Source organism: Oncorhynchus mykiss, chromosome 22 (assembly GCF_057628025.1).
Source record: "Oncorhynchus mykiss isolate SJ-2025 chromosome 22, ASM5762802v1, whole genome shotgun sequence".
NCBI lineage: Eukaryota > Metazoa > Chordata > Actinopteri > Salmoniformes > Salmonidae > Oncorhynchus > Oncorhynchus mykiss.
Window position 1 is genome coordinate 24,199,649 of NC_143043.1, and position 113,140 is coordinate 24,312,788.

Sequence of the window (113,140 nt, forward strand, 5' to 3'; positions counted from 1 at the left end):
CACTGTGCAAGCGATAATATTGAAATGGAAGGAGTATCAGACCACTGCAAATCTACCAAGACCTGGCCGTCCCTCTAAACTTTCAGCTCATACAAGGAGAAGACTGATCAGAGATGCAGCCAAGAGGCCCATGATCACTCTGGATGAACTGCAGAGATCTACAGCTGAGGTGGGAGACTGTCCATAGGACAACAATCAGTCGTATATTGCACAAATCTGGCCTTTATGGAAGAGTGGCAAGAAGAAAGCCATTTCTTAAAGATATCCATAAAAAGTGTTGTTTAAAGTTTGCCACAAGCCACCTGGGAGACACACCAAACATGTGGAAGAAGGTGCTCTGGTCAGATGAAACCAAAATTGAACTTTTTGGCAACAATGCAAAACGTTATGTTTGGCGTAAAAGCAACACAGCTCATCACCCTGAACACACCATCCCCACTGTCAAACATGGTGGTGGCAGCATCATGGTTTGGGCCTGCTTTTCTTCAGCAGGGACAGGGAAGATGGTTAAAATTGATGGGAAGATGGATGGAGCCAAATACAGGACCATTCTGGAAGAAAACCTGATGGAGTCTGCAAAAGACCTGAGACTGGGACGGAGATTTGTCTTCCAACAAGACAATGATCCAAAACATAAAGCAAAATCTACAATGGAATGGTTCAAAAATAAACATATCCAGGTGTTAGAATGGCCAAGTCAAAGTCCAGACCTGAATCCAATTGAGAATCTGTGGAAAGAACTGAAAACTGCTGTTCACAAATGCTCTCCATCCAACCTCACTGAGCTTGAGCTGTTTTGCAAGGACGAATGGGAAAAATGTTCAGTCTCTCGATGTGCAAAACTGATAGAGACATACCCCAAGCGACTTACAGCTGTAATCGCAGCAAAAGGTGGCGCTACAAAGTATTAACTTAAAGGGGCTGAATAATTTTGCACGCCCAATTTTTCAGTTTTTGATTTGTTAAAAAAGTTTGAAATATCCAATAAATGTCGTTCCACTTCATGATTGTGTCCCACTTGTTGTTGATTCTTCACAAAAAAAATACAGTTTTATATCTTTATGTTTGAAGCCTGAAATGTGGCAATGTGGCAAAAGGTCGCAAAGTTCAAGAGGGCCGAATACTTTCGCAAGGCACTGTAGAGTACAGTATATACATATACATATGAGATGAGTAATGTAGGGTATGTAAACATTATATTAAGTGGCATTGTTTAAAGTGGCTAGTGATACATTTTTTACATCAATTTCCATTATTAAAGTGGCTGGATTGAGTCAGTATGTTGGCAGCAGCCACTCAATGTTAGTGGTGGCTGTTTAACAGTCTGATGGCCTTGAGATAGAAGCTGTTTTTCAGTCTCTCGGTCCCTGCTTTGATGCACCTGTACTGACCTCGCCTTCTGGATGATAGCGGGGTGAACAGGCAGTGGCTCGGGTGGTTGTTGCCCTTGATGATCTTTATGGCCTTCCTGTGACATCGGGTGGTGTAGGTGTCCTGGAGGGCAGGTAGTTTGCCCCAGGTGATGCGTTGTGCAGACCTCACTACACTCTGGAGAGCCTTACGGTTGTGGGCGGAGCAGTTGCCGTACCAGGCGGTGATACAGCCCGACAGGATGCTCTCGATTGTGCATCAGTAGAAGTTTGTGAGTGCTTTTGGTGACAAGCCAAATTTCTTCAGCATCCTGAGGTTGAAGAGGCGCTGCTGCGCCTTCTTCACAACACTGTCTGTGTGGGTGGACCAATTCAGTTTGTCAGTGATGTGTATGCCGAGGAACTTAAAACTTACTACCCTCTCCACTACTGTCCCGTCGATGTGGATAGGGGGGGTACTCTCTCTGCTGTTTCCTGAAGTCCACAATCATCTCCTTTTTTGTTTTGTTGACGTTGAGTGTGAGGTTATTTTCCTGACACCACACTCCGAGGGCCCTCACATCCTCCCTGTAAGCAGTCTCGTCGTTGTTGGTAATCAAACCTACCACTGTAGTGTCGTCCGCAAACTTGATGATTGAGTTGGAGCCGTGCATGGCCACGCAGACGTGGGTGAACAGGGAGTACAGCAGAGGGCTCAGAACGCACCCTTATGGGGCCCCAGTGTTGAGGATCAGCGGGGTGGAGATGTTGTTACCTACCCTCACCACCCTGGGGGCGGCCCGTCAAGAAGTCTAGTACCCAGTTGCACAGGGCGGGGTCGAGACCCAAGGTCTCGAGCTTGATGACGAGTTTTGATGGTACTATGGTGTTAAATGCTGAGCTGTAGTCGATGAACAGCATTCTCACATAGGTATTCCTCTTTTTCAGATGGGTTAGGGCAGTGTGCAGTGTGGTTGCGATTGCGTCGTCTGTGGACCTATTGGGGCGGTAAGCAAATTGGAGTGGGTCTAGGGTGTCAGGTAGGGTGGAGGTGATATGGTCCTTGACTAGTCTCTCAAAGCACTTGATGATGACGGAAGTGAGTGCTACGGGGCGGTAGTCGTTTAGCTCAGTTACCGTAGCTTTCTTGGGAACAGGAACAATGGTGGCCCTCTTGACGCATGTGGGAACAGCAGACTGGGATAAGGATTGAGGCAGTGGCACTGTATTGTCCTGAAGACAGAGCAAACAAATGTCTATGCGTTTTGACACGTCCCGGCGAAGAACTCTACCATGCCAAACAGAGTGCACGTTTGTTTGTCTGAAGGTGGCCAGAACTTTCCTGTCTGACGCTAGACCACGTCTTACAACACGAGGTGTGTACACACTTTGGTCTGGATACACAGTTGCTTTTTTTACTCTCATTGAGTCCAATCTTAATGGTAGTTTTAGAGTTTTGAACATGAGAATGTTACAGAACGCACCTTTAATATATTTCATGATAATATATATTTTTTGGTATAATTATAAACAATAATATGAAAATAGTAAAGTTATAATAAAGTCATGTTTATTCTTTAAAGTCAAATAAAGAAGGATTAACCTGTTAATAGAACAATAAATTGCAACATTTTGCAGCACTTTCAGTGTTACTCTGACTTGGGATATGCATGCTTAACAAAATTAATTGTGTAGGTATCCCACTGACATCGTTAAATGATTTACAAAAAAGTATTACCTCAACTCCAAATTGGTAATTTGTCCCTTTGTGTCTTGATGAGTACTTATATTAAGATGATCACAGTTAAGGTCTATGGCATTGAAGTTTTCAACCATGATCACCACACTAAATGAGATTCTCTGTACAATATCCTTGTTCAAATGTGCTACATCAAATCCAGAGCCCACAGATTCAAAACTGTTGTGTAATAGTCGTGCATTTCTGCAATTCATATGCTTTAAACCTTGCCGATAACAGCTTGCATGTCCTTTTACATTCTTCGTTCAATCAACCTGAATAATACAACATGTTGAGGTTTTGTAGTAAAGTTTGGAAGGTTACATGTGTAACCTGCGCAGTTCTTTCCAGAACTCAGCGATGCCCAATGACAAAGCTTTCTCTGCCAGGCCTCTGCACTCATAGGGCGTGAACCCCACCAGTGCTGTGCCCTTAGTGGCCACCCCCTGCCGTCCTGCCAGCTCTGCCACCCTGGCTGTGATAAGAGATTCTGGGGCGTGGCAGTATGGCTGCCCACCAATACTGAAGGTGGGCCACGGCTCGCCCCTCTCCCCAACCTGGCTAGGAGGGTTCCCCTTCATGCTCTCCACATTGCAGGCTATCTCCACGGCACCCTCGTGTGGCAGGGCCAGCACTTGCACCCCCGGTATTCCCCCAGGAGTAGAATCCCTAATCGACATGGCGATGCTGCGCCCTAGAGCCAGGTCCTGGGTGTCGATGGTGACGTTGCAGTTCATGACGTAGGGACTAGCTCCGACACCTGCATGGCAAAGGTGGGGTCACAGGTCAGAAGATCAGACAAAAAGACACAAGACGGTGCAGAGATACGGTTATTTTCAAATGTGCCCAATTAGTGGCTACTGGGTACGCTCTCTCTGTGCTATACTTCATGAGAGTGTAATGTGGGGGCACTGAGGGCCTGTCCTCAGAATGAAACATGCAAATCTAGCCTAACCCTATGTTTTAAAAATCACCTCTCAGTATTTGCGTAAACAGGACATCCACCAACCGCCAAGCCCTAAGCGAGTGCTAACCTGTGAGGCCATATCGTTTCTGTGGCAGGGGCCCCACGTCTGGTCGGCTGGCTCCTGTGTCTGGATTCTTCCTGAACCAGCCCATCTCCTTGCGTCTCTGCGCCAGGCCTCGGTGCTGGGGTGAGTCTGCCCAACCAAAGAAGAAAGCACTGGTGCCACTGACCCGTTCAGTCAGCCCAGCAGCCACCGCTGGACAGGGTGAGAGGATGGGTTAACACATACAGTTGAAGTCGGAAGTTTACATACATAGGTTGGAGTCATTAAAACTCATTTTTCAACCACTTCACAAATTTCTTGTTAACTATAGTTTTGGCAAGTCGGTTAGGACATCTACTTTGTGCATGACGACACAAGTCATTTTTCCAAAAAATTGTTTACAAACAGATTATTTTACTTGTAATTCACTATATCACAATTTCAGTTGATCAGAAGTTTACATACACTAGTTGACTGTGCCTTTAAACAGCTTGGGGAATTCTAGAAAATGGTGTCATAGCTTTAGAAGCTTCTGATAGGCTAATTGACAACATTTGACCCAATTGGAGGTGTACCTGTTATGCACGTGAGTGAGGACCCAAAAGCGGTTTAACAAAAACAGAGTCCTTTAATGTCAAAACACAGGGAAGACATAGATCCTCTTCAGATGTATATAATGGCAAAATAGACAACCCGCAGAGAGGGCGACAAATGAATCATAAAGTCCTTCTGATATTTACAGAAGAGTCCCCCTTCTTAGCAGCAGAGGAGAATAGCTGGGTTAGAGTCCCCTTCTTGGCAGCAGAGGAGAATAGCTGGGTTAGCGGCGACAGACTGCTGGTCTCTCTGGGTAGGCGCGGGTCGTAGAGGACAGAGGTACCTGATCACACGTAGCATCAGATGAACAGGCAGATTCCGACAGGACGGGACAAGGGTGAAGCAAACAAGACGATAGTTTGGTTCTGGCATGAGAAACTCAAACGAGAATCTGACAAAGACAGAAGCAGGAACAGAGAGAGAATAGAGACCTAATCAGAGGGAAAAAAGGAACAGGTGGGAAAAGGGTGAACGAGGTAGTTAGAGAAGATGAGGAACAGCTGGGGGAAGGAGAGGAAGAGAAGGTAACCTAATACGACCAGCAGAGGGAGACGGAGTGAAGAGAAAGAACAGGAACAAGACATAATATGACAATACATGACAGTACCTGTGGATGTATTTCAAGGCCTACCTACAAACTCAGGGCCTCTTTGCTTGACATCATGGCAAAGTCAAAAGAAATCAGCCAAGACCTCAGAAAAAAAATTGTGGACCTCCACAAGTCTGGTTCATCCTTGGGAGCAATTTCCAAATGCCTGAAGGTACCACGTTCATCTGTACAAACAATAGTACGCAAGTATAAACACCATGGGACCACGCAGCCATCATACCGCTCAGGAAGGAGACGTGTTCAGTCTCCTAGAGAATAACGTACTTTGGTGCGAAAAGTGCAAATCAATCCCACAACAACAGCAAAGGACCTTGTGAAGATGCTGGAGGAAACAGGTACAAAAGTATCTATATCCACAGTGAAACGAGTCCTATATCGGTTTGCAACTGCACATGGGGACAAAGATCGTACTTTTTGGAGAAATGTCCTCTGGCTGATGCAACAAAAATAGAACTGTTTGGCCAAAATGACCATCGTTATGTTCGGAGGAAAAAGGGGATGCTTGCAAGCTGAAGAACACCATCTCAACCTTGAAGCACAGGGGTGGCAGCATCATGTTGTGTGGGTGCTTTGCTGCAGGAGGGACTGGGGCATTTCACAAAATAGATGGTATCATGAGGGAGGAAAATTATGTGTATATATTGAAGCAACATCTCAAGACATCAGTCAGGAAGTTAAAGCTTGGTCGCAAATGGGTCTTCCAAATGGACAATGACCCCAAGCATATTTCCAAAGTTGTGACAAAATGGCTTAAGGACAACAAAGTCAAGGTATTGGAGTGGCCATCACAAAGCCCTGACCTCAATCCTATAGAAAATTTGTGGGCAGAACTGAAACAGCGTGTGCGAGCAAGGAGGCCTACAAACCTGACTCAGTTACACCAGCTCTGTGACAAGGAATGGGACAAAATTCTCCCAACTTATTGTGGGAAGCTTGTGGAAGGCTACCCGAAATGTTTGACCCAAGTTAAAGAATTGAAAGGCAATGCTACAAAATACTAATTGAGTTTACGTAAAACTTCTGACCCACTGGGAATGGGATGAAAGAAATAAAAGCTGAAAAGAATAATTCTCTCTACTATTATTCTGACATTTCACATTCTTAAAATAAAGTGGTGATCCTAACTGACCTAAGACAGGGAATTTTTACTAGGATTAAATGTCAGGAATTGTGAAAAACTTAGTTTAAATGTATTTGGCTAAGGCGTGTATAAAGTTCCGACTTATACTGTACCAATTGGATACCATGAAAATGGGATAAAAAAATGGATAAAAAAACAAACTAAAAAACAATTAAAAATAAATTAACTTGAAAATCTATGGCAAGACCTGAAAATGGTAGCAAGAATTTTGAAAAGAATAATGGGCAAATGTTACACAATCCAGATGTGGAAAACTCATAAGCCTTGTTCACATTGGCAGTTTGAAGTGAAATGTGTGCATATCCGATTTGAATCGGTTCCTTTTCCTGAAAGCTGAACAGCCAAAAATGCAAATTAATCGGATATTTCGAGACACATTTCAAACCACTGTCGTAAGTGGTTTGAGGTCAGACACAAATCTGATTCCTGGCAATGTGATTTGTGTTTGAATGGTCAAATCTGAGTTATTTGGCATATCTTGTTGCTTGCTAGCTACTCTGTTGAAAGTTTGACAAGAACATGTGGTAGCCAATTAGATTGTTAACTGTTTACAAACAAATTAGTGAATCGGGTATTGTGTGTAAATGGGTGAGAAAAAAAGAGTAATCCATTTTGAATTCAGGCTGTAACAACAAAATGTGGAATAGGTCAAGGGGTATGAATACTTTCTGAAGACACTGTACATACACCACTGCATGAGTCGCCTCACAATTCACACGTATACAGCATACAACATGATGAACTGAGAAGAGAGAAAAAGGGGGTCAAAGCTTTAAAGTGTAGACACATACATGCAGGCCACACACACACACACCTCTAGCTTCCTTGGCACAGTCCCCCAGTCCCACCTCCTCTCCCAGAGGGTAGAGGGGCACCAGGTCCACAGCGCCCATCGTTGGGTGGCCGCCTGCATAGGCACTCATGTCAATCATTCGACAGGCCTGCTCACACGCAGACAGCACTGCCTCCTCTGCAACAGAAACACATTGACAACGCCTTCTATTATTGGAATGACACAAGTGAAATCACGGTTCAGTTATTGGTTAAATTAGGGTGCTTAATTCCTGGTCTGCTTGAAAAATGTTTAGGCAGCAGTGTTCAGGGGTTACTATACCACTGCCCCTCATAAGAGTAAAAGATTGTCGGAGGATAATGAAGACCTTTGCTAAGTACTTGTCATATTTATTGTAACATTGTCATCCTGAACAAAGCCTGTAGGAAATGTCCCTTAGTGTAGTTGTTGTTTTTCCCCAATAAAAAGGACAGATACTCACTAATGCAGTCAATACTGGCCACGATGGTGATGACAGACCGGTTGTAGTCGTGATCATTAAAGATGTTGAGCACTGTTGTCCCTTCTCGCCGTCCGCCTGAAAAGATGCATACAATCGGAAAGATGCATAAATCCACGAAGAAACCATCATATTTTGTTAAATCATAACTATTTTTCACTCCTATCACTATGTTACTACTGTATATGCAGTGAACAATTAAACATTTTTACACAGGTAACTCACCATTACTGTCAAATACAGCTGCCCTGGCCACTGTTTCCACCAATTCCTTCCTGCGGGCTTCTGAGACATTGAGCAGGCAGGCGACCAGACGCTGGCCTATGGCACTATGAGCCATCCCCCTGAAGGACCCATGTCACTGAACTTTAGGTAGGCTGATTTTGCAGTGGTCTATTTCACCAGATACAAATTGTAGCTAAACACCAGTTATTTGACAACTGTACTGTATTTCCTTGGGTCTCTCTACTATATTCTGATGCTTGAAAAGTTCTCATTTTGGGATTATCTGTTTTACTCCATTTAAATACAAACTTCATGGAGAATGGAAACATTTTCATCCCAAAAATGTCAATATGTCTACAACATTATGTGGCAAACTGCAGCTTGGTTGATCGAAAAGAATGTGATATCTCGCCATCATAACATAAACAACATATCAAACATAAACATGGAGTACATTTTTTTATAGAAAAATTACAAATGCATCTGTGTCAAAGGAATATCCCACTTGTAATTTTGAATGTTGTCATCAACTAAAATTATACAAATCCAAACATGGCCAATACAGTTACACAAGACGAGAAAGCAAGCGCAGTTCATAAATGCATTCATTAACATATAAAACATGACATGCTAAACATCTCTCATGCGGGCCTGATATGAAGCCATAATGTAATACTTGCGTTCTAATAACCACGAAAAATGCCAACACAGTCAATCAAGTGTCTACTGTAAAGCGAAAAATGTATACACGTTGCATAATCTGTGATTCAGAAACTGCCTCTCCAATAGAAATCGGTCGTCACTAGGTTATTAGAACGCAAGTATTACATTATGGCTATTTATCAGGCCCGCACGAGAGATGTGGAAACCATAGAAAAACCTGATCACACTTGTAAACACTGTAATGGTAACGTCGGCTAAACTAAAAGCATGCGTAGAAACACATCATCTGGGCTAACTGTCGCGCCATATTGCGCTGGTGCAGGCTGTCAAATCAAAGGCACAACTTCGATACAAAAGTTATTTTTTATATAAATGAAAACGTGGCAGTTTGTTACTTTCACGAGGTTAGCGAAATAAGATGTTAAAGTACTTAAAACATTGGCTCGAATCTAAATTTTGTGAAAATTAACAACTAAGGAATAATTAGTCACTTCTGTAATTGACTTCTCAACCCCCGGCCTGGTCTGCTTCTCAAGCGTTCCCGGAAGCCTCTCGCGATGTTGCACCTCTGGGTTTAGTAACTCAGTAGTAAATTCAAACTTCAACCATTGAGTTTATAAATCGAGAGACAACATCGCGAGACTTCCGGGAAGGCATGCAAAACAGGCCAGGGTCATTTAGAGAAGTGACAAATTCTTCCTTAGTTGTCAATTTTCTCAAAATCTAAAAGCACAACCTTGAGTCGGGCCGCCAACCTCATAAAAGTGACCAACTGACACGTTTTCATCCAAAACAACTTTTTGAAGGTCTGCCTTTGATTTCACGGTCTGCACATGCGCAGTTTGGCGCGAGACGACCGTTAGAACCGATTACGTTTTTCAGCGCATGAGTTTAGCAAGCAAAAGACACCATGACTTCGCCTACAACAAGCGTGATCGGGGTTTTCTATTGGAGAAGCAGTTTCTGCCCATCTTTATATTGTACGGTCTTTTGCTGTGATCATGCGCAATTCGTATTTTGCTTACAGGAACCGGATGAGGGCTGGTTCCCGTGCTGACGTCCTTGGCAAACAGCGACACGTGGAGGACCAAAATGCAAAGACAACAACAGTACTCGCTTTAGCGTCACCCAGGTTGACAAAATTATCAACGTCTAGGATAAACAACGATGTTGAGGAGGAACTACAACGACATAAGGTAGAAAGTTGTTTATGACTATGTTGTCGATGTTGCATCGTTTTGCACGTTCATTGTTGTATGTCTGCCTCGGATGCTGTACATTAACTGGCCATGCATTTGCGTCTAAACTACATTAATCCGGTTTTAGCCCCCATGATAACCGCTCGTGGAGTTGCAACGGGCTTTCATTGTGCAGCCAAAGCAATGAGCGCTGCAGTAGGTTCATCGCCATTCGAGCCTCCAGAGCATTGTCTGCCTGGAGTCCAGGAAACACGCCCTGGGAGCCCGCCGCGACTGCGGAGACTGGTCGACATTCCGGGATGCCAACCGGACCGAGTCAACGACTTGCTTCTACTCAGTAACGTTACTTCGGATTCACAGGGACAGTGCGGTTCAGACGCCGAAGATCGCAGTGCACATGTTGTGTTTTTCCCTGGAGACATACAGGTGAGAGGTGTGGGTTTTGTCAGGCAGGTACATTTTAATATCACTTATTTCGCCATCAAATGAACATCTCAGCCATTTGTCATGACATTATGCAGGTTGGTAACATTATACACGTATGCCAATTGATGCCAAGCATGAAGGTGAAAGGCCGTTGCATAGCCAGCAACGGCCTTTAGCCGTTTCTGTTAGCCAAATTGGTTAGAGCTATGGTTGTTTACATTTCAAGTGGAGTGTCGAATTCACATACTCCTGCCCACAAATAATAACATCCATTCCAAGAGTTCCAACAGGCTAGCCTACTAAAATGTTATGATTCCAAGGGTGTCTTAGTATTTCCGAGGGAATGTTAGTATTCTCGGGTTGTTGCGAGTGGGATGCTCACCAATTGTTAATGAATGTGTTCATTGTATGCAACCCCACACCATGATCACATTAGGGACCACTCTTTCACCTGATGTGTTAAACTCAATTGGGAGGAGGATAGTTTAAAAACTAGTTTAGTAAGTTTGGTCTTTCACCCAAGGACCAAAGACATGAGGTTAGACTTGAGACTTGACGGAAGGGGTAGCCTTTTTTTCTCAGAATTAGTTCATGGTCATTGTTAGGCGAACTGCAGGGGGTCTTATCTCCCAATTGATGCTGTTGTTATTTCGTTGCCATGATGCACAAAAACATGAACCCTTCTTAAGCTGCTTTGTCATCCCATCTTTCTTTCTCCCTCTTCGACCCCTTCCCTTCTGTCCATCTCCCCCACCCTCACCCCCATCTGTCTATTTTCACTGACCCCCTCTCCTTTTCCCCACTTCTCTCTGCCTCCACCCAACTCACTCCTCCCGTCTATCTCGTACACCACTGTTCCTCTGTCCATCTCTCATCCCTAGAATTTCCAGCAGGAGATGTCGCTCCAGCCAGAGGGGGCGCAGTGGCTATCCTGGAGCCTGGAGAACGTTGCCCTCACCCTGGGTCGCCGCTTCCCTGACCGCCACGTGTGGGTGATTCGAGCCTCCCGCATGTACCTGCACAAGTTCAGCTGCTATCACAACTTTGTGGAGAGCAACCTGTTTGGAGCGCCCGAGCACTCACCTGACTACGGAGCATTTCGCCACCTGAGGTATCCCATCTCATAATGTTTTATTCTAGCACTGTGTTTGTCACTAACACTCACTACCTACCTAGAGTGCATTTGTTAAATGTTCAGACCCCTTGACTTTTTCCACATTTTGTTACATTGCAGCCTTATTCTAAAATTGATTTATTTTTCCTCAATCTACACACTGTACCCCATAATGACAAAGCGGAAACAGGTTTAGACATTTTTGCGAACTTGTATGATTTTTTAAAATACCTTATTTACCTAAGTATTCAGACCCTTTACTATGAGACTCAAAATTGGCCCCAGGTGCATCCTGTTTCTATTGATCATCCTTGAGATGTTTCATCAACTTGATTGGAGTCCACCTGTGCTAAATTCAATTGATTGGACATGATTTGGAGAGGCACACACCTGTCTATAAGGACCCCAAGTTGACATCAAAGCAAAAACCAAGCCATGACGTCAAAAGGAATTGTCCGTAGGGCTCCGAGACTGGATTGTGTCGAGGCACATGTCTGGGGAAAGATAGCAAAAAATTACTGCAGCATTGAAGGTTCCCAATAACACAGTGGCCTCCATTCTTAAATGGAAGAAATGTTGAACCACCAAGACTCTTCCTAGAGCTGGCCACCCGACCAAACTGAGCAATCGGGGGAGAAGGGCCTTGATCAGGAAGGTGACCAAGAACCCGATGATCCACTGTGAGGATGGGAGAACCTTCCAGAAGGACAACCATCTCTGCAGCACTCCACCAGACGGAAGCCACTCCTCAGTAAAAAGGCACTCCTCAGTAAAAAGGCACGTGACAGCCCGCTTGGAGTTTGCCAAAAGGCACATAAAGACTCTAAGACCATGAGAAACAAGATTCTCTGGTCTGATGAAACCTAGATTCAACTCTTTGGCCTGAATGCCAAGCGTCACATCTGGAGGAAACCTGGCACAATCCCTACGGTGATTGGTGGCAGCAGCATACTGTGGGGATGTTTTTGGGGGATGTTTTTCAGCAACAGGGACTGGGAGACTAGTCAGGATCGAGGGAAAGATGAATGGAATAAAGTACAGAGATCCTTGATGAAAACCTGCTCCAGAGCACTTAGGACCTCAAACTGGAGCGAAGGTTCACCTTCTAACAGGACAACAACCCTAAGCACACAGCCAAGGCAACGCAGGAGTGGCTTCGGCACAAGTCGAATGTCCTTGAGTGGTCCAGCCAGAACCTGGACGAGAACCTGATCGAACATCTCTGGAGAGACCTGAAAATAGCTGTGCAGTGACGCTCCCCAACCAACCAGACAGTGCTTGAGGATCTACAGAGAAGAATGGGAGAAACTCTCCAAATACAGGTGTGCCATGCTTCTAGCATAATTACCCAAGAAGACTTGAGGCTGTAATTGCTGCCAAAGGTGCTTCAACAAAGTACTGAGTCTGAATACTTATGTAAATGTGTTTTTTTTTTAAATAAATTAACAAACATTTCTAAACCTGTTTTTACTTTGCCATTATGGGGTATTGTGTGTAGATTGAGGATTGTTTAAAAAAAATCTAAAATGGATTTTAAGTCTAATGTTAAAAAAAAGTGGGAAAAAGTCAAGGGATCTGAATGCACTTATTTTTGATGCAGTTGTATCAACTTACTGTAAATTGCTTTAGATAATCTGCCAAATGACTCAATTATAACTGATTTGTAGGGCACTGCTGAGCAACGGCATGGAGCGCGCTGGCTTGCCCAACCCCCTCCCGCTTCAAAGGGGTGGCGACACAGTCGCCCCGGGTTTCTCCTTGGCCGTGGTGGGCTTCAGCAAAGGCTGTGTGGTGCTCAACCAGATGGTGTACGAGCTGGCGAGGGCACGGGCTGACCCGGAGCTGGGGCCATTTGTGGAGCGCCTTTCAGACATGTACTGGCTGGACGGTGGCCACCCGGGAGGCAGCGAGACCTGGGTGACTGACAAGCGGCTGCTGGGGGAACTGGCGGCCAGCGGGGTTGCGGTCCACGCCCACGTGACACCGTACGAGGTGCGTGACCCCATGCGAGCCTGGGTGGGCCGAGAGCATGGGTGCTTTGTCAAGAAACTTGAGGATCTAGGGGCCCGACTCAGCCAGAAGATGCACTTTGAGGATGAGCCCGCATCCATCGAGAACCACTTCCGGATCATCCAGGATTTCTGAGGCGTTTGTTCATTCCTGATTGTCTATTGGCATGCAAAGTAAAAAAAATAAAAATACTGTCAAAGCTTGATTCAATTTGCAAATTTCTGGTTTAATGCAAGGGGCCAAAGCTAGTTGGGTCTCATTCATCCCTCTTGGTTCTTCCTTTCATGCAGAAGTCAATCTATCACTATCCCTATCTCCCTAGACCTCATATTTCATGATCTAAGGGCTCAAATATAATTTACTTTAAAATCCAAGCATGCAGATCCCAATTGGAACGCATTGCCCTTATCTAGACACCCCTCAGTCATTTCTCCTAGGAATGTATTTCCTTACTTCTACTAGATTGGCCTTTACCATAGACAAAGTTTGCATATTGTACCGAATAAGGGCTATTTGCATGTGATCATTTGACAGAATGCACCTTTTAAAGAGTATGTAGCACAAAATCAAACCTTTAATGAAAAAAATTGGGGAAATGGCACCGCACAACCTCCAGTAAAGTCACTTTCTAACTAGGGATTTCATGTTTAATTTAGGTAGTACAGTAATTCTGCTCATAGATTATGCATGTATGAACTACACTTTAACATCCAGCCCATAGCGAAAGGTTTAAAAAATGCTGTACTTACTAGTCGCCAAAATTCCGGAGCATGTCTTAAGATCAAGGGCCAGACCTGTCAATTGTCAGATTATCTAACCTTGATTGTAATCTTTGCCTTTTTGTGAAATACAACACATTGATTGTAATCTAAAAAGTAGCTTTGATCCAATGTCCAATGTGGTTGAGTAAAGTTTATTTTCTTGCATAATTTCGGGGGCAACAGTTGACTATTCCTCAAGTGCAGCAGCTCCTTCCATTGAACTTTGTCTTGATGTCAAGTGACATACTGTGGTGACTTGGAGTGGGCCTCTGTTTCACCAAGGAACACTTGGTGGTGTTTGTGTGGAACAACTACATTTCCTGATGTTGCTTGGGTCAGAATGTCCCGTCTTGTAAATTGATTTATGTTCAGTGATGGACTTTGAGTTGGAGGTTAGCTTAAATTAATCTTGCAGGCTGATGTTCAGCATTCATACTGTATTCTAATAGACTAGAGTGATATCTCTTGGTAAGCTTATAGAGCTGCTTTTGCATTACCTACCATGCTGGATTTCTGGTGATTGTTTCAATGGCTACTGAAATGCAATGAATGTACTTTTCTACTTCATAGCCATTCCATTTTTCAAATGCTGTTTTTGTTCAAGACATGCTATTCCATAGCTGCTGTTGTATGATTTGCCCATTTAGAAATAAATGAACAACTCTTAAAAGATACAATACTGTTGGAATGTGTGTGTGTGTGTGTGTATAGTGGTTATTTCAGTCATAAACACTTTTTATATTTGTAAATGGTTGATTATACCTAGCTGCATGCATGCAATCATGATGCAAAATGCATTTTAAGGTACACTACATGACCAAAAGTATGTTGACACCTGCTAGTCGAACATCTCATTCCAAAATCATGGGCATTAATATGGAGTTGGTCCCCCTTTGCTGCCATAGCAGCCTCCACTCTTCTGGGAAGGCTTTCCACTAGATGTTGGAACAGTGCTGCCGGGACTTGCTTCCATTCAGCCATGAGCATTAGTGAGGGCGGGCACTGATGTTGGGCTCGCAGTCGGCATTCCAATTCAGGCCAGTCAAGTTCTTCCACACCGATCTCGACAAACCACTTCTGCATGGACATCTTTGTGCATGGGGGGGGGGGGGAATTGTCATGCTGAAACAGTAAAGGGCCTTCCTCAAACTGTTGCCACAAAATTGTCTAGAATGTCATTGCATTAAGATTTCCCTTCACTGGAACTAAGGGGCCTAGTCTGAACCATGAAAAACAACCCCAGACCATTATTCCTCCTCCACCAAACATTACAGCTGGCTCTATGCATTGCGGCAGATAGCGTTCTCCTGGCATCCGCGAAACCCAGATTTGTCCATTGTATTGCCAGATGGTTAAGCGTGATTCATCCCGCCAAAGAATGCGTTTCCACTGCTCCAGAGTCAAATCAAGAGCATTGAGCTTTACACCACTCCAGCCGAAGCTTGGCATTGCACATGGTGATTTTAGGCTTGTGTTCGGCTGCTCGGCCATGGAAACACATTTCCGGAGGCTACCTACAAACAGTTATTGTGCTGACGTTGCTTCTAGTGGCAGTTGGATCTCAAGAGTGAGTGTTGCATACTAGGACATACTTTTACACACTTCAGCACTCGGCGGTCCCGTTCTGTGAGCATGTGTGGCCTACCACTTCGTGGCTGAGCCGCTGTTGCTTCTAGATGTTTCCACTTCACAATACCAGCACTTCGTTGACCAGGGCAGCTCTAGCAGGGCAGACATTTGACAAACTAACTTGTTAAAAAGGTGGCATCCTATGTCACGTTGAACGTCATTGAGCTCTTCAGTAAGGCCATTATACTGCCAATGTTTGTCGATGTTACACACCTGTCAGCAACGTGTGGCTGAAATAACCGAATCCACTAATTTGAAGGTGTCCACATAACTTATCAATTACAACATCGATTATAAAGTAACATACGGTCATTAAACACCTGTACTAGCTAAGTCCTTACAACTTGTGCATCCACAATGGATAAGTGAAAATGGATAAGTTTTAAGTGGAGCTTAGAGGGGAAGTTCAGGATTTTACAACTTGATGTTAGATGGTTCCTCATCCTGAAAGTCAATGGGAGTGATAGGGGAATGTGTGTCAATGTCATTGCCAAATCAACTGCAATCAACTCCTTATTTGTTTTGATATTACTTTAAGATGATTTAGCTTTTTTTCTATATAAAAAAAAAAACATGTGACACATGGCCATCAGCACTAGGAGGCAATGTTTCCTCATCAGTAGATGGCAGAACAATGGAGATAATTGCTTACTTGCTTTTGGCAGCACAATGCCCCAGATGATGGCATGCCTTAGTTCTGTTGTTCATGGCCGCCGGTAGTTTCTCTGTTTAAAGACCATTCTTTGCAGATGTTGTCCACAAATGTTTCTTGTGGTCTTCGCACCTGAGAGGGAACCCATTGAGATAAGACAAAATGTAGGAAAAAAAGTAGACAGACTCCATCCACCATGTAGGTTTTCTATCATCTTTAATGAGCATTCTTGTTTGCTGATGACACCTAAATATTAGATTGATGTTGATCAGAAGATACAAATGGGGATTTGAAATTATCCATTCTAAAAACAAATGTAATATACCCACAAATCTATCAAATGTGAAATAAACATCGGTCTGAAGGTTATTGCTTGTGCTTCTAACTGGTATGAGTTTGACTCAGATGTTTCCTTCAGTATTACCCTGGTAAAGTGGGAGAAGATCTCACCACAGGAATGTGAAGTGCAAACTGGTCACCTTTGCCCCCAGAGAACACACAGGTCACTTGACTAGTATCTGTATGTAAAAGTAAATTCAGACAGCCATACAAAATGAAATCAGCAGTGGAGATCTTACAAATATAATCAAGTTGTACAAGTCCACTTTGTGCCGATTGGTGTCAGCAGTGCCTCGGACGTCTGCTTTTCATTTAAGTGTCTGTCTTTAAACGGAGGACAGTACTGACTACTGAACCACTCATTAATGACGTATTGGTGTTCCAGTTCTCCTTTAGGATGACAGCATACAATGAGAGCATGGCCGTGACTGGAGACAGCCCTCTCGAAGACAAAGGCTATTGTGTGTGCCAGGGCAGTGACATCTCTGGGAAACCTTGAGGACCACAACAAACAAGGATATGTGGTCTTTGCACCTCCTTGAACAAAGTGACATGTTCAGCTGAGGTCTGCTGGCAGTTAGGGTTCACAAAAATTCTTCAGGGTGGGTTATTCTTTCATAAATTCACAAATGGATGGGGAACAACAACAAAAGAGCACTTTCATTTTCTACATGGAAGTGCTCTGCTGGTAAAACTGTACAAATATCTCAGTCGAAACCTTTACATACATCACTTCCGTAATCAATGTGTTCTCATTCTCTGTAACCATCTCAATGTCATACCCTATCCTCATAACCATCTTTTCTCTTTTAAATCCATCTCTAATCACTTTTCCAAACCTTTCATGGAAATCCCACATTCACCACCAAAGCATATTTCAATTTCATGTCACCTTACCAAAACAGCTTTTTGTTAAGCAGTGCCATCAATACTATCCCATACAACCCGTATCTTCATAAACCCATTTGAATCCAGTTAAATAAAGCACACACATATGTACATCTAAATATAAACAAAACACCATCCCATTACATAAATATATTGAGAATCAGATTAGAATATAAAACTTATTTAAAGAGCAAATATAAAGAGGCACACGGTAGTTACGACCAAAGTGAATGGTAATTTGCCCTGAGATGAGGAAATGGAATGAACAGAGGAGTAAGACTGAATAAACTCACCTTCATACACAGACAATCTGTTATGATTCCCAAATCTACCCGACTCCCATTAAACTTAAGGCTTCCTAGCCATAAAAAAAAACCACAGTAGCTTTTTAATACCAATTAAAGGAATGCAGATTAAATTACTTCAGTAAATATCAGGAAATACATTGTGTTCAAGTTACACAAAAATAACATGTAATGCAAAACAACTTTTTCCAGTTGAGTAAGCAAATTAAATACCCAGATGATAAATAGTTAAATGCTTCAGTCACAGTTCCCCTAAGCAAATGACTCAAGAGGAACTGAAAACATTTGAAGAAAGACATTCGAGTAAGCATGGGTGGGGTGTGGTGTTTACTGTCCATGAGTCACCTTTTTACAGAACCCTCTTAAATCTCTATTACTGTGGAATTGTAAATCAGAGGAAGAGTTGGGGTTAACAGTAAACTGTAAATGTTATAGACAGACACCAGTGTGACTTGCTGGCTTACTAATTATGCAGGCCAGGGCTTGGTACTGTGCATAGACAACCTGTCTAAGATGACATCATACTGTGCTTTGAGATGTGGCGTGCTGGAGAGCAAGATAAGGGAATGTCACAATGTCACAGAATATAATGTGCGCAAGCCATGGCCTGAAGCTTGTTTGACAGTAGGGAGGTAATGTACAGCTTGGGTCAGGCAAACAAGGACATAGTGTGAGGACGTACTTTACTTTCACTTCCTCAAAGTCTGATTTAGCCCATATCTGCACAGTTCAGTGTTCTGTCGAATGATTTTAGCACAAAATACTAAGAACACTGACGACCACTTACTGGCCTGGCAAAAATGGTCAAGTAATAATTTGTTGACTATTTAAATGTCTCCTTTAAAAGTTACTTGTGGCAAAACAGTATTGCATAAATTTCCCTTGAGATATATCTGGCCTCATTCTTTAAATTCAGGGACAAAATATACCTGACAAAACAAAGACACTAGAAATGACCAAATCAGCTCACAATAAAATAGAATACTAATCTTAAATCAATGCATTATTTAGAAACACGAACTACACAGAAACAGTGACAAATTGACGTTAGATCACAAAGGAAGCTGGCTATCTTTGGTTTGGCTGGGCGCTCTTGGATACTGGCGAGCAGTAGAACAGAACAGAAGCGCTCTTGGGTAGGTGACACTTGCCGGCAGGTTCCTTGCTGCATAAAACCAATAAAAGCAAAATAGGAGCTTGTGGGAGGGGTGCGCCTGAGTCGCTCTTTCCCCCTCAGAAGTCCCCGTCTCCACCATTGGTGGTGGCAGGTGTCTCCTCCTCAAAGCGAAACCTCTTGGCCTGGGTGTGGGGTGAGTCCAAGGTGAAGTTCTCCTTGTCCTCTGGGTCCTCGGCTGGGGCAGCCCACTTGGTACCGCTGCTCCTCTCACGGGGGGTTTGTGGCAGGACAGGCTCGGTACTTGGGTATTGATGCTGCTGCCACAGCCAGGGGTGGGTCATGCAGTCGGCTGCACTGGGCCGGTCCCTGTGTGGAGAGGGTGAAGAGGGACCAAGGTCAAAACCAATTATTAGAAATGAAAAGCACAAAAGCATTTGCTCCAATGCTTCCTGTCAGTAGCAGTGATTTAACCATTAGAATTCCCTGAACCTTTACTGGCTGGTGATAGTCCCACTTACTCTGGAGTTTTGACCAGCAGCTTGCGGATGAAGTCGACAGCGAGCTCCGACACCCTGGAGAAGGCCTCTTGGCTATAGTCCACGTTGACCTGGGACACGTTCAGGTACGTCTCCTGCTTGTCATCCCCTGCAAATGGAGACTCACCCGTCACCAGCATGTAGGCAATCACTCCGACACTCCTGAAGAACACATAACACACACCCAGAATACAGTTAGTACAAATGCGTCAGAGGGTGCACACATGTGTTGACCTGCAAACATACATACTTCACACAAGTGCCTTAGGCAGGCACGGACATAAATCCACAGTCATTGTGTTAATATTGATGACTCACCACAAGTCAGTTGCCGTTGTAATAGGCTCATAGTTCAGGATCTCTGGAGCTAAGGTGAGAAAAGGGAGAACGAGAGAGGCCATATGATTACATCACAACATTGTTATTGTAGAATGTCAGACTTAATTGCAGCTGGTTGAAGGAACATTGGAGGCATGTTACATGGACGTTGCCTTACCCACGTACTCGGGCGTGCCCAAGATCTCTCGAAGCTCTCCGACCATGCCCAGTTTGCGTGCCAGGCCAAAGTCCACAATCTTTATGTCCCCCAGCGGTGCCAGGCTGGTTAGAAGGATGTTCTGGGGCTGAAAGAAAGAGGGAGGGATTGGGTGAGTAGTCCAAAAGGGTAACAAAGTTGTGCAGAGTCATAATACAGCTGTCATAATACAGCTGTATACAGCAGGTCCAGTCATTCACAATACTTCATGCATGAGATTGTGATCGCAGCAAAGATATTCATCTTTACATCACCACTTGCATAAGAGAGCAAATAGGGTTGAGAGGTGTATTTTAGGTGTATGTACATATGTTTGTATGTGCACAGTGCACTTCTGCTTATATACAGTGCCTTGCGAAAGTATTCGGCCCCCTTGAACTTTGCGACCTTTTGCCACATTTCAGGCTTCAAACATAAAGATATAAAACTGTATTTTTTTGTGAAGAATCAACAACAAGTGGGACACAATCATGAAGTGGAACGACATTTTTTGGATATTTCAAACTTTTTTAACAAATCAAAAACTGAAAAATTGGGCGTGCAAAATTATTCAGCCCCTTTACTTTCAGTGCAGCAAACTCTCTCCAGAAGTTCAGTGAGGATCTCTGAATGATCCAATGTTGACCTAAATGACTAATGATGATAAATACAATCCACCTGTGTGTAATCAAGTCTCCGTATAAATGCACCTGCACTGTGATAGTCTCAGAGGTCCGTTAAAAGCGCAGAGAGCATCATGAAGAACAAGGAACACACCAGGCAGGTCCGAGATACTGTTGTGAAGAAGTTTAAAGCCGGATTTGGATACAAAAAGCTTTAAAGCTTTAAACATCCCAAGGAGCACTGTGCAAGCGATAATATTGAAATGGAAGGAGTATCAGACCACTGCAAATCTACCAAGACCTGGCCGTCCCTCTAAACTTTCAGCTCATACAAGGAGAAGACTGATCAGAGATGCAGCCAAGAGGCCCATGATCACTCTGGATGAACTGCAGAGATCTACAGCTGAGGTGGGAGACTGTCCATAGGACAACAATCAGTCGTTTATTGCACAAATCTGGCCTTTATGGAAGAGTGGCAAGAAGAAAGCCATTTCTTAAAGATATCCATAAAAAGTGTTGTTTAAAGTTTGCCACAAGCCACCTGGGAGACACACCAAACATGTGGAAGAAGGTGCTCTGGTCAGATGAAACCAAAATTGAACTTTTTGGCAACAATGTCACCCTGAACACACCATCCCCACTGTCAAACATGGTGGTGGCAGCATCATGGTTTGGGCCTGCTTTTCTTCAGCAGGGACAGGGAAGATGGTTAAAATTGATGGGAAGATGGATGGAGCCAAATACAGGACCATTCTGGAAGAAAACCTGATGGAGTCTGCAAAAGACCTGAGACTGGGACGGAGATTTGTCTTCCAACAAGACAATGATCCAAAACATAAAGCAAAATCTACAATGGAATGGTTCAAAAATAAACATATCCAGGTGTTAGAATGGCCAAGTCAAAGTCCAGACCTGAATCCAATCGAGAATCTGTGGAAAGAACTGAAAACTGCTGTTCACAAATGCTCTCCATCCAACCTCACTGAGCTCGAGCTGTTTTGCAAGGAGGAATGGGAAAAAATGTCAGTCTCTCGATGTGCAAAACTGATAGAGACATACCCCAAGCGACTTACAGCTGTAATCGCAGCAAAAGGTGGCGCTACAAAGTATTAACTTAAGGGGGCTGAATAATTTTGCACGCCCAATTTTTCAGTTTTTGATTTGTTAAAAAAGTTTCAAATATCCAATAAATGTCGTTCCACTTCATGATTGTGTCCCACTTGTTGTTGATTCTTCACAAAAAAATACAGTTTTATATCTTTATGTTTGAAGCCTGAAATGTGGCAAAAGGTCGCAAAGTTCAAGGGGGCCGAATACTTTCGCAAGGCACTGTATATTAAGAGGTGTGGAGGGATAGACCTTGAGGTCCAGGTGCACCACGCTGGTCTGGTGGAGGAGGTGGACGCCCTCCAGCGTCTGTCTGATCAGCCGTGTGATTTGGCCCTCTGGGAGCAGCTCATCACAGTCACAGTGGTCAAAGATCTCACCCCCCGCCGCACTGTCACACAGAGAGAGAGAGTGTCACAGTGTCTAACACAAACTATCATAAAACTTTGTTGCATGATTGCATCCATAAAACCTAGGTGGTTGAGACTCAGCTGAGTGTATAAGCTTGTTTCATATAATTTCAGGTCAGGCAACAGATAATTGGGTATTTCCAATGGAATAGCCTTCCCCTTTCAGTTCTAAAAGGCACTTTGCTTTCAGGGCAGGATTAGAAAGGCTTTTCTCAAAACTCAATGAAACAAACAGGGAGGGTGGAAACATGTCTATTGACTCTCAGAATACACAAGAGTGCTAAGGGTGGGGTTTCCCTTTATCTACTTCCCCAGTGTCAGATGAACTTGTAGATATCATTTTTATGTCTGTCTCCGGTATTAAGAAATATAGAGGTAGATTTGCGAGCCAATGCTAACTAACGTTAGCGCATGACTGGAAGTCTATGGGTATCGCGCTAATTAGTAACTTTCTTCAAACTGCACGCAGAGAAATAATAGTATCAACGAGTTCATCGGACTCCAGGGAAGTAGATAACGGGCCTCATTGGCAAAATCCATAAGTGTCCCTTTAAGCACAGAATGTGGATTGCAGCCCATCTGCATTCTTCATTCTACTTTCTGTTTTGTTGGATTCAGTGTAAATTAGTACTGATTCCAATGAAGTTCAAGGCATAATCACACATACTGTCTCAGATATGAGAAACTTTCTTAAATAGCCTCTGTACAGTACAAAGATAGGTTTACATTTAAAAAAAAAAATAGAAACATACATAAATAGCGGATTTGAAAGATGGGTTAAGGACTTGACAGATGTAATGGAGGAAGCTGATGGGGTGGATGTGTGAACAACAAACCTTTAAAATTGCTACTGATTGAACTGATAGCATTGAGTGCAATCTAAAAGTTGGCCATAACTCACTATTCCAGCAGCAGGATGATGTCGTGGTCTGTCTCATAGGCAGCGTGCAGGTTAACCACGCGAGGGTTGTTGCGGGCCGCCTCCAGCACACCCATCTCGTGCACCACCTCGGCCCGGCAGTCTCGGCCCCGCCGCCGCTTCCGAAGGAACTTGGCGGCAAACACCTTCCCTGTGGACCTCTCCACGCACCGCTTCACCACCGCAAATTTCCCCCTGGCACAGAGGACGAAGGGAGGGCCGAGTCATTCATCACACACTATCTGGGTCATTTTAGTCTACGCTGAAGGAGACAACTGTTACAATATGACATCAGTTAATATTTACATTTAGACAAACATTACATTTTGCTTTGGATAAATGTGTCTGCATATATTATTTATCCAGAGTGACTTATAGTCAACAACCACGGTGCACTGCCAACCAAACCGTACTGTGGCGGCTTTGATATTTTTTTCTCACATTGTCTTGTCAAGCACCGTTACAGCAACTAGGTGGATGCATAACCCGGCCAGCCTAGTAAGCCTATAGCTTGGTTTAGTAGTGTGAAAAGGGTTCAAATGAGGCCACTCCATACCCACACCCTACTATAACAAGTTGTGGTAATCAGGGTCTGAAATGAACACCTGCCACATGCAGATAGACATCTTACCCGCCAATGCCAAAATCAATTTCACCTGCCACCTTAGCATTTGCAGTGAAATAACTACTGTAATAGCTGTTTTCAAAGTATTTGTTTCATAGTTGTTAAATGAATTGCTCAAATAGTCGAATCCTATATAGACCATCGCACCTTTCGTTGCAACACTGCCTAGCTGGGGGATGTGCGCACATGAAGAGCTAAGTGAAAGATAGTCTAATTTACTTGAAACGAAAGTCTACTGAAGTGAGACATTGCCCTTGTGTTTCTTGGCTCTTTACATTGTTTTGTTCACAAGTTAGGTTGTTTTTCAATGTTTGCGTTTCAACTGCTAAGGAAAAGACAATGCTACAATGCTAGCCAGCTATCTCACAGGCACAAACATAACTCGAGTTGCATTACTACTTAATCTCCTGTGCGTAAAGGGGCAGGTGAAAATGGTCTCATAGTTTGGTTAAAAGACTATGGTCACAAAAAATGAAATTAAACAATATACCACATTCCTTATTACTAGTAATACATTTATTGTTTTAGAAACATTACAAAGCATGCTCATCTGCCTTTTTGGTGTTTTGCTATAATTCCTGCTGAAAAAAAATATTTAAAAAAATCTGAGTGGCTGGTAGATTTTTCAGCTACTTTGTCTTGCTCACATTGATGTAGAGGTTGTTGTCGTCGCTGCTGACCTCCCAATAGACCAGGCCTGGGAAATTCCAGTCCTCTGGGCCTGATTGGCATCACACTGAAGATCATGATTAGTTGATTATTGGAGGCAGGTGTGTTAGCTGGGTCAAAAGATTGGGGTCAATCAGGCCCCCGAGGACTGGAGAAGCCCAGGCCTGCTATAGGCTATCTCATCGTTGTCGGTGATCAGGCCTACTACTGTTGTGTCACCAGCAAACGACATGATGGTGTTGGAGTCGTGCCTGGCAATGCAGTCGTGGGTGAACAGGGAGTACAGGAGGGGATTAAGCATGCACCCGAGGGGCCCTCGTATTGAGAATCAGCACGGTAAATGTATTGTTGCTTACCCTTACCACCTGGGGGCGGCCCGTCACGAAGTCCAGGATCCAGTTGTGGAAGGAAGTGTTTAGTCCAAGGGAGCTTAGCTTAGGGATGAGCTTTGTGGGCACTATGGTATTGAACGCTGAGCTGTAGTCAATGAATAGCAATCTCATATAGGTGTTATTTTGTCCAGGTGGGAAAGGGCAGTGTGGAGTGCAATAGAGATTGCATCATCTGTGGATCTGTTGGGGCAGTACGTGAATTGGAGTGGGTCTAGGGTTTCCGGGATGATGGTATTGGTGAGACATGACCAGGCTTTCAAAGCAAGTCATGGCTACCAACATGAGTGCTACGGGGCTGTAGTCATTTAGGCAGGTTACGTTCGCTTTCTTGGGCACAGGGACTATGGTTGTCTCCTTGAAACATGTAGGTATTACAGACTCGGTCAGGGAGAGGTTGAAAATGTCAGTGAAGTCACTTGCCAGATGGTCCGCGCATGCTTTAAGTACACATCCTGGTAATCGTCTGGCCCCGTAGCCTAGTGAATGTTGACCTGTTTGAAGATCTTACTCACATTGGCTACGGCGAGCGTGATCAGTCGTCTGGGACAACTGGTGCTCTCATGCATGCTTCAGGGTTGCTTGCCTCGAAACCAGCATAAAAAACATTTAGCCCATCTGGAAGGCTCGTGTCACTGGGCAGCTAGTGGCTGGGTTCCCTTTGCATTCCGTAATCGATTTTAAGCCCTGCATCCGACGAGCGTCAGAGTAGTTCTAGTAGGATTCAATCTTAGTCCTGTATTGACGCTTTGCCTGTTTGATGGTTCGTCTGAGGGCATAGCTCTAGCCTGTAGCTCGGGACGTTGTCATCAACGCACTTATTGATGAAGCCAGTGACTGATGTGGTATACGCCTCAATGCCATTGGATGAATTCCAGAACATATTCCAGTCTGTGCTAGCAAAACAGACCTGTAGCATAGCATCCGCATCTGACATCTTCTGTATTGAGCGAGTCACTGGTACTTCCTGCTTCAGTTTTGGCTTGCAAGTAGGAATCAGGAGGATAGACTTATGGTCAGATTTGCCAAATGGAGGGCGAGGGAGATTTGTATGCGTCTCTGTGTGTGGAGTAAAGGTGGTCTAGAGTTTTTTTTCACTCTGGTTGCACGTGACATTCTGGTCAAACAGATATGTTTGACTGCATTAAAGTCCCCGACCACTAGGAGCGCCGCTTATGGATGAGCATTTTCTTGTTTGCTTATGGCATTAAACAGCTCATTGAGTGAGATCTTAGTACCAGCATCGGTATGTAGTGATAAATACACAGCTACGAAAAATATAGATGAAAACTATCCTGGTAGATAGGGTGGTCTACAGCTTATCATGAGGTACTCTACTTCAGGTGAGCAATACCTAGAGACTTCCTTAATATTAAATATCGTGCAGCAGCTGTTATTGACAAATAGACACATCCCATCACCCATCTTACCAGACGCAGAATTTCTGTCCCGCCGACTGTATATTATCCATGTCGTCATTCAGCCACGACTCGGTGAAACATAATATATGAATTAATGTCCCGTTGGTAGGACAGTCTCAAAAATGGTAGGTAGGACAGTCTCAAAATGGTTGAGGCGGGTTATCCACTTGCTGAAAAATTCTCACAAGGCACTCCGATTGCCTCCACGTGTACCTCTGTCTTTTCTTCAATCAAATGATAGGGATTTTGGCTTGGTCTTGGAGAAAGAGTATATCCTTCACGTCGGACTCATTATATAAAAAAAAAAATCTTCATCCAGTTTGAGGTGAGTAATAGCTGTTCTGATACCCAGAAGCTCTTTTTGGTCATTAGCAGCAACAGGTACAGTACCAGTCCAACGTTTGGACACACCTAAGAAACATAAGGTTTCTTTAAGTTAATCTTTCATTTTAAATGGAGAAAAGCACTGTCTACTGATAGAATGACTGTTTGTGAATTCTCATCCACGTGAAGTGCAACTAAAGCACAAAATGAAGGTTGATACCGAGCAGAAATTACAAGAGGCATTTTAGATCTGTTTTCTCCTGCGTCAAAAACACAGAATTCTACATTAATTAGCAAGTAAAAATGACTGCTTGAGTTATCTAAGCAAGTGGCTGAATTAATAAGGTGACAGGGAATCATATAGTGTTCGCTTTCTGCAGTGTTTGAAAATGAGTTCTGTACAGCTGCCACTGCTTGATTTCCTTGCGTTTTTATCCTCTCTGTTCTCGGCCTGTCTGCTCCTCTCTGACCAAAACAGGTACACATGCTGCTCCAGAGCCAGTACTATTCTTCCTTCACACAAGCATGTGTCAAAATTTTGTTCATTCGCACAATGTCTCTCGTTCACATTTGCTTGTATATGTCCAAACTAACCAAAAATTATATCCGGTAGCTAATACTGATATGTATAACTGCCTGTCATTGCAATTAGTTTATTTTCGTTTGTGCTCACTAGCCTATTTAGCTAGCAGCCTTTATGGAAATTCTCTATTCATTTTGTTAGCATTCTGGTAATAGATGCCCAATGGGCTGTGTTTTTTGGGCACCCCCTTGTGTACTAAAATGGTAATACCGTAAATCCCGGGATGAGAGAAGGACGGTATAACAATATGAAAATCTGCATACTGCCCAAACCTAGTTTGTACTGTAAATTAACATTGAATTGACAATTTCACAATCTAGGGAAAACTCAAATTGCCACCCTGTACACACACACACAAACAGGAAGAAGACCATTTTAGTCTATTTCCTCTTTCTCTGTGGCTGAGCTCAAGTCTAGTTTCCACACGTCCTTGCTTCCTTCGTCCTGCATTGCACTAGTAAGATGAGACACCAGGGATGGGATGTACCCTAGGCCATTCATTGACGCTCACTTCAGACTACAATACTTCTACTTAAAGCTATTATGTCACTCACATCTAAGTTACCTGTAATTAAATAATGATACATAAATTCATCTTTCTCCAAATGCTGGATTTTAACCCACAGCAGCCAATCCACCAGTCATTCTGATCTTAACTCCAACCCACCGATGTCCACAGATTAACCCATCTTTCCCAGTATAATGCAATTTTTCTATTTTCTTTTGCAATATATTCCTACATTTTACTATAGGACTCATAGAAGAGTCCTGGACCTACCTATTTGTACTATTTCTACAAATATACCCTAAAAATAAATACTTTACCCAAGAGTATAATGATATTTCCAATTGACCCATTGTGGTTTTTCAGAACCCCTAACAATACAGTTTGCAGGTCCATCTGAATCCTGATATAACAACCATTCCTAGACTTGACTTCAAAAGCGAGCCACCGATGGACAGTACCATAAAATGTTCTATTGATTCTGTTTCCTCGTGCACAAGGCTGACTGTTCAATGTCCCATATATTGAGCACTCCTTTGTATTAAGTGTTTTATATAATAGCTTAAATGGAAATTGGATTGTGTGAATTGTGTCATATGTCAGTTCAGACCCGATACCAAGGTATTGGGACATCAAAAACCTTATACGGTATTGCTGTCAAATATTTTTACTGTAAGACATGGATACATTTTTGGATTTATACTAATCATTGAGCCATTAGATTTTTCAATGGGTGGCAGATAAAATTGGAATAGGCATTTCCTTAGACTAATTATTTTATTTATTTTGTGGCAAAGCCGTGATGAGTTAACATAGGTGTGCAGTTGTCACACAACGCCACCAATGTCTCAAGTTGAGGGATCGTGCAATTGGCATGCTGACTGCAGGAATGTCCACCGGAGCTGTTCCCAGAGAATTGAATGTTAATTTATCTATCATAAAGGCGCCTCCAATGTCGATTTAGAGAATTTGGCAGTACGTCCAACCGGCCTCACAACCGCAGACCACGTGTAACCACACCAGCCCAGGACCTCCACATCCAGCTTCTTCACCCGAGGGATCATCCGAGACAAGCCACCCAGACAGCTGATGAAACTGAATAGTACTGGTCTCTGTAATAAAACCCTTTTGTGAGAAAAAAACGTATTCTAATTGGCTGGGCCTGGCTGCGCCCATGCCCAGTCATGTGAAATCCATAGATTGGGGGCAAATTTATTTAATTCAATTGACCGCTTTTCTTGTAACCTCAGTAAAATTGTTGAAATTGTTGCATGTTGTGTTTATATTTTTGTTCAGTATATTCAATCAAAGTTGCAAGATCGCTGAACTTTTCAAGGGATATGAACACCAAGCATATCGACTTCACCATCTGCCCATTTAAAATCGGGAGACCACATGACAATTTAAAGTTTATCTTTTAGAGGCCAATCTGCAATATACACTTAACATAGTCAGGTTATAGTCCAGAGAAACTCGAGAAATTATCCAAGTCCTCAATGAGGCCCTTCAAGGTTTAACTCAAGAGAAAACTTTAAGCATCGGCGTACATTGATACTTGTCTCTAAACCCTTATTTTTTTGCCCCTTGATGTTATCATTAGATCTGATTTTTAAAGAAAACAATTGAATGGCCATAATAGGTATGGTGACATAGCCAACCTTGTTTTACACCTCTTAACAATTCAAAGTACCCAGAAATAGTTCCTTGTATGGCAGCTCTAGCAGGGCAGAGATTGTACAAACTGACTTGTTGGAAAGGTGGCATCCTATGGTGTCACGTTGAAAGTCACTGAGCTCTTCAGTATGGGCCCTTCTACTACTTGTTCGTCTATGGAGATTGCATGACGGTGTGCTCGATTTTATACACCTGTCAGCAACGGGTGTGGCCGCAATAGCCGAATCCACATACTTTTGGCCATGTAGTGTAGCCTATAAGCTGGGGAGCATTTTTTTTTTTTGTCCAGATCATAGCAATCATGTCCTATTCCCTCGTCAGTTCATTACTTAAATAAATGGATTATGGCTATAGACTACCAATTAATGAGTTGTCATTAAGCTGCATAGCCAATTGTCATTAAAGTGTTATTCATTTAGACAGATTGCCCGAGTGGTGCTGTGATTGTCTTTTCAATTAGGCCTGTAAGTGAAGGGATTTACAACACATACCCTTCTTTTGTATCTGATGTGGTGGGGTGTAAATGTCCATCTTTCACCTCATTTCAGTAGGCTTAGTCGAGTATTGCATCTGTCGTACATCATCTGTTAAAAAGCTGTCCTAACCTATACAGTTCATTCATTGCTATTTCTACCATTCTATATCCAGGAACCCGATTTATTTAGCTGATTTCAGTGTGATGTCTCTTCCCTGCCATTTGACCCATAGTTGTGTGGGGTACACCAGAGAAAACAGGACTCATTTTTCCCCATAGCTTTTTCTTTATAGCTTTTTCATGTAGAGGGCTCTGCTCATGTCGGCGTTGATATAGATCCGATGGCCCCATACATCAAAAGGTCTGACTCCTGACTTTTTGGCTTTGATGGCCAGTCAGAACTTTATCTTTGTTCCTATAGTTAAGGGACTTGGCGATGATGCCCCTTGGTTTACTGATCGTGTCCCCTCTCGGGTCACCTGTTGGATGTGCTCGTTTGTTATGGGAGCCTGTGTAAAATTCTCCTGGCCCAGTAGTTGTGGTATTACCTTTTCCAGGAATTCTTCCATTCCCGTTATTCCACAGCATTCAGGGAAACCTAAGAAAATTAAGATTTGAACAGCGACTGAAGTCCTCCATCCCATTGAATCTTTCAGTAAGCCACCTAACGTATTTTTGTTCAGAATCTGGAGATTCTCACGTGCATTGAAAATAAGAATTTCTTAACTGACTTGCCTAGATAAATAAAGGTTAAAAAAATTGGCCTAGTAACAAACAACCTGGTGACTTGACAGTAGGTCTAAGCAAATTTGATTGGCACAGGAAGAAAGGAAAAGGGTCTGCTACTCATGAGGTAGGATTCAAATATTCAACTGTATAAAAAATATAAATCTTTATGTGGCTCCTTACATGCATGTACAATGGATTCGAAAAGTTTTCAAACCCCTTGACTTTTTCCACTGTGTTACGTTAGCCTAATTGATTAATTGACAAAACCCCATAATGACAAAGCATAAACAGTTATCATTTTAGCAAATGTATTAAATCAAAACTGAAATATCACGTTCACATAAGCATTCAGACCCTTTACTCAATATCTTGTTGAAGCACCTTTGGCAGCAATTATAGCCAAGAGTCTTCTTGAGTATGACACCACAAGCTTGGCACACCTGTATTTGGGGAGTATCTCCCATTCTACTCTGCATATGCTCTCAAGCGCTGTCAGGTTGGATGTGGAGCATCACAGCACAGCTATTTTCAGAGATTTTCGATCAGGTTCAAGTCCGGGCTCTGGCTGGGCCACTCAAGGACATTCAGAAACTTGCCTTGAAGCCACTCCTGCGTTGTCTTGGCTGTGTGCTTAGGGTCGTTGTCCTGTTGGAAGGTGAACCTTCACCCCAGTCTGAGGTCCTGAGCGCTCTGGAGAAGGATTTCATCAAGGATCTCTCTCTGTACTTTGCCCCGTTCATCTTTCCTCTTGATCCGGACTTGTCTCCCAGTCCCTGCTGCTGAAAAACATCCCCACAGCATGATGCTGCAACCAACATGCTTCACCGTAGGGATGGTGCTAGGTTTCCTCCAGACGTGAAGCTTGGCATTCAGGCCAAAGAGTTCAATCTTGGTTTCATCAGACCAGAGAATATTGTTTCTCATGGTCAGAGAGTCCTTTAAGTGCCATTTGGCAAACTCCAAGAGGGCGGTCATGTGCCTTTTACTGAGGAGTGGCTTCAGTCTGGCCTCTCTATCATAAAGGCCTGATTGGTGGAGTGCTTGTTGTCCTACTGGAAGGTTCTCCCATCTCCACATAGGAACTCTGGAGCGCTGTCAGAGTGACCATCAGGTTCTTGGTCACCTCCCTGACCAAGGCCCTTCTCCCCCGATTGCTCAGTTTGGCCAGGCGGCCAAGCTCTAGAAAGTCTTAGTTGTTCCGAAATTTCTTCCATTTAAGAATGGAGGCCATTCTGTTCTTGGGGACCTTCAATGCTGCAGACATTTTTTGGTACCCTTCCCCACATCTGTGCCAACACAATCCTGTCTTGGAGCTCTACGGTGAATTCCTTCGACCTCATGGCTTGGTTTTCACTCTGACATGCACGGTCAACTGTGGGACCTTATATGTGAACGACCGGCTTCAATTATTATTATAAAAAATAAATTTTTTAATCCGTCTTACATAGCAAACTTTGATATTGCGTTTTTTACATGGGATAAAAGTAGACTCAGAGCTACAAAATTGTACATCATACACTACAGTTGAGGAACAAAGTGGAAAGTAATTATGCGTTAATAGTGAATCTTGTAAACTCACGTTTGAGAAAATGGTCTTTGAATGTTTTGAAACTACTATTGGAGAGCCCTTCTTTGTCTACACCCATTCAACATTGTTCACACCCTCTTAAGCTTTAGCCCCACCCATCTCTTTAAGGGTTCATCCGAATGTACTAACAGCAGCAGTCAAGCATCCAAGCTAACTTGCTAGCTACTTCCAGACATCTAAGTGAGAGACAACAGCTCACTGAACATTACTCGCCCTAGCAGAGCTGGTTAGGCTATTATGTTATTCAGAGCGTTGGTGACTGCAACTGTGCTGTCAGATTGTCCATTTGTAAATTCAGAATGTTTCGCATTCAGAGAGCACACTGGACGCTCTGGCCGATGAGTCGGGTTGATCCGAACGTTCTGACCTCAACTGCAGTCAAGCACCCAAGCTAACTGCCCCATATTGGCTAGCTACTTCCAGACACATAATGAGAGAACACCCCACTCTGACCATTTGACTCACCCTATAGCAATGCTGGTTATGCTGTGTTCATGTTTTCCAGGGGGTTGGTGACCAACTCTGCTGCTGGCAACAATTTAATTATGCTATTTTTCCTATGCAGCATTCTATTTATTATACAGTGAACAGAGTGAGGTTCAATTAAATATTTGTTGTATTGAATAGAAGAGTGAATCAGTTTGTGTAGCATAACGTTTAGAAAATGGGAACAAGCGGGTGGGCGAACAGGGCGCTAGGCTACTCAGTAAAGTGATACTTCGCCTGGTATCATATCATTATTAAATGTTGGTATCGTGACAACACTAATTTAGATGGAAAAGTAAAAACAAATAAACAGTTCTACAACTGTTCAACAAAGTGCCTGCACTGCCACAAAAACCTTTTTATTATATTGCATTGAGTATACCAAACATTAGGAACACCTTACTAATATAAATTTGCAGCCCCCTCCCCCCTTTTCCCTAAAAACAGCCTCAATTGGTTGGGCATGGACTCTGCAAGTTCTCGTAAGCGTTCAACAAGGATGCTGGCCCATGTTGACTCCAACGCAGCCCAGAGTTGTCCTTTAGGTGGTGGACCATTCTTGATACACACAGGAAACTGTTGAGCATGAAAAACCCAGCAGCGTTGCAGTTCTTGACACAGACCGGTGTGCCTGGCACCTACTACCATACCCCGTTTAAAGGCACTGAAATAGTTTGTCTTTCCCATTCACCCATTGAATGGCGCACATACACAATCCATGTTTTAATCGTCTCAAGGGTTGAAAATCCTTATTTTAACATGTCTCCTCCCCTTCATCTCTACACTGATTGAAGTGGATTTAACAAGTGACATCAATAAGGGATCATAGCTTTTACCTGAATTCACCTGGTCAATCTGTCATGGAAGGAGTAGAGAAGTTCAGATCTCTATGCTGATATTTGTTTACAAGGAGTACATGATGTATTCCTAAATAGAAATGTAGAAGCATACAAATAAATCAAAGAGAACAATTAAAGTATTTCAGTTTTACTGATAAGGAACAGCTCAAAGTTCATGAATAAAAATGTTTTTGGAGTGATCCATGGTCAATGAAGCACAATGTACCCTTAAAAAATGTCACTTGCCCATTTAAGGGATGACCGTTACCACGGTAACTGGGCACTGTCTTGTCTGTGAAGAAAAAAAATCTGATAGCATCTTAGCAGCAGACAGTTGCAGCAAACTCAAACTACCTAGCTTGTGAACAAAACAATATAACTGGCCAAGAAACACAACAGTAGTCATACTTTAGTAGCCTTTCTTGTCAATTCGACCATCTTCATGTGGTCTTTGGATTGAATGTTTGCATATCCAAATGCTCAGTGTGACCACCCGCCAACGTGGCTGGGTGAAAAAGGCATTCTTACCCACAAATGACAAAATCTACCTGCATTTGGCAGGTGTTCACTGGAAGACAAAGGAGGCCACCTGTACTAATTACCTATCTAGCCTGCTTCAAACACCCGTGTGTAACAGAAGAAAGCTGCCAGAAATGTGTTGTAACTGAAATACTGTTGGCTGCAACTGTGATGAAGCCGGCTAAAACAGTGCACAGTAAGTGTTTTGATGTGATATGAAAGTAAAGGGCTTTATGCTTCTAGAACTGTATCGCAACTAATAATCAATTAATGTCTGTGTTTGGCTGTTTTGTCTTCCAGAGCCAGTCTACCTCTGAAAATACCTTAAGGTCTTTGGAACATAAGGAGTAACGGTCGGACTGCCTTCACTCCTTAAGAGTACATTCTTGGGCTAGGGTGTACCTAGTAATGGGTCCTTTATGGTAGGCAACACATGTTAGGTTTGGGACAGGCACACATACAGCACTTATAGTCACATATCTTTGTGAGGATAGGTCACAAAGATGAGGCTATCTACTTACAAAAGGACTGAGGTCATCCTGTTTGAATATGGAACAAAAAATGTAAAGTTCGGATTTTCCTGAAATTTGATAACAGAAATTATATTGGGAGAAAATCCTTAACCCACAAATCTGTTTGTAGATAGGCCTACTACAATTGCATTTACAGTGTGATAAGCATCAAGGTTCCACATAAAAAAAAGTACACAGCTGCACCATTGAGAGCATCTCGACTGGCTGCATCACTGCTTGGTACAGCAACTTCTTGGCATCACTGGGGCCGAGCTCCCTGCCATCCATGTCCTCTATACCAGGCGGTGTCAGAGGAAGGCCCCAAAAAAATGTCAAAAGACTCCGGCCACCCAAGACCACCCAAGACTGTTCTATCTGCTACCACACGGCAAGCATTAGCGATGCGCCAAGTCTGGAACCAACAGGACCCTGAACAGCTTCTACCCTCAAGCCATAAGACTGCTAAATAGCTAACCAATGGTTAGCCAGACTATCTGCATTGCCCCTTTTTGCACTAACTCTTTTGACTAACTCTTTTGACTCATCACATTTGTTGCTGTTACTGTTCATTATCTATCCTGTTGCCTAGTCACTTTATACCTACTTACAGTATATTTTTACATTTAACTAGGCAAGTGAGTTAAGAACAAATTCTTATTTACAATGACGACCTACACCAGCCAAACTCGGACAACGCTGGGCCAGTTTGCGCTGCCCTATGGGACTCCCAATCACGGCCGGTTGTGATACAGCCTGAATATGAACCAGGGTGTCTGTAGCCTCAAGCCCTGAGATGCAGCAAAATATACACACATACATATATACACCTACATACAGTGCCTTGCGAAAGTATTCGGCCCCCTTGAACTTTGCGACCTTTTGCCATATTTCAGGCTTCAAACATAAAGATATAAAACTGTATTTTTTTGTGAAGAATCAACAACAAGTGGGACACAATCATGAAGTGGAACGACATTTATTGGATATTTCAAACTTTTTTAACAAATCAAAAACTGAAAAATTGGGCGTGCAAAATTATTCAGCCCCTTTAAGTTAATACTTTGTAGCGCCACCTTTTGCTGCGATTACAGCTGTAAGTCGCTTGGGGTATGTCTCTATCAGTTTTGCACATCGAGAGACGGGAAAAAATTTCAATTCCTCCTTGCAAAACAGCTCGAGCTCAGTGAGGTTGGATGGAGAGCATTTGTGAACAGCAGTTTTCAGTTCTTTCCACAGATTCTCGATTGGATTCAGGTCTGGACTTTGACTTGGCCATTCTAACACCTGGATATGTTTATTTTTGAACCATTCCATTGTAGATTTTGCTTTATGTTTTGGATCATTGTCTTGTCGGAAGACAAATCTCCGTCCCAGTCTCAGGTCTTTTGCAGACTCCATCAGGTTTTCTTCCAGAATGGTCCTGTATTTGGCTCCATCCATCTTCCCATCAATTTTAACCATCTTCCCTGTCCCTGCTGAAGAAAAGCAGGCCCAAACCATGATGCTGCCACCACCATGTTTGACAGTGGGGATGGTGTGTTCAGCTGTGTTGCTTTTACGCCAAACATAACGTTTTGCATTGTTGCCAAAAAGTTCAATTTTGGTTTCATCTGACCAGAGCACCTTCTTCCACATGTTTGATGTGTCTCCCAGGTGGCTTGTGGCAAACTTTAAACGACACTTTTTATGGATATCTTTAAGAAATGGCTTTCTTGCCACTCTTCCATAAAGGCCAGATTTGTGCAATATACGACTGATTGTTGTCCTATGGACAGTCTCCCACCTCAGCTGTAGATCTCTGCAGTTCATCCAGAGTGATCATGGGCCTCTTGGCTGCATCTCTGATCAGTCTTCTCCTTGTATGAGCTGAAAGTTTAGAGGGACGGCCAGGTCTTGGTAGATTTGCAGTGGTCTGATACTCCTTCCATTTCAATATTATCGCTTGCACAGTGCTCCTTGGGATGTTTAAAGCTAAAGAGAGTTTGCTGCACTGAAAGTAAAGGGGCTGAATAATTTTGCACGCCCAATTTTCCAGTTTTTGATTTGTTAATAAAGTTTGAAATATCCAATAAATGTCGTTCCACTTCATGATTGTGTCCCACTTGTTGTTGATTCGTCAGGAAAAAAATACAGTTTTATATCTTTATGTTTGAAGCCTGAAATGTCGCAAAGTTCAAGGGGGCCGAATACTTTCGCAAGGCACTGTATATACATACACACACCTCAATTACCTCGTACCCCTGCACATGGACTTGGTACTGCTACCCCTTGTGTATTTATTCCTTATTTTATCACACACACACACAACCACCCCCCCTCTCTATGCATTGTTGGGAAGGGCCCGGAAATAAGCAGTTCACTGTTAGTATACTAAACCTGTTGTTTACGAAGCATGTAACAAATACAGTTAGATTTATAGTTGTTATAGCTAAATATGGTATCCAGCCTTGATAGGATGAGAGTAAGTATTAGCTCACTAACGTTAGCTCTCTCGGATGCAAAAGGCCAATGGAATGCATTGGAGTCATAACAATAACTGAGAGAATGGGTTGATGGAATGAGAAAGTTTGAAAAGGGGACATTGTAACATTGGCTCACCTGCCCAACTCGCCAGTGATGTCATAAACACTGTCCATCGGTTCCGTATTGATATGGGTTTGAATTTCTCCAAATAGCCCAGTCGGTCCATTGCGGCCGTCAATCCGCCTGCGAGACATCGTTGTTGTTAGCCGGACTTCACTGTGGCAATAAATTAGCACCTGTCAAGCCGAATCAAGGCCGTAGACTATCTAGCCAGCTAGTAGCTAATGTGTTTAGCCAGTGCTAAACCAGTTAGCTGAAAGTTATTTAGTTAGCCAATGTTGTAACTATTAGCTGGATAGCTACATAGTAACGTTAACTAAGTTACTAGCTAATAGCTAGCTAGTTTGAGATGCTTTAGCTGTGGATAATAACTAGTTAGTAGTAGAACAGCAGGTTAGTTACTTGAAAGACAGGTCACGAAGAACAACGGCTACCGTTCGCTAGCTAGCTATCCATCTAAACAACCGTACTAGCTCCTTTTTACTTTTCTTTAATAGACAGCTAACTATACATCACGAATTGTCACTTATCGGGTTGATTGACAAACAACTTAAACTTTCCCTATTGACTGTGTTCATTAATAAGCGAGTTTAGTGCCTAGCTAGCATCTGGATAAAATCCTTCCTCCCGTTGATGTGAGCAACACGTCTTCAAATTTAGATTGCGACCAATCTCGTTCGGACGGTTTTGACATTTTGTCGCCTCGTTCTGCGCAGGCGCGACGTGTCTAAGTCTTTTCAACTTCATCTCAATTTTCATAATACAATAAATATTTTAACCCGTGCATCAGTAGTAACTTAATTTATACTTCTAACTTGACTGGGTGTTCATTTAAATCATTTGTTAGGTATTAACACATTTTTTGGAAAGGTTGTCAAAGAGACGGCTCGTCGACGTGAACCTGTGACCCCTGATGCCCTCTGGTGGTTATATTCAAAGTAAAACACTTTAGGTTACGACCGTAACCCCGGTTCTCTATAGTATGAGTGAGGTATTTTACTTGTGGGCTACGCCCCCAGCGTATTTGTCAGAAGCTTTTATTACACTACACCAGCCATGATTGACTGGACATCGGGACGTGTGCATCGGGGAAGGGTGTCTTCCTACCCTATAAAAAGGTCCCACACAGTGTCTGAGTAATTCAAAATTAGCAACAGCTCTTCCTCACTCATGCAAGGAGGGTGGTCTGGTGAAATACCTCACTCATACTATCAGAGAACCGGGGTTACGGTTGTAACCTAAAGTTAGCTTTTCAGTATTTGCAAAACCTAGAGACTTCCTTAGATTTCGTACACCAGCTGTTGTTTACAAATACACATATCTAATCTTACCAGAGGCGGCTGTTCTGTCCTGCCACAAAAGCGTAAACCTGTCTGCTGTTCGTTATTCATGTCGTCGTTCAGCCACGACTAGGTGAAACATAAAATATTACAGTTTTTAGTGTCCCAACTCGCTGGAATACTTAATGGTGCCAGAAGAGATGGCTGCCGTTTTACGGTCCCCTAACAAATTGTGCTATTGTGTGTGTCTTTTTTGTGTTATTTGTAACTTATTTTGTACATAAATGTTTCTGCCACCATCTCTTATGACCACAAGGTAAGCGTTACCGGAGCGCCAAGCCTAGTTCCAAAAGACTTCTTAACAGCTTTTACCCCCAAGCCAAAAGACTCCTGAATATCTAATCAAATAGCTACCCAGACTATTATTGATGATGAGGCTCTCGTGTTCAGATATCAGTAAGTGGACTGGAGGCAGGGCATGAAAGGGATAACTGAATCCAGGTTGTTTCGGTCATCCGTTTCGGGTAAAGTAGCTGCGTAATTGCGCACCCAACTCACTCAGGTGCTTCACTATATCACATTTGGCATTGTCCGCAAACTTGAGTTCATTTGCACACAAAAAATCGAATAAATGGATGGAAAGACCTGTGTGTTGTCCTTGTTAATGCAGACAGAGAAGAGCTCCAACTTCTCAATCATAGCTTCAATTTTGTCCCGCATATTGAATATACAGTGGGGCAAAAAGGTATTTAGTCAGCCACCAATTGTGCAAGTTCTCCCACTTAAAAAGATGAGAGGCCTGTAAATTTTCATCATAGGTACACTTCAACTATGACAGACAAAATGAGAAAAAAAATTCCAGAAAATCACATTGTAGGATTTTTAATGAATTTATTTGCAAATTATGGTGGGAAATAAGTATTTGGTCACCTACAAACAAGCAAGATTTCTGTCTCTCACAGACATGTAACTTCTTCTTTAAGAGGCTCCTTTGTCCTCCACTCGTTACCTGTATTAATGGCACCTGTTTGAACTTGTTATCAGTATAAAAGACACCTGTCCACAACCTCAAACAGTCACACTCCAAACTCCGCTATGGCCAAGACCAAAGAGCTGTGAAAGGACACCAGAAACAAAATTGTAGACCTGCACCAGGCTGGGAAGACTGAATCTGCAATAGGTAAGCAGCTTGGTTTGAAGAAATCAACTGTGGGAGCAATTATTAGGAAATGGAAGACATACAAGACCACTGATAATCTCCCTCGATCTGGGGCTCCACGCAAGATCTCACCCCGTGGGGTCAAAATGATCACAAGAACGGTGAGCAACAATCCCAGAACCACACGGGGGGACCTAGTGAATGACCTGCAGAGAGCTGGGACCAAAGTAAGAAAGCCTACCATCAGTAACACACTACGCCTCCAGGGACTCAAATCCTGCAGTGCCAGACGTGTCCCCCTGCTTAAGCCAGTACATGTCCAGGCCCGTCTGAAGTTTGCTAGAGAGCATTTGGATGATCCAGAAGAAGATTGGGAGACTGTCATATGGTCAGATGAAACCAAAATATAACTTTTTGGTAAAACTCAACTCGTCGTGTTTGGAAAACAAAGAATGCTGAGTTGCATCCAAAGAACACCATACCTACTGTGAAGCATGGGGGTGGAAACATCATGCTTTGGGGCCGTTTTTCTGCAAAGGGACCAGGACGACTGATTCGTGTAAAGGAAAGAATGAATGGGGCCATGTAATCGTGAGATTTTGAGTCAGCAAGGGCATTGAAGATGAAATGTGGCTGGGTCTTTCAGCATGACAATGATCCCAAACACACCACCCGGGCAACGAAGGAGTGGCTTCGTAAGAAGCATTTTAAGGTCCTGGAGTGGCATAGCCAGTCTCCAAATCTCAACCCCATAGAAAATCTTTGGAGGGAGTTGAAAGTCCATGTTGCCCAGCAACAGCCCCAAAACATCACTGCTCTAGAGGAGATCTGCATGGAGGAATGGGCCTAAATACCAGCAACAGTGTGTGAAAACCTTGTGAAGATTTACAGAAAATGTTTGACCTCTGTCATTGCCAACAAAGGGTATATAACAAAGTATTGAGATAAGTATTTGGTCAATAACAAAAGTTTATCTTCCACCATAATTTGCAAATAAATCAAATGAGATTTTCTGGATTTTTTTTCCTAATTTTGTCTGTCATAGTTGAAGTGTACCTATGATGAAAATTACAGACCTCTCTCATCTTTTTAAGTGAGAGAACTTGCACAATTGGTGGCTGACTGAATACTTTTTTGCCCCACTCTAGTTGCGGAGAGTCCCTGTAATCCTAGATTCAGATCATTCAGGCGAGAAAAAACATCACCAAGATAGGCCAGTCGTGTGAGAAACTCGTCATCATGCAAGCGGTCAGACAAGTGAAAATTATGGTCAGTAAAGAAAACTTTAAGCTCCGTCTCTCAATTAAAAAAAAAATGTGTCAATACGTTGCCCCTTGATAACCAGTGCACTTCTGTATGTTGTAAAAGCGTTACATGGTTGCTGCCCATATAATTGCATAGTGTAGAAAATACACGAGAGTTCAGGGGCTTTGCTTTAACATTTACCCATTTTTACTGTTGTGTCCAAAACATCTTTCAAGCTGTCAGGCATTTCCTTGGCAAGCAAGAGCCTCTCGGTTGATGCTGCAGTGTACCCAAGTGGCGTTGGGAGCAACTGCTTGCACGCACGTTACCACTCCACTATGTCTCCCTGTCATGGCTTTTGTGCCATCAGTACAGATACCAACATGAGCAGCAACTACATTTGGCTACATATGGACCATTAGTGGAATTCCCGCGAGAGAGTAACAGTTAATGTGATTGAATGTTAATTATTTGACTAGGTTACCTGTATTTGACATTGTGTTATTTCGCTGAACACTAGATTGGTTTAATTTAATTTTTGTAAGTGAAACGAGGCTACTCAAGCGAGTAGGGTCGCACCCCAACCCAAGAGAGATTAGTCAATCTTGACTACTTTTCTGGATAAACAGTGCCCATCTGGACACCCTGTTAAAGAAATGTTGGGTGTCTCCAGGAGTGCAGTGCAACTTATGGAGATTTGTACACGGATGTTTGTGACATATTGGGCTCAGACTCAGCGTTGAAACCCTCTCATATTCAAGCGTCCTAATGGGATGACTACTAAAGCGGATGCCATCAAACCTAGCAGCCTCAGGCATGTTTTGAAAGAGACCAGGTACCCTGTGCGAAACAGTGCTAGGCAATTCTGGAATGTTCTTATACGTTTCACTGAAAGGCAAGCTTTGAATGATACCTAATCTAGGGTTAAACCTAGAAACAGTTTTCGTGGGAATTAGAATGCTCTTCGCTGTGTTTATTCTGAAACCTAGAAATATCAGGTGTTCCAAGAGCAGCTGACTGTTCTGTAGCGTTGCGATTTGCTCCCAGAGGACACACGCAGGTTCCCCCGGAGCCCGAGTGTATATAAATCTCTCTAATCGAGGTGGGGTGACTGCAAATTGCAGGAGCACCCTCTGTCAGGGGAAGGGTATTTGACAGTAGAAAACGCACTGCGCATGCTCGGCTGGTCTGCAGCGGGAAAACGCTTATGTGGCCTATCACTACAGAAAAAGCAGTAGTGCCCTCTGGTGGTGTTGTAGGCAGGCACACTGTTTGTTTTGATTTAGTCAGAAACATGTCTGACTGCGCACTTGGCCTGTAGCTTGGCTGCGCTAGTGGTAACATATTTTTAGTGTGAACTGACATTGGGTACTGACATCCCTCACCCCTGTGGTGACTAACTTGTAGACCTTCTCTGTCGGGGAGGACTGGAAGTGCTTGTACTTGGTTGGTAAGGTGGGGCCAGTTGAGGTCATGGAGGACTTCTGGCTAGGGTGTTGATGGGAAGCCACCAGTGGTTGGATGGGGGGCGTGTGGGCAAGCCCAATCCCTTCCATGTCAACACAGTCCAACACCGACCCGCCTTGGATAGGGTTCTTGGAGGAGAAAGGTGTACTCCAGGTATGGTTAACCTCCTCCAGGCCTTCTGAAAGACTGGTAGTAATTGCATGTCCGCCCGTTGGACTTTGGGTACCCTCGTAGTGGGACATCAAGTCAAATTTACTTGTCACATGGGCCAAATTCAGGTTAAGTGGGCATTGTGTCCAGAAGCAGTGCGTTAGGTTGTGTTTCAGAGGACGCACAGCTCTCGACCTTCGAGTCCGTACGGGAGTTGCAGCCGATGAGACAAGACTAACTACCAATTGGATAGGGGAGAAACAGGGTAAAGATTTTAACAAAAAATACAATTTTGGGTGGGGAAAAACAAACAATGCAGGTAAGAAAAATAAGTGTCAAGTAAAAAATAAAAGTAACAAATAATTAAAGAGCAGCAGTAAAATAACAGGAGCAAGGCTATTTACAGTGGGTACCAGTACAGAGTCAATGTGTGGGGAACTGGTTAGTCAAGGCAATTGAGGTAAGATGTAACGTCCTCTCACTGTCCTCAACTTAACATGTGTAAATATTTGTATGAACAAAACAAGATTCAACAACAGACATAAACTGAACAAGTTCCACAGACATGTGACTAACAGAAATGGAATAATGTGTCCCTGAACAAAGGGGGGGGGGGGGGGGGGGGGGGGGTCAAAATCAAAAGTAACAGTCAGTATCTGGTGTGGCTACCAGCTGCATTAAGTACTGCAGTGCATCTCCTCCTCATGGACTGCACCAGATTTGACAGTTCTTGCTGTGAGATGTTAACCCACTCTTCCACCAAGTCACCTGCAAGTTCCCGGACATTTCTGGGGGGAATGACCCTAGCCCTCACCCTCCGATCCAACAGGTCCGAGACGTGCCCAATGGGATTGAGATCCGGGCTCCTCGATGGCCATGGGAGAACACTGACACTGTAGGAAATCATGCACAGAACGAGCAGTATGGCTGGTGGCATTGTCATGCTGGAGGGTCATATCAGGATGAGCCTGCAGGAAGGGTACCACATGAGGGAGGAGGATGTCTTCCCTGTAATGCAGTGTTTAGATTGCCTGCAATGACAGCAAGCTCAGTACAATGATGCTGTGACACACTGCTCCAGACCATGGCAGACTGTCCACCTCCAAATTGATCCCGCACCACATTACAAGCCTCGGTGTAATGCTCATTCCTTCGACGACAAACGCAAATCCGACTATCACCCCTGGTGAGACAAAACCGCGACTCGTCAATGAAGAGCACTTATTGCCAGTCCTATCTGGTCCAGCGATGGTGGGTTTGTGCCCATCGACGACGTTGTTGCTGGTTATATCTGGTGACCACACGTGGTCTCCCTGTAGCGCTGGCTTAGGAGTCTCACAGTACGGACATTGCAATGCCTAAGGCATGTTCACGCAGATGAGCAGGGACCCTGGGCATCTTTCTTTTGGTGTTTTTCAGAGTCAGTAGAAAGGCCTCATAGTGTCCTATGTTTTCATAACTGTGACCTTAATTGCCTACCGTCTGTAAGCTGTTAGTGTCTTAACAACCGTTCCACAGGTGTATGTTCATTAATTGTTTATGGTTCATTGAACAATCATGGGAAACAGTGTTTAAACACTTTACAATGAAGATCTGTGAAGTTATTTATTTAGTTATGTAGGTAGACTTAAAGTGCCTATGAATAGATAGTAAACAGAGCAGCAGCAGCGTAAAGGGGGGGGGGGGGGGTGAAATGCAAATAGTCTGGTTAGCCATTTGATTAGCTGTTCAGGAGTCTTATGGCTTGGTGATAGAAGCTGTTAAGAAGTATTTATATCTAGACTTGGCGCTCCGGGACCGCTTCACGTGCGGTAGCAGAGAGAACATTCTATGACTAGGGTGGCTGGAATATTTGACAATTTTTAGGGCCTTCCTCCGACACCGCCTGGTAGAGGTCCTGGATGGCAGGAAGCTTGGCCCCAGTGATGTACTGGGCTATACGCTCTACCCTCTGTAGTGCCTTGCGGTCGGAGGACGAGCATTTGCCATACCAGGCCGTGATGCAACCACTCGATGGTGCAACTATAGAACCATTTGATGATCTGAGGACCTTTGCCAAATCTTTTCAGTCTCCTGAGGGGGAATAGGCTTTGTCGTGCCCTATTCACGGCGGTCTTGGTGTGTTTGGACCATGATAGTTTTTTGTTGATGTGGACGCCAAGGAACTTGAAGCTCTCAACCTGCTCCACTATAGCCCTGTTGAGGAGAATGGGGTCTGTCGTGGTAATTTCCTGTATTACTAAACATTGAGAGAGCAAACCACACACAAGTCAGAGTTATATTAGAAAGTGCATCTTTAATAATATGAGCTTCACCATAGCCCTTTTTGACTCTCAGATCAATTCAGTGTCTATAAATGAGTCCCTACAAAACAGTTCTTAGTATCATTTATAGCCAAGACACACCCATCTCAACTCACATGACGAAACACAGATCTCAGGAACAGTTCACAAATAACCTTTTACTTGAAAGAGGAGTATCCCATAGTCAGATAGCATTAGCTATAAATTATCATTCAGTTTGGTCTCCTAAACGAAGTTCTTATCTCGTTCTTGGTACAAGATAGTACCAAACCATTACCTCATCCAGAATTGTCAATTCTAGATACTCCCATCTCAAATACACCCCCTCCTGGACAAGATCAGAAAAGACAGTGAACCTCTTAGGTTATATACTAAAGCAAGATAAGGGCAACCTCAGATGGGACATACAATAGTTAGACACATTCCCATAAGAAGACAAACCTCCATTCTGTCCTCCTCCCCTTCTGATATTCTTCATAGCATCACATGGTTTAACAGATACATTGACATATGAAGACAAGCCTGACCTCTCCCCTCTCTGGGCCCCAAGTGACTAAGCCCTAGCAGAGAAGGGATAACTGCAAACTGCCAACAGTATTATCCAAAAGAAGACATTCTATTACCATATCTCACATAAGCATGATTATGTTTCATTTACATCTTATTTATCAATGTTACCTAACTAATTCTGATTCAGCCACGACAGGTCCTGCTCGGTCCTCCTTTTCCTGTAGTTCACAATCATGTCCTTTGTCTTGATCACATAGCGGGAGAGGTTGTTGTCCTGGCACCACACGGCTAGATCTCTGACCTCCTCTCTACAGGCTGTCTCATCATTGTGGGTAATCAGGCCTACCACTGTTGTATGGTAGACAAACTTGATGATGGTGTTGGAGTCGTGCCTGGCCACACAGTCATGAGCGAACAGGGAGTACATGAGGGGACTGAGCACACACCCCTGAAGGGCCCCCCTGTTGAGGACCAGCGTGGCGGATGCGTTGTTACCTACCCTTACCATCTGGGGGTAGTCCATCAGGAAGTCCAGAATCCAGTTGCAGAGGGAGGTGTTTAGTCCCATTGTTCTTAGCTTAGCGATGAGCTTTGAGGGCACTATGGTGTTGAACGCTGAGCTGTAGTCAATGAATAGCATTCTCACATAGGTGTTCCTTTTGTCTAGGTGGAAAAGGGCAGTGTGGAGTGCAATAGAGATTACATCATATGTGGATCTGTTGGGGCGGTATGTAAATTGGAGTGGGTCCAGGGTGTTGGTATTAGACTCCGTCAGGGAGAGGTTGAAAATGTCAGTGACGACACTTGCTAGTTGGTCTGTGCATACTCAGAGTACACGTTATGGTAATCCGTCTGGCCCTGCGGCCTTGTGAATGTTGACCTGTTTAAAAGGTCTTACATAGGCTACAGAGAACGTCGTCCGGAACAGCTGATGCTCTCATGCATGTTTCAGTGTTACTTGCCTCAAAACGAGCACAGAGGTAATTTAGCTCATCTGGTAGGCTTGTGTCACTGGGCAGCTCACAGCTGTGCTTCCCTTTGTAGTCTGTAATAGTTTGCAAGCCCTGCCACATCTGACGAGTGTCGAAGCCAGTATAGTACCATTCAATCTTAGTCCTGTTTTGACGCTTTGGCTGTTTGATGGTTCGTCGGATTTCTTATAAGCTTACGGGTTAGAGTCCCGCTCCTTGAAAGCATCAGCGTTACCCTTTAGCTCAGTGCGGATGTTGCCTGTCATCCATGGCTTCTGGTTTGGGTATGTACTTACGGTCACTGTGGGGAAGACGTCATCAATGCACTTATTGATGAAGCCAGTGACAGATGTGGTGTACTCCTCAATGCCTTCGGACAAATCCCGGAACGTTTTTGCATGTAAGAAGGAAACAGGAAGATATGGTCAGATTTTCCAAATGGAGTGCGAGGGAGAGCTCTGTACGCGTCTCTGTGTGTGGAGTAAAGATGGTCTAGAGTTTTTTTCCCCTCTTGTCACACGTTTAATATGCTGGTAGAATTATGGTAAAACGGATTATAGTTTCCCTGCATTAAAGTCCCCGGTCACTAGGAGCACCGCCGCGTTTTGCTGTTTGCTTACGGCCATATACAGCTCATTGAGTGTGGTCTTAGTGCCAGCATCAGTTTATGGCGGTAAATAGACAGTTTCGAAGAATATAGATGAATACTGTCTTGGTAAATAGTGGGGTCTACAGCTTTTAATGAGATCCTCGCCTGAGGTAGAGTAAAATCTTGAGACTTCCTTAGAGTTCATGCACCAGCTGTTTACAAATATACATACACTACCGTTCAAAAGTTTGGGGTCACTTAGAAATGTCCTTGTTTTCAATGAAAAAGGAATAGAAAATATAGTCAAGATGTTGACAATGTTATAAGTAAAGATTTTTAATTGAAATAATTGTGTCCTTCAAACATTGCTTTCGTCAAAGAATCCTCCATATGTAGCAATTACAGCCTTTCAGACTTTTGGCATTCTAGTTGTCAGTTTGTTGAGGTAATCTGAAGAGATTTCACCCCATGCTTCCTGAAGCACCTCCCACGCGTTGGATTGGCTTGACGGGCACTTCTTACGTACCATACTGTCAAGCTGCTCCCACAACAGATCAATAGGGTTGAGATCCGGTGACTGTGCTGGCCAGCTGACTGCTTCTTCCATAAATCGGTATTGCATTGTTTGGAGCTGTGCTTTGGGTCATTGTCCTGTTGTAGGAGGAAACTGGCTCCAATTCAGTGTATGGCATGGCATTGCAAAATCCAGTGATAGCCTCCCTTCAAAATCCCTTTTACCCTGTTCAAATCTCCCACTTTACCACCACCAAAACCCCTCCAGACCATCACATTAACTCCACCATGCTTGACAGATGGCGTCAAGCACTGCTCCAGCATCTTTTAATTTTTTCTGCGCCTCACGAATGTTCTTCTTTGGGATCCGAACACCTCAAACTTAGATTTGTCTGTCCGTAACACTTTTTCCGATCTTCCTCTGTCCAGTGTCTGTGTTCTTTTGCCATTCTTAATATTTTATTTTTGTTGGCCAGCCTGAGATATGGCTTTTTCTTTGCAACTCTGCCTAGAAGGCCAGCATCCCAAGTCGCCTCTTCACTGTTGACGTTGAGACTGGTGTTTTGCAGGTACTATTTAATGAAGCTGCCAGTTGAGGACTTGTGAGGCATCCGTTTCTCAAACTAGACACTAATGTACTTGTCCTCTTGCTCAGTTGTGCACCGGGGCATCCCATTCCTCTTTCTATTCTGGTTGGAGCCAGTTTGCGCTGTTCTGTGAAAGGAGTAGTAGACAGCGTTGTACGAGATCTTCAGTTTATTGGCAATTTCTCACATGGAATAGTCACAGTGAAGAGGGCACAGTGTGGACAGGAGCCAATGGAGGCTGACACTTCCCGGCCATGTTGCAGCCCAAGGCAAGCGGAGCACACCAAGTGGGTGTCCTTGGCCGATATCTTGTTTCCACAGGTACAGAGTCGTGCCAGGAGCTTCCCTTCGTTTGGAATGGGAGATTATTTTGTTGCCATAGCTGGGATGCTAAATTTCTAGCTTTCACTCTGTGGCACTCGAATGGCCGGATACCGTTTCCGAAATGACAGATTAGAAAAGATAGAAAAATGTACTAATAGCTAAGTAAAACCACAAAAGCTAGCTAGCGTGGTGGCTAGCTTGCTAACGACTAATCACTGTTGGGATACAGCCAACTTCGTCGTGAACGAGGTAGCCGCGTCACAGCTATACCCGGTCCTCCCTCTAATAATATTCCTCTAACTATGGTGAAGGAAAAGGAAAATTGCCACCACTGCACATTCCAGAGAATCGGGCCTGGCGAGCGAGTTCTAAGCTCACGTCTGTGAACAGTTTAGCTAACTCTGGAAAATGCAGCCGTGTCGAGGTAAGCTTTCTGATGAGAAGCGAGAAGAGGTGTTTCAATGACAGTCTGACTTTTTTTAAAAATTTTTTAAGGAGGGACACCTTTCCCCAACTCACACGTCTCGAAGTCCAGCCAATCATGGGTGGTGTAGTTTAGCAAAGGCTTCTGAAGAATACGCTGGGGGCGTATCCCATAAGTGAAATACCAAAACGATTACTTGAAAGAGAATAACATTGTGTTATCTGATCACAGAACAATTGTCTCCCTAGGACAGGGTCATTCTGATGTATTGCACAAAAAGCTGAAACCATCAATACAATCATTGATCAGCAAAAAAACATACTTTGCCTTTGAATTTATTAGTTGGGCCTGGGTATTTAAATTTTTTCCTATAGATGTTGTTTGTGGAATGCACAGTTAAAATAAGATGTTTGTTTATTTCTTCAGAAAGAAATATATAGGATAGAAGAAGAGATATTCTCTATCTTATAGAACAGAAAACCATGTCCATTTTATGCTGTAGATCTTCATCTGCTGCTCTCTAAACATTGGGCCCACTAGCTGAGCCCCTGGTTCATCTCTCAAAAGATACACAGAAAGAAAACACGCATTCATGTATCGCTAATTAAAACTTACCAATTAAAACTTGACATTTGTCATTGTCTTTTAATACAATAATGGTGGTGAAATGGAGAGATACAGGAGCTTTTGCATAGAGTAGTTCTGACACAGATGTCCAATCCTATTGGTAATTGATCAGCCATGGGGAGTGGTGGTGGCGGTGAGCTTGGTCCTCATTGGGTGAGGAGCAAACTGACTTTATTCTTATTTGGACATTTGCAGCAGAAGAAAAATCCTTAGCGTGGAAAATGTATTGATTGGCAGAAATGATTTAAAAACAGTTGTGAATGGTTACTGGGCATGCCATGAAACTGCCCCTCTAAACTCAAGGGGATGTGTGGCCGAGGCTGGGGTCATTCCTAATTCTGTCAACCTGACAAAATTAGGGAGACATGGTTGACTATGCAAGCCCCAAACCTTTGGTACATTCAGTGCAAAAAATATATTTACACACACCCACAACAGGTGCAGACATACATGTACACAAGGATGAGACATACAAGACCAGCACACACCGTGTGGTTTTCTGTGTAGCCATGAACCATGACCTCTAACCTCTGACCTATCATCAAGACAGGTGATCTCATGAATGTAACAAAAACAATTCCCTTAAAGTGTGTTGCCATAGTACTTCGTTAACATTAGTCATAACCCTTCATATAAACAAACATAAAGCTTATAACATTTCACAATTGTGAAGCCATAAACAATGTGGCACAAAAACTAAATATTTATTTGACCGCGTCCACCTCATCAAGGACACATTTATAACGCATTATAGCAGCATACCCTACAGTTCTTATCCGGCTCCTCCCGCCCTTTTCTCAACATCGATAGCGATATCCTCATGCAAAAGTTATTAAGGACAGACTTGTGTTGCACTATTTCTGCATGCAAATATCGAGATATAACACAACACCATCTAGGGGTCCCAGGCTCAGTGCAGCTCACAGAGTTGCTGAGATGGACCTTGCATGCAGTTTCAAGCCAGGCTGAGATATGAAGGCTTCCTCCACAATGCATCACAGTGGGGCTTCCAGCCCGAGTGGTCTGTCTAGCTCGCACAGACCTCTGTACAGTAGTTGTAATCATGCGTACACACATAAAAAGGGTGTGTCTGTGAACACGTGTGCGTCTGTGTCTGAATGAGTCCGTTGGGTAGGGGATATGCACTGAGAAGTCCAAAACCAGGATGAACACTTGCTTTCAAGAGATCATAAGCATCTGTGTAGGTGTGTAGTGTATGTCCCGAGCTTATATATGCTTCCATAGCTGTGTGTACGATACTGAAGTAAGTACCATATCATGTGCTGCCCTCGTGTTTGTATCCTGGAACTATTATAGAATACAATTAAGAGTTGTAGCTCTGTTTTTGTTGTGTGTAACACACCTAGCCATTTGAATGTTCTTTTGACCGACCAAATAAACATTACAAAGTCTCTCGTTACAACTTTTCGGCTGTGAGCCAAGAGGAAGAAATGGGTGCGCCCCACTATCGGGTCCCCAACCAACCCTCCTCAAAACACTGAGTGAAAGTGTCTGTCATAACAAGGCACGTGTCCGGTGCCACTTTCAGCCTTGGCTTCCATATTCAACAAATTTTAGGTGATCCACTTCCTGGTGTTTATTTGTCTTTGGCTGCAAAGGCTCCTCCTCCCACTACAGCAAGCCAGAGGTGCTGAAGTTTCATACATTCAGTCTTTTATGTGATACATTCATCAGTTGTGGATGGGAGGCAATATCATTAGTGAGAAATAGAGCCATGTTAGGCAATGTCTCACTGTGTGTGTGGAGCTACATATGTGTATGAGAAAGTGCATCTCATTTATTTTGAAAAAGAGTGACGCTACAATTGTATTTGTTATCGTGAGTTAGTGTGTGCCAATTTTAGAGCCTTGCTCATGTAGTCTAGCATAAGAAGACAAGTACAATGTGTTTTGGAGTGAGTCAATGCCTTTGGTGCACCTTAGGAGCTGTGACATGCAATTTAATCCCCTCAGAAATTAATCATGAGAGTCATCTTGAAAGTGTGTGAGAGTGAATGAGTGTGTGTTTGAAGACAAGGAATTAGTCAAATTATGTATTATAGTGTACGTAGTCTCCAGTCCCAGAGTAGAAAGACACAGTTCCGAGGTCCAGAACAGGGGGTCAATCCAGGAGGAAGCATAGGGTATTAGGAAGAGGTGTCTCTGGACTTGAAGGGCAGGCTGAGCCCCTGTAGGAAAAAGGAGATACAGTAACCAAGGCCAATAAACAGATAAGAGAAAGCACAAGTGTGGTTGTTATACACAGGAATAAAATTGAGGGCATCAGTGCAGGTAATGGAACAGTAACGTGATTCCAGGAAGTGTGGGATCATGGAGGCGCGAGGTATAGGTATAGGGGGGGGGGGGGGGGGGGGGCAAATTGGGATTGTCTTGGTGGTGAAATTGTCCCCAAAAGTTCTGTTGCTTCTCCAAAATGATAATTTCTGGTAGATGTCTATTCAGTTTCCATTGTGTACTGTGAGTACTGTCTCGCCTCAAGCTACGGTGACAGGATTTCCTCTCCACCATTGTTCTTTCCCAATTCGACCCCTGGCTGTGGCAGCCATTTTGGAGAGTTTACTCCAGGCCAAAGGTGCTGGTTTCCTCTACGGCTGTCAGCATCTTCTCATAGAGCATGGAGAAAGAAGGGTACGGCGGGAGGTCCAGACGGTTAAAGCATGTGTGAGCCCTGTAGAGAGGCAGACTGATAGTGAGAGGAGCGCACTGACAGATACACATAACATACAGTCGTGGCCAAAAGTTGAGAATGACACAAATATTAATTTTCACAAAGTTTGCTGCTTCAGTTTCTTTAGATATTTTTTTCAGATGTTACTATGGAATACTGAAGTATAATTACAAGCATTTCATAAGTGTCAAAGGCTTTTATTGACAATTACATGAAGTTGATGCAAAGAGTCAATATTTGCAGTGTTGACCCTTCTTTTTCAAGACCTCTGCAATCTGCCCTGGCATGCTTGCATAATCAATGCTTGGAGTTTGTCAGAATTTGTGGGGTTTTGTTTGTCCACCCGCTTCTTGAGGATTGACCACAAGTTCTCAATGGGATTAAGGTCTGGGGAGTTTCCTGGCCTGGACCCAAAATATCAATGTTTTGTTCCCCCGATCCCACAGCTGAATCAACTTTAGGAGAAGGTCCTGGCGCTTGCTGGACTTTCTTGGGCGCACTGACGCCTTCTTCACAACAATTGAACTGCTCTCCTTGAAGTTCTTGAAGATCCGACAAATGGTTGATTTAGGTGCAATCTTACTGGCACCAATTTCCTTGCCTGTGAAGCCCTTTTTGTGCAAAGCAATGATGACGGCACGTATTTCCTTGCAGGTAACCATGTTTGACAGAGGAAGAACAATGATTCTAAGCACCACCCTCCTTTTGAAGCTTCCAGTCTGTTATTTGAACTCAATCAGCATGACAGAGTGATCTCCAGCCTTGTCCTCATCAACACTCACACCTGTGTTAATGAGAGAATCACTGACATGATGTCAGTTGGTCCTTTTGTGGCAGGGCTGAAATGCAGTGGAAATGTTTTTGGGGGATTCAGTTCATTTGCATAGAAAAAAGGGACTTTGCAATTAATTGCAATTCATCTGATCACTTTTCATAACATTCTGGAGTATATGCAAATTGCCATCATACAAACTGAGGCAGCAGACTTTGTGAAAATTAATATTTGTGTCATTCTCAACTTTTGGCCATGACTGTACACGCACCGCATACACACTATTTTATGTGCATACATCTCACACACACACATAAGAATAGCTCATATAAACAGGTAGGCAAACATGGACAGACAGAGGGGTGTACTATACCTGGGTAAGGAGGTTATTTTACCCCACTTCTCCACACAGAACCTTCGTGGTCCATTGCTACCTCTGAGGGAGGCAAAGCCCTCATAGGGAATACTGGAGGTGCCCGTCACAAACTAAGGAGACATATACAATCCCCATTTAGGTAACATTTTATTTTATAGTGCCTAATGACCAGGTTTTCGCTGAGAAACTACATGTTAACAGGGCAATTATGTCAATATTACCCGGAATTATTTATCGGTTACTAGGGGATTAATTGTACCAGGAAGTTCCAAATGTTACCAAATAATATCACCTTCAATACCAGATAAATACCAGTGGAAACAGGGCTGAAAAATAAAGAGTTAGCAAAGTTAAGACTGGGGAGCTCAGCCTTTCGTCAGTATCAAACTATATTGGAGTGTCCCTTGAAAAGTAGTACCTGCAGCAGTCGGAGTCTCTGCTCATTGTTGAACCTCTCCACTGCTGCCCAGAACCAGCGAATGACTATGTGGTTGTCATGGTAACCTAGGGAGAAGGATGAAAGGTGTACCGATCAGCCATAGACCAAAATAAGCCTGATCTTCTTAGAAGCACAATCTGTAACAAAAGTGGTGCCCATGAGTTGTGCGGAGCCCAGCAGTAACACCTGATTCCATCAAAGGCATGATCTAAATCTTTAAAGACTAACATTAGATGATTAATATAATCAGGGGCGTTACTAGTTGGCTGGAAAAATATCCTCCCACACCGTCTGACTCTCCAAGGCTAAAACTGCCCCCCGCTGCTCCTCGGTCTCTACCTCCTCTGTACTCTGTGTTGTTTCTCCAGTCGGCCAGGTCGATCTCTGCAGTGCCAGCAATCACCAACTCCAGCTCTCTGGCATCAAACACAGACACCAGCCTCACGTCCACCACCTGACCAACACATGTCACAATTCTGATACATTTTCTATTACAGAGACATTACCACCTGGCCAAGACATATCACAATACTAATATACTCCTAATACATTAGGAGTAACCACATAAATTGTTATTGGCATGCATGATTATCTATTTCAGATAAATTACCCCTTGCTGCATCATTATCTATTACACAATAGCTGACGTAGCGCTGCATCATTATGCGGATACAATGCCACTTGACCAATACATTTGACAATGATAGACCATTATCAATGATGTGTGTGATGTCATAGGGCCCTGTGTTTTGTGTAACTATGTCACAACCTGGATTTGAACCTTTATTTAAAGCTTTTTCATCAAACTATCCCCTTTTCTTTTTATGTCAGATTTTCCAGCACTATCCTCAGACAATTGCTTAGATTTTTCTGTAATTCTAATTTCTGTCTAAGGCTTAAAATACAGGATAAAATCTTGCTATGTCACATGATTGCACAAAACACAGAGCCCTACCTCATAGAAGCCTCGCACCAGGCTCTCAGTCTGCTGAGCCACACCCCTTTCAATGCGCCACTTAACCATGCGCTCGATGTACTCCTTCTTATTCTTCTCTGACACTGGAACACCTGCACCGCCTGGCTTCAGCTCTCTCTCTGTGATCTATAGGGCCGTAAAGATAGAAACACAATATAGGGTGAATCCTACCTTACCATTGACATCAATGAATGACTAAGTAAAGTCAGGATTCACCTCCAAATACAACACATTGCAACAAGCAATTAAATATCAAATGCAGGGTAGTGTATGTAGTCTAAAATGATTGAAGATACATACAATACATTCATTATTCAAAACACAAGCATACACACAGACCTGCCCGAAGACCTCCTCGTTGACGGTGAAGGTGAGGTCCAGCATGTCCTCGATGTCATTGTCCTTCATCCACTGTAAACTCTGGTGGAACTCCTCGTCCAGGAACTCCAGGTCACTCAGGTCACATGGGCTGTAGGGGTCAAAGGTCAACAGAGGTGAAAAATGTATCTCATAACTAAGTCTTATATTAACATTTTAGTAATTTAGCATGATGTTTTCCAGAGTGTATATCAACCACATAATGAAATCATGGCAACTGAATAACTAAAAAGTCAAATCAATCTAACCAAATCCTGTCTGTTCAGCTTCTTCCAGTTCAGTAGTTACTACCTAAAAAATAGTGAGGTGTGTATTTGTCATATAATTTATTTTATGCTAAAGCATAACTAGCAATTTGCCAGGGTGGTTGCGTTGTCAAACATATACAAATGTGGTGTTCATCGTGATAGGATCCCTAGCCATTTGCTAGCTAAGAGAACCTGATTGAGAAACTTACATACGCAGCAGGCCCTTGTAGAACGGGCGGGTAAAGAAGGCATCCAACAGATACTGGTGGATCAGAGCCAGGCCCAGGATACGCCCACTGAAACGAAACCTGGAAGACAGCAACATTGCTAGGTACAGTATGTACAGTATACGATGACAAGTCAGATGTTATTATAGGTCTATCTGCGTCTTTGTTCTTTATTTTATCTACAGCATGTCTGTCTTCCTAAATACGACCACTCGCCTGTCCATCCATCCATCCGTCCATCCATCCGTCCATCCATCCGTCCATCCATCCTGGTAGTGTAAACTTGTCACTCACCACTCGTGATGGTTGTCCACGAAGGCAGACATGGGGCTGATCTGCACAGTGTAGGTGTCGTTGGCAGAGTACTCAAACAGACCGTAGTAAGGGTTAAACAACTCCCTTGACACCAAGAAGAAGAACTCCCTCGAAGGGCCGCTGTAGTCCAGCCTATAACACACACACGTTTCATAAATCATGTATTGAGATTATGGAAAATAAACAATGTACACAGAGACAACATAACAACCGATGCAAATGAGCAAACTTAAGGTAATGTGTAGAAAATATTAAAAGACCTAAACTACAAAAGCAACACTCACCCTTCCTCTCCCACAAAGCTGACATACAGCTTACTCCTCTGCAGGTCTTTGCGGGAGTAGCACATGATCTGATTGAAGGCATCCTCCAACAGGTGATCTCTACGAACGATCAATCTGGAAGAAGGAAAAACAGCCAGTCATGAACCCACTCAGGCACAGCACACAAGCACACAGTTTAAGGAATTAACAAATCTAATTTTATTGGTCACATAGACATATTTATCAGATGTCATTGCGGGTGTAGCGAAATGCTTGTGTTCCTAGCTCCAACAATGCAGATCCAAACAATTCACAAAAATACACACAAATCTAAAAGTAAAATGGAATTAAGAAATAAATCAATATTAGGATGAGCAATGTCAGAGTGGCATTGACTAAAATACAGTAGAATACAGTATATACATATGAAATGAGTAAAGCAGTATGTAAACACTATTAAAGAGACTAGTGTTCCATTATTAAAGTGACCAGTGATTCCATGTCAGAATACTGCTGAAATTTAGCGGTTCTCTCAACCTGTTGAATGACGTCATCAAGTACTCACTTGACTTTCCCAGGTCCCTGGCCATAGCCCTTTGTCTCCAGCTTGCGATAGAAGTTTCTCAGTTTGGCCTCAAAGTCACGTTTGTACGGGGCAGGGGCACGTGCATTAGCTCTCTGAGTACCTGAGAATGGGGCGGGAGGAGGAGGAAGAGGAGAATGAAAAATAGACAAGTTCCTCAGAATATCGTAATTGTATCTCATTATTACAACTTTTATTAGCATAGATTTGGTTTGGAAAAAAAACACAAAACTTCACTAATTGAGAGCGCTAAGCTACTTTTATAGCTCAAGGCTTTTTCTCATTATCTTGCCCTTTCTTGGATGGATAGTTTCGATTAGAAGCAAGACTAAGGGAAGAAGAAGGGCATGAGGAGAAAATATGTGTGTGTGGTCTCACCAGGGGAGCTTTGAGGGGAGGAGCAGTAGCTAGGGTGCAGTAAGGCAGCAGGTGGCACATAGGACATGACCTCCTCGTCAAACAGGCTAAGGGAGAGAGGAGTACTTAAATTCTCACTCTCACACAGACAGACACGCAATACCTTCTCGTACACACAAACATACACCAAACACCAATCACAAACAGACATTAGCACATAAAGACGCACACAGAGGTCCCACCTGAGCAAAATGACTAGATCAGCATCGCTAGAGAGACGAGCAAGCCCAGAAACACCCTCGCTGCGAATGAACTGTAACCTTTCCCTGCAGACAAACACGTTAACATTCGTGATACTGCTGTTTGGCATAATCATAATACATTTAGGAGGTTAAGATTAAGGGTTAAATATCTGACTAAAGGGTTCCCATGGTGATTGGGGTGACCTACTTGAGTGAGTGGTTCCTGACGAGTTCTGGTTGCCTCTCTTGCAGGATCTCAATGATGTTGGGTTGCCGTAGAAATGCCACAATCTTGTCATTGTAGGCTGGGGAGAGACCCGTGTAAATATCAACATTACTGTGTCTATTAGTGCATAAGTTAGCCCTGTATATAGCACGTGTGTGTAAAAAGTTTAAATAGAGGGTGCTTATATTCTTCCTGTTTTACTGCATGTACAAGTGGGTAACCTGTAGGAGTTTGAGGGGTGAAACGGACATGTTTTTTTGCATATCCCAACTCCCCTTGAGACACCCTCAGAGAGTGGGACGTGGCCAGGGACCCTTGGTGCAATTAGGGTTAAAGATGCACTATGCAGAAATTGCTCCGCCATTTCCGGGTTGCTAAAATTCTAATAAATTGCCTAATTTCAGTTTTGTGACAAAACAAGCAGTCATTGTGTGGTGAATCATTGTACCATCTAAACCACTGTGAAATAGATTTTCCATAACTAAAATAATGTATATTCAGCTGTTTTGAAGCTGCTGTACAAAACCGAAAGTACAGTAAAAGACAACAAAAAAAAACTTCAGAACAGGAAGCATAAAAATGGCACACATAGATCTACCTCTTCTTGACTTGCTTTCAATGGGAATGGAAGTCTATAACTCATGTTTCTATGTGTATTTGGTCATATACCAAATTGTAGCTTTAAGTGGAGCAATTAGGGTTAAGTGCCTTGCTCAAGGGGAGAATTTTCACCTTGTCCGCACACGGATTTAAACTAGCAATATTCTGGTTACTGGCCCAACACTAACTGCTAGGTCACCTACCGTGCATGCGTGTGTACTCACCTACAGGCACGAGGTCCTGGTATTGATTGCGAGTGGACCCACTGAAGGTGCTGGAGGGGCGGGGCATGACAGGTGGGTTGGAGTGTCGCGTGTCATCTACCACCTGCAAGGGGACACTCCGAGTCAGGACGGAACCCTCTGCTGCTACCAATTGACACAATCAGGGAACTCCCAGCCATAAACCCAGCATTGTCATTTGTTTTCAATAGAAACATACTACTACTTACACCCATTTTAGGAGGTTAAGGAACCATTTCAATCTTTTTGATACATTATGAATTTTTTGTTCTATTAACCTAGTATTAGTCTTGCTAATTAGCATTATGATTGATATAGGTCTTATTAAACCAGCTAGTCTTAGTGATGATCACAGGTCAGTATTCCAGTGTGTCAGTGGTGTAGTGGGTGTAATAGAATAGATTTAGAGCTGATCTCAAGCCTGTATTAGTGGTGCAGTAGTACAGCAGTTTGCTGCGTTCACATAGTCGACTTATTACGGCAAGATGAAACCAGATGTAACATTTTCAGCAAGACAATGGCAAATTCTGATGAGGCCGACGACGGACAATATCATCCACTGCAGCGGTATTTCCTTTTTTGGATGTTAGTTGGCATGTTCTTCAAACCAGCCAGGAAAATTGCCAAGCCACATGTAGGTTAGTCCACTAGTTAGCATGCCGTCATGCTGTCCAGTCAGACTTTTTTTTAAGTGGCCTGTGTGAATGCAGCAGTAGTCTCTCACCTCGCCTGCGCTGTGGCTGCGTTGGCGGCTGAGGTGCTGGCGGTGGGTCAACAGGCCAGTGGAACGTGCACTCTGGAGGGGGAGCCGTGGGTCGATGAAGGTAGTGGAACGACGATTGTGATCCACAAAGAAGGGCTGTGAAGACACACAGCCAGCCACGTACAGTAAGATAGATAAAGAAACTACAGTATATGCATGCAGGTGTACATACAGTACCAGTCAAAAGTTTAGCCAAACCTACTCATTCTGTATTTTTACTATTTTCTACATTGTAGAATAATAGTGAAGACATCACAAATATGAAATAACATATGGAATCATGTAGTAACCAAAACTGTCATCAAGGCAAATTGTGACTACTTTGAAGAATCTCAAATATATTTAGATTTGTTAATCACTTTAATCATACATCATCAATCATACATAATACACTACATGTGTTATTTCCTAGTTTTGACATCTTTACTATTATCCTACAATGTAGAACATAGTAAAAATAAAGAAAAACCCTGAAAATGAGTATACCCAAACTTTTGACTGGTACTGTATATATTATACAGTGCATTCATTAAGTATTCAGACATCTTGACTTTTTCCATATTTCGTTATGTTACAGCCGTATTCTAAAATTGATTAAATACACTTTTTTCCTCATCAACCTACACACAATACGGATTAATAAAAATAAATGAAATATCACATTTACATAACTATTCAGACTCTTTACTCAGTACTTTGTTGAAGCAGCGATTACAGCCTCGAGTTTTCTTGTGTATGACGCTACAAGCTTGGCAGACCTGTATTTGGGGAGTTTCTCCCATTCTTCTCTGCAGATCCTCAAGCTCTGGGAGAGTCGCTGAACAGGTATTTCCAGGTCTCTCCAGAGATGTTCGATCGGGTTCAAGTCCGGGCTCTGGCTGGGCCACTTAAGGACATTCAGAGACTTGTCCCGAAACCACTCCTGCATTGTCTTGGCTGTGTGCTTAGGGTCGTTGTCCTGTTGAAGGTGAACCTTCGACCCAGTCTGAGGTCCTAAGCATTCTGGAGCCGGTTTTCATCAAGGATCTCTCTGTACTTTTCTCTGTTCATCTTTGCCTCAATCCTGACTAGTATTCCAGTCCTTGCTGCTGAAAAAACATCCCCCACAGATTGATGATGCCACCACAATTCTTCACCGTAGCAATGGTGCCAGGTTTCCTCCAGACGTGACACTTGGCATTCAGGCCAAAAAGTTAAATCTTGGTTTCATCAGACCAGAGATTCTGGTTTCTCATGGTCAGTTCTTTAGGTGCCTTTTGACAAACTCAAAGCAGGCTCAAAACGTGCCTTTTACTGAGGAGTGGCTTCCATCTGGCCACTACAATAAAGGCTTGCTTGATGGAGTGCTGCAGAGACTGTTGTCCTTCTGGAAGGTTCTCCCCTCTCCACAGAGGAACTCTGGAACTCTGTCAGAGTGACCATTGGGTTCTTGATCACCTCCCTGACCCAGGCCCTCCTCCCTCGAATGCTCGGTTTGGCCAGGCGGCCAGCATTAGTCTCTCACTGTTTCCACCTGCTACCGACCCCCCTCAGCTCCCAGCTGTGCCCTGGACACCATTTGTGAATTGATCGCCGCCCATCTAGCTATCGAGTTTGTTCTGTTAGGTGACCTAAACTGGGATATGCTTAACACCCCGGCAGTCCTACAAGCTAAGCTAGATGCCCTCAATCTCACACAAATCATCAAGGAACCCACCAGGTACAACCATAAATCTGTAAACAAGGGCACCCTCATAGACGTCATCCTGACCAACTGGTCCTCCAAATACACCTCTGCTGTCTTCAACCAGGATCTCAGCGATCACTGCCTCATTGCCTGTATCCGCTACTGATCCGCAGTCAAACGACCACCCCTCATCACTGTCAAACGCTCCCTAAAACACTTCTGTGAGCAGGCCTTTCTAATCGACCTGGCCCAGGTATCCTGGAAGGATATTGACCTCATCCCGTCAGCTGAGGATGCCTGGTCATTCTTTAAAAGTAACTTCTTCACCATTTTAGATAAGCATGCTCCGTTCAAAAAATGCAGAACTAAGAACAGATATAGCACTTGGTTCACTCCAGACCTGACTGCCCTCGACCAGCACAAAAACATCCTGTGGCGGACTGCAATAGCATCGAATAGTCCCCGCGATATGCAACTGTTCAGGGAAGTCAGGAACCAATACACGCAGTCAGTCAGGAAAGCGAAGGCCAGCTTCTTCAGGCAGAAATTTGCATCCTGTAGCTCCAAAAACTCCAAAAAGTTCTGGGACACTGAAGTCCATGGAGAACAAGAGCACCTCCTCCCAGCTGCCCACTGCACTGAGGCTAGGTAACACCGATAAATCCATGATTATCGAAAACTTCAACAAGCATTTCTCAACGGCTGGCCATGCCTTCCTCCTGGCTACTCCAACCTCGGCCAACAGCTCCACCCCCCCGACCCCCCCCCCCCCCGCAGCTACTCGCCCAAGCCTCTCCAGGTTCTCCTTTACCCAAATCCAGATAGCAGATGTTCTGAAAGAGCTGAAAAAACTGGACCCGTACAAAACAGCTGGGCTTGACAATCTGGACCCTCTATTTCTGAAACTATCCGCCGCCATTGTCGCAACCCCTATTACCAGCCTGTTCAACCTCTCTTTCATATCGTCTGAGATCCCCAAGGATTGGAAAGCTGCCGCAGTCATCCCCCTCTTCAAAGGGGGAGACACCCTGGACCCAAACTGTTACAGACCTATATCCATCCTGCCCTGCCTATCTAAGGTCTTCGAAAGCCAAGTCAACAAACAGGTCACTGACCCACACTGAGTTCAGTGTGTCAAATCGGAGGGCATGCTGTCCGGTCCTCTGGCAGTCTCTATGGGGGTTCCACAGGGTTCAATTCTCGGGCCGACTCTTTTCTCAGTATATATCAATGATGTTGCTCTTGCTGCGGGCGATTTCCTGATCCACCTCTACGCAGACGACACCATTCTGTATACTTCCGGCCCGTCCTTGGACACTGTGCTATCTAACCTCCAAACAAGCTTCAATGCCCTACAACACTCCTTCCGTGGCCTTCAACTGCTCTTAAACGCTAGTAAAACCAAATGCATGCTTTTCAACCATTTGCTGCCTGCACCCGCACGCCCGACTAGCATCACCACCCTGGATGGTTCCGACCTAGAATATGTGGACATCTATAAGTACCTAGGTGTCTGGCTAGACTGTAAACTCTCATTCCAGACTCATGTCAAACATCTCCAATCTAAAATCGAATCTAGAAATCTGCTTTCTATTCTGCAACAAAGCCTCCTTCACTCACACCGCCAAACTTACCCTAGTAAAACTGACTATCCTACCGATCCTCGACTTCGGCGATGTCATCTACAAAATAGCTTTCAATACTCTACTCTAACTGCAAACTGGATGCAGTTTATCACAGTGCCATCCGTTTTGTTACTAAAGCACCTTATACCACCCACCACTGCGACCTGTATGCTCTAGTCGGCTGGTCCTTGCTACATATTCGTCGCCAGACCCACTGGCTCCAGGTCATCTACAAGTCCATGCTAGGTAAAGCTCCGCCTTATCTCAGTTCACTGGTCACGATGGCAACACCCACCCGTAGCACACGCTCCTGCAGGTGTATCTCACTGATCATCCCTAAAGCCAACACCTCATTTGGTCGCCTTTCGTGCCATCGGGCCTGACTCCCCAGTGGGTGGGCCTATGCCCTCCCAGGTCCACTCATGGCTCTTCATCGACCCTATCCTCGCTACATATTAGTCGCCAGACTCACTGGCTCCAAGTCATCCTTATCTCAGTTTACTGGTCACGATGGCAACACCCACCCGTAGCACGCACTCCAGCAGGTGTATCTCACTGATCATCCCCAAAGCCAACACCTCATTTCGTCGCCTTTCGTTCCAGTTCTCTGCTGCCTGTGACTGGAACGAATTGCAAAAATCGCTGAAGTTGGAGACTTTTATCTCCCTCACCAACTTCAAACATCTGCTATCTGAGCAGCTAACCGATCGCTGCAGCTGTACATAGTCTATCGGTAAATAGCCCACCCAATTTTACCTACCTCATCCCCATACTGTTTTTATTTATGTACTTTTCTGCTCTTTTGCACACCAATATCTCTACCTGTACATGACCATCTGATCATTTATCACTCCAGTGTTAATCTGCAAAATTGTAATTATTCGCCTACCTCCTCATGCCTTTTGCACACAATGTATAGAGACTCACTTTTTTTCTACTGTGTTATTGACTTGTTAATTGTTTACTCCATGTGTAACTCTGTGTTGTCTGTTCACACTGCTATGCTTTATCTTGGCCAGGTCGCAAATGAGAACTTGTTCTCAACTAGCCTACCTGGTTAAATAAAGGTGAAATAAATAAAAATATATATATAATTATTATTTTTTTAATTAGGAAGAGTCTTGGTGGTTCCAAACTTCTTCCATTTACTATGGACAATTGCTTCGACCTGGCTTGGTTTTTGCTCTGACCTGCACTGTCAAATGTGGGACCAGGTGTGTGCCTTTCCAAACCATGTCCAATCAATTTAATTTTCCACAGGTTGACTCCAATCAAGTTGTAGAAACATCTCGAGGAGGATCAATGGAAACATAGCAATCTCAAAGCAAACGGTCTGAATACTTATTTAAATAAGGTATACGTTTTTTTTTAATACATTGGCAAAAAATTCTTAAAACCTGTTTTTGCTTTGTCATCATGTGTGTAAATCGATGAGGGGGAAATTGTATGTAATCCATTTTAGAATAAGGTTGTAACGTAACAAAATGTGGAAAAACAATCCGAAGCGGTGCAGCCAACGGGTTTCTCCACACATCGCGCTGACAGAAACAAACATCTTTCTGGTAAGAAGAGGGGCGGGGGCGTATGCCTCATGGCCAACGTGACATGGTGTGATGAAAGAAACATACAGGAACTCAAATCCTTCTGTTCACCTGATTTAGAATTCCTCACAATCAAATGTAGACCGCATTATCTACCAAGAGAATTCTCTTCGATTATAATCACAGCCGTATATATCCCCCCCCAAGCAGACACATCGATGGCTCTGAACGAACTTTATTTAACTCTCTGCAAACTGGAAACAATTTATCCGGAGGCTGCATTCATTGTAGCTGGGGATTTTAACAAGGCTAATCTGAAAACAAGACTCCCCAAATTTTATCAGCATATCGATTGCGCAACCAGGGAGGAAAGACCTTGGATCATTGTTACTCTAACTTCCGCGACGCATATAAGGCCCTGCCCCGCCCCCCTTTCGGAAAAGCTGACCACGACTCCATTTTGTTGATCCCTGCCTACAGACAGAAACTAAAACAAGAGGCTCCCACGCTGAGGTCTGTCCAACGCTGGTCCGACCAAGCTGACTCCACACTCCAAGACTGCTTCCATCACGTGGACTGGGAGATGTTTCGTATTGCGTCAGATAACAACATTGACGAATACGCTGATTCGGTGTGCGAGTTCATTAGAACGTGCGTTGAAGATGTCGTTCCCATAGCAACGATTAAAACATTCCCTAACCAGAAACCGTGGATTGATGGCAGCATTCGTGTGAAACTGAAAGCGCGAACCACTGCTTTTAATCAGGGCAAGGTGTCTGGTAACATGACCGAATACAAACAGTGCAGCTATTCCCTCCGCAAGGCTATCAAACAAGCTAAGCGCCAGTACAGAGACAAAGTAGAATCTCAATTCAACGGCTCAGACACAAGAGGCATGTGGCAGGGTCTACAGTCAATCACGGACTACAGGAAGAAATCCAGCCCAGTCACGGACCAGGATGTCTTGCTCCCAGGCAGACTAAATAACTTTTTTGCCCGCTTTGAGGACAATACAGTGCCACTGACACGGCCTGCAACGAAAACATGCGGTCTCTCCTTCACTGCAGCCGAGGTGAGTAAGACATTTAAACGTGTTAACCCTCGCAAGGCTGCAGGCCCAGACGGCATCCCCAGCCGCGCCCTCAGAGCATGCGCAGACCAGCTGGCCGGTGTGTTTACGGACATATTCAATCAATCCCTATACCAGTCTGCTGTTCCCACATGCTTCAAGAGGGCCACCATTGTTCCTGTTCCCAAGAAAGCTAAGGTAACTGAGCTAAACGACTACCGCCCGTAGCACTCACATCCGTCATCATGAAGTGCTTTGAGAGACTAGTCAAGGACCATATCACCTCCACCCTACCTGACACCCTAGACCCACTCCAATTTGCTTACCGCCCAAATAGGTCCACAGACGATGCAATCTCAACCACACTGCACACTGCCCTAACCCATCTGGACAAGAGGAATACCTATGTGAGAATGCTGTTCATCGACTACAGCTCGGCATTCAACACCATAGTACCCTCCAAGCTCGTCATCAAGCTCGAGACCCTGGGTCTCGACCCCGCCCTGTGCAACTGGGTACTGGACTTCCTGACGGGCCGCCCCCAGGGTGGTGAGGGTAGGCAACAACATCTCCTCCCCGCTGATCCTCAACACTGGGGCCCCACAAGGGTGCGTTCTGAGCCCTCTCCTGTACTCCCTGTTCACCCACGACTGCGTGGCCACGCACGCCTCCAACTCAATCATCAAGTTTGCGGACGACACAACAGTGGTAGGCTTGATTACCAACAACGACGAGACGGCCTACAGGGAGGAGGTGAGGGCCCTCGGAGTGTGGTGTCAGGAAAATAACCTCACACTCAACGTCAACAAAACTAAGGAGATGATTGTGGACTTCAGGAAACAGCAGAGGGAACACCCCCCTATCCACATCGATGGAACAGTAGTGGAGAGGGTAGTAAGTTTTAAGTTCCTCGGCATACACATCACAGACAAACTGAATTGGTCCACTCACACAGACAGCATCGTGAAGAAGGCGCAGCAGCGCCTCTTCAACCTCAGGAGGCTTAAGAAATTTGGCTTGTCACCAAAAGCACTCACAAACTTCTACAGATGCACAATCGAGAGCATCCTGGCGGGCTGTATCACCACCTGGTATGGCAACTGCACCGCCCTCAACCGTAAGGCTCTCCAGAGGGTAGTGAGGTCTGCACAACACATCACCGGGGGCAAACTACCTGCCCTCCAGGACACCTACACCACCCGATGTCACAGGAAGGCCATAAAGATCATCAAGGACATCAACCACCCGAGCCACTGCCTGTTCACCCCGCTATCATCCAGAAGGCGAGGTCAGTACAGGTGCATCAAAGCTGGGACCGAGAGACTGAAAAACAGCTTCTATCTCAAGGCCATCAGACTGTTAAACAGCCACCACTAACACTGAGTGGCTGGTGCCAACACACTGACACTGACTCAACTCCAGCCACTTTAATAATGGGAATTGATGGGAAATGATGTAAATATATCACTAGCCACTTTAAACAATGCTACCTTATATAAATGTTACTTACCCTACATTATTCATCTCATATGCATACGTATATACTGTACTCTATATCATCGACGGTATCCTTATGTAATACATGTATCACTAGCCACTTTATACTATACTATGCCACTTTGTTTACATACTCATCTCATTTGTACATACTGTACTCGATACCATCTACTGTATCTTGCCTATGCTGCTCTGTACCATCACTCATTCATATATCCTTATGTACATATTCTTTATCCCCTTACACTGTGTACAAGACAGTAGTTTTGGAATTGTTAGTTAGATTACTTGTTATTACTGCATTGTCGGAACTAGAAGCACAAGCATTTCGCTACACTCGCATTAACATCTGCTAACCATGTGTATGTGACAAATAAAATTTGATTTGATTTGATTTGAAAAAGTCAAGGGGTCTGAATACTTTCCGAATGCACTGTATATTCACGTCATTGCACAAACTAAAACATTTACACACACACACCACCCCCACACACACAGTTTTCCAGACCTTGCCGGACTGGTCGTGCTTCATCTCCCAGCCCCTGGGTAGCTCCAGCTGTTTGTTGGTGAACATATTGAGAAAGGCCACCAGGTCCCTGTTGTGCTGGTAGCGCTCATAGTGGTGGGCGTCCCGACGCACCTTACTGATCATGTGCTTCAGGCAATTGTTGCTCGTAAACATGCGGTAGGCACTCTGAGGAGGGAGGGAGGGAACAGATTGATGAGGTCATCAAAGAAGGACATGTGAAATTCCAGGCTCTTCTGTAAATAGGGTTGTCATTGCTTTGATAAAACACAGAATAAGGGAAGAATGATGACTCATAATGGGAAATTAAATCCCAGGTAGCATACCTCATTGTTCTACTTAAATTAACCTGATCAACGCAACATTTGACGTACATTTGAAAACAGCATTTCATTCCAAAAAGCTGTTCCCTTACCACACACTTTTGCAAATTGTTAACTACTGAGAGATATGACGTGATAAGTGAGAGCTGGGGGATCAAAGGTGATCCATAAGAATGTGAAAGGTGAGGGTTGAGGGCCTGTGCAGCCAGACTCACAGGGTTAGAATGCAGCATGGTGAAGAAGTCTGGGCTGCACAGGAACTTTGCGCTGGGGGACTGGAGCAGCAGAGAGAGACGCGACCGGGAGCTGGGGTGACCCACCGCACTCTCTCTCCTGTACTCTACAACAGACAAAACACACATTGTAAGAGTAGAATAAAATCAGCAAAAAACGAAATGTCCCTTTTTCAGGACCCTGTCTTTCAAAGATAATTAGTAAAAATCCAAATAACTTCACAGATCTTCATTGTAGAGTGTTGAAACACTGTTTCGCATGTCTTTTCGATGAACCATAGACAATTAATGAACATGCACCTGTGGAACGGCCGTTAAGACACTAACAGCTTACAGACGGTTGGCAATTAAAGTCACAGTTATGAAAACTTAGGACACTAAAGAGGCCTTCCTACTGACTCTGGAAAAATATCAGAAGAAAGATGCCCAGGGTCCCTGCTCATCTGCATGAACGTGCCTTAGGCATGCTGCAAGGAGGCATGAGGACTGCAGATGTGGCCAGGGCAATACATTGCAATGTCCGTACTGTGAGACACCAAAGACAGCGCTATAGGGAGACAGGACGGACAGCTGATCATCCTCGTAGTGGCAGACCACGTGTAACAACACCTGCACAGGATCGGTACATCCGAACATCACACCTGTGGGACAGGTACAGGATGGCAACAACAACTGCCCGAGTTATACCAGGAACTCACAATCCCTCCATCAGTGCTCGGTCTGTCCGCAATAGGCTGAGAGAGGCTGGACTGAGGGCTTGTAGGCCTGTTGTAAGGCAGGTCCTCACCAGATATAACCAGCAACAACGTAGCCTATGGGTACAAACCCACCGTCACTGGACCAGACAGGACTGCCAAAATGTGCTCTTCACTGACGAATCGCGGTTTTGTCTCACCAGGGGTGATAGTCGGATTCGCGTTTATCGTCGAAGGAATGAGCGTTACACTGAGGCCTGTAATCTGGAGCGGGATCAATTTGGAGGTGGAGGGTCCGTCATGGTCTAGGGCGGTGTGTCACAGCATCATCGGACTGAGCTTGCTGTCATTGCAGGCAATCTCAACACTGTGTGTTACAGGGAAGACATCCTCCTCCCTCATGTGGTACTCTTTCTGCAGGCTCATCCTGACATGACCCTCCAGCATGACAATTCCACCAGCCATACTGCTCGTTCTGTGCGTGATTTCCTGCAAAACAGGAATGTCAGTGTTCTGCCATGGCCAGCATAGAGCCCGAATCTCAATCCCATTGAGCATGTCTGGGACCTGTTGGATCGGAGGGTGAGGGCTAGGGCCATTCCCCCCAAAAATGTCCGGGAACTTGCAGGTGACTTGGTGGAAGAGTGGGTTAACATCTCACAGCAAGAACTGGCAAATCTGGTGCAGTCCATGAGGAGGAGATGCACTGCAGTACTTAATTCAGCTGGTGGCCACACCAGATACTCACTGTTACTTTTGATTTTGACCCCCCTTTGTTCAGGGACACATTATTCCATTTCTGTTAGTCACATGTCTGTGGAACTTGTTCAGTTTATGTCTCAGGTGTTGAATCTTGTTATGTTCATACAAGTATTTACATGTTATGTTTGCTGAAAATAAACGTAGTTTACAGTGAGAGGACATTTCTTTTAGATGTTGGGAAGGGTGTGTGTGTAAAATAGTAGCATTTTGTTAGTCCCCACAAGGTCAAATGCTACTTCTAGGGGGGTTAGGTTTAAGGAGAGAATTTGTTTTAGGGTTAAGGAGAGAATTTGTTTTAGGGTTAGGCGCTAGGGTTTGTTTTAAGGTTAGGAGCTAGGATTAGGGGTTAAGGTTAGTGTTAAGGAAAATAGGATTTGGAATGGGACTGAAATGTGTCCCCACAAGGTTAGTTATACGAGACTGTGTGTGTGAGTGAGAGAGAGAGTGTGCGCACGCGCTAGGGCTATAAATAAAAAGAGATATAGCCTATATGAATTCTAGATACTTCTGAAGCACGCTGTGGCCTAAAAATTAATATGTAACCCTGTAAATACATATGTTTATTATAAAAAGCTAAAATGTTGATACAAATACCTGTCATTGAAATTAAGTCATTTGTAGAATATATGTTATTTTTACATTATGTAAATAAGCTGTTTTCCTATTAAAATGCATTACATTGGAAATTGTACACTGTCTTTTTAAAGGAATAGTTAACCCAAATTACAAAATGACACTGATTTCCTTACCCTGATTGCAGTCAATAGACAAGGTATGACAGCAATTTACGCTTTGCTTTAGTTTCCCTGGCACCGTTTCCACATGCACATATGGCACAAATCCCATTCAAGCCATTGGACCGATATCAGCATTTTTAGCGCATCATGTCCAAATCATCCAAAAGTATCTAAAATTAACTGTGAAGCTCAACAGTCACTAATAGATGATTTGAACATGCGTGAAAAATGCTAATATTGATCCCATGACTTGAATGAGATTTGTGCCACATATGCTAAAACATTACCATGTAGAAATAGTGCCAGGTAAACTAAACCAACGCATGGATTGCTGTCATACCTTATGCATAGACTGCTTACAGGGTAAGGAAACCAATATGTAATTTATCTGAACTATCCTTTTTACACTATAACTGCTGAAGCTTCTCCCAACAGTTGAAAGTGCATTACCCAGTTAATAAATCACCCTGATAATTGTCTCGAAACTGAACCTAAACTATACCGAAACTAATTTCACACATATAACAACAGGTTAAATAAATGTGATCAAGTCACAGAAGCACAAATATCATTACCCTCCAAGACATGATAACCTCTCACCGTTACTATAACAGACAGTGAAGGTTAGCATCTCTTTGTATATTTGTATATGTCTAACTTTCTCGGTCATCATTATTGATGATTCATTCAGGACGTAAATCATAGTAGCGTCCACATGAATTCTTATTTACAATAAAAGTGACTCCAAAATGACAACACATTATTTACCATTCATTTCTATTGGACAAAAACATGATCTGAAACACATCCAAAACAAATAGCAAATGCAGCCAACAAGTTTATAGAGTCACAAGCTGGATGTAATCATAAATTTGATTGACTGAAGTGAATTTGTCCTAATACTTAGTCCCCTAAAATGTAGGGACTAAGTACAAACAGTGCTGTAATTTCTAAACAGTTCACCCGATATGGATGACAATACCCTCACATTAAAGCTGACAGTCTACACTACTTTAACCTCTGTGCTGTGCTGGAGTACAGAGCCAAAAGTAGAAACAATGCTTCACTGTCCCAGTAATTACGTAGGCGACTATAATGGCATTAATTGTTTTTGTGCTGATTTTCACCCTTCATCAAGCACACTTGGCACTTATAAATGATGTTTAGGCTACTGATGTTTTCATAATTTACCGCGCATCTTGCTGACCATGTGTCTTGGTGGTTGGGGTAATTTATTAAAATAAGCTGTTTCATAGTTGTAACAAAGGCACTCCACAAAACACTTGATTTTTTGTTTTTACATATAGCCTACAGTATCAAACTAATGAAAATCCAAGTGTGTTATTTGTTTTTCTTCATATTCTTATGTTATATAAGAAAAATACAACCAAATTATAAATTTTGCCATAGCATATATGAAATATATTAATTACACTGTTAGAATGTTGCAATCAGAATGACGTCTCATTAGCCTTAGTCCCTCGAGGCCTACCAGTTTTATTAAGAGTTCCATTTTTGATGACGACATGCAAGATATGTCCTTCATTCATTACTATGATTATTGATGTACTGAAGAAGCTATCCCTTTTCTTTCTTTCTGTGCCCCCACATGTTTGGATATACTGGTAAAGTTACCAGGTTGTTAGCTAGCTACATGACTGAACAAGGTGTAAAATAAATGTGGACCGCAATATGTTTTAGAAACACCCGCAACATGGTTTATGAATGTAAAATGCGCCCACCCAATCTATGACAGGAAAAAAAAGACGTCGCACAGGTAATATGGGTCAGACCTTTTGAACAGTTTCGAATAGAAACAAGCAGTGTTCGCTATAGTAATTTTGCAAGCATGACACTCCCAAATTAAAACTCCAGATCGCACAGCAAAATATTTTTGTTGCATTTGGGACGAAACTGGTAGCACTTTATAGCCCTGTGTTTGTTTGTGTGAGTGAGAGAGACTATACTAGCGCACCAGGGATGGTCTGGGGTAGAAGGTCACTCTCTGTGAGCTCTGGCGGGAGGTCAACTGTGTTCTCCTCGGACCTCTCGCTGGTCATTGTCCTCCTTATGCTCTGATACCTGATGGAGAAAAATACAGAGACACAGAAATGGGTGTCAAGGGGAAATACAGAGGATTGAAGTTACAAAAGTATGTGTGCACGCGAGTGTGTGTGAGAGAGAGAGAGGGTGAGTGTGTATATATATATACACACACACACACACACACGACACACGACACACGACACAGACCTGCGGTTGAGCTGCTCCATCTGTTGGATGGAGTTGGAGCGGGTCAGGCCCTGGGGGGCGGGTGGTCCGGTGGGGCGCTGCCACGTGGTGGTCCGGTTCACATGATCCACAAAGAAAATACGACCGTGACTATCGATCCTCGCCTCCCAGTCTGTAAGGAGAACAAACACATTGCTTTACATTTAAGACACAGGCAACGTCCCAAATGGCACCCCATTTCCTTTTTACTGCATTACTTTTAACCAGGGCCCATAGGGAATAGAGTGCTACTTGGGATGCACAAACAGTCGCAGTCAAACTGAATTCACACATGGTTGACATGCACGGATGCATTCTAACATGCAACCATTGCACTTTGAAATAACAAACATGCAGTAGACCATTGTGCACATAGGACTTAGTCTATGATTTGGCCCACTTGTCTAAGATAAAACACGCTTTGGGGCACTAGAGCTGTCTAACATGGGCAGCGCCATTGAGGAATTCCACCAATTTGAAGTACAGTATGGGTTAAGGAAAGATCACATAATTCCATCCAGGTCATAAGGAGAGATCAGCCAATTAACTATATTCCTGAGCAAACATTTTATAACTGTAGGTGGCAGTAAATCACAAACCCTGGCTTTATACCAGTACACTTTAGGTGGAAGTATGCACCCTTTCAGTTTACCGATTCATAGAAGTAGTAGAAGAAAACAACTTTTTAACTTTTAACAGTTATTGCGCATGTTGTCACAGAAGCCAGTATGGCACAGGTACAAACAAACGCTCTCTATCGAGACAAATACACATACTATATCAAGCAGCTTTCTTTCTTTCTCTTTAGTCATCTTCCTTCACCTCAAATACCTACAGAGGTAGTATGTACAGAGACACTTACTAGGAGGTAAGGGTTCGTCCACTCGTTGGTATCGGTGGATGTCATGGCGCACTGTGGGGAGCGAGTGAACGGGGTGACCGTTCACTTGAGCACCTGAGCATACGCAACATTCAGGAAAGGCAGAACACATAGCCTTTTACATTTTTATTGTAATTCACTATTCGTTTCTACTGGATGAATGAGGGAATAATATTTAATGATTGTTCCAGGTAGGGGAGTATGTAGATGTTTTAATGAATCCCAAGGACGCAAAATAGATTATCATTTCAGAATGCCATTTAAAAGTAAATATCAGGTAAACATCAGACTGTAAAATATTTTTTTTTTAAAAGGAGGTAGTTACATACCGTCCTCTCCATCCGTCTCCGTGGCAACTGCATCTGAATCCACAGTTCCTGCATCTCCCGCTGGCCTTGGCTCCTCCCCCACCTCATCCTGGGACACCCCCCCAGATGCCTGCAAGCTCCGCCTAAGCTCACTTATCTCCTCTCCTGGCTCCAGCTCATTGGCTGATGGAGCATCTCCTTCAACCTCATTGGCTGGCGTCTGCTCGTCTTCCACATCGTCTACATGCTGACTGGTGGGTGAGTTGTCGGTGATGGTATCTCCTCCTGGGTCAATGGCAGCTTCTGCCCCTGCATCCGCCTCCTACAAAGCCCAAAGACATCCAACAGCATGAAGGCCGATGAGGTCAGAGTGTTCTTTCCCAAATGGTGGGTTAGGACCAGGGATGAAGTGAAGCGTTAATAAATGCTGTTAATGCACCTTATTTGCTTTGGTGAATAATATTTGCACACCTACAACACTAAACTGACATTCTGTGGCATTCTGTGTTTACTCAACTTTTTTTTTTACCAATACTACAGTCCAAACCAGATGTACAGTACCTTCAGAAAGAATTCATATTTCTTGACTTATTCCACATTTTGTTGTGTTAAAGTCTGAATTCAAGATGGATTACATTGTGTTTTTCTCACCCATCTACACACAATATCCCATAATGACAAAGTGAAAACATGTTTTTAGAAATACAAAAATATCTAATTTGCATAAGTATTCATGACCGTGAGTTAGAAGAGTTAGTGAGTTAGTTACCTGTTAGAAACACCTTTGGCAGCGATCACAGCTGTGAGTCTTTCTGGGTAAATCTATAAGAGCTTTGCACAACTGGATTGTACAATATTTGCACATTATTCTATCTCTGTCAAGTTGGTTGTTGATCATTGCTAAACATCCATTTAAATCCTGCCATAGATTTTCCACCCGATTTAAGTCAAAACTGCAACTAGGACACTCAGGAACATTCAACGTCGTCTTGGTAAGCAACTACATTGTATATTTGGCTTTGCGTTTTAGGTTATTGTCCTGCTGAAAGGTGAATTTGTCTCTCAGTGTCTGTTGGAAAGCAAACTTAGCCAGGTTTCCCTCTAGGATTTTGCATGTGCTTAGCTCTAAGCCGTTTCTTTTTACCCCCCCAAAAGTTTAGTATTTGGTCCCATATTCCTTGCACACAATGACAACATCATGCTTGTGACTCTACAAACTTGTTGGATGCATTTGCAGTTTATTTTTGTTGTTTTCTTTGGATTATGTTGTACCCAATAAGAACTGAATGGTAAATAATGTTGTGTCATTTCGGAGTCACTTTTAATTGTAAGTAAGAAAAGCATCCACATTCATGGACATTCCCATAGACTTGCCTGTAAAGAGAGGCGGTGGAGCTACCGCCCTGCTTTCACTCCTTGTTGTAGTATATTTTAACACGTTTGTCCCCAGAATTGAATAGATAATCTGACGCAATTACGCAAGACTTTAGTTCAGGATTTCCAAGATTATTATTTTACTTACTACTAGAGATATACTATAGGCTATTTAAGGTGGAATTATTGCATAGAGAACTTTTAACCACAGGTTAAAAGCTCAGTGTAGTCAACATTCAGTTTTTCCTGTGTTTTGTATCATATTGTCACACCTACTCCCGCTCGACGTCGCAGGTCTACTAACCACCGGTCCTGGCAACCATCCTTACCCACACCTGCGCCCCCTTGTTACGCACACCTGGATCTCATCATCACCTTGATTAAGCTCCCTTTATTTTTCCCTCAGTAGCCTCAGTCATCAGGCAGTATTGGTTCTGGCCACGTTCAGTACGTTTCTGTTTTCTGCCTTATTCTTATCATTAAACTCACCTTCTGCACCTGCTTCCTGACTCCCAGTGTATATGTTACACATATTGTACAACAGCTGATGAAACTAACACTGTAAAAGTGTGAAAACATTGGATCAGTGTTATTTCCTCATAGTTGCTTCTTGAAAATACAATCTACACAGGACCTTCTAATCAGCAGGTTTGCATGAGCGGGGGGAGTTCTGGCTTTCCTTGGTGAGATCACTATATGGTCAATTGGTTAATAGACCAATAACAAAGAGAGCTCCAAACCTTTCTGCCAATAACAGCTAGTTTTCAGTTTTCCCCTCCCCATTCAGACCACTCCCAGACAGTCCTATCAAAAATTTAGCTTGAGAAATAGTTTTCTGCCACCATTTTTGGGGGGCCCATTTTAACAGAATACTATTACATTAAGGTATTTAATTATTATTCAGAAATTTTTTGAGATTTATAGAAAAATGACTGCATTGGGCCTTTAAGATCTACTTACTGCACCACCAGTCACACTCACCTGAGCTGTGGACATTGTGATTGGGCAACTCTCTGAGGAAGAGAAGACTGTCTGTGGGGCTGTTGCCATGGAGCATGAGTCAATCTCTGACGAGGGGTCGTCAGCAGGCCCCTGGCCCTCTTCTGGCCCCTCCAGGACCTCAGTCAAAATACTCTGGGACAGCACCTCTGAGAAGAAAGGAACTTCCTCCACCTCTGAGAAAACATCAGGCTCGGAGGCGTCTTCCAAGTCGAGGGCCAGGTCTAACTCAGGGGCCACATAAGATTCACCACCAGTGGCACATTCTTCCCCCTTTACCCCCTCCTGTTCATCACCCTCCACCCTGGGCTGAGGCTGCTCAGTGTCAGAGTCTTGTTGTAGCTCTGGGAAGAGATCTTCTTCATGGCCGCCGTTGAGCAGCAGGGGGGACCCGGGCACCGGGTAGATGTCAGTGGACCCCGAGCGCTCCTCTTCTTCGTCCGAGTCAATGTGCAGCATGGCGCTGAGACGTGTGTGAGTGGGAAAGCTAGACCGCAGCTTCGGGGAGGCAGCGCCGAGGGGCCTCTCTCCGGGACCCTTGGGGGCCTCGATGGCATCCAGGCCTTCACTTAGGGATCTCTGCAGCCGTTGAGGGCCAGAGTAGGATTCGCCCTCTGTGGTTCCGCCCTCTGTACCGCTGAAGTCCCTGTAGTCTGGGACTGGATAAGCTGTGGCCCCACCTTCCCAGGACCTCTGTGAGCCCAGAGAGCCAGTAGGGGAGGGGCCTCCAGTGACCACCCCTGGGAGTGGGTGGGGAAGATCCTCGTCATCTGACGGAGTCCCCGGGGCCCCATTATTGGGCACACCGATGATAAAGTCTAGTGAGGCCCCTGAGCATGAAACAGAGAAAAATTAATAATTTTGTAATACCTTGATTTTTATTACATTACAATTCATCAGTGTGTACAGTCGTGGCCAAAAGGTTTGAGAATGAAACAAATATTAAATTTTCACAAGGTCTGCTGCCTCAGTTTGTATGATGGCAATTTGCATATACTCCAGAATGTTATGAAGAGTGTTCAGATGAATTGCAATTAATGGCAAAGTCCCTCTTTGCAATGCAAATTAACTGAATCCCCAAAAAACATTTCCACTGCAATTCAGCCCTGCCACAAAAGGACCAGCTGACATCATGTCAGTGATTCTCTCGTTAACACAGGTGTGAGTGTTGACGAGGACAAGGCTGGAGATCACTCTGTCATGCTGATTGAGTTCAAATAACAGACTGGAAGCTTCAAAAGCAGGGTGGTACTTGGAATCCTTGTTCTTCCTCTGTCAATCATGGTTACCTGCAAGGAAACGCGTGCCATCATCATTGCTTTGCACAAAAAGGGCTTCACAGGCAAGGATATTTCTGCCAGTAAGATTGCACCTAAATCAACCATTTGTCGAATCATCAAGAACTTCAAGGAGAGCCGTTCAATTGATGTGAAGAAGGCTTCAGGGCGCCCAAGAAAGTCCAGCAAGCGCCAGGACCGTCTCCTAAAGTTGATTCAGCTGTGGGATCGGGGCACCACCAGTACAGAGCTTGCTCAGGAATGGCAGCAGGCAGGTGTGAGTGCATTTGCACACACAGTAAGGCAAAGACTTTCGGAGGATGGCCTGGTTTCAAGAAGGGCAGCAAAGAAGCCACTTCTCTCCAGGAAAAACATCAGGGACAGACTGATATTCTGCAAAAGGTACAGGGATTGGACTGCTGAGGACTGGGGTAAAGTCACTTTTTCTTAGGAATCCCCTTTCCGACTGTTTGGGGCATCTGGAAAAAAGCTTGTACGGAAAAGACAAGGTAAGCGCTACCATCAGTCCTGTGTCATGTCAACAGTAAAGCATCCTGAGACCATTCATGTGTGGGGTTGCTTCTCAGCCAAGGCAGTGGGCTCACTCACAATTTTGCCTAAGAACACAGCCATGAATAAAGAATGGTACCAGCACATCCTCCGAGAGCAATTTCTTCCAGGAACAGCTGGTGACAAACAATGCCAGCATGAGGATCCAGCATGATGGAGCACCTTGCCATAAGGCAAGTGGCTCTGAGAACAAAACATCAATATTTTGGGTCCATGGCCAGGAAACTCCCCAGACCTTAATCCCATTAAGAACTTGTAGTCAATCCTCAAGTGGTGGCTGGACAAACAAAAACCCACAAATTCTGACAAACTCCAAGCATTGATTATGCAAGAATGGGCTGCCATCAGTCAGGATGTGGCCCAGAAATTAATTGATAGCATGCCAGGGCGGATTGCAGAGGTCTTGAAAAAGAAGGGTCAACACTGCAAATATTGACTCTTTGCATCAACTTCATGTAATTGTCAATAAAAGCCTTTGACACTTATGAAATACTTGTAATTATACTTCAGTACTCCATAGTAACATCTGACAAAAATATCTAAAGACAATGAAGCAGCAAACTTTGTGGAAATTAATATTTGTGTCATTCTCAAAACTTTTGGCCACGACTGTACTTTAATATAGTTGTTAAACACAATAAATGAAAAGGTAATGGTCCTCACCGTCAGGTCCAGTGGATGTAAGCTCCACTTTGAACTGCATCTGGCCACTCACATGCTCAGTGGGCAACCGTCGACACAGAGAGAAGCTCAGAGGCTGGACACTGAAAACAGACAGATAGACGAACATACAAAACAACCAAAGGCAATCACTCAACTGTAGTGAACAGGCAATGATAAAGTACAGTGAACAATCAACAATTATGAGCATGGGTATACTTGAGTGTCAGTAAGAACACCTACACTGCCAGTCAAATGTTTTAGAAAACCTACTCATTCTTTATTTTATTTTTTTAAATGTTCTACTTTGTAGAATAATAGTGAAGACATCAAAACTATAATATAAAACATATGGAATCATGTTGTATCCAAAAAAAGTGTTAAAGAAATTCAAAATATATTTTATATTTGAGATTCTTCAAATAGGGTGAAGGAAAAGCAGCCAACACGTGCTCAGCATATGTACGAGCTCCTTCAAGACTGTTGGAAAAGCATTCCAGGTTGAGAGAATGCCAAGAGTGTGCAAAGCTGTCATCAAGGCAAATGACGGCTATTTGAAGAATCTCAAATATATTTTGATTTGTTTAACACTATTTTACATGATTCCATACAGTGGGGAGAACAAGTATTTGATACACTGCAAAATCGGAAGTGTTTCCCTACTTACACAGCATGTAGAGGTCTGTTATTTTTATCATAGGTACACTTCAACTGTTAGAGACAGAATCTAAAACAAAAATCCAGAAAATCACATTGTATGATTTTTAAGTAATTAATTTGCATTTTATTGCATGACATAAGCATTTGATCACCTACCAACCAGTAAGAATTCCGGCTCTCACAGACCTGTTAGTTTTTCTTTAAGAAGCCCTCCTGTTCTCCACTCATTACCTGTATTAACTGCACCTGTTTGAACTTGTTACCTGTCTAAAAGACACCTGTCCACACACTCAATCAAACAGACTCCAACCTCTCCACAATGGCCAAGACCAGAGAGCTGTGTAAGGACATCAGGGATAAAATTGTAGACCTGCACAAGGCTGGGATGGGCTACAGGACAATAGGCAAGCAGCTTGGTGAGAAGGCAACAACTGTTGGCGCTATTATTAGAAAATGGAAGAAGTTCAAGATGACGGTCAATCACCCTTGGTCTGAGGCTCCATGCAAGATCTCACCTCGTGGGGCATCAATGATCATGAGGAAGGTGAGGGATCAGCCCAGAACTACACGGCAGGACCTGGTCGATGACCTGAAGAGAGCTGGGACCACAGTCTCAAAGAAAACTATTAGTAACACACACGCCGTCATGGATTAAAATCCTGCAGCGCACGCAAAGTCCCCCTGCTCAAACCTGCGCATGTACAGGCCCGTCTGAAGTTTGCCAATGACCATCTGAATGATCCAGAGGAGGAATGGGAGAAGGTCATGTGGTCTGATGAGACAAAAATAGAGCTTTTTGGTCTAAACTCCACTCGCCGTGTTTGGAGGAAGAAGAAGGATGAGTACAACCCCAGGAACACCATCCCAACCGTGAAGCATGGAGGTGGATCATCATTCTTTGGGGATGCTTTTCTGCAAAGGGGACAGGACGACTGCACCGTATTGAGGGGAGGATGGAAGGGGCCATGCATCGCGAGATCTTGGCCAACAACCTCCTTCCCTCAGTAAGAGCATTGAAGATGGGTCGTGGCTGGTTCTTCCAGCATGACAACGACCAGAAACACACAGCCAGGGCAACTAAGGAGTGGCTCCGTAAGAAGCATCTCAAGGCCTTGGAGTGGCCTAGCCAGTTTCCAGACCTGAACCCAATAGAAAATCTTTGGAGGGAGCTGAAAGTCCGCATTGCCCAGCGACAGCCCGAAACCTGAATGATCTGGAGTAGGTCTGTATGGAGGAGTGGGCCAAAATCCCTGCTGCAGTGTGTGAAAACCTGGTCAAGAACTACAGGAAACGTATGATCTCTGTAATAGCAAACAAAGGTTTCTGTACCAAATATTAAGTTCTGCTTTTCTGATGTATCAAATACTTATGTCATGCAATAAAATGCAAATTAATTACTTAAAAATCATACAATGTGATTTTCTGGATTTTTGTTTTAGATTCCGTCTCTCAGTGTACCTACGATCAAAATTACAGACCTCTACGTGCTTTGTAAGTAGGAAAACCTGCAAAATCGGCAGTGTATCAAATACTTGTTCTCCCCACTGTATGTGTTATTTCATAGTTTTGATGTCTTCACTATTATTCTACAATGTAGAAAATAGTAAAAATAAAGAAAAACCTTTGAATGAGGTGGTGTTCTAAAACTTTGATCGGTAGTGTATGCATGGGTGCATCCGTTTGCCATGTTACCTACCCAGGTATCTTCTCAATCAGCCTCTGGACAGGAATGGTCAGCTGACCAAGGAAGCGCTTGATGATTGGTCGACTTTTGGCAAACTTGTCCTTCACCTCGATGTTCAGAATGTCTGTCATCAGTGCTACGAAAGTGTATTTCTACAGAGGGAGGGAGACACAGACTGTTAGAACATGTTTCTATGAGCTGGCTTTTTCACAATTTTTTTTTTAATGGTAAACAACAAGTGAATTGCGGCAATCAGAGGTTCAGGTCCAATTTAAGTGGACAGCAACTTAATCAGAATTCTGAAGTTCAGCATGACAGTGGACAGCAACCATCTGAGACGCCAAGCGAGACACAAAAAGGGAAAGCCTTGCCCGGCTCCCCATTAACTCTTTATTTGGAAGACCAGGGATGGGCAACCCCAAAAGGTTAGCGGATGCATGTGTGGGTATGGATGTGGATACGCAGACCTGCAAGCCACAGCAGCCCCTCATGAGGAGTTCAGATTGTGTGCCCCCCACCCCTATCAAATTTACCAATCCCTGACCTAGTCTCTTCAGCCATATTGATTTCAAATGTCTAACCTTCACAATTTTGTAAATAATAGGGAATATAGATCACCTCTCCATGCCACTTAGGGTTGGTGGTGTTGGCGATGATGGCGGAGCGTCTCTCCTGTCCATGGTGGCTGAAGGTGGGGAAGCCGCTCCTCTTCCCAGGGTGGATGGACATCTTCAGGTAGGGATCCGGGTTGAAGAACATTCCCTTCTTCAGCCCCACCGCACGCATATCTACACAGAGGAAGATTATCATCACATCAGGGGATGTATGTATCAACAGTATCAGAGTAGGAGTGCTGAGTTAGGATTGGTTTAGCCTTTTAGAGCACAATAAGTAAGACTACATGGACAGGGGGACCTGATCATAGATCCAAATTCCGACTCTGAGACTCTTATACATACAGTGTGGCCCCAGGTCCTTCACTGAGCATTGTCTGAGGGTTTGACAAAACAAAATTGGAGGCTAAACTGCCAACCAGAGGGGGCTAGTGGGTGGAGATAGAAGAGGACGGGCTTTGATGCCATTCCATTTATTCCATTCCATGAAGGATGATATACATATATGCAAAGTTAGAACCTCTTATTTTCAAGTGGGAATAGCACATGAGGAATAAAAGGTCAAATAAAGTGGTAGATTAATATGATTAATCTTATTGATAAGATTTATCAATAAGTGACAAAAGCAATTTGCTGCCAAAACATTGACAATCTTCTACTAAATAATTTGAAATGGAACTATAGTGTGTGCACCTTTTCTAAGACAGAGTCAATTAGGACATTTACTTGGTTTTAGCCAAACCACACCTCACCTGTTAAAGTAAAGCTGATTAGTTTGCGAGGATGATCTGTGGATGACTGCCCCTCACTTTGACCTTCTCCCTGAGAGACACAGAGAAGTTGTATAAACATGATAACAGTCTTAAAACACACACACACACACACACACACACACACACACACACACACACACACACACACACACACACCAGGACTCCAGGATTCTTCACAGTGATGCAGGGGGTGGTTGCTCTCAGGGCTCCACTGACACCGTGGTAGTACTTGAAGCAGATCTTGGTCTCAGCTAGAGGGAAATAGAAAGATTCATGATATGAACACAACTTCTCTTTTCCTCTCCTCACCAACTCTTTTGCTGGCTGAATCTCATTTGTGAAACATGACTTCTAATCTTGCTTGTTAAGAGGGTAGTATGTACAGAGTAATGCAAACATCTTGCTCACAATTACTTGTATTCACATGTATTACAGAACTAACAATTCAATTAAAAGTAGTGTACTATGTAATTGCAGTGTAATTACCTTTCCAGTAGTTAACCATGAAATAATGGCCCTATGGGCCTTGCTCAAAAGTAGTGCACTACATATGGAATAGGGTGCTATTTGGAACAAAAACCTGTTAATTAAGCGTTGCCTCTCCCCCTTTGTTAATCTCATCACATTGGACCGCACTTTTTGCTCAAAGACATTTTGAAGCATCAATTCCACATCATACTTGATCATATTAAAGCTTTCTTTCCTTCACTCCCTCTCCTCTCGTTTTCTCTCCTCCCACTCACCGTCCATGAAGTAAGGACCAGGCTCCAGTCTCCAGACAATCTGACCCCTCTGTGTCCCATTCACCCCGCGATTCTTACAGTCCCACACATTAGACGGGCTGGTCTCATCTGAGCCGGCCAGGGAACAAAAAAGCTTTGTCAGACACTCAGTTTGTGTGTTTGGTTCTAAATGAGTAAAAACATGCATGTTTTGTGGTCTATAAAGACGTGAGAGTGACAGTTTAATTATTGAAAAACTAGAAAATGGTGGACCCCAATGAACACTACAATGTTACGGTCAGATATTTATTGAACAGCACATATCTACACTCCACATTGCAGCCTTATTATAACTCTTGTTCCATGTAAACTCAGCAAAAAAAGAAGTGTCCTCTCACTGTCAACTGCGTTTATTTTCAGCAAACTTAACATGTGTAAATATATGTATGAACATAAGTTGAAACAACAGACAAACTGAACAAGTTCCACAGACATGTGACTAACAGAAATGGAATGTGTCCCTGAACAAAGGGGGGGGGGGGGGGGGGTCAAAATCAAAAGTAACAGTCAATGCAGCTGGAGGCCACACCAGATACTAAGTACTGCAGTGCATCTCCTCCTCATGGACTGCACCAGATTTGCCAGTTCTTGCTGTGAGATGTTACCCCACTCTTCCACCAAGGCACCTGCAAGTTCCCGGACATTCCTGGGGGGTTGGCCCTAGCCCTCACCCTCCGATCCAACAGGTCCCAGACGTGCCCAATGGGATTGAGACCCGGGCTCTACGCTGGCCATGGCAGAACACTGACATTCCTGTCTTGCAGGAAATCACGCACAGAACGAGCAGTATGGCTGGTGGAATTGTCATGCCGGAGGGTCATGTCAGGATGAGCCTGCAGGAAGGGTACCACATGAGGGAGGAGGATGTCTTCCCTGTAACGCACAGCATTGAAATTGCCTGCAATGACAACAAGCTCTGTCCAATGATGCTGTGACACACCACCCCAGACCATGACGGACCCTCCACCTCCAAATCGATCCCGCTCCAGAGTACAGGAGTAACGCTCATTCCTTCAACGATAAATGCGAATCCGACTATCACCCCTGGTGAGACAAAACCGCGATTAGTCAGAGAAGAGCACTTTTTGCCAGTCCTGTCTGGTCCAGCGACGGTGGGTTTGTACCCATAGGCGACGGTTGGCCTACAAGCCCTCAGTCCAGCGTCTCTCAGTCTATTGCGGATAGTCTGAGCACTGATGGAGGGATTGTGTTTTCCTGGTAGTTGCTGCCATACTGTGCCTGTCCCGCAGGTGTGATGTTCGAATGTACCGATCCTGTGCAGGTGTTGTTACACGTGGTCTGCCACTGCGAGGACGATCAGCTGTCTCTCCTGTCTCCCTGTAGCACTGTTTTAGATGTCTCACAGTACAGACATTGCAATGTATTGCCCTGGCCACATCTGCAGTCCTTTTGCAACATGCCTAAGGCATGGTCACGCAGATGAGCTGGGACCCTGGGCATCTTCTCTTTTGGTGTTTTTCAGAGTAGTAGAAAGGCCTCTTTCATGTCCTAAGGTTTCATAACTGACTTTAATTGCCTACCATCTGTAAGCTGTTAGTGTCTTAACGACCGTTCCACAGGTGCATGTTCATTAATTGTTTATTGAACAAGCATGGGAATCAGTGTTAAACCCGTTAAAATTAAGATATTTTGATTTTTACGTTTGATCTTTGACAGGTTTCTTTTTTCCCCCCTGAGTTTATAATGTCTGTTTTGCCCTATACCATAACCTTAGATACGTCAAACTTCAGACAATTATCCTTTAATTCGTAAATGTAGTGCCTAAAATACATTCTCTACAACCTCTAACACAAAGGACAAGAAATTGCAACCTCCCAGTGTTAAAACCGAGGGAATTCTGCTGTACGTAGCACTTTCACGTCAGGCTGAACTGAACAAGCACGAAGCAGCATGATGTGGGGGAAAGATGTGGAGGAGAGAGGGAGGAGGAGGAGAGATATCATTGAATGTCTGCTTAGTTGTGGAAAGTGGGAAAGCACGCAGCACCCTGGGGGGATTAATACCCTGACGCTAGTAATGAAGTGCATGATAGCTTTGTGATCGATAGCTAGAGGGATCCCTGCATGGATTGCCTTCTCTGCTTACTCCCTCCCTCTCATATTTTCACCTGACAGGGATGATTGGGATCTCTCTTCCTTAAAGGAGGAAATCCAGACAGGTCAAGGGGCAGGTGGATAGAGGATTCAGAAGCTTCTGGAGGTTGACTGACTCGTCCCACAGCCAATTATTATATTGGTAAACTGGTAAATTAGTATTAGAGAGGAGTCTTAGACAAGTCTAATGTGGTTGCTTATAGTTTGTGTTAGATAAATACTATTTAGTTTGTTAACTGAAAGTATTTAGTGGGCATGTATGGATGGAACCGAATTGGTTATACTGTAGGTTCAAAACAATATGTGGTTCATTATATGAATAAATATGAAAAAATTGGAGAAGTTGTTTTTTCACTGCAATATTTAACAAGTAGCCTTATACAGTGTGCCGCTTAATGTATAATGAACAAAAATATTAACGCAACAAATTCAAAGATCTTACTGAGTTACAGTTCATTAGGACATCAGTCAATTTAAATTAATTCATTAGGCCCTAATCTATGGATTTCACATGACTGGGAATACAGATATGCATCCTTACAATGGACCTCAGGATCTTTTCAAGATATTTCTGTGCATTCAAACTGCAACTGTGTTCATTGTCCGTAGCTTATGCCTGCCCATACCATAACCCCACCACCATCACGAGGCACTTATGTTCACAAACGTTGACATCACCAAACCGCTTGCCCACACGATGCCATTACAAGTGGTCTGCGGTTGAGGCCGGCTGGACGTACTGCCAAATTCTCTAATAAAACGGAGGCTTATGATAATTTCTCTAACATTCAATCCTCTGGCAATAGCTCTGGTGGACATTCCTGCAATCAGCATGCCAATTGCAAGCTCCCTCAAAACTTGAGATATCTGTGGCATTGTGTTGTGTGATAAAACTGCACATTTTAGAGTGCCTTTTATTGTCCGCAGCATAAGGTGCACCTGTGTAATGATCATGCTGTTTAATCAGTTTATTGATATGCCACACCTGTCAGGTGGCTGGTTTATATTTGCAATGGAGAAAGGCTCAGTAACAAGGATGTTAACTGCATATGGAAAAATTCTGGGATCTTTATTTTCAGCTCATGAAACATGGGACCAACACTTTACATGTTGCGTTTATATTTTTGTTGGGTGTAGTTTACAATCAAAATCCTGACTCTAAGCAGGGCTATTAAACAGTGCATTCGGAAAGTTTTTTAAACACCTAGACTTTTTCCACATTGTGTTAGGTTACAGCCTTATTCTAAAATAGATTAAATAGATTTTTGTTCCACCTCAATCTACACGCAACACCCCATAATGACAAAGCAAAAACAGTTTTTGAAAATGTATAAAAACTTAAAAACAGAAATACCTTATTTACATAAATATTCAGACCCATTACTATGACACTCGAAATTGAGCTCAGGTGCATCTTGTTTCCATTGATTATCCTTGAGATGTTTCTAAAACTTGATTGGAGTCCATCTGTGGTAAATTCAATTGATTGGACATGAATTGGAAAGAAACAAACCTGTCTATATAAGGTCCCACAGTTGACAGTGAATGTCAGAGCAAAAACCAAGCCAAGAGGTCGAAATAATTGTCCGTAGAGCACCGAGCCAAGGATTGTGTCGAGGCACAGATCTGGGGAAGGGTACCAAAACATGCCTGCAGCATTCAAGGTCCCGAAGAACACAGTGGCCTCATCATTATTAAACAAAAGAAGTCTGGAACCAGTGTAATGTACTTAAGTCGTTTTTTGGCGTATCTGTACTTTACATTTACATTTTTGACAACTTTTACTTCACTACATTCCTAAAGAAATTATGTACTTTTTACTCTATACATCTTCCCTAACACCCAAAAGTTGTGTTTACATTTTGATTGCTTACCAGGACAGACAATTGTATAATTCACACACGTATCAAGAGAACATCCCTGGTCATCCCAACTGCATCTGATCTGGCAGACTCACTAAACACATGCTGCATATGAAAATTATGTCAGAGTGGAGCGTGCCCCTGGCTATCCGTAATTTTAAAAAATACAAGAAAATGGTCCTGTCTGGTTTGCTTAATATAAGGAATTTGAAATGATTTATACTTTTGATATTTAAGTATATTTTAGCAATTACACTTACTTTTGAAAGGTAAGTATATTTAAAACCAAATACTTTGACTTGAACCAAATAATTCACTTGAGTCATTTTCTAATGATGCGGTATCTATACTTTTACTCAAAACCTGCTCCAGAGTGCTGAGGACCTCAGACTGGGGTGAAGGTTAATCTTCCAACAGGACAACGGCCCTAAGCACACAGCCAAGACAACGCAGGAGTGGCTTCAGGACAAGTCTCTGAATGTCCTTGAGTGGTCCAGCCAGAGCCCGGACTTGAACCCGATCAAACATCTCTGGAAATAGCTGTGCAGCAACACTCCCTATCCAACCTGACAGAGCTTGAGAGGATATGCAGAGAAGAATGGGAGAAACTGCAAAATATAGGTGTACCAAGCTTGTAGCGTCATACCCAAGACGAGGAGACTGTAATCACTGCCAAAGGTGCTTCAACAAAGTATTGAGTTGGGTCTAAAATACTTATGTAAATGTGATATTTTATTTGATACATTAGTAAAAATAACTAAAAACCTGATTTTACTTTCTCATTATGGGGTATTGTGTGTAGATTGATGAGGGGGGGGACACAATTGAATCAATTTTTGACTAAGACTGTAACATAACAAAATGTGGAAAAAGTATAGAGGTCTGAAAAATTTCCGAATGCACTGTATTGGAGACCACCCAGGATAGTCTAGGTGTATATGATATGTGGTGGTCCAAGTCAGATGTATGTGTTGACTCAGACTTCCCTTCTGTGGAACTTCAACAGCTCCAATTTCATTATTTACTCTGTAGTCTCCTGCACCAGAGACATGCATTTCTCAACTCTACATAACTTGCTAGAATCAGCAAGTCTTACACAACAGCTTGGATCAGTTCAGTCAGATCAATAGTATTAGTTAAAAAGTTTGCCTTGTCAGTCCAAATCAAAGAAACATTATTACAATAAAAATGTGAGCATTTATTTAAAACTAGTTACTAACTACCATTGTGAAATGAGCATGCTGAGTGTCTCACCGATGTGGTAGAGGCCAATCCAGTCGGTGGCATCCACCTCCTCCTTGATGTCCCAGGAGATGACCAGGTTCTCACCCATACCCAGCGTGAACTCCAGCGTGGACGCCGTCAGCGACGAGCGGCTCTGCGACGTCACCAGGTCCGTGTCACTGTTGGCCCTCGGGAGGCCAATGGGGCTACTCACCACGGAAGCCATGTCCCCGGCGGCGCCACTGCGCTCTGCCAGGCTCCGAAGGTTCTCCGGGCTGAGTGTGTGTCGCAGGTGCGGGCTGCGCCTCCGAGGCGCTGACAGGTGCTCCCGTCCCAAGTGTCCGGACAATCCGTGTGCATTGTGGGGGTGGGCCGTGTGGGGATGGTTACGGGTCCTTGGAAGGACCGCTGTGGCAAGTGAGGGACGCATGGTGGCTGCGGGGGAAAGGACAAAGCAGGAAGTTTGGAGTTGTTGTTACAGGAGCTGGCAAAAGGTTGGTGGGGATTAGATAACCGGAAACCCTTGGTCTTAGTGGTTGGGTTACGCTTCAAAGATGCGGTCTACCTCACTTAACTATGGTAGATTGCTACAGCTTTAGCTTTCAGATGGTAGTGTTAATAATGTTTCATGTGGAGGCTGCAGAAGTTATCCTTCCATAAAAGCTCTGCACTGTGTTGTACCTAAAGTTCTGACCATGCCCTCTCTGGCCAACGTAAAAAAAATATTATTCCTGGAGTGCAGTGAACAATCCAGGAGCAAAGACAGGTGGAAGACAGCCAGCGTTGTCCACTCTAATACCTTACGCTGTCCAACAAGCAACGGTCGAGACAGAGAGCCCAAGACTAGGAAAGAGAAGACAAAATGGAGAGGAAAATGAGGGACAGGGGCAGACAGACGAAGTGAAACAAAGAACAAAACGTCAGTACTCTTAACCGATGCACTGCATGCACAGCAAAAACAATGAACACTGGACAACGAAATGCAATCACGAGATCCCTGAACAAGCATTTGTCACCACCAGACTGCGATGTGGTGTCACAGAACCAGTCACCAATGCATTTATAGTACATTGCCGCCTAGGCCTAGCCATTCTAATTTACACACAGAGTGATTCTCTCTTTCCTAATCAACATTACAAATTAATGATGAAATTACATCAGGAAAGCTGGGTTAAGGCGAAACTGCTGATTGTTTCATCTCTCCTTCTAAATGAAATGCATGCAAATGACAAAATCTAAAACAGGATTTATTGTATTAGAGACACGTTTCCATAACAATAACAACCTCCCAATGTACTGTTTTGAGAACTGATTTTCCTCCTCTCTCTCTTTCTATGACTCTTTCCCTCTCTCCCTCCGTGCTTTGTGGAGTCTGTCAGATTGACTGCCCCAGAAAAAGGAACTTTATGATTCAATAGGAGCTTATTTTAGATGTGCTGAGCAACAACCAAGGCATTTTGGAAGATTAGCTATAATTTGAGCTAATGCTAGCACCAGTAATTTCTGATTTGGGATGATCTATGCTGGGATCATCTCATCGTCTGTTCAGCACTATTATAACCAACTAAGTAAGCTGTTGTGGGTGCGGACCATTACACAGTACTGTAGCTCCTTGATAAATTGAAATGATGATCTCTGTTGAACCAATTTACAGTACATTAGCAAAAGTATGTGGACACATGCTTGTCGAACATCTCATTCCAAAATCATGGGCATTGACATGGAGTTGGTCCCACCTATGCTGCTATAACAGCCTTCACTCTTCTAGGAAGGCTTTCCACTAGATGTTGAAGCATTGCATCCTATTTTTCCAACTTAATTGAGGAAAATAAGAACAATACGAAATGTATTTTTGATACTGTCGCAAAGCTAACTAAAAAGCAGCATTCCCCAAGTGAGGATGGCTTTCACTTCAGCAGTAATAAATTAATGAACTTCTTTGAGGAAAAGATCATGATTATTAGAAAGCAAATTACGGACTCCTCTTTAAATCTGCGTATTCCTTCAAAGCTCAGTTGTCCTGAGTCTGCACAACTCTGCCAGGACGTAGGATCAAGAGAGACACGCAAGTGTTTTAGTACTATATCTCTTGACACAATGATTAAAATAATCATGGCCTCTAAACCTTCAAGCTGCATACTGGACCCTATTCCAACTAAACTACTGAAAGAGCTGCTTCCTGTGCTTGGCCCTCCTATGTTGAACATAATAAACGGCTCTCTATCCACCGGATGTGTACCAAACTCACTAAAAGTGGCAGTAATAAAGCCTCTCTTGAAAAAGCCAAACCTTGACCCAGAAAATATTTAAAAAACTGTCGGCCTATATTGAATCTTCCATTCCTCTCAAAAATTTTAGAAAAGGCGCAGCAACTCCCTGCCTTCCTGAAGACAAACAATGTATACGAAATGCTTCAGTCTGGTTTTAGACCCCATCATAGCACTGAGACTGCACTTGTGAAGGTGATAAATGACCTTTTAATGGCATCAGACCGAGGCTCTGCATCTGACCTCGTGCTCCTAGACCTCAGTGCTGCTTTTGATACCATCGATCACCACACTCTTTTGGAGAGATTAGAAACCCAAATTGGTCTACACGGACAAGTTCTGGCCTGGTTTAGATCTTATCTGTCGGAAAGATAGTTGGTCTCTGTGAATGGTTTGTCCTCTGACAAATTAACTGTAAATGTCGGTGTTCCTCAAGGTTCCGTTTTACGACCACTATTGTTTTCACTATATATTTTACCTCTTGGGGATGGAATTTGAAAACATAATGTTAACTTTCACAGCTATGCGGATGACACACAGCTGTACATTTCAATGAAACATGGTGAAGCCCCAAAATTACCCTCGCTTAGAAGCCTGTGTTTCAGACTAAATGAAGTGGATGGCTGCAAAATGTCTACTTTTAAACTCGGACAAAACAGAGATGCTTGTTCTAGGTCCCAAGAAACAAAGAGATCTTCTGTTGAATCTGTCAATTACTCTTAATGGTTGTACAGTCGTCTCAAATAAAACTGTGAAGGACCTCTGCGTTACTCTGGACCCTGATCTCTCTTTTGACGAACATATCAAGACTGTTTCAAGGACAGCTTTTTTCATTGCATAACATTGCAAAAATCTGAAACTTTCTGTCCAAAAATGATGTAGAAAACTTGTATCCATGCTTTTGTTACTTCTAGGTTAGACTACTGCAATGCTCTACTTTCCGGCTACCCGGATAAAGCACTAAATAAACTTCAGTTAGTGCTAAATACGGCTGCTAGAATCCTGACTAGAATCAAAAAATGTGATAATATTACTCCAGTGCTAGCCTCCCTACACTGGCTTCCAGTCAAGGCAAGGGCTGATTTCAAGGTTTACTGCTAACCTACAAAGCATTACATGGGCTTGCTCCTACCTATCTCTTTGATTTGGTCCTGCCGTACATACCTACACGTTTGCTACAGTCACAAGACGCAGGCCTCCTAATTGTCCCTAGAATTTCTAAGCAAACAGCTGGAGGCAGGGCTTTCTCCTATAGAGCTCCATTTTTATGGAAGGTTCTGCCTACCCATGAGAGAGAAGCAAATTCGGTCTCAACCTTTAAGTCTTTACTGAAGACTCATCTCTTCAGTGGGTCATATGATTGAGTGTAGTCTGGCCCAGGAGTGTGAAAGTGAACGGAAAGGCTCTGGAGCAACGAACCGTCCTTGCTGTCTCTGCCTGGCCGGTTCCCCTCTTTCCACTGGGATTCTCTGCCTCTAACCCTATTACAGGGGCTGAGTCACTGGCTTACTGGTGCTCTTTCATGCCGTCTCTAGGAGGGGTGCATCAATTCAGTGGGTTGAGTCACTGATGTAATCTTCCTGTTAGGGTTGGCACCCCCCCTTGAGTTGTGCCGTGGCGGAGATCTTTGTGGGCTATACTCGGCCTTGTCTCAGGATGGTAAGTTGGTGGTTGAAGATATCCCTCTAGTGGTGTGGGGGCTGTGCTTTGGCAAAGTGGGTGGGGTTATATCCTTCCTTTTTGGCCCTGTCCGGGGGTATCATCGGATGGGGCCACAGTGTCTCCTGACCCCTCCTGTCTCAGCCTCCAGTATTTATGCTGCAGTAGTTTGTGTCTGGGGGCTAGGGTCAGTTTGTTATATCTGGAGTACTTCTCCTGTCTTATCCGGTGTCCTGTGTGAATTTAAGTATGCTCTCTCTAATTCTCTCTTTCTTTCTCTCCCTCGGAGGACCTGAGCCGTAGGACCATGCCTCAGGACTACCTGGAATGATGGCTCCTTGCTGTCCCCAGTCCACTTGGCCGTGCTGCTGCTCCAGTTTCAACTGTTCTGCCTGCGGCTATGGAATCCTGACCTGTTCACCGGATGTGCTACCTGTCCCAGACCTACTATTTGACCATGCTGGTCATTTATGAACATTTGAACATCTTGGCCATGTTCTGTTATAATCTCCACCCGGCACAGCCAGAAGAGGACTGGCCACCCCTCATAGCCTGGTTCTTCTAGGTTTCTTCCTTGGTTTTGACCTTTCTAGGGAGTTTTTCCTAGCCAACGTGCTTCAACACCTGCATTGCTTGCCGTTTTAGGCTGGGTTTCTGTTTTCTGACATCGGCTGATGTAAAAAGGGCTTTATAAATACATTTGATTGATTGATAACTCTGCAGCAGGAGACAAAGGTCACTGCCTTATTTGGGTTTCCTATAAGCCCCTAGTGCTAATGTTGACATATCTGAATCAGACAGGAAACGGTTCTAAGGGCCAGTTCAGAGAATGCCACCTTGACTTTTCCTCTGTTTCTGTGCTGGGTGGTGTCTCCCTGCTGAAACTTATTATATACCGGATAGGTTTTTGATTAACAAAAAGGAGAGCAGTGAAGTCAATCTGGAAACTCCTGTAACAGAAGTGTAATGTCTTACATTGTGCACATCTGCAATATCATCAGTTCATCCTGCTGCCCGAGGCAACATATCACGGAATCTCAGTTTCATAGTGATTTATAGTGAACGATCCATGTTGCTCAGTGCGACATTACATGAGAAGAGAGGTCATGCATGTGTGAGATGATTGCCTGTGTGTCCGGACTGATACTGGAGAAAGGAATGCTTGCATGGATGTCCCTGAGTCAACAAGACTATTCAACTGGGGAAGACATGCATGCAGGCACAAATCAATACAGTGGGGCAAAAAAGTATTTAGTCAGCCACCAATTGTGCAAGTTCTCACACTTAAAAAGATGAGAGAGGCCTGTAATTTTCATCATAGGTACACTTCAACTATGACAGACCTAGCCAGTCTCCAGATCTCAACCCCATAGAAAAGGGAGTTGAAAATCCATGTTGCCCAGCAACAGCCCCAAAACATCACTGCTCTAGAGGAGATTTGCATGGAGGAATGAGCCAAAATACCAGCAAGTGTGTGAAAACCTTGTGAAGACTTACAGAAAACGTTTGACCTCTGTCATTGCCAACAAAGGGTATATAACAAAGTATTGAGATAAACTTTTGTTATTCACCAAATACTTATTTTCCACCATAATTTGCAAATAAATTCATTAAAAGTCCTACAATGTGATTTTTCTGGATTTTTTTTTCTCATTTTGCCTGTCATAGTTGAAGTGTACCTATGATGAAAATTACAGGCCTCTCTCATCTTTTTAAGTGGGAGAACTTGCACAATTGGTGGCTGACTAAATACTTTTTTGCCCCACTGTATGTACACAGCTACATGTGCGCGCGCACACACACTTGTGGGAGAAGGAGCATTTTGAGTCCAGTGAGAGAAAAGTCTGTACACTTGAATGGTAGTTATGCAACTGTTCTTGAGGTCAGTCCTCAAATTCCTTCCATGTCTGTATGCCATTGTTTTCTCTAATTTGAGTGGGAGAGGTCTGGGTTATGTCTGTCTCACTGAGCCAACGGGATAAGGAGCCTGTTCACTGCCTCTATACACAGTAAGGAGCCTTGACCAGCCTTCCTTTCCTTGAAATAAATAATGGCTCTTACGTGACTGGATAGGTGAACGCTAGGCTTCTGCTACACCGCTTTAATCCATCATGTCATGTGAGATCTGTGATTGATTTGCATCTAGGATGTAAAGGAAGCAAGTATTCATTTTAAAGATGCAAAACAAGGCCATGGTAACCATTTATGCTTAGGACAAAAAATTGCAGATTCCAAAGGTTGGTAAAGAAAAAATAATAATAATGCTCTTCTTTATTGGGACTCACAGAATCCATCTGGTGCTTTGAGATTCTGGTTATAACTGTGTGAAAGAGTATTATTAGGCCTATAAATAAATAATCAGTTCCATTTTGAACTTGTTGGGCACCAGGTTTATGGTAAAGCATAGATTCCTATTGTTGGGAAAGAATACCAGAGCTGTTGGGTACAAATACTGGTTGAATAAACATTGCTTCCACATCATTAAAATGAAAAAAATGCAACAATTAACAATTTTACTGAGTTACAGTTCATATAAAGGAAATCAGTCAATTGAAAAAAAGGAATTAGGCCCTAATTTATGGATTTCACATGACTGGGCAGGGGTGCAGCCATGGGTGGGACCCAGGCCCACCCACTGGGAAGCCAGGCACAGACAATCAGATTATGTTTTTCCCCAACAAAGGGCTTTATTACAGACTGAAATACTTCTTTGTTTCATCAGCTGTCCGTGTGGCCAGTCTCAGACGATCCCACAGGTGAAGAAGCTGGATGTGGAGGTCCTGGGTTTGCGTGGTTACACGTGGTCTGCGGTTGGGAGGTCAGTTGGACAGACTGCCAAATTCTCTAAAACAAAGTTGGAGGTGGCTTATGGTAGAGAAATAAACATTACATTCTCTGGCAACAGCTCTGGTGGACATTCCTGCAGTCAGCATGCCAATTGCACGCTCCCTCAAAACATCTGAGGCATTTTGTTCTGTGACAAAACTGCAGGAGGATGCATCTTGGCAAATGACAAATTCTCACTAAACAGGGATGTAAACAAATTTTAGAGAAAAGCTTTTTCAGTTAATGATACCAACACATTACATAGTGTGATATATATATATATATATACATACACATACACACACACTGCTCCAAAAAATTAAGGGATCACTTAAACAACACAATGTAACTCCAAGTCAATCACATTTCTGTGAAATCAAACTGTCCACTTAGGACGCAACACCGATTGACAATAAATTTCACATGCTGTTGTGCAAATGGAATTGACAACAGGTGGAAATTATAGGCAATTAGCAAGACAATAAAGGAGTGGTTCTGCAGGTGGGGACCACAGACCACTTCTCAGTTCCTATGCTTCCTGGCTGATGTTTTGGTCACTTTTGAATGCTGGCGGTGCTTTCACTCTAGTGGTAGCATGAGACAGAGTCTACAACCCACACAAGTGGATGGCACATCAATGCGAGCTGTGGCAAGAAGGTTTGCTGTGTCTGTCAGCGTAGTGTCCAGAGCATGGAGGCGTTACCAGGAGACAGGCCAGTACATCAGGAGACGTGGAGGAGGCCGTAGGAGGGCAACAACCCAGCAGCAGGACCGCTACCTCCGCCTTTGTGCAAGGAGGAGCAGGAGGAGCACTGCCAGAGCCCTGCAAAATGACCTCCAGCAGGCCACAAATGTGCATGTGTCTGCTCAAACGGTCAGAAACTCCATGAGTGTGGTATGAGGGCCCGACGTCCACAGGTGGGGGTTGTGCTTAGAGCCCAACACCGTGCAGGACGTTTGGCATTTGCCAGAGAACACCAAGATTGGCAAATTCGCCACTGGCGCCCTGTGCTCTTCACAGATGAAAGCAGGTTCACACTGAGCACATGTGACAGACGTGACAGTCTGGAGACGCCGTGGAGAACGTTCTGCTGCCTGCAACATCCTCCAGCATGACCGGTTTGGCGGTGGGTCAGTCATGGTGTGGGGTGGCATTTCTTTGGGGGGGCCGCACAGCCCTCCATGTGCTCGCCAGAGGTAACCTGACTGCCATTAGGTACCGAGATGAGATCCTCAGACCCCTTGTGAGACCATATGCTGGTGAGGTTGGCCCTGGGTTCCTCCCAATGCAAGACAATGCTAGACCTCGTGTGGCTGGAGTGTGTCAGCAGTTCCTGCAAGAGGAAGGCATTGATGCTATGGACTGGCCCGCCCGTTCCCCAGACCTGAATCCAATTGAGCACATCTGGGACATCATGTCTCGCTCCATCCACCAACACCACGTTGCACCACAGACTGTCCAGGAGTTGGCGGATGCTTTAGTCCAGGTCTAGGAGGAGATCCCTCAGGAGACCATCCTCCACCTCATCAGGAGCATGCCCAGGAATTGTAGGGAGGTCATACAGGCACGTGGAGGCCACATACACTACTGAGCCTCATTTTGACTTGTTTTAAGGACATTACATCAAAGTTGGATCAGCCTGTAGTGTGGTTTTCCACTTTAATTTTGAGTGTGACTCCAAATACAGACCTCCATGGGTTGATAAATTTGATTTCCATTGATAATTTGTGTGATTTTGTTGTCAGCACGTTCAACTGTGTGAAGAAAAAAGTATTTAATAAGAATATTTAATTAATTCAGATCTAGGATATGTTATTTTAGTGTTCCCTTTATTTTTTTGAGCAGTATATATATATATATATATATATATATATATATATATATATATATATATATATATATATATATATATATATATATATATATATATATATATATATATATATATATATAGAGAGAGAGAGATATATATATATATATCACACTATTTATTTTTGCATCTGATAAAAGGTGAATCAGCGTGGAAAAGGGAATTTGGGTATTTTACCTAAATCCAATGACATGGTAAAATGTTTTGTTGAAATTCAAAACTATATGTTGAACTGATATCTGTGCCCGGTTGGATAAGCAAAAGGTTGAATTCTCTTCATTATTTTAGAAATGCTGTCTTCCTACAGCCCTTCTTTGAAGGAAAGTCACTGATCTGATATGACTAGATCGGTCAAAGATATGTTGTGGGGCCCTTGCTTTCTCCTGTCCAGTCATGTTAAATCAATAATTATTTAAAAGGAAATAAGGAAAGAAGACTGTAATTGTAAAGTATTATAGTGAATGGCAGGAGTGGGTAAAGTCATCTCCCTTAGGGAGTTTGTAACATCCCAGCGCTTCACCATTAAAAGTGACTCACGCCTCAGATCTGGGACCCACTTCAATGGCCACACAGTGCGACATCTCATTTTGACACCAATGTAGCAAACGATGGGGGTGATTACCTCCCCGAATGGGAATGCAACCTGGTTTCCCTGATCGCAAAACAGCTAGCAATAAACCTTGTGGAAGTTCACAACTACCGTATTTATGTCTTCCAGGCTTCCTGTCGATATTCTGTCCAGAGGACATTTGGGCCTCTCAAAGGCCAAAAAAACTCAGAGGATAGTAAGTGCACACACTTCCATGCCAAAAACACATCTTGCCAAGGAGAAGTGCTGAATCTTCACAATGCAAGGCACTGTTCAAAGCACACACACAAACATGGACTCCCCTTATATCAGGCGCAGGGGGGTGGGTGTGTGTGTACATGCTGACAGTAGCATGTTAGCAAGTGTGTGCTCAGTATTGTTTTGATTTTTGAACTGACGGCACAGACTTGTATTGGTTATCAAATACTGTAATTTAAACAGCTAGCACACACTATACTTCTACACAGTGTTTTTCAACATGGATACACCTTGCTCTGAGTGTATTCACCTTGCTCTGAGTGTATTCTCCGAGGACGTTTTCTTGAGTGCGTTCTTGTGAGGATGAGAGTGTGGAGAACGCATAAAACATTACATTTGACAAGCACTCGCACTCCCTCTACTGTATTGCCTCACACTGCATCTCCCCATTCACTGAACCTGCTTCCAGCCATGACAATGGCAACAAGAGACGAAACAAGATACACATAAAGCAAACATTTTACTTCAGAATTATTAGCTAGATATGTGATAATGTAGCTACCCAGATAGTTTAATTGGCAAAAATGACCTAAAACTAATGTTACATAAGGTAGATGTCAATTCTTCATGGGTAGCTAGCTAACAATTCTTTGTGGCTATCTGGCTAGCTAACAGTAGTACCTAGCCAGTTAGCCCTATTGACATATTATGGGCTTGCGATCTACAGTGTGTAGGCAGGTAAACATGCCCGAAACAGCATGTAATTATTAACGTATGAAGATTAAATATTGTAGTCAGAAAACATAAGAGATGTGGATAGGCAGCATTTAATTCTGAAGTTTGTAATAACATATTAACACATGTAATAAAGCATTCACTGATTATTGTCTGCCTGTGGCCTAACCATGCAATTATAAGCTTGCACTCTGTTTTATAAACTCCCCTCTCCCTGTCCCACAGCAGATACTAACCGCACTGGCATCCCCCCCGCACAGGTGGCTGGCTATGATAACACACCCACATCCAAACACACACACTGAAACTCTCTAACCACACACACCAGCACAGAGAACAAAGAACTCAGTTCTGCACCAATGAAGAAGGGACAGCGGGACCAGACCCCGCCCTGCTGTTCCACGCCAACCAGTCCGAAGCAAGAACAAAGACGATTCTACCTACGTCATTCTATGTACAAATTCTGATGCACGCTTTGTTTTCGGCGCACGTTCCAGGGTCTCTCTCTGAGTCAATTGAACAGCCTGAGCAATATTTTTCATTGTAATAAACAGCCTTACATATATTTTATTCCACCGTGTCCTGGTTCATGACCGAGTCCAGTTCCTCCAATCTTATCATCAACAAGTTAGACTGTATTTTCTCTCGCTTCAGCTCAAATAATGTGGTTGCGTCATATTTCTTTGCATATTTCCGTTGAAGCTTGCGTCGATGCATGCTTCAAAATATGTACTAATGGAATATGCATTTGAGAAGTGCCTTACGGGCTCCGTTTCGCGCACTTTGATTTGGACTCATACTCCGACCCTCCCGTGTGGTAGTCTGCATTTTGAGAACACCCAGGCATTGTATCTATGACGCATACACGTACAGTACTCTCAGAGCCACAAATAAAAACACATGCAGAATGCACTCACAGTCCACACAGCTATAATATGATATCATGTAAATTAAGCATGCTGATGTTACTGTGGATATAGGCTAATCATTGACCTGTTCACTATGGGTAATGCAGTTCATACGAACGTGTAAGCTTTATTGATGCACTGAGGCCTCATAATAATGAATGCAGTTCTGACTCACTATGAGAGCAATAACTGTATACTGTGCCAGGGTTTGTCATGGCTACTTCGTTGGCTGCTTCCCCATGGGAATACTTGCCTGGAATGAGTCACATGCTGAGAGGTATCCCACAATGACCTGCAATGCGAGTGAGCACCACGGAAGCTCACTTCCTGTTTTCATGCAGTACCCCTTTAGAACGCTGATATTTTTATAAACAATGGAAGAAGGCTACTAACATATGCACATTAATCTGCACCTTAATTTTACACTTATGTGCATACACACAGACAGAAAGACACGCAGGGTCAAGAAAAAACATATGAAACAAGCATGTAAACTGTACAGCCAAACCAGACAAATCCATTTAACTTGTTCTCACTCTCCCTACTGTACATCACTTTGTCCAACTACACCTGCACTGCATGACCCCACAAAAGAGATGGCGACAAAGACAGCCTGAGACAACCAGGGACAATACGATGGAAAATGTACCATTCTGGGTCAAAGTTGTCCATTGGCACAGACCTAGGATCAGCTCATCTTCTCTGAATCCTCACCTTAGCGACACTTGTTTTAACCATTTCATTTTGAGTTTGATTCATTTCATGAACTGAGTTCAAATGGAAATGATCTTAACCCTGTCTGTGACTGCATCCATCCAAGTGAAGATTGGCAGGACTATTTGAAATTCAATATAAGATGCTACTGTTTGCTTTGATATAAACTAACGTAGGAGCCGTAAAAGAAAGAGTGGAGTGGAGTTCCCACATCTGGTTTTCTGCAAAAAAGAAGCTAGGTTGAATTAGCTGCATCCCTGAAAACTGGATGCATCCGGTTGTTGGCAACTAAGCCTAGCTTTGACACATCCTGAGTGTATCACTGATCACCTGATTTGAGGTGACTATACTGTACGTAAAGGCCAGGGGGGCACAGTTCTTGTCAATTAAATGCACAATTAAATTGATCAATTAAATGCACTGATTCCCCAACGAATGTACACACATGAAGGCTTTTGGTTTTGACATTGAGCCGATTCAAGACAAATTCATGTCGTATACACATCCACCATAGTTGCTGCGATGTTCTGAGCCAGCACAGTATGGTTTGAGTCTGCATGATATTGTGAAAGGGTAATAGTTTCCTCTTCCCAGGTCTTAAATCAGTGTCAGGTGAACAGGATAGAACGAGAACTAGCAGACACGTCAGCCCTTGAAGACTGGAGCTGTGACACCCTGGCTGTAGGCATAACAAACTCACTCATAACATCTGAAATAATGGCATGATGTCAATGCTCAGCTGCATAGCGCATGGAGTGAGCATTATGCTGTACTCCCCAGGGCATTACGCAGCCACAAAGTTATGTTACAATGGGTAGCCTATACCACCTACAGAGAAGTATCATGTTTTATAGCCTACTCTCAATATTGACAGGTGAATTGAACACATCTTACTATATTACCTACTGTAGACTACAAGGCAAGTTAGCCTACATCAATTAATTAGCATGTCAACACGTTAGGCTTCTCTCGAGCTGTCGAGGCCACAGGCGCATTGCTTTGCACACATTACTGAATAGGGACCGCACTGAACAGTTGGCGATCATTGCTCGCTATTGGGTTAGGCTACTCTGGGAATTCCCTACGTCAATTCTTAATGCAAATCTCCTTGACAAGACGCAGGCTATAAAATCAATCAATTTCACTTAATTGAAAGTGATGACATGCACAACATGACACTATTCACATGTAACGGTTTGGCTATACTAACAGATTTACATTCCTTCGGTCACCATCCTAAACGATAATAAAATGGCACATGAAATATTGACCACGGGTGTATCCATGGGTAGTATACCCATTGCTTACCTTTTGCGCAGAGGTGCGATAAAACAGACGTACACAAATTAAACGCGAGCATAGCCTTTATCCGCAGTTATGGTGTAGATATCACGATGGTTTTGTTACCTCTCTGTGCAGTCTCGGATTTATGGACAGGCGGGATACCGCTTTAGGAGACCCAAGTCCAGGCCAAATATGTAGAGGCAGCCTGGGTGTGAGTCATGTATAGCATCGGTATCTCTCCTCCGGTTGGCAGTAATGTTGGCGTGAAATTTTTAGGCTGCGGAGGCTGGACGGCCTTCTTGTAGGAGGCTGTCAGTGTCTAAAGGTGCGCGCTAGAAACACAATTGCCCCTTATTATTACGACCACAACGTTCGTTTTGTCGTCTTTTCAATGTATAGCTTTCTATGGTTTTGCGTCGCAATGCGTATTCCACACACTCAGCCATACTATCCGAATCATCTTCCCTGCCAGCAGATGCTCAAATCCGAACGCCCTATCCCGCAAGCAACACAGATTTGAAGCCGAACCTACAGAGTAAGATAGCAAATGTAACCTACCTAATTATTGCAGTTAGCCTATGAGTCGTTTGTCTAACAGGGGTAATTATGGAATTATTCATAATATACCTGATGCGTAAACCGTGCCTCCTCTGTTGAAATGGGCGGTGACTTAAAGGAGATAGACCCAGCCTGCAGAGCTGTGTATGGCGGCTGGCAGTGCAACCTGGTCTCAGAGTATTTTGTAGTATTCTGTACGTAAATCAGGCCCGCCTACTATTTTTTGTGGTCAAGGTTTTACGTTTACTATGTTACATCTAATATATGAGACCAGGTTGGTGTGTTGGAACGCGTGCATGCACGTCTCATATAGGCAGTGGCGATTTTTGCATATACATTTTGGTGGGGCAAACTAAAAAAATATATTTTTAGATGCATGCCAGCAAACCCACTGCACAACACTAAACAATACATTAATTACACTATAACGGTGACAAACGGTGCCCACACAGTCCCAACACCTTACCACTGCTATACCTGTTAATTAATCAGTCTAATTTACTGCCTTTAAAAAAAACATAGCTGATATGGCTGACTTGCTTAAACAAATTAGGTTCCTACTGATAATTGAGATGTACAAACTATGACATAAGGGGATGATGAGCAGATAAGACTTGATACTACCCATCCTGCATGCGGGAGCGTAATCATAGCCTCAAACTAATTAGCATAACGCAGCGGACATAAATCTTCCTAGAAAATGTTCCTATTCATGAAAATCACAAATGAAATATATTGAGACACAGCTTAGCCTTTTGTTAATCACACTGTCATCTCAGATTTTTAAAATATGCTTTTACAGCCAACGTTAGACAAGCATTTGTGTAAGTTTATCATGGCATAATACTATGGCTAGGCTCTGCTAGCATCAGGCAACATTTTCACGAAAATAAGAAAAGCAATCAAATTAAATAATTTACCTTTGAAGAACTTCGGATGTTTTCACTCAGGAGACTCCCAGTTAGATAGCAAATGTTCCTTTTTTCAAAAATATTATTTTTGTAGGCGAAATAGCTCCGTTTGTTCTTCAGGTTTGGCTGAGAAATCGACCGGAAAATGCAGTCACTACAACGCCAAACTTTTTTCCAAATTAGCTCCATAATATCGACAGAAACATGGCAAACGTTGTTTAGAATCAATCCTCAAGGTGTTTTTCACATAGATATTCGATAATATATCCGTCGGGACAAATGGTTTCTCATAAGAAGCGATTGGAAAAATGGCTACTTGTGTACTTTACGCAAGATTTTCTGCGGGAGCCATCATGTGACCACTTGCTCAATGTGGTTCCTTACGGCTATTCTTCAACATAAATGCGTAAAAAGACTTCACAATGTTGTAGACACCTTGGGGAATACGTAGAAAACGTAAGCTCATTCGTAGCTCATTCACAGCCATATAAGGAGTCATTGGCATGAGGCGGTTTCAAAAAATGCGGCACTTCCTGATTGGATTTTTATCTGGGTTTCGCCTGTAACATCAGTTCTGTTGCACTCACAGACAATATCTTTGCAGTTTTGGAAACGTCAGAGTGTGCTCTATCCAAAGCTGTCAATTATATGCATAGTCGAGCATCTTGTCTTGACAAAATATCCAGTTTAAAACGGGAACGTTTTTTATCCAAAAATGAAAATACTGCCCCCTAGTTATAAAAGGTTTTTAATGAACGAGCTAGGACTGGCGTAGTCAATATAACTATTTGATCAGCTTTTTTGAAATGTACCAGCAACATAATTTAGAACATGGGCTGTTCTTACAGTATTCTCCCTGTACACCAAGTCAGAACCATAGGATAAATCAAGGGGGCATATAAGCAGACAATTTATGCAGCGGCATACAATACATTTTTGGACTCACCTTGTTGTGCTGTGCTCACTTGAAGCTGGTGCGGCAGTCCTTCGTGTGCAATTTTTTCAGAAAACGTCATCAAAGTCTGGCATTCTCTAGATTTATGGTGCTTTCAAAATAACCGAGAACACTGAGAAAAAACAAGGTCGTCAGTGATCTTCAGGTCAGAGCTCTAGAAAGAGGCCCGAGTTCCCGACTTGCAATTCCGAGTTGGATGACAGTTCAAAACGTATTTTCCTAGTCGGAACTTGTGAATTCACTAAAATCAGATTTCCCAGTTCTGAGTTTCCAGTTGTTTTGAGCGTGGCAGAAGTCATGCTGAATTGACACCATGGCTAATGTTGAATGTTTATACGTTTAAGCTTGGAAAAGAGACCCTTAAACACAGACTTGGGACCACACACCCACTCCACTGAATAGCAGGCAAGTGATTGCTTTCCAATGCTTGCAGTTAGCCACTGACTTCTTCCAAACCACTCACTGATGAAGTAACAATTTCCAACTTGTTGTGTAAATGTTAATGTCCAATGGCCAATGAGCACCGATATGTTTTATCTGTAATTTCTCTTCAAAATGTCTAATGTGACAAGGATTTAAAAGGATTTGCCAGTAGATTGTAGACTTGATTCATGATGATGACTGATACTTTTCTAGCTGAGATTTTGAAAGTATGGTCTTGACATGATCAGTCCAATCAAAGCTGATATAAGATATCATGTGATTTGAAGTAATTTTATCTGTGACCAATGATCTTGAGCTTTCTTGGATGGGCACTTCAAATGCACAGAGAAGGTGTGGACACACCTTCGCATTCCAGGCTTTTTCTTAATTTACTATTTTCTACATTGTAAAATAATAGTGAAGACATCAAGGAGGTGAAATGCAAAACTGACCTTGGGACTACTACATATCTGGCTGTATTTCAATGTAAAGTATCTCTTTAATAATACTTCCTGTTGACCCGACCGAGTGATATCTCACCTATGATCATGCTGTGCCCTCTGTGTCAGCCAGTTCAGATGAGGGAGGGGTTCACCAAAACAGCTGATATAACCTAGAGGATTTAGGGAGAAGGGGGAGAGGGATGAAGTGAAGAAGAGAGACTGTTATTGTGTGTGTGTGGTCTCACCTGGTGTCCACACTAAGTGGCTACTGAATACTTTATTAAACTGAAAAACAGACACGAGGACAAACAATAGAAGATAATTTCAATAGAAGATACTGTATGTGACGCAGACACCTATCGGATGGTACCTGAAACATTTAAATATAGAGGGGCTATGTGTCTGACCACTTGGCTATTGCAAAGCTAACCTCCAGGAAAATCATGACATTGCAGCAACAGATGATCCAGTGAAAATGGCTGTGTTTATGTGGTGTAAATCTGAAAATTAGCAGATGACAGATGGTTTTTTAAATTAATGCATGTGAGACTGGTTCCATGTACAACAAGACAGGCAGAGATGGAGAAAAACAACACAGAACAGTTGGTTACCTCTGGTTATGGACACTTTTGCCAGCAATAAAGCTTCCACGGCCTGTTCCTCGGACAGTGAACATCTGGCAATATCTACATTTTCGACCCCTTGGTCAGCTCGCTCTCTGAAAGTAAAGAAAACAGCTTATTTTTTATACATATGAAAACAATAACTGAGATATGACCGTTCAATCTAAAGCAGCAGATGATTTTTAGGATACGTCAATACAACCCATTGCTGCTTACCTGAGATGCCATCTTCGTAAGGTGTCCGCTTTGACTTCCTTTGTGTTGGAAAAAAGTTGCTTTCAGAACAATTATTTTTGATCGAAAATATAAAAATGTTTTCTCTAAAAAAAGACAAATGTACCTCAAATAGCATTTAAAAAATTACCTGTGAATAACCACACCTTCATACAAACGTGCTACTGTATGCAGAATTCTACTGTATGCAGAACCGAAGATGCTGCCATATCCTGCCAGCACGCCCACAAGCGAGGAACTCCGGAGCAGAATGATGCCATGTGGAAAGGAATGAGATGGGAACAGCAATTTGTTGCAAGTTGAGGTGGGCTAATAGCTGAACAACAGGCTATTCAACCTTTACTAAATAATAGTCTAATAGCCGAGCTAGGTGTGAAAATCTCCCCTCCTATCACAGACTAGATTTGCCCTAACGAACCAAAGGGGTAGCCTGCTACTCAATGTAATAAAGTAATGACTTTTCAAATAAGTTACCTTACACATTATGTTGGCAGACAATTTGTTAGCTACGCTGTTTGAATGTTAAATGACGAGACAGAGGCATTGATGCGAGTAACCAGTCTTGTTCAGTACATCACAACACATCCGGGTATCTCAAGCACCCCGGTAAAACACAAGAGTTGCAGTAATGAACATTTACCAACAGATGGCATCACTGTGCCATCTTACACCCATAACATACGCTGTCCTTACAAACCACATAGCATATCATTACAGCAGTATGTACTGGTATGTTTTTTATTTTATTTTATTTGTTAAAATGTTTACCCCCTTTTCTCCCCAATTTCGGGGTATCCAATTGTTAGTAATTACTATCTTGTCTCATCGCTACAACTCCCGTACGGGCTCAGGAGAGACCAAGGTCGAAAGCCATGCATCCTCCGAAACACAACCCAACCAAGCCGCTCTGTTTCTTAACACAGCGCGCCTCAGACCCGGAAGCCAGCCGCACCAACTACGCCACAGGAGTTGCTGGTGCACGATGAGACAAGGATATCCCTACCAGCCAAACCCTCCCTAACCCGACGATGCTTGGCCAATTGTGCATCATCCCGCGAACCTCCCGGTCGCTGCCGGCTGCGATGCAGTGCCCTAGACCACTGCACCACCCGGGAGGCCCTATGTACTGGTATGTTAACTAGCTACCTAAAGTTAGTAGTTATACTTGACTTGATTATTCTCGTCATTCTTAGCTTAACTAAATGGTACAGTTTTGTGCTTTCTCAATGGACATTCGGGTAATTTCGTAAATTCGCTCTGGCTATCTATAGGCAAAAAAATTCTAAATTCAGCCAAGGCTAAAAAAGAGCGTTGGCTAAACTGGAACACTAGCGTGAGCCCAAAGCAGATTGATTGACTTGAACGTCGCAGAGCCTGTTTTGACTGGAGTGATGCTTAGAATTCCATTAAATACGTATGCCTTTTCATTTTACCACTACAATCTGTTCGTTGTACGAAACTGGAAAAAAACTACTTGTGTAGAAAGTAAACGTCCGCACCTCGATGGTGTCAGCTGTGCTTATGCCTGCGTAATGAAAAAGTAGAAAAAAATAAGAACTGAGCTTGCTGCTCAGACTTACATAACTACAAAGAGGAGATTCTCCTGATTAAAATGGTACCCGTGTAACAGTTTTACTTCTCCTCGCCCCTACCTGGCCTCAAACCAGGAACCCTCTGTACACATAGACAACACCCACCCTCGAAGCATCATTACCCACCGCTCCACAAAAGCCGCGGCCCTTGCAGAGCAAAGGGAACAACAACTTCAAGGTCTCAGAGCGAGTGACGTCACTGATTGAAACACTATTAGCGCGCACCCCACTATAACTAGCTAGCCATTTCACACCGGTAACATCCGACTTAAAAAAAATCTAAATATACACATTGCAAGATATTTGGCGAAATAGACAGACATGCCTATATTTCTCCCATAGGAAACAATGGGAAGGCCGCAGAGTTCCAATATTATTTTTGTTGTTTACATTTTGTTGTTTACATTTTAACTATAAAACAACGTAAGCAGCCAACAATAGCGAAGCAGGCATTGTGACGTTGAACAATAAGCTGGGAATAGAACGTTCCGTTCGTAAGGCGAGTTGGTGCCACGGTGCTCAATAGAAATAAGGCCTGTTTTTCGCAATTACTTCAAAACGACGGCAAGCAGCTGGGAAATATGGTCATATTATGAAACTGGGCTCCACGGTGGATGCAATGAACTCGTTTTTATCAGAAAAGAACGTTGTTAAAAATGTGTGTCCAGCCTACTATCTAATATGCGTCCAGCCTTCTATGTACACGGATTTCAGAGCACTCTCGTCTGAGTGTACCAGAGCACAGAATAATTACTTTTACGAGCGCTCAACACCCATTGAATATGCCCTGTGTCCATAAATGTCAGAAAAAAAGTGTAATTAAATTGTTTCCAGCAGCACATTTATAGTCACCAACGCTCTGGTTAACACAAGTAGCTAGCCAATGTTTGCTTGGGCGCTTTACTGCCGTTGTAAGACCAGAACGCTCAAATCACTCCTCGGCCCGAGAGCTCCTCGGCCCGAGAGCTAAACGGTCTGAATTTACAAATTGACCATTTTTCTCTGAATTGGAACACTCTAATATGAATCAAATTAATTAAGCCAAATTTCATAAAATCAATCCCATATGCTATGTTATTACAAAAACGGTTTTAAATTCTCTGGTAATGCCAATACGGAATACTTTCAAATGCTTCTCAAAGAGGCCCTCTGGTGGTCAAACTAGCAATAACTTGCAGTAACGGAAGAAATGGCTGAGAATTAAATGACGTGCCACAGAATGCTGCAGCAGCACTCAGGATGTGCCGCAGTATGACAACTTTTAAATGATCTCCGCATGTGTAGTTTCCCACTGTGAATCATAGAGGAGGTGGTGTGATGATTTTGGGGGTGCTTTGCTGGTGACGCTGTTAGTGAGTTACTTAGAATTTGAGGCACACAGCATGGCTACCACATCAGATCATGCGACAATATAGCGCTAGACCCTCCAGCTATGTCTCATGAACTCTTAACAGTAAGCTACCTGCGCTCACCTCAAGACTGTTGCGTTCAATCTCAAAGTTTTTCTTCACTATTTCAGTGACATGAATTTCCTTTTAAATCCTGCAGTGATACGACATCCCATCTGGTTTGGGCATGGACAATGACCCAACACACCTCCAGGCTGTGTAAGGGCTATTTGACCAAGAAGGAGAGTGATGCATCAGATGACCTGGTCTCCATAATCACCCGACTTCAACCCAATTGAGATGGTTTGGGATGAGTTGGACCGCAGAGTGAAGGAAAAGCAGCCAACAAGTGTTCAGCATATGCGGGAACTCCTTCAGGACTGTTGGAAAAACATTCCAGGTAAAGCTGCCAAGTCGGGAATTCGGGCAAAGCTGTCATCAAGGCAAAGTGTGGCTACTTTGAAGAATCTAAAATCTAAAATATATTTTGATTTCTTTAACACTTTTTTGGTTACTACATGATTCCATATGTGTTATTTTGTTAATAGTTTTGATGTATTTACTATTATTCTATAATATAGAAAACAGTAAACATAAAGAAAACCCCTTGAATGAGTAGGTATGTCCTTTGACTGGTACTGCACAGTGGTGAATGCATCATACGTAGTGCATTAATGGATATGCTTTTTGTGCTCCTCTGCTCTCCGCAGACTGTCATTACACTCATGTAACAATGTCCCTAATCGGTTTTGCACATACAATTTGTATATTTTCAGATCAGCACCATGGGCATTTCTGCAGGGAAAACGCTAGCCGACTCCATCCTTAGAAAAAGAGCATGCAGACAACGTTCTCACTTATCAGCAAACAGGGAAACGCTCATCCAGAGGCGGTGCTCCTAGTGGCAGGGAAACTTAAATCCGTTTTACCAAATTTCCACCAGCATCTTAAATGTGCAACCAGAGGGAAAAAAACTGTAGACCACCTTTACTCCACACACAGAGATGCGTACAAAGTTTTCCCTCGCCCTCCATTTTGCAAATCTGACCATAATTCTATCCTCCTGATTCCTGCATACAAGCAAAAATGATAGCAGGAAGCACCAGTGACTTGGTCAATAAAAAAGTTGTCAGATGAAGCAGATGCTAAGCTACAGGACTGTTTTGCTAGTACAGACTGGAATATGTTCCGGGATTCTTTCGATGGCATTGAAAAGTACACAACTTCAGTCACTGGCTTCTTCAATAAGTGCATTGATGATGTCATCCCCACAGTGACTGTACGTACATACCCCAACCAGAGGCCATGGATTACAGGCAACATCCGCACTGAGCTAATAGGTAGAGCTGCAGCTTTCAAGGAACCATCAAAAATGCAAAGCGTCTTTACAGGATTAAGATCGAATCATACTAAACTGGTTCCGATGCTCGTCGGATGTGGCAGGGCTTGCAAACTATTACAGACTACAAAAGGAAGCACGTCCAAGAGCTGCCCAGTGACACGGGCCTACCAGACGAGCAAAATTACTTCTATGCTCGCTTCAAGGCAAGTAACACTGAAACATGCATAAGAGCATCAGCTGTTCTGGACGACTGTGTAATCACACCCTCCGCAGCCATTGTGAGTTAGACCATTAAACAGTTCAACATTCACAAGGCCCGAATGGCCAGATGGATTACCATGACGTGTACTCCGAGCATGCGCTGACCAACTGGCAAGTATTTTCAATGACATTTTCAACCTCTCCCTGTCTGAGTCTATAATACCAACATGTTTCAAGCAGACCACCATAGTCCCTGTGCCCAAGACCACTAAGGTAACCTGCCTAATTGACTACCGACCCGTAGCACTGACATCTGTAGGCATGAAGTGCTTTGAAAGGCTGGTCATGGCTCATATCAACATCATTATCCCAGAAACCCTAAACCTACTCCAATATGCATTGGAGTGGGTCCCCAACAGATCCACAGATGATGCAATCTCTATTGCACTCCACACTGCCCTTTCACACCTGGACAAAAGGAACACCTATGTGAGAATGCTATTCATTGACTACAGCTCAGAGTTCCACACCATAGTGCACTCAAAACTCATCACTAAGCTAAGAAGCCTGGGCCTAAACACCTCCCTCTGCAACTGAATCCTGGACATCCTGATGGGTTGCCCCTAGGTGGTAAGGGTAGATAACAACACATTCTCCACGCTGATCCTCAACATCACCAGCAAACTAACATTGTCCAAGCACACCAAGACAGTTGTCAAGAGGGCACAACAAAACCTATTCCCCCTCAGGAGACTGGAAAGATTTGGCATGGGTCCTCAGATCCTCAAAAGGTTCTACAGCTGCCTGGTATGGCAACTACTCGGCCTCCGACCGCAAAGCAGTACAGAGGGTAATGCGTACGGCCCAGTACATCACTGGACCTCTATACCAGGCGGTATCAGAGGAAGGCCCTAAAAATTGTCAAAGACTCCAGCCACCCTGGTCTTAGATTGTTCTCTCTGCTACCACATGGCAAGCGGTACCGGAGCACCAAGTCTGGGTCCAAGAGGCTTATAAAATAGCTTCTACCCCCAAGCCATAAGACTCCTGAACATCTAATCAAATGGCTACCCAGACTATTTGCATTGCCTCCCCCCTCTTTTACACTGCTGCTACTCTCTGTTATTTTCTATACATAGTAACTTTAATAACTCTACCTTCATGTACATATTACCTCAATTACCTCAACTAACCGCTGCCCCAGTATTATTTGGAAAGAATTCTTTACCATAATCTTCCTTCTGTGAGAAAGGATGTGACGGAAAAGAGAACATCTGCCTAAAATAATTAGATCTTTTAAAATATAATTCAGAGAATCATAGATGACTACACCTCCAGTAACGAGTTTCTGCAAATTATTTTTGTTAGCGTTCCTTTATTGGAGATTCAGGAAGAATTTTCTGCATTTTCTCCATATTCCATCCAGTTTGCATTATTTTTGTAATAGATATTTTTGTTCATATCCACTTCATAATGTTCAGATATTTTTACAGTTCCCATACCTTCTTTATTTTCATAACCTAAAGACCCTGTAGAATTTACTACAGCCACAGTGTTATGGAGATGTCTGGGAATAGCTGTCCATAAAGAGGTTGTCCATAAGGATAAAGGGATGCTTACCATTCTCCCTTTGTTGTCTTTGTACCGGATACAGTCTCTTACGACGTTCATTTATCTCCCTTGGAAATTGGTCATTGAGACCGAATTTGGTCCCTTTAAGCTCCCTTCCCCTGCTTTTGATCAGCTCCTTTTGTAGGTAGTGTTCAAATTTTGCAATGATCGGTTGGGGCCCCTTGGTCTTGTCGCTCCGAGCTCCAAGTCTGTGTACTCGGTAGAAAGCCACCTTGTTTACAGTCTCTATATGAAGTTTCAAGGCATGAATCCTCTGGTTTATTGGATGCGTCCTCAGTAATCCCAGTAATCAAAGATTTTCAAGCATGCTACGGCTTTGTATGTCTAGTAGAAACTCCTTCATCACCCTGTTTTCCCTGAGTAGACAATCCATGTTGGAATCGTGTATTTTTACCTTGGCTGTGAGTGTCTTGTTTTCTCTTTGGAGTATGATCATTTAATTCTGGCTGAACTCCAAACTCCCCCCTCAGCCCTGCTACCTCCTCACATAACTTTTCCAGTGTTGCATGGATTCCAGCCAGAGCCCTAGCATCTACCTCAATGGTAAGTAAATTGTCCGTCTCTGTAGATTCATCTGTTTTTCTTTTTTTTGTCGGGTTAAAGTTATTTTGTGAGGTGGTCGGATATTTCCATGATGGAGCATGTTGTTCCTCCATAGCGTAAAGCTGTTGGTACTCATCGATTTCCCTTAGGATCTCCTTAGCTCTTTACTGCAACCAGTTGTCTCACGAAAAGATAACAATGAGTCTTTCCCACGACGATGACAGGTGTCTGTAGTACAGCCAGCTAGCACTTGCGGAATCCACACAAAAAAAAGGAACATCAACTTGCAGTCCCAGCCGTAAAGGCTAACCTCGTTGTGAAATCCTTAGCAACAAAACTTTAGTTCAGATTAAAATGTATTTAATGAAAAGGTTTTAATATAAACAACAAACCGTGTGTAGACATTTCTTACTTTTATTTCTTATTCTTATTTTTGGGGGGTATTTTTTATTTTTTTAACTGCATTTTTGGTTAGGGCTTGTAAGTAAGCATTTCACTGTAAGGTATTTGGTGCTTGTGACAAATAACATTTGATTTGATTCGAAATGCCACTGCAGGGCTACCAGTTAACTTGTTATGGCTACAATCCCCCAATCGGGATAAGGGTCATCAACAACCGCTGAATAGCATAGCGCTACATTCAATAAATATTACTACTAATATTTATATTCACAAGTGCAATATAGGAAAGCACAGATTAGCCTTTTGTTAATCCACCTGTCGTGTCAGATTTTGAAATTATGCTTTACAGCGAAAGCAATCCAAGCGTTTGTGTAAATTTATCGATCGCACAACAAAACATTAAGTACACTTAGCATCAGGAAGCTTGGTCACAAAAAAATCAGAAAAGCAATCAAATGAATTGTTTACCTTTGATGATCTTCGGATGTTTTCACTCACAAGACTCCCAGTTACACAACAAATGTTCCTTTTGTTCCCTAAAGATTATTTTTATATCCAAAATACCTCCGTTTGTTTGTCGCGTTATGTTCAGAAATCCACAGGAAAGAGTGGTCACGACAACGCAGACGAAAATTCCAAATAGTTTCCATAATATCCACAGAACCATGTCAAATGTTTTTTATAATCAATCCTCAGGTTGTTTTTAAAATATATAATCGATAATATATCAACTGCAAATGTCTTTCACAGTAGGAGAGGGAAAAGCAATACCTATCCAAACTCTGTTGCGCGAGCAAAACTCATGTGACCACTTGACGCGATGTTATCGTTCTGGCTCATTTTTCAAAATAAAAGCCTGAAACTATGTCTGAAGACTGTTGACACCTTGAGGAAGCGATAGGAAAAGGAATCTGGTTCATATTCCTTTAAATCCAGCAAAGGGAGGCTATGGAACATGGAGTTTTCAAAATAGAAGCCACTTCCTGTTTTGATTTTCCTCAGGGTTTCGCCTGCAATATCGGTTCTGTTATACTCACAGACAATATTTTGACAGGTTTGGAAACTTTAGCGTGTTTTCTATCCAATACTAATAATAATATGCATATATTAGCAACTGAGAGTGAGGAGCTGGCTGTTTACAATGGGCACCTTTTCATCCAAGCTACTCAATACTGCC

General features: G+C 43.3%; 4 protein-coding genes across 15 annotated transcripts; 1 reads left to right on the forward strand and 3 right to left on the reverse strand.

The window, feature by feature from the left end:
* Nucleotides 1–2,897: 2,897 nt before the first annotated feature.
* On the reverse strand, nt 2,898–16,548 carry ftcdnl1 (formiminotransferase cyclodeaminase N-terminal like 1). Of its 4 annotated transcripts, none has more exons than XM_036958958.2 (6): nt 16,417–16,543; nt 7,963–8,081; nt 7,720–7,815; nt 7,260–7,415; nt 4,122–4,310; nt 2,898–3,847 (listed from the first exon to the last, which is right to left on the reverse strand). In XM_036958958.2, exons 1-6 carry the CDS (start codon nt 16,470–16,472, stop codon nt 3,408–3,410), a joined length of 1,056 nt encoding a protein of 351 aa, XP_036814853.1. In that variant the 5' UTR covers nt 16,473–16,543; the 3' UTR covers nt 2,898–3,407. The 4 variants fall into 4 exon arrangements, with proteins under 4 accessions (XP_036814853.1, XP_021434949.2, XP_090071869.1 ...); XM_021579274.3 differs by lacking the exon at nt 16,417–16,543 and adding an exon at nt 9,117–9,253; XM_090215743.1 differs by lacking the exons at nt 2,898–3,847; nt 4,122–4,310 and adding an exon at nt 4,706–4,977 and having other exon boundaries at nt 16,417–16,548.
* On the forward strand, nt 9,249–14,809 carry c22h2orf69 (chromosome 22 C2orf69 homolog). 2 transcript variants are annotated; one of them, XM_021579273.3, is made up of 4 exons: nt 9,266–9,821; nt 9,952–10,250; nt 11,132–11,361; nt 13,032–14,809. In XM_021579273.3, exons 2-4 carry the CDS (start codon nt 9,957–9,959, stop codon nt 13,507–13,509), a joined length of 1,002 nt encoding a protein of 333 aa, XP_021434948.2. In that variant the 5' UTR covers nt 9,266–9,821; nt 9,952–9,956; the 3' UTR covers nt 13,510–14,809. The 2 variants fall into 2 exon arrangements, with proteins under 2 accessions (XP_021434947.2, XP_021434948.2); XM_021579272.3 differs by having other exon boundaries at nt 9,249–10,250.
* Nucleotides 16,549–16,615: 67 nt separating the features above from the next.
* Nucleotides 16,616–38,000, reverse strand: stk17b (serine/threonine kinase 17b (apoptosis-inducing)). Of its 3 annotated transcripts, none has more exons than XM_021579277.3 (8): nt 37,498–38,000; nt 37,111–37,218; nt 23,157–23,369; nt 22,098–22,236; nt 20,098–20,224; nt 19,920–19,968; nt 19,584–19,763; nt 16,616–19,431 (listed from the first exon to the last, which is right to left on the reverse strand). In XM_021579277.3, exons 2-8 carry the CDS (start codon nt 37,146–37,148, stop codon nt 19,182–19,184), a joined length of 996 nt encoding a protein of 331 aa, XP_021434952.1. In that variant the 5' UTR covers nt 37,149–37,218; nt 37,498–38,000; the 3' UTR covers nt 16,616–19,181. The 3 variants fall into 3 exon arrangements, with proteins under 3 accessions (XP_021434952.1, XP_021434951.1, XP_021434950.1); XM_021579276.3 differs by having other exon boundaries at nt 37,111–37,251; nt 37,498–37,800; XM_021579275.3 differs by having other exon boundaries at nt 37,111–37,979.
* An 11,235-nt stretch (nt 38,001–49,235) lies between these two features.
* On the reverse strand, nt 49,236–105,130 carry hecw2a (HECT, C2 and WW domain containing E3 ubiquitin protein ligase 2a). Of its 6 annotated transcripts, none has more exons than XM_090215748.1 (33): nt 104,994–105,130; nt 104,846–104,883; nt 104,618–104,724; nt 104,104–104,176; nt 87,696–88,100; nt 82,427–82,534; nt 81,840–81,934; nt 81,663–81,732; nt 80,915–81,084; nt 80,309–80,448; nt 77,956–78,056; nt 75,428–76,275; nt 73,094–73,394; nt 72,747–72,839; nt 71,867–72,017; nt 71,589–71,695; nt 67,402–67,526; nt 66,846–67,031; nt 58,901–58,972; nt 58,159–58,261; nt 57,317–57,413; nt 57,109–57,192; nt 56,888–56,973; nt 56,492–56,612; nt 55,948–56,061; nt 55,643–55,795; nt 55,331–55,429; nt 54,835–54,964; nt 54,475–54,621; nt 53,859–53,973; nt 53,499–53,584; nt 53,078–53,190; nt 49,236–51,932 (listed from the first exon to the last, which is right to left on the reverse strand). In XM_090215748.1, exons 4-33 carry the CDS (start codon nt 104,111–104,113, stop codon nt 51,821–51,823), a joined length of 4,542 nt encoding a protein of 1,513 aa, XP_090071874.1. In that variant the 5' UTR covers nt 104,114–104,176; nt 104,618–104,724; nt 104,846–104,883; nt 104,994–105,130; the 3' UTR covers nt 49,236–51,820. The 6 variants fall into 6 exon arrangements, 5 of the variants coding, with proteins under 5 accessions (XP_090071874.1, XP_090071871.1, XP_021434955.1 ...); XM_090215745.1 differs by having other exon boundaries at nt 58,901–59,035; XR_016490574.1 differs by lacking the exons at nt 56,888–56,973; nt 57,109–57,192 and having other exon boundaries at nt 49,933–51,932; nt 58,901–59,035.
* Nucleotides 105,131–113,140: the final 8,010 nt, after the last annotated feature.

Bases quoted from the DNA above. Each gene is read 5' to 3' on its own strand.
- stk17b (XM_021579275.3), bottom strand. From the start codon at position 37,229: ATGTCTCGCAGGCGGATTGACGGCCGCAATGGACCGACTGGGCTATTT. The intron at 23,370-37,110 runs GTGAGCCAATGT...CCTCTGTGCCAG, and splicing joins ATCACTGGCGAGTTGGGCAG to GGGGAAATTTGCGGTGGTGA. The intron at 19,764-19,919 runs GTGAGTCATCAA...TGTGTTCTTCAG, and splicing joins ACAACGGCAACTGACTTGTG to GAGTGTCGGAGTGATTGCCT.
- ftcdnl1 (XM_036958958.2), bottom strand. From the start codon at position 16,472: ATGAACAACAGAACTAAGGCATGCCATCATCTGGGGCATTGTGCTGCC. The intron at 7,816-7,962 runs GTGAGTTACCTG...GCATCTTTTCAG, and splicing joins AGCTGTATTTGACAGTAATG to GCGGACGGCGAGAAGGGACA. The intron at 3,848-4,121 runs GTTAGCACTCGC...TTTGCCATGCAG, and splicing joins GAAACGATATGGCCTCACAG to GTGTCGGAGCTAGTCCCTAC.
- hecw2a (XM_090215745.1), bottom strand. The intron at 54,622-54,834 runs GTCTGTGTGTAT...ACGGCCCTATAG, and splicing joins ACGAGGAGGTCTTCGGGCAG to ATCACAGAGAGAGAGCTGAA. The intron at 51,933-53,077 runs GTATAGTACACC...GCCTCTCTACAG, and splicing joins AAAATAACCTCCTTACCCAG to GGCTCACACATGCTTTAACC.
- c22h2orf69 (XM_021579272.3), top strand. From the start codon at position 9,915: ATGCATTTGCGTCTAAACTACATTAATCCGGTTTTAGCCCCCATGATA. The intron at 10,251-11,131 runs GTGAGAGGTGTG...TCTCATCCCTAG, and splicing joins TTTTCCCTGGAGACATACAG to AATTTCCAGCAGGAGATGTC. The intron at 11,362-13,031 runs GTATCCCATCTC...ACTGATTTGTAG, and splicing joins GGAGCATTTCGCCACCTGAG to GGCACTGCTGAGCAACGGCA.